At 37.9% G+C, this 144179-nt stretch overlaps 2 protein-coding genes across 5 annotated transcripts in view; both read left to right on the plus strand.

The window, feature by feature from the left end:
* The first annotated feature begins 12651 nt into the window (after positions 1-12651).
* LOC117323561 lies at positions 12652-80421 on the plus strand. 3 transcript variants are annotated; one of them, XR_004531766.1, is made up of 23 exons: positions 12652-12730; positions 14036-14292; positions 15002-15924; positions 16099-16295; positions 16618-16724; positions 17233-17329; positions 18015-18081; positions 18212-18346; positions 20484-20528; positions 25617-25712; positions 28239-28415; positions 28586-28742; positions 29501-29609; positions 29943-30101; positions 33882-34010; positions 34442-34510; positions 34808-34896; positions 35318-35458; positions 44742-44823; positions 60610-60761; positions 61143-61230; positions 74572-80158; positions 80260-80421. XR_004531766.1 is itself a non-coding variant. In XM_033878847.1 (22 exons), exons 2-22 carry the CDS (start codon positions 14051-14053, stop codon positions 74677-74679), a joined length of 3369 nt encoding a protein of 1122 aa, XP_033734738.1. In that variant the 5' UTR covers positions 12652-12730; positions 14036-14050; the 3' UTR covers positions 74680-80421. The 3 variants fall into 3 exon arrangements, 2 of the variants coding, with proteins under 2 accessions (XP_033734738.1, XP_033734739.1); XM_033878847.1 differs by having other exon boundaries at positions 74572-80421; XM_033878848.1 differs by lacking the exon at positions 25617-25712 and having other exon boundaries at positions 74572-80421.
* A 54756-nt stretch (positions 80422-135177) lies between these two features.
* Positions 135178-144179, plus strand: part of LOC117323562 (bone morphogenetic protein 2-like) — an 11746-nt gene continuing 2744 nt past the window's right edge. Inside the window, exons 1-2 of one of the 2 annotated variants that reach the window (XM_033878850.1) lie at positions 135178-136163; positions 144098-144179. The exon at positions 144098-144179 is cut by the window's right edge and continues 269 nt beyond it. In XM_033878850.1, the coding sequence (XP_033734741.1) occupies positions 144109-144179 (71 nt within the window). In that variant the 5' untranslated portion in view covers positions 135178-136163; positions 144098-144108. Of the gene's footprint in view, positions 136164-137178; positions 137802-144097 lie in introns of those variants that run through there. The other variant, XM_033878849.1, reaches the window with a different exon arrangement.

The raw sequence follows: 144179 nt of genomic DNA on the forward strand, positions 1-144179 counted from the left end.
GGCCATTAGGTGGATGTAACCAAATACAAAGATTATATAGGGGATGTCCATTAGGTGGATGTCACCAAATACAAAGAATATATAGGAGATGTCCACTAGGTGTATGTAACCAAATACAAAGAATATATAGTGGATGTCCATTAGATGGATATCACCAAATACAAAGAATATATAGGGGATGTCCATTAGGTGGATGTAACCAAATACAAGGAATATATAGGGGATGTCCATTAGGTGGATGTCACCAAATACAAAGAATATATAGGAGATGTCCATTAGGTGTATGTAACCAAATACAAAGAATATATAGGGGATGTCCATTAGGATGGATGTCACCAAATACAAAGAATATATAGGGGATGTCCATTAGGTGGATGTCACCAAATACAGAGAATATATAGGAGATGTCCATTAGGTGGATGTCACCAAATACAAAGAATATATAGTGGATGTCCATTAGGTGGATGTAACCAAATACAAAGAATATATAGGGGATGTCCATTAGGTGGATGTCACCAAATACAAAGAATATATAGGAGATGTCCATTAGGTGGATGTAACCAAATACAAAGAATATATAGGAGATGTCCATTAGGTGGATGTAACCAAATACAAGGAATATATAGGGGATGTCCATTAGGTGGATGTAACCAAATACAAAGAATATATAGGGGATGTCCATTAGGTGGATGTCACCAAATACAAAGAATATATAGGGGATGTCCATTAGGTGGATGTCACCAAATACAAAGAATATATAGGAGATGTCCATTAGGTGGATGTCACCAAATACAAAGAATATATAGGAGATGTCCATTAGGTGGATGTCACCAAATACAAAGAATATATAGGGGATGTCCATTAGGTGGATGTAACCAAATACAAAGAATATATAGGGGATGTCCATTAGGTGGATGTAACCAAATACAAGAATATATAGGGATGTCCATTAGGTGGATGTCACCAAATACAAAGAATATATAGGAGATGTCCATTAGGTGGATGTCATCAAATACAAGGAATATATAGGGGATGTCCATTAGGTGGATGTAACCAAATACAAAGAATATATAGGGATGTCCATTAGGTGGATGTAACCAAATACAAAGAATATATAGGGGATGTCCATTAGGTGGATGTCACCAAATACAGAGAATATATAGGGATGTCCATTAGGTGGATGTAACCAAATACAAAGATTATATAGGAGATGGCCATTAGGTGGATGTAACAAATACAAAGATTATATAGGAGATGTCCATTAGGTGGATGTAACCAAATACAAAGATTATATAGGAGATGTCCATTAGGTGTATGTAACCAAGTACAAAGAATATATAGTGGATGTCCATTAGATGGATGTAACCAAATACAAAGATTATATAGGGGATGTCCATTAGGTGGATGTCACCAAATACAAAGAATATATAGGAGATGTCCATTAGGTGGATGTCATCAAATACAAAGAATATATAGGGGATGTCCATTAGGTGGATGTAACCAAATACAAAGAATATATAGGGGATGTCCATTAGGTGGATGTAACCAAATACAAGGAATATATAGGGGATGTCCATTAGGTGGATGTAACCAAATACAAGAATATATAGGGGATGTCCATTAGGTGGATGTAACCAAATACAAAGATTATATAGGAGATGTCCATTAGGTGGATGTAACCAAATACAAAGATTATATAGGAGATGTCCATTAGGTGGATGTAACCAAATACAAAGAATATATAGGGGATGTCCATTAGGTGGATGTAACCAAATACAAAGAATATATAGGGATGTCCATTAGGTGGATGTAACCAAATACAAAGAATATATAGGGGATGTCCATTAGGTGGATGTAACCAAATACAAGGAATATATAGGGGATGTCCATTAGGTGGATGTAACCAAATACAAAGATTATATAGGAGATGGCCATTAGGTGGATGTAACCAAATACAAAGATTATATAGGAGATGTCCATTAGGTGGATGTAACCAAATACAAAGAATATATAGGGGATGTCCATTAGGTGGATGTAACCAAATACAAAGAATATATAGTGGATGTCCATTAGGTGGATGTAACCAAATACAAAGAATATATAGGGGATGTCCATTAGGTGGATGTCACCAAATACAAAGAATATATAGGAGATGTCCATTAGGTGGATGTAACCAAATACAAAGAATATATAGGAGATGTCCATTAGGTGGATGTAACCAAATACAAAGATTATATAGGAGATGTCCATTAGGTGGATGTAACCAAATACAAAGAATATATAGGAGATGTCCATTAGGTGGATGTCACCAAATACAAAGAATATATAGGGGATGTCCATTAGGTGGATGTAACCAAATACAAAGAATATATAGGAGATGTCCATTAGGTGGATGTCACCAAATACAAAGAATATATAGGAGATGTCCATTAGGTGGATGTCACCAAATACATGAATTGTTTTCTTTGCTTTTTTGCATAGAAATGATTTTATAGGATACATGGTTACTTGATAGTCATTTACAATGACGATGTATGTTCGGGCATTTTCCGTGATATTTTTTCTATATTGAAATTGCATTAAATTTTCATCACCCTGATCTCGGTGAAGGGACGCGTTAGTGAACTTTGCAAGATAAATAGATGGGTGAGTGTACACATGTATATACCTACGAAGCATTAAAAATTCCTGATATGAGTATCATGTTCTTTTGAATAGCGTAGATCATCCCTTTTCATGACATACATCATTCATAATTTAGGTATTCCAGATTTGTTTAAAAGCGAGACGAACTACTCTTTCTTTTGGAAATTTGTTATCTGTTTTTTAAACACATTGTATACAATACACAACATTCAAAACACATTTCACTAACATATCTTTGACATATCCTCATAGACTTTCATTATAAAATGTGGGTATTTTGACCAATATTAGCATTTTATAAAGTAAATAAATATATTGATCTCAAATAAAGATATCTGTCACTGACTTCATTGGTAATCTCCATCTTCCTTTGTATCATTACAAGTAGGTACATGTATTTATATTTTCAGTATTAAAGTAAATATCTTTCTAAACACTTCCTCTATATAACATATCATCATTTTCACTCTGTTTGAAAATGTCAATATACCCAGGTTTTGGTCTTGATATAGTTTACCACGTTTACGAAAAACATTCTCGTTGAAGTACAACGTGGGTGCCGACAGGGGGACCCCATCTCGTCCTACATTTTTCTCCTTTGTGCTGTAATTCTATCAATAATTTTAAGAAATAATAATAGCATTAAAGGTATGTCGATAAGGGAAAAAGGCATATTGCTATCACAATTTGCAGACACTACCGTTATTTTAGATGGAACCAAAAATCTCTAGATGAAACTCTTAACAACCTTACATATTTTGCGAGCATTTCGGGACTTAAAATGAATTTCTCCAAGCCCCAGGTTATTGGGATTGGCAGTAAAAAATACAGTGAAGATACTTACTTTACTGACTTTAATCTAAATTGGGGTTGCACTAGGTTTACTTTATTAGGCCTTGAATATGACGTTGACCTTCATAGAATTACAAAAAATATACTTTGACAAGAAACTAGCTAAGCTAAAGTCTTTAATATCTGCATGGAAAAGAAGAATACTTACACCAATTGGAAAAATAACAGTAATCAAAACTTTAATAATATCTCAGTTCAATCACTTGTTTCTTGCTCGGCCTAATCCTGACGATTTATATGTTAAAAAATAAATAATATACTTTTTTTTAACTATTTATGGAACGACAAACCTGATCAAATAAAAAGAGACATAATTATTAAGAAGTACATAGAGGGAGGACTCAAAATGATACACTTGAAACACTACATAACTGCCTTAAATATAACTTGGATTAGAAGAATTTATAATAAATTAGGAAATTGGGGCATTGTAATGGAAACTTATTTTAATAAAGACATGCTTTCAAATGTAGGATCAGAAAAAATAATACAATTGTCAAATAACTGCCGTAACACTTTTTGGAAGGAAATGCTAGAAGCCTGGTATAAAATCATTAATGCAAGCAACACTTATAAAACTAATATTTCAGAAAATCCTTTGTGGTGCAATAGTGAAATAAAGATTAATAAAAAAAAGTCACATTTTACAAATCATGGTATGATAAAGGTGTTCAATGTATACTCAGTACAATAATATTATCAAAAATGATAAATCCGTTTGCAGTTTTGATGAAGTTAAGGACAAGTATAATATCCAAACCAACTTTTGGAACTATCAAGGTTTGAAAAACTCTATTCAGGAATTTATTAGAAAAAATCAACAAACATCTAATCACGAACCAATTATTGTATTACCAGCAGTACCCCTAAACCTTAAACATATTTTAATAAACAAACAAGAGGCCCATAGGGCCTGTATCGCTCACCTGGTTGGATTTGACCAAATGTCAAAATAATGTTCATGTTCAATTCCTTTTGTTTGTTAACCTCAAACAATGCTATTTATGGTTATAGCGTGGGGATCCCAACTGCTTTAAAGAAATAATGAAGTCCAGACTCTCTGAGTTTACAACATGCATTTATAACTTTATGACTAGTAGTGATTTAAAGGAATTACCTCTATTTCCCATATGGGGCCCCGCCCCTTTGGCCCCTTGGGGGTCAGAGTCACCATTTATGCAAAATCTGTTCCCCTTCCCCCAAGGATGTTTCTTACTAAATTGGGTTCAAATCCATTCATAACTTTATGACTAGTAGCGATTTGAAGGAATTACCTCTATTTCCCCATTAGGCCCCGCCCCTTTGGCCCCTTGGGGGTCAGAGTCACCATTTATGCAAAATCTGTTCCCCTTCCCCAAAGATGTTTCTTACCTAAATTGGGTTCAAATCCATTCATAACTTTATGACTAGTAGCGATTTTAAGGAATTACCTCTATTTCCCCATTAGGCCCCGCCCCTTTGGCCCCTTGGGGGTCAGAGTCACCATTTATGCAAAATCTGTTCCCCTTCCCCAAAGGATGTTTCTTATTAAATTGGGTTCAAATCCATTCATAACTTTATGACTAGTAGTGATTTGAAGGAATTACCTCTATTTCCCCATTAGGCCCCGCCCCTTTGGCCCCTTGGGGGTCAGAGTCACCATTTATGCAAAATCTGTTCCCCTTCCCCCAAGAATGTTTCTTACCAAATTGGGTTCAAATCCATTCATAACTTTATGACTAGTAGTGATTTTAAAGGAATTACCTCTATTTCCCCATTAGGCCCCGCCCCTTTGGCCCCTTGGGGGTCAGAGTCACCATTTATGCAAAATCTGTTCCCCTTCCCCAAAGGATGTTTCTTATTAAATTGGGTTCAAATCCATTCATAACTTTATGACTAGTAGCGATTTGAAGGAATTACCTCTATTTCCCCATTAGGCCCCGCCCCTTAGGCCCCTTGGGGGTCAGAGTCACCATTTATGCAAAATCTGTTCCCCTTCCCCCAAGAATGTTTCTTACCAAATTGGGATCAAATCCATTCATAACTTTATGACTAGTAGCGATTTGAAGGAATTACCTCTATTTCCCCTAATGGGCCCGCCCCTTTGGCCCCTTGGGGGTCAGAGTCACCATTTATGCAAAATCCGTTCCCCTTCCCCAAAGGATGTTTCTGACCAAATTGGGTTCAAATCCATTCATAACTTTATGACTAGTAGCGATTTGAAGGAATTACCTCTATTTCCCATATGGGGCCCCGCCCCTTTGGCCCCTTGGGGGTCAGAGTCACTATTTATGCAAAATCTGTTTCCCTTCCCCAAAGGATGTTTCTGACCAAATTGGGTTCAAATCCATTCATAACTTTATGACTAGTAGCGATTTGAAGGAATAACCTCTATTTCCCCATTAGGCCCCGCCCCTTTGGCCCCTTGGGGGTCAGAGTCACCATTTATGCAAAATCTGTTCCCCTTCTCCAAAGGATGTTTCTGACCAAATTGGGTTCAAATCCATTCATAACTTTATGACTAGTAGCGATTTAAAGGAATTGCCTCAATTTCCCTTATTGGGCCCCGCCCCCCAGGCCCCTTGGGGGTCAGAGTCACCATTTATGCAAAATCTAATCCCCTTCTGCCAAGGATGTTTCTGACCAAATTTGGTCAAAATCCAATAAGAACTTTTTGACTAGTAGCGATTTGAAGCAAATGTTGACGGACGGACGACGGACGACGGACGACGGACGCTGCACCATGGCATAAGCTCACCGGACCTTCGGTCCAGGTGAGCTAAAAAGGTGCACACGAAAGAAATATACATCTCCCCTTTCAAAACAACCACTAGTTCGAAACTTCATTGGCTTCAGTATAGAATAAATCACAGAACACTCACTACAAAGTCTTTTCTTTTTAAAATTGGTAAGTCGAATAACAATTTATGTTCCTTCTCTAAAATTCATCCTGAAATAATAACACACATATTATGCGAATGTGACCATGTATCCAATCTTATTGAAAGATTTAGAATAAACATTATCAGTAAGAATCTAGGTTAGAAAATTTAATAAACAATAATTCATTTTTGGCAAATTTATCTATAAGCAACAAAAGATTAATTTAGACAATCCTATAATTCTAATAATAAAACACTTCATATACAAAAACAAATGCCTGGAAATAGATCTAAATCTTGACAATCTGAAAAATCACATTAAATTTGAGTTAAGAGCACATAAAATTCTCTTTTCAACTATGGACTATGAAAATAAAGAACATCATATTACTCAAATAAACGATTGGTTGCAAATTTAAGCTTGGTTCTAACACATCAATATTTCTAGATCTTTCAGAGTGCAACAAACCATATAAGAAGTCAGTAGAGTGAGCAACTTATAAACAAATAACTGTAACCGAAATACTAATTCACTGATATTTGTTAGACCAGTCTACAATGTCCTTATCCATATGTCCGTGTCTTTATGTGTATACAGAAATCCATTTTGTTTTTGTTATTTGCTCATTTTGTCTTTGTTGTTGTTCCCCCTCTCCCCTCCCTCCAAATCGCCACCCTTATTCCAGTCTATTACATTCTTTGCTATTCTATAATGTTTCAATCAAAGATAAAGTCAGTATACTTTAATAATAAATCTAACTACCTCATTCAGTTAATCTAATACATTTTGTATATCATAATATATTTTTTATACCACCAGGGAGAATGTTATGTTGTTGTAAAGTATATATTGTATGTAATGCTTCCCCATATGTATATATGTATGTTTTTGTATGTCTTGGAAAAAAAAATTAAAATGAATAAAAAAAATTGAAAAAAGAAATTGAAAAAAACCCAAAACATTCTCGTTTCGTTAAATTAATAAGCACATCTGTTTGCCAAAAATATCTACTGTACTTCTCAAGAAGGTTCCACAATCCTTCCACATGTACACATTCACCAAAAATGTGTATGATAGTTTCCTGTCTGTTTACAAAAAGTATAGAGGGAATTATCAAGTATACTAATTTTTGTAAATAAGCTGTTGGTTGCCAATATCATATGTGTAATTCTATATTGGAACCACATAAGGGTCACATCTTTTGTTGTGTAAAATAATATTTTTGTAATCTTTTAAAATCTACGACATCGTTATTGAGTACATCTGACCATTCATGAATATATTTGGTTATAAAAGTGATATTTGAAATAAAAGCACCATGGATATATCTACATTTAGCAGATCATGAAATAATGTGCATGACGGTTGAAAATAATAGACTTGACAAAAATGTCAGTATTAAACCATAGTGGATACAACTGTTACTTCTTTGACCCATGCCTTTATTTAAGATATTAAGATTGAGAGATAACTGGATAATAATTCTTTAAATAAGTCCTTAAAATACTATACAAGCAATTGCTGCTACTTGAATATTAATCTTTCCTCTGTCATTGATTTGTTTGCATGATCTTATATATTCAAATATGCAACCGCACCATGAAATAAAGCTTTGACTTCAAATGAAAAAGACAACCATACACATTGAGAGATATTCCGTATCCGTGTATGCTATAAAGGTGGATGTTTCTGAATGCACTCATTAGTATGCCTATTTGATGTGATAAAGAATGATGTGTGATATATCACTTTGAAGTCATGGTATTTACTTTTATGTGGCATATAAGATGACATAAGGTTGCACCTTTAAAATCTAGAATTAGATACAATATGCCGAAAAAATGAAAACCCGGTATATTTGCAAGGCGGATATCGTCGAGTTTTCTTTTGTTTATGCTGTTGCTCCTACATGAAGTTTATTCGACTTTGAGTTCGGATTATAATTTTGTTGATGCTTCGTTACTCACGGATTTATATGCATATAAATATTAGTAACACCACTAAAATTGTGGTGGATGCAACACTAATTCATCTGATTCGTCTTTCTTTGCTATTTTTGGAGCTGACATATCGAATATGTGAAAACAATTTAGGAAAATATATATATTTCTAACAGTATGTTACGAAAGGCGTATGCGCAGGTGTTCTCCACCAGTGTTTACTGTCAGCAGATACGCACGAACCAAATTGTTCACTAAATAGGGGAAAGGCAAACAATTGATATTAGAGCAAAGCAAGAACTGGGTTTTGTTTGGGTTTTTTTTCACTATTATTATCATGTGATTGAGGATGATGCCCCAGTTCCCACTTTGAGATACATATTATCATGTATATAATTGAATTCAATGTATATTCATTATTTTAAACTTGAATGAAGTAATATATGCATCCTGATGTTATCATGCAACTTTGTTTGTTGTTCTACTGAGACTTTTGTGTAGAAATTACTATGTAATGTTTGGAAAGTATTCATCTACCAAAATATTGAAAAATTGCAGATTTATTGTTACTTATTCTTTTGTATCGATATTTGTTGTGTCTCGTACTACCAAAAAAAGAAGAAAAAAAACCCAGATAATGCCGAAGCCTCAACAAAATAATATTCCGGACTCATACTCTATCAGAATAGGGGCAAAATATGAACAAATGAAATATTAACATAGATATCTTTGAAAAAATACAAGGCCATGTGTTTCGGAAGAGTAAGCGTTTTTGTCTCTTGTACGACACATGCCAGGTAAATGTCATAGCCTCAAAGTGAGAACTGAGGCATCATTTCATTTTCATTTCAACAAATTTTATTGACATATATGTACAGGTGTTATTTACAAGGTCAATTGGATTGAATAACAGGCAGGGCCTAAATAAATTCTCTCCATATTATAGGTGGACAAATAGTGAAAAAGTAGAAAATTTAATTCAGATAATTGAAATGGAATTACATATACTTACACTTAACAAACAGCAAATTTACACATATTGAGAGGGATATAACTCGTATACATATATCTAATTAATTTTGGACATACACATACAGATACACATACAGACACACATACAAACAAAACATACATTTGTATTTATAAGGTATGGCAGATTAAAATAGCACATATCAACATAATTATATGTATGTAATAGTAGCATAGTTATTAAGTAGACAGTTTGGTAGATAGACCAAATGTCCGTATGCAAAATTTTGCATAAGTCATATCTACCAAGCTGTGTTTTTTTAGAGTAAAAATATCACTACATCATACATGTACCTGTAATCATAAAAGAAATAGGGAAATACTGCATGAATGATACATTGAAATGTACATAGAGGAAAATTAAAATAATATGAAGTGATGGCAGGTTAAATTTTATTCAAGTGAAAATACATGTACATTCACAGCAGTGTTCAACTGAATTCAGACTCTAACAGGGGTTATAATAGTTTAATTACTAGTCTGTCCATTTAATATGTATAACATAATCAATTTCTAAATATATTTGATATAATGGCATCATGTAATTTTATATTTTGTATAAGTTGAAACAATTTGATTTACCTATATAATAATGAATCTGGTGTAGCATCAGTTTATTTGTATTTCCATCACAGCTCGAGCATCCATTTACTAGGGTTTCCATAGAAGTATGATTATGGTTAGCAGCACAGTTATCAAGAAAGTTATAAAGATTATTACGCAGGTCATTGTATAGTGGGCATTCTTGAAAAAAATGGGATACTGTTTCTAAATGGTTTGTACATGTGCATTCTGGGCTGTCTTTTAGGTGGTCATTATGCAAATCAAAATTTAGGTCGCTACATATATTTCTTAATTGTGTATATTTGCTCGTCTATCGCCTTCATTTTTAAAAATTCTAACCGATTCCATTTCATGGATTTTGTTTTTTGTTTAAGTGTAGCTTGAAATTTTGAAGTGTATTCGATTCTAGTAGAGTTTTATCATTAGTATTAGCAGTGCGGCACATAGATGGGATGAAGCTTTCGAAGTAGTTATTTGTTCTGCATATAGGTGGATTAAAAAGTCTAGTTTGTCGAAGAGGATAAGGGTTGTCATCAGGATTGTTAATAAAGGGAGTTAATATGTCTTGTAAGTATTGCGGTTAATGGACATCTCCTATATAATCTTTGTATTTGGTTACATCCACCTAATGGACATCTCCTATATATTCTTTGTATTTGGTTGACATCCACCTAATGGCCATCTCCTATATAATCTTTGTATTTGGTTACATCCACCTAATGGACATCTCCTATATATTCTTTGTATTTGGTGATATCCACCTAATGGCCATCTCCTATATATTCTTTGTATTTGGTTACATCCACCTAATGGCCATCTCCTATATACTCTTTGTATTTGGTGACATCCACCTAATGGACATCTCCTATATATTCTTTGTATTTGGTTACATCCACCTAATGGCCATCTCCTATATAATCTTTGTATTTGGTTACATCCACCTAATGGACATCTCCTATATAATTCTTTGTATTTGGTTACATCCTCCTAATGGCCATCTCCTATATATTCTTTGTATTTGGTTACATCCACCTAATGGACATCTCCTATATATTCTTTGTATTTGGTTACATCCACCTAATGGACATCTCCTATATAATCTTTGTATTTGGTGACATCCACCTAATGGCCATCTCCTATATATTCTTTGTATTTGGTTACATCCTCCTAATGGCCATCTCCTATATACTCTTTGTATTTGGTGACATCCACCTAATGGCCATCTCCTATATATTCTTTGTATTTGGTTACATCCACCTAATGGCCATCTCCTATATACTCTTTGTATTTGGTGACATCCACCTAATGGACATCTCCTATATATTCTTTGTATTTGGTTACATCCTCCTAATGGCCATCTCCTATATATTCTTTGTATTTGGTTACATCCACCTAATGGACATCTCCTATATATTCTTTGTATTTGGTGACATCCACCTAATGGCCATCTCCTATATAATCTTTGTATTTGGTTACATCCACCTAATGGACATCTCCTATATAATCTTTGTATTTGGTGATATCCACCTAATGGCCATCTCCTATATATTCTTTGTATTTGGTTACATCCACCTAATGGCCATCTCCTATATATTCTTTGTATTTGGTTACATCCACCTAATGGACATCTCCTATATATTCTTTGTATTTGGTGACATCCACCTAATGGCCATCTCCTATATACTCTTTGTATTTGGTGACATCCACCTAATGGCCATCTCCTATATAATCTTTGTATTTGGTGACATCCACCTAATGGACATCTCCTATATATTCTTTGTATTTGGTTACATCCACCTAATGGACATCTCCTATATACTCTTTGTATTTGGTGACATCCACCTAATGGACATCTCCTATATAATCTTTGTATTTGGTGATATCCACCTAATGGCCATCTCCTATATATTCTTTGTATTTGGTTACATCCACCTAATGGCCATCTCCTATATACTCTTTGTATTTGGTGACATCCACCTAATGGACATCTCCTATATATTCTTTGTATTTGGTTACATCCACCTAATGGCCATCTCCTATATATTCTTTGTATTTGGTTACATCCACCTAATGGACATCTCCTATATAATCTTTGTATTTGGTTACATCCTCCTAATGGCCATCTCCTATATATTCTTTGTATTTGGTTACATCCACCTAATGGACATCTCCTATATATTCTTTGTATTTGGTTACATCCACCTAATGGACATCTCCTATATAATCTTTGTATTTGGTGACATCCACCTAATGGCCATCTCCTATATATTCTTTGTATTTGGTTACATCCTCCTAATGGCCATCTCCTATATACTCTTTGTATTTGGTGACATCCACCTAATGGCCATCTCCAATATATTCTTTGTATTTGGTTACATCCACCTAATGGCCATCTCCTATATAGTCTTTGTATTTGGTGACATCCACCTAATGGACATCTCCTATATAATCTTTGTATTTGGTGACATCCACCTAATGGCCATCTCCTATATATTCTTTGTATTTGGTTACATCCACCTAATGGCCATCTCCTATATACTCTTTGTATTTGGTGACATCCACCTAATGGACATCTCCTATATATTCTTTGTATTTGGTTACATCCACCTAATGGCCATCTCATACAGGTATATGACTTGCGCAAGTCTAATAATACACTATATCAGGCCTATCTATCCGATAAGTGATACATGAAAATTATGAGTTGTTGTTTAAACCGATGTCCATTAGGTGGATTGGATTTTTAGCCATCCTCCGTAGAAACCCTGACAAGATGGCGGCAATGATAGTAAACATTCACCTGTTGCAGAGATGAGGATAGGTTTCCCACTGATTCGGTTTGTAAATTAACAGATAATCAACGACATCCAAATAATGCTTATATATGTGTACTTCAGTGTCAATTTGGTTGTGTAAAAGTGCGTATAAATATTACATTGGTTTATGGAATATAACCGTTTGTCCGATGGCTTACGGCCAACAGGTCGTACGCCAGAGAAATGCTTGGTTGGATAGCACTGGCGGCACGCCAGTCTTTGTTCGATATAGAGTACTCCTAAATTAATATAGTTTCAAAATCAAATCGCCGATTAAGGTTTAAAAGCCACAGAATGATAGTTTGTGCCTTTTAAAAAGAGATGCATGTATATATACACTATAGCAAAACTGTCTTAAGACCTCTCTTACGCGAAGACTTGTACAGATTCACAAAATGAGATATTTAGTTAATTGTTGTTTTGACATTATCACATCATAGATGAAGGGTCGATACTGTCAAGCCCATAGTAAACACTGTGTTGTCAGTAAAGTCTAATGACCCACAAAACAAATTAAAACTATCTCAATCTACATGTAAATTTGTGCTAAATGAATTGGAACTGTTTAGATTTGTAGACATGAGTGTGAAATGAATAATTTGTATTGAATGGAATATGGAGCTCGAACATTTGAACGTGAAAAATACTAATAACGGCTTATCTGCCCATATCTATTGTCTATGAACTACGTCACAATAGATTCTGAACCCCGAAAAATGTACTTCAGGGGGAAAAATTGTATTATAATTTGTCCTGATGAAGCCTCGCATATAGAGGCGAAACTAGTCGACAAATAAATTATAAGTAACCCACTTACCTGGTGACACTTGTCCTTGTTGCGGTTAACCTCCCCCCTCTTTGTATTGAATGTGTTTCAACAACCAGAAGTGGTGGGGACTTGTTTTTCCTACCTTGTATACTATACAATGATATATCCCCCTCTCTCATGTCCAAATAAATAATTGTAAACCCATGTATGTGTGGACATTATAATTGTTCAGTCTAGCTAGCTAGCGTTATTGTTATTTATTAGCATTTATTAGCATAAATAATGGATGCAGGCTTGTAGCCTCTATATCCATATTAATATCAATACATAGTATAATATAAATATTTCCTGTGTAATTAATATATATGGCTTTATATTAGTTCTGTACATTCATGAATTATTGCTCTATTGCTTTACATCATCTTCTCTCTAAGATACTGACACTGGCTGTACATATGTGGTGGGTTTATAAACAGTACTAAAGCATTCTCTGAACTATAGTTTCATTTTTTGATAAAGCAATGCAATTTATTTTATAATTGAAATCCTTATTTCAGTCATGGAATAGAACAATGCCAGCCTCCATCGTGCCAATTGTTCGAACAAGGGATTATTCCCTGAAGCCAGTAACAGGTCTGAGATATGGCAACTTTGAGGGTGTGGTTCACCTGCCACCACTGGTTCAAGGCCCCAGGGTGGGGATGCAGAACTTCTCCTTGATCAACAACCAACAAATATACAGAAAGGTGACTGAATGGTTTCAAACATGGCGACCATGGCAGCAGTGTGTTCTCCTCTGTGGAATTGCAGACAGGTAATATACTTTAACATACATACTGTTAGTGTAGATATATATTATCAGAGGTTTATTGTTAGTGCTTTAAGTACATGTATTAGATATAAAGCACCAATTCATGTAAGTACCTTAATCTTATGTCCAGAGAAAAAAAACAAGTTTACCAATTACACGCATACTTGTAGGGAAGATGATGCATACCTTATCACAGCAATATCAAAAGCATAATTATACATTTATATTACAATACAGTTACATCAGTTCATCAAAATAAAAAAAAAATCAGGATTTCATTTTACCTATCACAAATTTTCAACTAGCAGCTAGAGTGGGCTATAATATAAACACCCTGCTAAAGCATTAAAATTGAGTGCACTCTCCTGTACCTGTTACCTGTTAACCTTAATTTTGCAATATGATTTTTTTTAAACTTAATTTAGTTTTTTTCTGAATTCTCTGAATTAAGTTGCTGTTTCTGTTTATTGCTTACTATTGCATATTTTGTGTGTGTACAGATTGATCAATATGCTCATCAGTTAATTTCATGGCATACGGTATGCTGAAATTTTAGAACATCAAAATATGAACAGTTACAGTGTTTCACTAATATCAGTCATTGAGGACAGACTCTTTTAAACTTATTTATTTGAAAGATCTTTTAAAAATTTGTCCTGTTATCAAGTATGATTGTACAGGAGTTATTATTTATTAAACTTGTCATTTTCAGATGCACAGTTCGACAGTTGGACATGCTAGCAACATCACTGGAACCTGTCAAGCACAGGGACTTCACTACTGCCCATCGCTTACGATATCCATCCACCCCATTCAGGACACTTAAGTTGAGACAGGGTAAAGGTACTTCAAAAGAAACACTGAATGACTCCATGTCAGAGTTTTCTGACTTATACACCGACGAATTCAGTGAGTTGGGGACGCCCGAGTACCAGACTCTGAGTCCACTAAAGCAGTACAATGACACGGAATCACCAAGCTCCGATGGCGGCATCACTAATTACACACCATCAGTCTCTCCATCTTTGGAGTCTGAGGTTCCGGTTAAAAAGTATGGGGGCCGATATCCCCGTCTAGAAGTGGTTCATGAACATGGCGTCTTTAATAATCCACTGAAGCCACCACCAGTTCTACCAGATGTTGTAGACTATGCTGATAAACTGTCTACTGCTATTCTAGACAGTGTCATGGGAGATTTGAGAAAACAAAGAGTTGCTGAAGAAAAGATGATTAAGAAAATACGCCAAAAAGCCAAGAGTAAAACAATGATTCAGTATCAAGGTGGATTTTCTCTACAAAAAGGGAGAAAAGTGCATTCAATGCCAAACTTAAAACTGTCAGATGTTTCAGAATCTTTTCCTCAACCTGCAAAGCTTAAATCTCAAACAGGTGCAAAAAATTCTAAAGTGAAGGTGAAGAGAATGAAAAATGGAGGATTACCACAGGTTTCCAAGGGAAGAAACGTGACCTTGGCTCCAATGTCTCGCAGTAACTTTATATGGAGAGAACATACAAGATTATCAGACATATCTCATATTTCCAAAAGGAGCGTCAGTTTTGTACGGCATCAAATGTTCGGCAGGACCACCGTCAGTACTCCAGATTTTTTCAGTGTGGAAGGTGTGGAGAGGTCAGGTATGTAGATTTGTCTATAGGAGTTTGGTACCAGTCATTTGTTTAGTCAAAACATATACCAGTATCTACTTTAGGAAAACATTTTGTTTTGCGTTGAAAAATAATCTTGCTGATATTATGTGATACTATTTTTACGTGAGATATTATGACCCTGAGATATGATACTATTTTTAGGTGAGATGCAGAGAGGTGTGAGGTTCAGTGCTAACTCCAGGTCGGCAGTGCTGGGGTCCCTACCCGTACCTCTACAGAGTATGTACAAAGGATATAAATGGTGGCCATCACAGCCACACGAGGGCATGCAGTACCGTAAACCTTCCAAGGGAGATCTTCTCGCCCACTACAAACAACAACTTACAGAGATTTACACGGTAGGTGGTACTGATAGATAGTTGATGGGAGTCTTCACACTCAATTACTGCTCGGGTATTACAAAGTGTAGGCAGTAACCTGGTAAGATATTCAGAATGAGATTCACCTAGGTAGCTGAAATAGTTTTTGTATTCTAAAAATATAAATAGATATGTTTGAACTAATCATAAACAAGTAAAACTTTTTTTGTCTGTGTGAAAGGGGGATAAATGAGATTAATGTTTGATCCGAATATTTTGAATACAAGTAATACAGCATTAGTTGACTCACTAAGGGAATGGTTATACATTATAACATGTACTGTTTTATATCTGATTGCAGTGGCTGGGAGAATTGGAAGACTATGAGAAAATCAACCTTCTCAATGTGATCCTCAAAATATCCAGCCCAGATGCCCTCAACTTCCTGATGAGCTACATCAAACAGAAGTAAGTTATGATAATGTGACACTACAACAGGTGATCGTGTAGTAAGATCATTTAGTTACATTTTATATTTTTTGTGATTTGGTTTTTATATTAATTTCTATCTTCTCATTGTGATTAATGTATACCAAGAACATTGTTTTTACCACGTGTAGATATTGTTTTTGGATATTTACAAAGATGACATTGACATTTCTACAATACATGTATTCACGTGAAGTATATTTTGTACATTATGAATATCTTGAATATAAGGTTAGATTTTGGGTCTGTTGTATTTCTAGATTATGTTTTATTTCTTAATTGAAATACTGTATACACTGTACATCATAAATTGCAATTTATAATATTGTGAGCACTTTAATTCCATTTCATAACATTGTGTATGTTGTATTTCTAAGATATGACATTGTGTATGTTTTATTTCTAAGATATGACATTGTGTATGTTGTATTTCTAAGATATGACATTGTATTTCTAAGTTATGACATTGTGTACGTTGTAATCCCAGGTTACGAGATGCCCGTGACATTAACCGTCTGTCTGACAAGTTACTACTCTTCACCTTCTCCCATCTCAAGCCGAGAGATATCTGTCTGGCTGCACAGGTAAGTGATCAGCTGATTAGGTTCTGTGTTGTTTAATACTGATTATTATTTAAATAGTCACATGACAGACATCTTTGCCTCTCTATACCTGTAGAACTGTCCAAATATTATATTGTTTTATTGTGCTTTCATATTCACATAATTTGCTCTCAGAGTATGTTAAACTCAAAACTGTTCAATTCAAATAAATCAGTAAAGCAATGCAGACCCTGAACAGGAATTAATGTTTTTAACTGTAAGATACTGTATAAGGAAAGAGAATTGGAAAATACCCTAGCCTACACTGTGTCTCCAACTAGCGATTACCTATAATCACTCTGTAAGCTCATATACCCTACCACATAATGGCCAATGGGAAATTCTCACCAATCGGAGCTGGTAAGATTTCAAATTTTTCATCAATTCCTCCTTCATAAAATTGTCACCCTCAAGACAAGCTCAACCAATGTTCTTTTAAATAAGATCCAACACACCCTCTCAATCTCCTATAAATTTTATTTGAAGTATGTCTATGACACTGAAACTACCAAAACGAGTAATGAAAAATAATCTGACCATGCTGGAGCTCAAACTATCGACCATTCACTCTCTAAACACCACTTTGCTAAAGGTACTCTCCACCTATCTGAGCTAGTAAATCCACTTTTACAACATTCTGCTGATCCTATGTTTGTGTTGTTTGTAGGTATGCAGAAGGTGGCGATACTTATGTGCTACAGATTCACTGTGGATGGTCAAGTGTCACGAGCTAGGTAAATATCTTCTTACATCTTATTACTATAAGTGTTGTATTAGATTTATGATATGGTTTTATGAATGTATTAGTAGATTAAATAATGATGAATACAGATTTATAGAAGTATGTGCTGATGTTTTATTTAGGTGTGGAGGAAGGCATTGAGAATATGGAGGATATTGTTGTGAATGCAAACATCAACAAAATGGGTATTGACTGGCGACTCGCTTACATAGAACTGCGCCGCATCACAACTGTCACACGCAAAGCCAAAGAACGAGGTAGGGGGCAGCACTGTATATTTTTAGCCCACCATCATCAGATGGTGGGCTATTCAAATCGCCCTGCGTCCGTGGTCCGTCGTCCGTCCGTCCGTCCGTCCCTCCCTCCGTCCGTCCGTCCGTAAACAATTCTTGTTATCGCTAATCCTCAGAAAGTACTGAAGGGATCTTTCTCAAATTTCATATGTAGGTTCCCCTTGGTGCCTAGTTATGCATATTGCATTTTGGGAGTGATCGGAAAACAACATGGCCGACAGGCAGCCATCTTGGATTTTGACCATTGAAGTTTGTTATCGCTATTTCTGAGAAAGAGCTGAAGGGATCTTTCTCAAATTTCATATGTAGGTTTCCCTTGGTGCCGAGTTATGCATATTGCATTTTGGGACCGATCGGAAAACAACATGGCCGACAGGCAGCCATCTTGGATTTTGACAATTGAAGTTTGTTATCGCTATTTCTAAGAAAGTACTGAAGGGATCTTTCTCAAATTTCATATGTGGGTTTCCCTTGGTGCCTAGTTATGCATATTGCATTTTGGGACCGATCGGAAAACAACATGGCCGACAGGCAGCCATCTTGGATTTTGACCATTGAAGTTTGTTATCGCTATTTCTGAGAAAGTACTGAAGGGATCTTTCTCAAATTTTATATGTAGGTTCCCCTTGGTGCCTAGTTATGCATATTGCATTTTGGGACCGATCGGAAAACAACATGGAGGACGGGCAGCCATCTTGGATTTTGACCATTGAAGTTTGTTATTGCTATTTCTGAGAAAGTACTGAAGGGATCTTTCTCAAATTTCATATGTAGGTTTCCCTTGGTGCCTAGTTATGCATATTGCATTTTGGGACCGATTGGAAAACAACATGGCCGACGGGCAGCCATCTTGGATTTTGACCATTGAAGTTTGTTATCGCTATTTCTGAGAAAGTACTGAAGGGATCTTTCTCAAATTTTATATGTAGGTTTCCCTTGGTGCCTTGTTATGCATATTGCATTTTGGGACCGATCGGAAAACAACATGGCCGACAGGCAGCCATCTTGGATTTTGACTGTTAAAGTTTGTTATTGCCATTTCTGAGAAAGTACTGAAGGGATCTTTCTCAAATTTCATATGTAGGTTCCCCTTGGTGCCTAGTAATGCATATCGCATTTTGGGACTGATCGGAAAACAACATGGCCGACAAGCAGCCATCTTGGATTTTGACAATTGAAGTTTGTTATCACTATTTCTCAGAAAGCACTGAAGGAATCTTTCTCAAATTCCATATATATAGGTTCCCCTTGGTGCCTAAATCTTAAATTTTATATATAGGTTTCCCTTGTTTGAAAAGTACTAGAGGTTTCTTCTGAGTTTACACAGATTAGTAAGACTTAGAAGAAGAGAAAAGTAGAGAAAAGATCAATCTGACATGGAACCTATAAAGAACATTCAATGGTGGGCGCCAAGATCCCTCTGGGATCTCTTGTTAAGGTTACACATCCTGAGATCGGGTGCAACTATACAAATGTGTAATTCCTATAGATATTAGCTGTTTCTTACCTACATGACCAGGGAGAAATTCAGTTCAGCTCATTTTAAGAGAATAATCCTATGGTAAACCCAGAGTCCTTAGTTCTATTCTCAACAGAAACAATAAAAATACTGACATCTAGCTGTTACATAAGTACCAACATGGTTAGGATGGGGAGGAATGAGGGGTTGGGACGGTCAAAGGGGGGGGGGGGGGGGGAGGCTCTTTTATAACATGTTCTACTCGAGATTCAAATGTTGACCATTGTGTAAAACTCCAACTCAGCTAAAAGGTATATTATATAATATAATTAGAAATATATGTTATTAACTTAAATGCTTTATTTACAACATGTAGTAGATAACTCTGCTTGAGTGCAGCAAATAAACCCTATTAGCCACAATTTCAGTTGTCTGTAAATATCTAGACTAACACAGCACCTGTTGGAGTGTAAATAACATAGTCAGGGCTTTTCCCACCTATAGAAATGTATCAAAAATATAACTTGATATGTTTAATCTATAAATATAATTGAAAAATGGATCTGATACTTAAGAGATATAAATAAAGATGTATAGGCCCATATCATATATTGTACGATTCCATGTTTCCTGGTGTTGTAGCGGATGCTGAATATGAAGCCGAGAGACAGCGAAGGAGAGAAGAAGGTAAGATCTCAGTACATGTAACACTTATGTATTTATATATATATATCACAAAAACTCGTGCGACAAACATTGCCCTGTTTTTTTCTTAATTTTTTAGGTTAGATTTATACAATCTGAACATGGAGATTATTTGATAAAAATAGTTAGATGACCTAAGATTTAAAATAAAGAAACTGTTCATTTCTGTTTTCAATTTGACAATAACTTACACAAGCTGTTAATGGTTACTCAATCTCTGTGTTAGAGAGAAAACGACACATCATGCATCGACAACCTACCCTTATCAGTGAGTAACGCATTGTTATTGATGTTTGAGATTGTTATTGATGTTTGAGATTGTTTTTGAGTCTGAATTGATTTTACTGGATAAAATTAACTTCAGAGTGGGTTTTTACAAATATTTATTATCTTAATATTTTTAGATATAAGAAAAAGTAAGAAAGTGAAAATCATATCTCTGCAATCCAATAAAAACATACAATAGAGATTTTAAATTTATGTTTTGTTGCTCAGATTAACAAGAGAGACGTGTCCCTAGTGTATAGGTAATACATTGTATAAACTTAGTGTGAATTCTCGGGTAATGATACTTACTTACTATATTTCTGCATATATAGACAGATTGGAATCATGTGACATTTATAGATGTATGGCTGCATGTATGGACAGATTAGAATCATGTGACGTTTATTGATGTATGACTGCATGTAAGGACAGATTGGAATCATGTGACATTTATAGATGTATGACTGCATGTATGGACAGATTAGAATCATGTGACGTTTATTGATGTATGACTGCATGTATGGACAGATTGGATTCATGTGACGTTTATAGATGTATGAGTGCTTGTATAGAAAGACAAGAATCATGTGACAATTCTTAATGGATGACTGTATAGATACAGTGAAGTCATGTGACATTATTTAATGTATGACTGTATGGACACACTAAAGTCATGTGACATTATTTAATTGACTGTATGGACACACTGGAGTCATGTGACATTATTAGCTCACCTGGTCCGAAGGACCAAGGTGAGCTTATGCCATACCGTGGCGTCCGTCGTCCGTCGTCCGTCCGTCCGTCCGTCGTCTGTCGTCCGTCGTCTGTCGTCCGTCGTCCGTCGTCCGTCCGTCCGTCAACAATTGACTTCTTCTTCATAACCGCTGATCAGAATTTGATCAAATTTGGTCAGAAGCATCCCTATGGGTAGGGGACTCAAAATTGTACAAATGATGGGGCTGGCCCCCAGGGGCCTGAGGGGCGGGGCCAAAAGGGGTCAATTTTGCTATATTAATATAAACGACTTCTTCTCTGAAAGTGAGCAATGGATAGCGCTCATATTTGCCTGGTAGCATCACTATGGGGTGAGGATTCAAAATTGTACAAATGATGGGGTTGGCCCCCCAGGGGCCTGAGGGGCAGGGCCAAAAGGGGTCAATTGGGCTATATTGATATAAACGACTTCTTCTCTGAAAGTGAGCAATGGATAGCGCTCATATTTGCCTGGTAGCATCACTATGGGGTGAGGATTCAAAATTGTACAAATGATGGGGCTGGCCCCCAAGGGGCCTGAGGGGCGGGGCCAAATGCGGTCAATTTGGCTATATTGATATAAACGACTTCTTCTCTGAAACCAAGCAATGGATATCGCTCATATTTGCCTGGTATCATCACTACGGGGTGGGGATTCCAAATTGTACAAATGAGAGGGCTGTTCCCCCAAGGGGCCTGAGGGGCGGGGCCAAATATGGTCAATTTAGCTAAATTGATATAAACGACTTCTTCTCTGAAACCGAGCAATGGATATCGCTCATATTTGCCTGGTAGCATCACTATGGGGTGAGGATTCAAAATTGTACAAATGATGGGGCTGGCCCCCAGGGGCCTGAGGGGCGGGGCCAAAAGGGGTCAATTTGGCTATATTGATATGAACGACTTCTTCTCTGAAACCGTGCATTGGATATCGCTCATATTTGCCTGGTAGCATCACTATGGGGTGAGGATTCAAAATTGTACAAATGATGGGGCTGGCCCCCCAGGGGCCTGAGGGGCGGGGCCAAATGTGGTCAATTTGGCTATATTGATATAAACGACTTCTGCTCTGAAACTAAGCAATGGATATCACTCATATTTGCCTGGTAGCATCCCTATGGGGTGGGGATTCAAAATTGTACAAATGGTGGGACTGACCCCCAAAGGGCCTGAGAGGCGGGGCCAAAATTGGTCAATTTGTTTAAACCACTTCTCTGAAACTAAGCAATGGATATTACTCACATTTGTATGGTAGCATGGTTATTGGGTGGGGATTCAAAATTTTACACTTTTTGGCATTTTTAGCATTAAAATAAAACCAATGTACATGTACCCATATAAAATGCTTATTGACATAGCAATACCAGCGACAATATACTGAAGCATCATTCTTGTTTCATATCTCATGAAACCAGGTGAGCGATACAGGCCCTCTGGGCCTCTTGTTTAATGTATGACTGTATGGACACACTGGAGTCATGTGGCCTTATTTAATTGACTGTATGGACACGATGAAGTCATGTGGCATTATATAATGTATGACTGTAAGGACACACTGGAGTCATGTGACCTTATTTGAGGTATGACTGTATGGACACACTGGAGTCATGTGACCTTATTTGATGTATGACTGTATGGACAAGCTGCAGTCATGTGATTCTGTGATTCTCTGATTTGTCTATATAACTCTGCTTACCTTTCTTATGGATACTTTCGGATCTTCTCACTTTACTACTGTAAGAAGGGAATCGGAATAGGATAATATCTGTGTGTAAACGCTTAGTATAAAAATGTCTGCTTATTATTAAAAAAGATTGTCAGTTGTGGTGAAGGAGATTTTGTGTGTTAGATGTGATTTATTTGATACTTTGACTAATTATACAACATCATATTCCGAGGGAGTGCTGTGTGCTATTTTTCATTGATGGAAGAGGATGATAAAACATTATTATTATTATTTAACATTATGAAATATTAATAACATCATTTCAGGTACATTCAAATGTACATACAAAAATATATATATATTTATGCAACACAGAGCTTTAATATCCAAATGTTTAAGTGCGTTAGATTTAGTACTTACTTCTGTAGATTAGAATGATTTTGGATGACACTTTTCAGCAGAGACATCTACAGACAGTAGACTAGAACTGTCGCCCCTAATGGAACAATCCCAGGGTGTGGCCGTACTACAGGCCTACAACAAAATGTTTCATGTACATACAGGTACACAATCCGCTCTATTGTAAACCACATCACCAACATCACAACGTTGCCTTCGATAGTTAGCAGCACTGCTTCAATTGAAATTACTGCCTGCACATACATTTGTATGTAGTCTGTGAAATTTGCTAGCCTGACAAAACATTCCTGATATTTTTCCGATGTGAAATATAAGATTGAATTAGAAGCCATTAGATTTTATTTCAATTTTATTTTCAAATGCACAATAAGAAGAAAATGTCCCTATGTTAAAAAACAAACAAACAACAATAAAAACCCAACAAGGGTGTCAGTAGTGTAATTTTTGATGTCATATTCCAATGATGTTTATAATGAGACAGCACCATTTTGGATAGAAAACTCAATACAGTTATACCATTTTCTACATCTTATCTGGTCAGAGTTGTTTACACAACTGCTGTCAAATGTGTAACAATGGTGTTTACAGGAAAGGAGCAGATTATATCTTCGCGTCACTTTCATCAGATCCTGAATGACAATTATATTAAGATCAGTGGGTGTCAATTGATTAAATGAATAGAAAGCCCTGTTCTGATTGGTTGAAAAGCTGTATCATAACTGTGATGATATCAGTGTTTATTTCTGACTGTTCATCACTGGTGACTCCTATAACCCTCCCTCTTTCACTATAGTGAGATACAAGTACTGGTTTTATATATGTATATTTCTGTTTATTAGACAGGATTTATGTGCAGACAAATTAAAGAATATATATATACATACATGTATATCACTAGAAATATTACTTCCATACTAATGCTTCAGACTTTCTGTCAGTTTCAAGACAAGAGCTTATATCTATACACAGCTAAATATAAACACCTAGATGTCACATTACATATTTTGATGTATACATATGTATATGCTTTGGTATGGGTTCGTTTTATATAGAGGTGGATATTGATGACAATGGTTATTAATGATTACCAACCAATGTTTGTATTGAATTGTTAATTAGATACCAATTAATAGAAGATCATGTTAACAGTGTTCCTTATGTCAGTGATTCACACAACTGTGTATATAGTGTATACAGTATAGTATAGAGTTAATAGTAAAGGTCAGTGACAAATGTAGTTTTTACATCATCGTTATGTCATTGATATACTGAGGACAAATGTAGTTTTTACATCATTATGTCATTAATATACTGATGACAAATGTAGTTTTTACATCATCGTTATGTCATTAATATACTGAGGACAAATGTAGTTTTCATCGTTACATCATTAATATACTGATGACAAATGTAGTTTTTACATCATTATGTCATTATTTCACTGATGACAAGTGTAGTTTTTACATCATCACTATGTTATTAATATACTGATGACAAATGTAGTTTTTACATCATTTTGTCATTAATTTACTGATGACAAATGTAGTTTTTACATCATTATGTCATTTATATACTGATGACAAATGTAGTTTTTACATCGTCACTATGTCATTAATATACTGATGACAAATGTAGTTCTTACATCATCATTATGTCATTAATATACTGATGACAAATGTAGCTTCTACATCATGTCATTAATACACTGATGACAAATGTAGTTTTCAAATGTAGTTTTTACATCATCATTATGTCATTAATACACTGATGACAAATGTAGTTTTACATCATCATTATGTCATTAATATACTGATGACAAATGTAGTTTTTACATCATTATGTCATTAATACACTGATGACGATTGTACATTTGTATTCCTGTCGTTACAATTTTACACTTCTGTCACCATGTCATTACTAACTGTTCCTCGTACAATTGTGTTGATGTTATCCCCTGTTTGTAGCGGCGACGCCCAGTGAGTTAGGGAATATCACAGTCTCGCGCTCCCCATCACCACCGCCACTGTCCCCCACCGAGGGGGCCTCGGGACCTGGGATAGGTATACAGCTGTGTGGATGGCTTACCAACTCTGCATGCTTCTATATATTATATCTATATCCCATACTGAACTGCATGTTTCTGCTTTATTCTCTTGATAAACAGCTACAATACAACGGAGGACTCATTTTAAATCAGAATTACTCTCAGTATTTTATATTTGATCTGGTTAGGAAGACTTGGTTAGATATAATTATGCTATATTATGTAATTCTATTGATTTTTACACACATTTGAGATTTATTGTTTAGTTTACATCACTAAAACATTTACCATAATCAGCCCAATAACCGCACTGTACACTTACAAAAAGCACTAGAGGGGTACCCTTTATAATCCCTTATACTGTGAAAACTTTTACTGTGAAATCAGGGTTAAAAAAAATTCAGAAGTAAAATACTTTTCCCTTTCTCTGAAGCAAGAAGTAAAATACTTTTTACTTACTTTGAAACAAGAAGTAAAGTACTTTTTCTATACTCTGAAACAAGAAGTAAAGTACTTTTTCTATACTCTGAAACAAGAAGTAAAATACTTTTTCTATAATCTGAAACAAAAGTCTTAGGGTATGTCATATTGGTGAATGTCATATTGGTGAAACATTGAGGTAATCAAGAAAATAAGAAGAAACATTACAATCAGTAGTATTCCTACTGTACACACGAGACTAAACAATCTATCAGTCAGACTTTATCTACATTAAAGTCTTAGACATATACTTAGGTTTTTTAAGTTTTAATGATGACGGTCAATCTTATTCCTTGGGAGTTTTATCAGTAATCTAAGTAGTACATTTATAGAATTAATTTGTAATTTGAGTCTATTTTTTTTATTGATTATTTGATTTGATTATCTTTTAAAAAACAGTTAGTTTTACATTAGACCTCACCGATAATTGTAGTGGTATTTACTGGTAGTCTATTAATGTGGACCGAATACCTATACTACACGTCAGATAGAGTAGATGTAGGTGTATCTATTTCAGTGTTCAATCATCCGACAAATGTAATATACAGGTCTATATGATCGGGTGCTTTTATAGGTATAATTCAGAGTTTTTATGACTAGTTTGAATGCTGAAAATAAAATTAGTGTTAGTTAAATGGGGAGACCATGACATGCAGAATTAAAGGTTAATTATAATTAAAAATTAACATTAAAATTAATATAGAAAATAAAATCAGATTAATATTAATCATAAAAACAAACTTTGAAAATAATATTAACTGAAATCAGATTTATATTGATCATTAGAACTGACTTTGAAATTAATATTAAAAATAAAATCATATTGAATAATAAACATTAAAATTGATAAATTTAACATTCAAAACATTGACATCAAATTAATATTAAACTTCAATACAGTATTTCGTTACTAGATGGTGTATATATAGTTATCATGAATTAATTTTTTTAAATCTTTCTTTAAAACATTTTTAAACAAAAATCACTCATAAAAATCAAATCCAGACCGTGGAAAGATTTTAAACCTAAAGAAAGTAAGTGTTGATGGTACAGTATACTTTACTTTCTTAATATTTACTATTTAACTGAGGATGCTGCTGATGTTGACCTACATGTATCTATGACTGTCCTCCTCCTCATCAATACCACTGTGAGCAAAGCTTCATAATCATACACCCTCTGTTTTCAGGACAAGACAGGTTTCTGTGTGTAATACTACCTATGGCAGCTTCTATAAATGATGCCAGATATCTATCCTCACCAATGCCTGTGTTTTTATTTCACTTTGAACTTTGACCCCTGACCTTCACCCCTTCAGAGTTAGCCAGTATATGACAACTGCATGCCTATTGTTATTCACCTTAACTATCAATTTATTATGCATGGATTGTTGAATGTTGTCCCTATAGTTCTATAGACATGTACCTTATGGCCTTGAGCCTTTAACACTGTGACCTTGACCCTATGACCTCTGTCAACACACTACACTGTTCATCAAAGAATCCTTTCATTGTCAAACCTTTTCCCACAAGGGTAGATTAAAATTTAAATAACCGCTACTTTTTATATTCAAGTCTCTTCACTGCTTTTTTTCTGATCACAAACTTTTCCAGAAATGTTGTATTTTGTCAAAAATATCTGATTGGCATACTACATTTCTTTTCAAGTTTTAAAATGTGTTGTATCTTGGTCAATGTATTAACTCAATTGATTATAAGACATCATAGGTTTTTAGGATTTAAGATTTCACTTCCCTATCGGCTCTGTAGCAATATAAGTCAAGATCCTACATCTAACATAATCTATGTATCACCTACTGTAGAATTCTTATAATGCTTTAATTTTGTGATAAAAATCACTTAAAACTTTTCAGTCCCTGTATCATCATTCATTACCATTAATGTTTAATATGTTTCACTGCGCACTGTATATAATGATATAACTATGTCCTGTTATAATCTATATAAAATGTCTATGTTTCTATAACACAGTCGCTTTTCCCCTGAGATAAAGATTGAATGATTTGTATGTAGAAATAAAACATGTATGATTGTTTTTACAGAGGAGCTGGAGATACAGTGTGGGACGATGTCCAGTATCAAATTGGACGACCAGAATAAAATGGTACAGTGGAAAAAGATAGAACGGGAGACCAGTGACCTCTGTAGTAGTGTGGTATCCGAGGACCTCTCCCAATACAGGGACTACGTGTTCCAGTCCACGGAGGACCAGCCTGTCAGTAAGTAATGTTACTGTAATAGGAAGGGGTAGGGAAAAATAGTGAAAAAATCATCATTGATTGTCTTAGTTAGCCAATGTTCCCCCCCAGATAATGCCTCTTTATGTCCTGTCAATGGCGAGTTACTGTTGTAAATATTTTTACTTACCTCTGTCGTTCATTGCTCTCAGTCAGGCGGAACAAGTTGCCGTATGATTGGCGTCGAAAGCAGCAGGCCAGCAGTCAGGTGGATGAGGATGGCGACTCTCTGGCGACCCCACTCAGGAAGGAGAGAGTGAGGTCCGAGGACATGCAGTTCCAGATCATGCGTGCTGACACTGGAGTGAAGTGAGTTCTGTACATATCTTAGTACACATATCGGTAGAAACATGTCCACGACTTCTAGACCACCGTAAAGAAGACAACTTTTCTTGGATGCTGAGAAGTTATTTCTATGTACCCGGTATTACAAACTGGTAAACTACAATGACAAATCTCTTTTGAACTTAGAATTTATATTTGATTTTCAAATCTTTTATAAATTCTAAAAAAAATTGACTATCATTATATTACCGGTAATCAAAATATTGAAATATCTTTTAACATATTTTGCTGTATACATAATTTTTTTCTCCATATTTTTGATTTTATAAGCTGACTGAGCTCCTCTTACGATACCAAATTGTACTTTTCAGAGTCTAATAATGGCATTGTTCTATCAATATCAATAACACAATGTCCTTTCTTTTAAGTTATGCAAGTTGTCTAAATAGATTGCAGTTTTATATTAAAAATTAAACAGTACAGCTATTATGTATAGTTTTTCTTTCTACTTAGAAAGTCTTTTATCACTTTTTATTTTGACAGTTACCTACATTTTAATGTGAGAAGTCTAACCTTAGCTGTAGCGGTATAAATAATTTATCTTAATCTACATCCATAGTAAGAGGTCAATGAAGAAGTAAGATAGAGATGTGCACAGGATTGGTAGGGTTATTCTTCATGGTTTTGTTTTACAAATCATGGGATATCATCTGTTGCCTTTGGCATAAAACAACCTTTCTTATATGGGATATTGTACTTGATGAACTTGCTATTTATTTAAGGTTTTTGACAGCAAAGGTAAAGGAAAAATCTCCCGTGAAGAAGAAGTTTGAGATCAAAGAAAAGGCATATGACATAAGGACTGAACTACGACAGGCTAGCGACCTGCTGGTAAGGGAGATAATTCAGTCAACACATTACAGTTGTTAGGCATTTTTCTGGTAGTACATTTAAGACATAGACAGGAAATATTGATTTTGTCCTTGTTGGTGTTTTCTGAAGTTCTTAGGAATTCTGAAAAACTTGAATGAAGTGGTTCATAGTTTATAGTCCAGCTGCGTGCTAGAGAAGAAGAATTTTGCTTTGGGTGATACTTTTGTTTTCAGACCATTTGTAAAAGAAATTTCTCAGAATTGCAAATTTAAAAGAGAAGTTGAAATGGACCAGCTGTGAAATAATTTAATTTCTCAGTATATTCTTAATGTTGTGGTGTTACTTTTTTAGGGGAAAACTTTTCCCAGTATGCAGTTGGAGTGGCAGAAACCTAACCTGGATGATCGGGGTTCGATGAAGTCGATGAAATCTTCAATGACCAAATCTTCATGCATGACTGGTCGTTATATTGGTGTGGTCAAAAGTGTCCGGAGGGTCAGAAAACTACAGGTAAATATAACCATAGCGGTTCTACTTACCATGTGTAAATATATATACTCAGTCAAATTTATCTTATCTCATGGGAAAAGCTATTATCTGGATTTTATCATTATTTTCCTTTTAATTCACTTTTATTAGACTCATTTCTTGTTTGTTTTCTTCAGAATCATTCTGCTGAAACTTTCATCTCTTTATTTCTCTGTATTTCTGGATGATTCTTAATTTTCAACCAAATAATTTACATCTTGTCTTTTTACCTGTAATTTCTGGATAATAATAGGTTATGCTATTTCCTCACCTTACATTTGTGATTTCCTCTGTTTTATTAAAGCAGTTTCTTATAATATACATGTACTTTAACTTAAATAAATGCTCAAAAAATGGACACTTTGGTATATACAAATGTATTAAGGAAGTCTTAAAAACCACAAAAGCTTTTCTCAGTTGGTATAAATGGCTATTTTTGTCCAAATAGTCTCTACATTATTCGAATACACTCACTTATGCTGTACTTGTATTAAAGGGGAATTATTCCTTGGAAAGCAATTCAGAAAATTCTGCATAACCTTCCGTATATTTTTATAGACTGTATATGATACAGCCCATTATGGTATCAGCTGTCTTTATAGCATTGTTAGTCTTTACATTTAAATTGTTAATTTTTTAGATTAAAATTTCTTCCTTCCTATTTCACATATATTCATCAAACTTGTAAAAACATAGATTTGGCACAGAGTCACTGTAGTAACATGTGTACATACATTTTATGCATCTTTTGTTTGGGAGGTGTTGCATATTAAAACAAAGAATTTCTCCCCCATCATTAAAGAGTTATTTCCCTTGGTTTTATCTATTTTATTTTTGATTGTTTTTTTTTTTTTCTTTCATTTTGTTCGCTTTCTGTGCTATCACGTTATCACTTTTTGATTAAGAGTCACTGCACTTTGTACCCATATGCATTGTAGGTTGTGTGTGTACTGCATGTTTTAATGGAGGTCCACACATATATAGAGTTATTGTCCTTTATTTGTTTTTTTCTTTTTCCAAGCCAAGCCTTTGCCATTTGTTGACCTAGAGCCACTAGGCTGAGTACAGATGTACATGTCTAGTGTGATGTAGGGTTGTTTGTCTAGTGTGATGTAGGGTTATATGTCTTGTGTGTTAGTTGTATCACATTTATATGACCGCTATAATGTAAATCATTGTTTATTCTTATTTCCAACTCACAGGCTGCTTGTGTACTAGGTAACATTTTTCTACCATTTACTGGAGTAGGGGGTTTGACATAGCAGCCAATACAGTATATATCCGTTTTTGTATATTTTATGATGGGGCATCATTTTGAGATTCATATTTGGTCAGTATAAGATGAAATTTGAAAAGTAGTTTTCATTAAAAAAAAATTTCAGCATTTAACAAAGTTTTATTCTAAAACCATTATCATTTATTACAAATCTTAGTTACACCAGATATGACATGTCAAAATTTTAATGGTTCCAAAAAAGGCGACCTGTTAAAATTTTAATGTCTTCCAAGAGTTGGCCTGTTAAAATTTTAATGGTCCCCAAACATATTCTCTTAAAACTTGAATGGTCTTCAAAGAGTTGCATTGTTTAAACTTAATGTTCTCACCAAAGTTGACCTGGAAACTTTCACCGAATATGAACTTGTCAAAAGTGATGCCCTGGTAGATAAGAAATACAGGTAGAGATTCATTGTACATGTTTTTATAAAATCATACTAAACTTTAATCTCACTTACTCATCCCCATAGGCCTATTGCCTGATGATGAAATTAATGCCAAGTTATGTTGCAGTTGTAGTTTAATGATTAGATATTAACTTGTGGTTGGTGAGTTGATATGATGACAATTATTTTTGATCTTACTCTAACATATAGCAGAAAGTCTGTTATTTGTTTGGTTTAAATGGTAATCTTAAACCGAATTCAGCACTGGTTGTTTGAGTAAGATTAATAAGCATGGTACATTGTCAGTGTTTGTCTGGAGGCTTCTGTCCTAACTTTGTTTTTCAATACAACCCTTCAGGGTTAGTGTGATGTTTCTTATCTCTGACAGAAGGTGACAAAAAGAAAGGAAAAGGAAGATATGTGAGTCTAGGTGACAGTGGGTGACAAAGGAAGGGAGATAAGTTGGTTATGGTGACAGTGGGTGACAAAGAAGGGGAGATAAGTGGGTTAAGGTGACAGTTGTTGACAAAAAAGGGAGATAACTGAGTTAAGATGTTAGTGGGTGACAAAGAAAGGGAGATAACTGAGTTAAGATGTTAGTGGGTGACAAAGAAAGGGAGATAACTGAGTTAAGGTGACTGGGTGACAAAGAAAGGGAGATAACTGAGTTAAGATGACAATGGGTGACAAAGAAAGGGAGATAACTGAGTTAAGATGTTAGTGGGTGACAAAGAAAGGGAGATAACTGAGTTAAGATGACAGTTGGTGACAAAGAAAGGGAGATAACTGAGTTAAGATGACAGTGGGTGACAAAGAAAGGGAGTTAAGTGAGAAAGGATGGAGGGATAGATAAGGAATAAAATCAGACATTATCAATATAGACTGTCTTTATACAGGTGAATGGTTCAGCTTCAATGTACAGCTTGAGTTGGTGACTGTCATAGGGTGAATTGCTTTAAATCTTGTATTCAGTTATTTACTGCTGTTGGGGATACAAATATGCTTCAAATCAAAACACAGAGGTGTGAATTTGTCATTGAGAGAGATTATTTCTCTGATCTGTGGATGCTGAAAGATGGACTCATGAAAAAGATGGACTCATGATAAAGATGGACTCCTGATAAAGATGGACTCCTGATAAAGATGGACTCATGATAAAGATGGACTCATGATAAAGGGATAAAGAGCTTGATCTATCACATCATGGTCTCTGACAGTGCTGCAAGCTGGTGTAGGGATAAACACTTATTTAGGGGCTGTTTTATGGGATAAATACCTCAATATGATGGCTTATGTGTGTGTTAGGAGACAAACACTGGGGCCAGAATGCAGGGCTGGTATGTTATATTCATAATGATATTTCATAACTTTCTTTTGGTAAAATAATCTGGATTCAGATAGCAGTAGAAAGAGTAATTGGATATCTGATGGGAATATTGTAATGAACAGTTATGGTATGATAGTAAGCATGACTAAATCCTGAATCCTGCAAGCACTTCAATTATGCATGTCAGTAATTTGTCACTGTGATATGAAGTGTATTTTTTCGATAACGTTACAATAATTATGCATGCTTCCATATAACTTCATGAAGTCGTTCAATCGAATATTATTCATATATCGCATGAACATATAATAATAATAATAATATGCATGACTGTCATATTGCTTTCAGATGTAACAGGTTTTTGTTTGAAAAGTTTCTTTAAGTAATGAACATAATGCATGCCCTCATTTTCATTTGTTTAACACGATGTGACGGTCAGTTATAACTTCTACACACAACATATCAGGAAACCAGTCGATAAAACCTGTCACAGGGCCAAAGTAATTCTGTCTTACACCAACAATTGTCTGAATGTTCTGAATTCAACATTTTAATTGTTTTTTGTCCTTCTCAAATCTAGCTTGGATCATGATTTTTTTTCTCCCATTCTCTAATTTAAAAAAAATCAGTATATCATTGTAACTTTTCTACATAGAATTCTCTTTATCGTGAAACAAAGACTTCATTACTTTGGCCTAATAGCAGGTTAACACAAGATGATATGTAAAAGCAATGTTAGACAATATACATCTCACATCTTTATTCCCTCACAGGGTCACATGAATGGTGTGTTATGTGTCCAGTTTGACAAGCGACGACTGATATCCGCCGGACTTGACCGGACAGTCCGAGTGTGGGACATCCGAAGTGGCCGCAGCATCCATAAGCTCTATGGCCACAAGGTCTGTGTTTTAGATTTGTTTCATATTAATACAAAATGTTATTCACAAAAATGATTTTTGTCATCATTTTATATTTGTGATATGTTGAGCTGTTCGGAAGTCTCAAAATAACAGATGAGTAGTGTAAAAAGAACCGATGAGGCTAATACAACGTTAAATACAAATGTACAATGATGGTCTCTGTAACTCAGCTGACGGATCATGAGACCCGGTTTGAAACCTACGTGGGGCAGTTGCCAGGTACTGACCATAGGGTTTTCTCCAGGTACTCCAGCTTTCCTCCACCTCCAAAACCTGGCACGTCCTTAAATGACCCTGGCTGTTGATAGGACGTTAAACCAAATAAACAAAACAAACCAAACTGGAGAGTTCTAGTGAACAAAAAACTGTTATGGATGTATTGTTTTAATGCTGTCTTGTGTTGTTTACAGGGAGGAATCCGATGTCTTCACTTTGAGGAGAATACACTGGTCACAGGATCCTGGGACACCACACTTATTGTAAGCAAAGCTTAATTACAGAAACAAAATTTCAATTGTTACATCCATAACTAGGTTCTTTTAATAATCAACCTGCAAATTGCAAATAGCAAATATATTTACTTCCCTGATGTATTTTAACCTGGTAAAATAATGGCTGCTTCCTACCTAACTGCTGGCTAGAGAAAATTTCTCTTTACTTCTAATCCAGAGGTCATGGGTTGGATTCCTATCAGAGGCATTGGATGAAGGAGAATCTTTGTGATGTACATGACATTGATTTGATATGACTAACGATTAAAATCCCTGTGTTCCTAGGTATGGGATCTACGGTCCTTTGAGAAGAGAGCTATCATGGCCGAGCACACCGGCTGTGTCTCCTGTGTAACGATGAATCACGAATATATGTAAGTCATCAGTGTTTATTGTGGACAAACAAATAGAGATAACTCTTGGTATTATTAAAAATTAGATTTTCACTACTTTAAATGTTTATTGTGGGCAAACAAATAAGGATAAGTCATGGTATTACTTAAAAATTAGATCTTCACTACTTTAAATGTTTATTGTGGGCACCTGGTAAAATATTTTGGAAATAAATCTGGTATTGCACCAAAATAGTAAGATTTTCACTTTTTTAGTTGTACTGGACAATCTGTGTACATCCCATTACTGAGTAGAAAGTGCTGGGTGTAAAGTATTAGATGTTATGCTTGATCTGTACAATAGAAATATAAATGTCATTGAGACATGTAAACAAACAATGATAGGTATTGAGACAATAGAACAACATGAAATCATGCCTTACTTTTCTTTTGTTATCCACAGTGTGTCAGGCTCCCATGACCTGTCTCTAAGGGTGTGGTACCGCCCTACGTACCAACAGTACAAAGTCTTACGTGGACACAAAGGACTGATAAACTGTGTCTCATTTGATGGACAGAATGTTGTGTCGGGGTCCAGTGACATGTAAGTAAAGATATGTTCATTTATATACACGAGCAACATCCTCTTGTTAACATAACTGATTATATGAATAATCAAACATCAAATGGTTATCAGAGGGTCTGGGGTCGCGATGGCCGAGTGGATAAGGTGTCCCGACACTTTAACACTAGCCCTCCACCTCTGGGTTGAGAGTTCGAAACCTATGTGGGGCAGTCACCAGGTACTGACCACAGGCCGGTGGTTTTTCTCCGGGTACTCCGGCTTTCCTCCACCTCCAAACCTGGCATGTCCTTAAATGACCCTGGCTGTTAATAGGACGTTAAACAAAATAAATAAACAGAATCAGAGGGTCAGGTGGCACAGTGGTAACAAGCTTGACTTTCACTTAGACAGATGTGGTTTGATTCCCTGTTCGGGCGTGAAAAGGTATGGTGTCACCTACCTGACCTTGCTTACTTACATCCGGGCCAACAGAAGTAATAAAATCTAAATTGATTTAACTTTTTTGCAATTATTGTAACATAAATAAGGTTTACTTTTAGATTTATCAAAGTGGAATAAAGTTATGTTATTTTTGCATGTTCCATACTTATCAATTTTTCTCTCCTAAAACATTAGATTGATGGATAATGAAAGGAGAAATTGTGAACATTATCATATTGTGTTATGTCATTGTGCTTTGTTTGATAGCTATAGGCTTGTTACTTCATTTTCACTGCTATTACTATCATGTGTGCATGACAGTTTTCTGAGATTTTTGAGGAGAAAACTTTCCTCTATGATTTCAACAGGAGTTATCTTTCTTGGAACACTGCGGTTGTCTTGAAGGCAAGAAGCCTGTTTGGTTATGTGGACAAGCGAGTTCATCTGTTTTTAAATGTAATATTTCAGGCGTAGATTTTGACAGAGATGGATAAAGGTTAATATAGGCCTTGAAATTCTTTGCCAAAGGCTTAACTGTTAACAACATACAACGTATTGTCATCAGGTCGGTCCATTTTCATTAACGACCAACTCTGGTCCTACCAGTCCAACCGTTTGGAACGCAATAAACGAAAACGGCCTTGGTTTTCCTTCACAGCTTCATTGAACTTCTTTTTACTTGTTTCATGTTTTACTGATATTATGAAAATAATTTTTAAAAAAAATCATAAATATCATTAAAGTCATAAATGTCAAAACTATGTCAATTCTGCATTCTATTTATTCATTAACTTCCATATGATAAACAATGCTTCAAAAATGTCATCTGATCAATACTATCCCTGGATCCAGACCGGTCAAAATGGATCACCTCTCCAAACTGAACCCTCTCTAATCTGGCCAAATAGAAAAGTTCCGCTGTAATTTTATAACTGAATTAGAATTATGTACCATATGATATTAAAGAAGTTGGATCCCCTATGAAATTTGTATGATTAATTTTTTTTTGTTTTATCAAAAAGCAAACTTCAAAGTTACCTTGTTGGGTGTAAGCAGAACATGGATATTGCATGTACTGAGAGTTACTTCAGATAAAATACAACAGGAGTTGTCTTTCTTCCTCTATAAATACTGCCTGTATTTTGCAGTTGGCTTCATGTGCAACCTCTTATGCAGAAACTTTACATATTGATGATATGTCTCTAAATCAGTGTAATGTAATAAAATTTAACTTTTACTTATAATTGGGTTACTCTAAACTCTTGACTTCTTAAAGTTTCGACTCTCTTTTAATACTTTGTTATTCACCTAACAATTACGATGTTAGAATTGTACCTGCTGCCCCATTGCATGATTGTAAGAGGAGACTTAATTTGGGATCTTCTCTTTTCTCTTCTTTTTAACAACTTTCTTCTTCCTAATGTCTCCCATGACAATGCCTCGCTTTTGGCCTTTAGTTGAGAGTTTGCCCCTGTGAGGAAGACTTTAGGTTCTGTCCCCTGGCTGAGACATACCAGAGGCTTAAAGATGATAGTGGCTACTCTTACTTTGTGATCAGAATTTTGAGGCTGGGACAACTAGTTTTCTCATTTTCAGTATAATGTGACCGGGTGGGATGTTCTGCTGGGTGTTTTCAACAGCATGGTTCAATGAAGTGGCTCAAAAAATCTGCATAAGTCCTGTGCTATCACATGTAGACGGACATTAACATACCCCAGCCTCATAGCTGTTGATAGGACGTCAAACAATACTAAACCAAACCAAAACAGTTAATAAGCACAAGGCACTTTTTTAAATAAAAAAAAATATACATGTATATAGATTTTTGTAATGCTGGAAGGAAACAAACAAAAATATGAACTGATCACAGCTCATACTTTTTCATTACATCCATTAATAATTGATTTTTGGGCTTATTTTGGCAAACAATAACATTTTTCACATCTTATTGACATACTGTTGATAAAAAAAAGAGCAAAAAAAGTATCCCACATAAACTTACTTAAATGTGTCAATTAGATATTAACAAGGCAGAGGTTGTTGTACTCCATGTGATTTTTAAAATAGCACAACAATCTAAAACAAATTATTTCTAGTACATTTATATACAGAATTAATATATAGAAGTTTGAAAAATTTCAGTCTTTAAGGTCAGTGATAGGATCATGTCTTTCAATGATTCAGGACTAAAAATCTATGGGTTAATTGTCTGCTTGCTGTCTTCTTCAACTATATATATGAATGTAAACATAATACAATTGCAGAGAAAAGTGAAAAAAATTCACTCATAGTGTTAAATAATCAGCTTAAGTCGGTCATGGCGTAAATTTGTATTCGCAGCAATGATGTTTGTTAACTGTAGCTAGGTCACCTTACCAGAGATATCGTTTCTCCACGAAATAGTGTAAAGTACATCATTACACTTTTGACACAGCAGTCTAAATACTATGCATTTCACAGTCCCTGCCATTATTAGGTCATAGAAGCCCATTTCATCGGTATGAGATTCTGTAATCGGTAGGATATAGGGAGACAATTCTTACTGTAATTGTAAAAACGCAAAGTTCAGATGTCAAATTTAAAGGCTAAATTGTGCCGTGCACAAACAATTATCTCAATATTTCCAGATGACGAACTTTATTCTGCATGTCCCACAAAAGCTTCCAAGTCAGACTTACCCTCAAAATATTTTGATAAGCATTAATTGTACATCTGTCATACAAAATCTGATAGATAGGTTTTAGAAGATGGTGTAATTACTCTCGTACTGTGTTCGGACCACTGGGATGTGCAGGGATGCTAGACTCCTGTCAGGGCAAACATGTTCCATGTATTTAAACCTGTGGTATGGCAAATTTAATATAATTTTGTAAGTAAACCAGACAAATCTTCTTCCTAAAAATAACCAGGAACATTTAATTTGATAAGTATTTTCTAAATCCAGGTATGATCATGTGGTGATTGTAATTTAGAGGCTTTATCTGCGGAGAAATGTGTCATATTTTCTCAGGAAATGTTGTCCTGTTTGCTATGAAATGTTGAAACTGGCGGCAGTGTAGCATGAATCGAGAAAGGCCACAACCATGTTAGATATGTTACATGTCATCCATCAGTCATCCATCCACTATCTTACACCCAAAGTTTATCTCAGTACACTGAAATCCTTAACACACCTGCAGCAAGGAAAACTCAAGTTGCCAAACAAAAATTGTTGTACATTAAGTCTGACTCTCAGAGATGTTTGAAGTGTTCAAGCACTGGTGTGAATCTGGCTTGTGCTAGTGTATTTCATCTGTAAAGTGTTGAGGAAACTGGAGCACCACAGGACAGGGTTGCTGCTGGGGCTCCTGGAGGCTTTGATACCACAATGTCAGCATCCGAATCACACATAATAGATGAAGTTCAGTGATAAGCCTGGATTGAGGTATATGGCATACCGCAGTAGATGAATCAGATGTATGAATCTTTGTAAATGAATAAATTTTCCAAAACATCTGAATTATGTGCCAATTTCCTATTGAATACTATGATGTAAGTGAATACATGGCAGGCCCCTTGAGCTGGGAGGGAATCCTGTGGTCTTTTTAATGAACTTAAGTGTAAAGCCTACATTTCAAATCTAGATGGTAATCAGATGGACAAATAGCTTTCCCCTCGTAAACCATTGCTGTAACGATGATGGGGCTTTGTGTAACAGGAACATTAAATAGGATCTCCGTGTTAATTGCTTCGTGTTGAGCTGTACAAGATACACCCTTTTTTGTGGGAATGTGCTGGCAGGGCCCCTGTACTGATCCCTCAGGTTTTAAGTGGGAGTTGATGAGTTTATACCTCCCTTATCCTTCTCTCCTACTAAATCAGACCCCTTCTTATAACGTCCATGGGATTAAGGTACAATGTCTTAGGTACTATTTGAATTCTGTGTATAAGGAAATAATGTAATTTTTGTCTTGATGAAGCCATTAGACTGTAATGATGTGTTAATATATTACCTGGTTTTGCAATGTTAAGGGTGTATACCTGAATCAAGATAATCTTGTCTAAGCTATTTCGGCCACTCTTAGACTATTTTTTCAGAAGTTGAAAATCTTTCCTTTTCTTCGCACTTTGAAGGCGCAATAAGCAAATTTTTAAAACTTTTTCAATATAATTATTTCTATGAGAGTTATGTCCCTTTTCCGATATATGTCCTTGATAAAGTATGTTCAGAGTAATGCTACTGATAATCTCAACGAATTCTAATGAAACTTTGTGTAAAGATTAGTTCCAATTGAAGTTGTGTAGCTGCTGTACCCATGATTTTTTTTTTAGATTTTTTTTTTCATTATTGTTGTTTTGTTCATCTTCTTATATTTTCCTATTGGATACAGTTGGATAAAGTTCTTTTAAATACAGTACTGTAAATGTTCTATTGGATACAGCAAAAGTTTGCCTGGCAGAATGTTACTAGACTTTGCTTTTAGCTCATTTCTGTTAAATTGGGACCATGAGCATACACATTTCATGTATGTTTACTGATTTTATATAGGTGTAGTTGCTGTTGTTGTTGTTGTTGGGGGGGGGGGGGGGGGGGGGGGGGGGGGTATGGTAGCCTTTAATTGGCTTACATTTCTAGTTTTTATTAGTCCCCTGAGGTGCAAATTGGAAATATATTTTTGTCAAGTTTATGAGAACACTCTACATTTCACTTTTCTATATAGACTTTGGCACACCCCTATAGTTACATAGTATCGGCCCTGTTTGAACAACCTGGAGGGTGGGGGTTGGTAGTGGTGGATCAATTGATACGTCTCGATATAGCCAGATGTTTTGATATATCGATGCATAAGCTTCGGCTGTATCGATACACGTATCCCAAAATAGCTTCCACTTGTATTTTGTTGACAAAGCCAAACATGTTTGAAACCCTAGTGCTGTATGCTCTTGTTCAAGCACCTGTGTGAGTCTGACTTAAAAAACATCCAGGGCATCTAGCCATCATTGTTGGCTTCGCATTAACAGTTAAAGATTCATGTCAAAATATCAGTTATACTATGAAATAAATATATATTTAAAAAAAAATCAAACTATGACACTATCAATAAAATAAATAAATAAATAAATAAATAAACAACATACACACATCAGCAAGTAATTTATAAAGTGTTATTAACTTAACATATTGAGCTACTCATCAAATATCAATTTGATCAAATCTTATGCAAGAACCAATAAGTCTTGTGTATTGAAATCATATTGACCAATACATATTGTATCGAAAAAATATTACCAATACCCAGCCCTAGGGGTTGGGGGCAGAGAAGGACTAGAATATCTCACTGCGTTTCATGAAAGGCTGCAAGAGACATCCCTGCTGGATCCAGAGTTGTTTCTCTGCTATTTTCTGTGTATGAGCCCAAGAGTGAGGCCTGCCGTTTCTTTATCCTTTCAGTATACCTGTTGGGTGTCCCACTAGACACTTGTCCTTCTATGACCCTGGGTGTCCCACTAGACACTTGTCCTTCTATGACCCTGGGTGTCCCACTAGACACTTGTCCTTCTATGACCCTGGGTGTCCCACTAGACACTTGTCCTTCTATGACCCTGGGTGTCCCACTAGACACTTGTCCTTCTATGACCCTGGGTGTCCCACTAGACACTTGTCCTTCTATGACCCTGGGTGTCCCACTAGACACTTGTCCTTCTATGACCCTGGGTGTCCCACTAGACACTTGTCCTTCTATGACCCTGGGTGTCCCACTAGACACTTGTCCTTCTATGACCCTGGGTGTCCCACTAGACACTTGTCCTTCTATGACCCTGGGGGTCCCACTAGACACTTGTCCTTCTATGACCCTGGGGGTTGCAAGTGCATAAAGCCTCAATCTATGAATTCCTGTTTAAGCAGAAGTGTTCATATTGGAAATAGATACAATGTACTAAATTAAGTTACTCTGCTCACATGAGCAGTAAATATTCATTTTGAGTGACAATGAATCTGTTTTAGACCTATCAACTTACCTATGTTGATGAAATTTTGCAAAAACAAGAGCATAAATATAGAAAATAAAAATGTAAAATGTGAAAAAGATGCTTACTAAACTATGAAAGGGTACTTGTAGCCATGTCCAGTTTCACAGGATACTTCATAAGTCTATCGAAGAGTTCTTCTATCTTGATGGGACACTTGATGGCACTTGCTGCTGAACCCAAAGCCCTAACCTTTGCAGTAATCTGTGGACCTAGGAAGTAAAATGTTCAAACGTGAAATAAAATTAAAAAAGACTTGTCCAGGTTTTGCTGGTAAGCTCCTGAAGTGCATTGGTTAGATTGTTTTGTACTGGGTGTGTAGTATTGCTCCTTTGTAACACTATGTGGAAATGCTTTATGGATTTTAGGAATTTCTGTGTTACATGACAAGATTCTCTTTTTTGTACTTGCCTCTTGAAGACATTTTATTCAACATGTTGTTGTATGTGATTGCTCACTCTAGAAGTTTTGTAATTGGAAGGTTACCTTTTTATAGCTTATTCAGACAAGGGAAGTAACTCTTACACCAATAGACTGTGTAGGTAATACCAGACTGTTGAAATGATCTGTTATTCAGACATTACCCAAGTAACCAGGTTCTTTCATCTCTCCTGACCTACAGGTCTTACCTAACCATGTTCTTTCATCTCATTCTGACCTACAAGTGTACAAGTTGTCTCTACAAGTATACCACTCACATAGGTGCTTGTCCCAGAATCCACCAACCACTTTGGTTATCCAACAGAGAACTCCTCAGAAACATCTACTTAATGTTCAGTAATGTTGCATGTTAAGATGTTTTGAAGTTTAATCACTCACTCCTCCTTATGATAAGACCAAGTGTAAATCATGTATGATATACCCTGCCTACTGTAAATCCAAATCCCGCTTCCTGTCCATATTCTCTTTATAGTGTCCATATCCCGTCTTTACTGTCCATATTCCCTGTATACTGTCCATATCCCGTGTCTACTGTCCTGTATACTGTCCATATCCCCTGTCTACTGTCCATATCCCCTGTCTACTGTCCATATCTCCTGTCTACTGTCCATATCTCCTGTCTACTGTTCATATCCTTGTCTACTGTCCATTTCCCCTGTCTACTGTCCATATCTCCTGTCTACTGTCCATATCTCCTGTCTACTGTCCATATATCCTGTCTACTGTCCATATTCCCTGTCTGCTGTCCATATCTCCTGTCTACTGTCCATATCCCCTGTCTACTGTCCATATCTCCTGTCTACTGTCCAAATCTCCTGTCTACTGTCCATATCTTCTGTCTACTGTCCATATCTTCTGTCTACTGTCCATATCCCCTGTATACTGTCCATATCCTGTGTCTACTGTCCATATCCTGTGTCTACTGTCCATATCCCCTGTCTACTGTCCATATCCCCTGTCTACTGTCCATATCCCCTGTCTTTTGTCCATATCCCCTGTCTGATATCCATATTCCCAGTCTTTTTTCTACATCACCTGCCTTCTCGATCATCACCAGTCACACATTGTATAGAATCATGTCCAGATTAGCAACTGTCAGTATTAAGAATCATAGTTTTGTGATGCTACCAAATTTAAATTAAATATGGAATCAAACAGAATCATGCTTATATTTTCATCCACAGGTTTTACTGCATCTGTTTCAACTGAGGTTTTTTGTATTTTATTGTCCTCTGAATGCTTTCTTAATTGATTGATTCATATTTCGTGCCAGAATCTAAGTGGAATTTAAGCTTTAAACACTTGTACTGATATTTTTTCCTTTTCATTTTTTTGATCAACTTCTTTTATAGTGCAAAGAAGCTTTCGAATCCATCGAGGAATCCAAGAGGTGGATTTAAAATCATTTTGACATGTTACATTTCCAATCCCTCTGAGTCCTAATCATTAGTCAGTAATTCAAAGGAATGTTTACGCTCCGTTTTAACATCGCAATTCAAAGTAAGGGGTCAAACAGTGACATGTGGTGACCACACGTCGTTCAATACCGGCTATTTAAGTTTTCTTTGTAATGTGTTCTGCGGGTGAACTGTAGTAAGTGGTAGCTGTTGTGAACCACTTGGTGACACGGCATTTACACCTCCTTGTTTCTGCATTAACGAATTCTACCAAAATGTTGTGTGATAACCATCAGTGTGTAAATCGATGTTGATCACCTGTCTGTGTATACAGTCTGTGTGATACACTATGGGTGTGCTTAAATCTTGTGTTGTACCACTCGTGGGGATACAACCTGTTGTGAACATTGTTGTGGACATTTGGTAAAATGTTGTGAACAGTGGGTCCTCAGTACTGTGTGTGATACACTACTGTCTGTTGCATAATTTTGTAAGGTTATACCTTGTAAGATGTACTTCCTGTCTGTGTGATAGACACAAGCTGTGTAGTACATCCTGTCGGGTTACCCTGTCTGTGTGGCCCACATGGCAGGCTTTGGTCCAACTGGATTGTAACACATAACATGAAAGATGAACCTTGTTTCTGTCAACAAATCGTCTGTTATTACCACCCAAATATTTGTTTGGTGATACCACCGATTATGGTGTAAGTATTGGGTAAGTTGTGTTTGGTAAGGTATAGACCTTGTTACCCTGATCAAGCTACTCAGACAGGGAAGGGGGATGAACACTGATGCATGCAATAATCCCGAAGGCTACAGTAATGGGTTGTGGAAACTGATAATAAATCTATTTGTGTTGTTTGTAAACTTTCCTCAGGGCATCTCCAGTTCAGTGGGAGGCTGTCAACACTGATTATCTTGTTTGGAAACAGTTAGTACTAGTACAGACACAGGAAAAACCGCATTAAATTATTGGTATAATGAATGAAGATTACTTGTGATGTAGCATCAATGTGTGTGTATCTATTTCAGGACTGTGCGATTGGTGAACATCCACACTGAACAATGTTTATACGTATTTGATGGAAGTCAGGACCAGGTATTAACAGTGTCGGTAAGTCAGTCCCTCCCTTTACTTTGACTGTAATTAGTACACAGAAGAAAGTTTCTACATTCCTTCTCTGTGTGTTACCATTCTGTACTATTAAAGGATACCATTCCCTGGTGTGTGGGATACCATTTGTCTGTGTGCTTATACCAACACATGTTGTATGATACACTCCTGTCTGATTGATACACCCTGTCGTGTGTGATACCACCTGTCTGTGTGATACCATCCTGTCTGTGTGTGATACCACCCTGTCTGTGTGATACCACCCTGTCTGTATGATACCACCCTGTCTGTGTGATACCATCCTGTCTGTGTGTGATACCACCCTGTCTGTGTGATACCACCCTGTCTGTGTGATACCACCCTGTCTGTGTGATACCATCCTGTCTGTGTGATACCATTCTGTCTGTGTGTGATACCACCCTGTCTGTGTGTGATACCATCCTGTCTGTGTGTGATACCACCGTCTGTGGTATCACCGTCTGTGTGTGATACCACCTGTCTGTGTGATACCATCTGTCTGTGTGATACCACCCTGTCTGTATGATACCTCCCTGTCTGTGTGATACCACCCTGTCTGTGTGATACCATTCTGTCTGTGTGTGATACCACCCTGTCTGTGTGTGATACCATCCTGTCTGTGTGTGATACCATCCTGTCTGTGTGTGATACCATTCTGTCTGTGTGTGATACCACCCTGTCTGTGTGTGATATCACTCTGTCTGTGTGATACCACCCTGTCTGTATGATACCACCCTGTCTGTGTGTGATACCACCCTGTCTGTGTGTGATACCATCCTGTCTGTGTGTGATACCATCCTGTCTGTGTGTGATACCACCTTGTCTGTGTGATACCATCCTGTCTGTGTGATACCACCCTGTCTATATGATACCTCCCTGTCTGTGTGATACCATCCTGTCTGTGTGATACCATTCTGTCTGTGTGTGATACCACCCTGTCTGTGTGATACCATCCTGTCTGTGTGTGATACCATCCTATCTGTGTGTGATACCATCCTGTCTGTGTGTGATACCACCCTGTCTGTGTGTGATACCATCCTGTCTGTGTGTGATACCATCCTGTCTGTGTGTGATACCATCCTGTCTGTGTGTGATACCATCCTGTCTGTATGATACCATCCTGTCTGTGTGATACCATCCTGTCTGTGTGTGATACCACCTTGTCTGTGTGATACCATCCTGTCTGTGTGATACCACCCTGTCTGTATGATACCTCCCTGTCTGTGTGATACCACCCTGTCTGTGTGATACCACCCTGTCTGTGTGTGATACCACCCTGTCTGTGTGTGATACCAACCTATCTGTGTGTGATACCATCCTGTCTGTGTGATACCACCCTGTCTGTGTGTGATACCACCTTGTCTGTGATACCACCCTGTCTGTGTGATACCACCCTGTCTGTTTGTGATACCACCCTGTCTGTGTGATACCATCCTGTCTGTGTGTGATACCACCCTGTCTGTGTGTGATACCATCCTGTCTGTATGATACCACCCTGTCTGTGTGTGATACCACCCTGTCTGTGTGATACCACCCTGTCTGTGTGTGATACCATCCTGTCTGTATGATACCACCCTGTCTGTGTGTGATACCACCCTGTCTGTGTGATACCACCCTGTCTATATGATACAACCCTGTCTGTGTGATACCACCCTGTCTGTTTGTGATACCACCCTGTCTGTTTGTGATACCACCCTGTCTGTATGATACCTCCCTGTCTGTGTGTGATACCACCCTGTCTGTGTATGATACCACCCTGTCTGTGTGTGATACCACCCTGTCTGTATGATACCACCCTGTCTGTGTGTGATACCACCCTGTCTGTTTGTGATACCACCCTGTCTGTTTGTGATACCACCCTGTCTGTGTGATACCACCCTTCTTTGTGTAATACCATCCTGTCTGTGTATGATACCACCCTGTCTGTGTGTGATACCACTCTGTCTGTGTGTGATACCACTCTGTCTGTGTGTGATACCACTCTGTCTGTGTGTGATACCACTCTGTCTGTTTGTGATACCACTCTGTCTGTGTGTGATACCATCCTGTCTGTGTATGATACCACCCCTGTCTGTGTGATACCACCCTGTCTGTGTGTGATATCACTCTGTCTGTGTGTGATACCACTCTGTCTGTGTGTGATACCACCCTGTCTGTGTGTGATACCACTCTGTCTGTGTGATACCATCCTGTCTGTGTGATACCTCCCTGTCTGTGTGATACCACCCTGTCTGTGTGATACCACCCTGTCTGTGTGTGATACCATCCTGTCTGTGTGTGATACCACCCTGTCTGTGTGTGATACCACCCTATCTGTGTGTGATACCATCCTGTCTGTGTGATACCACCCTGTCTGTGTGATACCACCCTGTCTATATGATACAACCCTGTCTGTGTGATACCACCCTGTCTGTTTGTGATACCACCCTGTCTGTATGATACCTCCCTGTCTGTGTGTGATACCACCCTGTCTGTGTATGATACCACCCTGTCTGTGTGTGATACCACCCTGTCTGTATGATACCACCCTGTCTGTGTGTGATACCACCCTGTCTGTTTGTGATACCACCCTGTCTGTTTGTGATACCACCCTGTCTGTGTGATACCACCCTTCTTTGTGTAATACCATCCTGTCTGTGTATGATACCACCCTGTCTGTGTGTGATACCACTCTGTCTGTGTGTGATACCACTCTGTCTGTGTGTGATACCACTCTGTCTGTTTGTGATACCACTCTGTCTGTGTGTGATACCATCCTGTCTGTGTATGATACCACCCTGTCTGTGTATGATACCACCCTGTCTGTGTGTGATATCACTCTGTCTGTGTGTGATACCACTCTGTCTGTGTGTGATACCACCCTGTCTGTGTGTGATACCACTCTGTCTGTGTGATACCATCCTGTCTGTGTGATACCACTCTGTCTGTGTATGATACCACCCTGTCTGTGTGTGATACCACCCTGTCTGTGTGTGATACCACTCTGTCTGTGTGTGATACCACCCTGTCTGTGTGATACCACCCTGTCTGTGATACCACCCTGTCTGTATGATACCACCCTGTCTGTGTGTGATACCACCCTGTCTGTGTGATACCACCCTGTCTGTGTGTGATACCACCCTGTCTGTGTGTGATACCACCCTGTCTGTATGATACCACCCTGTCTGTGTGTGATACCACCCTGTCTGTGTGTGATACCATCCTGTCTGTGTGTGATACCACCCTGTCTGTGTGATACCATCCTGTCTGTTTGTGATACCACCCTGTCTGTGTGTGAGACCACCCTGTCTGTGTGATACCATCCTGTCTGTGTGATACCACCCTGTCTGTGTGTGATACCATCCTGTCTGTGTGATACCATCCTGTCTGTGTGATACCACCCTGTCTGTGTGATACCACCCTGTCTGTGTGTGATACCACTCTGTCTGTGTGTGATACCACCCTGTCTGTGTGATACCACCCTGTCTGTGTGATACCATCCTGTCTGTTTGTGATACCACCCTGTCTGTGTGATACCACCCTGTCTGTGTGATACCATCCTGTCTGTGTGTGATACCACCCTGTCTGTGTGTGATACCACTCTGTCTGTGTGTGATACCACCCTGTCTGTGTGATACCACCCTGTCTGTTTGTGATACCACCCTGTCTGTGTGATACCACCCTGTCTGTGTGTGATACCATCCTGTCTGTGTGATACCACCCTGTCTGTGTGATACCACCCTTCTTTGTGTAATACCATCCTGTCTGTGTATGATACCACCCTGTCTGTGTGTGATACCACTCTGTCTGTGTGTGATACCACTCTGTCTGTGTGTGATACCACTCTGTCTGTGTGTGATACCACTCTGTCTGTTTGTGATACCACTCTGTCTGTGTGTGATACCATCCTGTCTGTGTATGATACCACCCTGTCTGTGTATGATACCACCCTGTCTGTGTGTGATATCACTCTGTCTGTGTGTGATACCACTCTGTCTGTGTGTGATACCACCCTGTCTGTGTGTGATACCACTCTGTCTGTGTGATACCATCCTGTCTGTGTGATACCTCCCTGTCTGTGTGATACCACCCTGTCTGTGTGATACCACCCTGTCTGTGTGTGATACCATCCTGTCTGTGTGTGATACCACCCTGTCTGTGTGTGATACCACCCTATCTGTGTGTGATACCATCCTGTCTGTGTGATACCACCCTGTCTGTGTGATACCACCCTGTCTATATGATACAACCCTGTCTGTGTGATACCACCCTGTCTGTTTGTGATACCACCCTGTCTGTATGATACCTCCCTGTCTGTGTGTGATACCACCCTGTCTGTGTATGATACCACCCTGTCTGTGTGTGATACCACCCTGTCTGTATGATACCACCCTGTCTGTGTGTGATACCACCCTGTCTGTTTGTGATACCACCCTGTCTGTTTGTGATACCACCCTGTCTGTGTGATACCACCCTTCTTTGTGTAATACCATCCTGTCTGTGTATGATACCACCCTGTCTGTGTGTGATACCACTCTGTCTGTGTGTGATACCACTCTGTCTGTGTGTGATACCACTCTGTCTGTTTGTGATACCACTCTGTCTGTGTGTGATACCATCCTGTCTGTGTGTGATACCACCCTGTCTGTGTGTGATACCACCCTGTCTGTGTGTGATATCACTCTGTCTGTGTGTGATACACTCTGTCTGTGTGTGATACCACCCTGTTGTGTGTACACTCTGTCTGTGTGATACCACCTGTCCGTGTGATCCTCGTCTGTGTATGATACCACCCGGTCTGTCTGTGTGATACCACCTGTCTGTGTGTGATACCACTCTGTCTGTGTGTGATACCACCCTGTCTGTGTGATACCACCCTGTCTGTGATACCACCCTGTCTGTGTGATACCACCCTGTCTGTGTGTGATACCACCCTGTCTGTGTGATACCACCCTGTCTGTGTGTGATACCACCCTGTCTGTGTGTGATACCACCCTGTCTGTATGATACCACCCTGTCTGTGTGTGATACCACCCTGTCTGTGTGTGATACCATCCTGTCTGTGTGTGATACCACCCTGTCTGTGTGATACCATCCTGTCTGTTTGTGATACCACCCTGTCTGTGTGTGAGACCACCCTGTCTGTGTGATACCATCCTGTCTGTGTGATACCACCCTGTCTGTGTGTGATACCATCCTGTCTGTGTGATACCATCCTGTCTGTGTGATACCACCCTGTCTGTGTGATACCACCCTGTCTGTGTGTGATACCACTCTGTCTGTGTGTGATACCACCCTGTCTGTGTGATACCACCCTGTCTGTGTGATACCACCCTGTCTGTGTGATACCACCCTGTCTGTGTGATACCACCCTGTCTGTGTGTGATACCACCCTGTCTGTGTGATACCACCCTGTCTGTGTGATACCACCCTGTCTGTGTGTGATACCACCCTGTCTGTGTGTGATACCACCCTGTCTGTGTGATACCACCCTGTCTGTTTGTGATACCACCCTGTCTGTGTGTGATACCACCCTGTCTGTGTGTGATACCATCCTGTCGTGTGTGATACCACCCTGTCTGTGTGATACCACCCTGTCTGTGTGTGATACCACCCTGTCTGTGTGTGATACCATCCTGTCTGTGATACCACCCTGTCTGTGTGTGATACCACCCTGTCTGTTGTGATACCACCTGTCTGTGTGTGATACCACCCTGTCTGTGTGATACCACCCTGTCTGTGTGTGATACCACTCTGTCTGTGTGTGATACCACTCTGTCTGTTGTGATACCACCTGTCTGTGTGTGATACCACCTGTCTGTGGTGATACCACCCTGTCTGTGTGATACCATCCTGTCTGTTGTGATACCACTCTGTCTGTGTGTGATACCACCTGTCTGTGTGTGATACCACCCTGTCTGTTGTGATACCACTCTGTCTGTGGTGATACCACCCTGTCTGTGTGATACCACCCTGTCTGTTGTGATAACCACCCTGTCTGTGTGATACCACCCTGTCTGTGTGTGATACCACCCTGTCTTGTGTGATACCACCCTGTCTGTGTGATACCCACCCTGTCTGTGTGTGATACCACCCTGTCTGTGTGTGATACCACCCTGTCTGTGTGTAGATACCACCCTGTCTGTGTGTGATACCACCTGTCTGTGTGTGATCCCACTCTGTCTGTGTGTGATACCACCCTGTCTGTGTGATACCATCCTGTCTGTGTGTGATACCACCCTGTCTGTGTTGATACCACTCCTGTCTGTGTGATACCACCCTGTCTGTGTGTGATACCATCCTGTCTGTGTGATACCACCTGTCTGTGTGATAACTACCACCTGGTCTGTATTGATACCACCCTGTCTGTGTGTGAACCACCTGTCTGTGTGATACCACCCTGTCTGTGTGTGATACCACCCTGTCTGATGGTGATACCACCCTGTCTTGTGATACCCACCCTGTCTGTGTGTGATACCACCCTGTCTGTGTGATACCATCCTGTCTGTGTGTGATACACCCTGTCCTGTGTGATACCACCCTGTCTGTGTGATACCACCCTGTCTGCGGTGTGATACCACCCTGTCTGTGTGTATAACCTCCTGTCTGTGTGTGCTACACCCTGTCCTGTGTGTGATACCACCTGTCTGCTGTGTGATACAACCCCCTGTCTGTGTGTGATACCAATCCTGTCTGTGGTGATACCACCTGTCTGTGTGTGATACCACTCCTGTCATGTGTGTGATACCACCCTGTCTGTGTGATACCATCCTGTCTGTTGTGATTAACATCCCTGTCTGTGTGATACCACCCTGTCTGTGTGTGATACCACCCTGTCTGTGTGTGATACCACCCTGTCTGTGTGTGATACCACCCTGTCTGTGTGTGATACCACCCTGTCTGTGTGTGATACCACCCTGCCTGTATGATACCATCCCTGTCTGTGTGTGATACCACCCTGTCTGTGTGTGATACCACCCTGTCTGTGTGATACCACCCTGTCTGTGTGTGATACCACCCTGTCTGTGTGATACCACCCTGTCTGTGTGATACCACCCTGTCTGTGTGATACCACCCTGTCTGTGTGTGATACCATCCTGTCTGTGTGATACCACCCTGTCTGTGTGTGATACCTCCCTTCTTTTTGTGATACCACCCTGCCTGTATGATACCACCCTGTCTGTGTGATACCACCCTGCCTGTATGATACCACCCTGTCTGTGTGATACCACCCTGTCTGTGTGTGATACCACCGTCTGTGTGTGATACCACCCTGTCTGTGTGTGATACCACCCTGTCTGTGTGTGATACCACCTGTCTGTGTGATACCATCCTGTCTGTGTGATACCATCCTGTATGTGTGTGATACCATCCTGTCTCTGTGTGATACCACCCTGTCTGTGTGTGATACCACCCTGTCTGTGTGATACCATCCTGTCTGTGTGTGATACCACCCTGTCTGTAGTGATACCATCCTGTCTGTGTGATACCATCCTGTCTGTGTGTGATACCACCCTGTCTGTGTGTGATACCACCCTATCTGTGTGATACCATCCTATCTGTGTGTGATACCATCCTGTCTGTGTGTGATACCATCCTGTCTGTGTGTGATACCACCCTGTCTGTATGATACCATCCTGTCTGTGTGTGATACCACCCTGTCTGTGTGATACCATCCTGTCTGTGTGTGATACCACCCTGTCTGTGTGTGATACCACCCTGTCTGTGTGTGATACCACCCTGTCTGTGTGTGATACCACCCTGTCTGTGTGATACCACCCTGTCTGTGTGTGATACCACCTGTCTGTGTGTGATACCATCCTGTCTGTGGTGATACCATCCTGTCTGTTGGGATACCACCTTCCTGTGTGTGATACCACCCTGTCTGTGTGTGATACCACCCTGTCTGTGTGTGATACCACCCTGTCTGTGTGTGTGATACCATCCTGTCTGTGTGTGATACCATCCTGTCTGTGTGTGATACCATCCTGTCTGTGTGTGATACCATCCTGTCTGTGTGTGATACCACCCTGTCTGTGTGTGATACCACCCTGTCTGGTGTGATACCACCCTGTCTGTGTGATACCACCCTGTCTGTGTGATACCACCCTGTCTGTGTGATACCACCCTGTCTGTGTGATACCACCCTGTCTGTGTGTGATACCACCCTGTCTGTGTGATACCACCCTTCTTTTTGTGATACCATCCTGTCTGTGTGATACCACCCTGTCTGTGTGTGATACCACCCTGTCTGTGTGATACCATCCTGTCTGTGTGTGATACCACCCTGTCTGTGTGTGATACCACCCTGTCTGTGTGTGATACCACCCTGTCTGTGTGTGATACCACCCTGTATGTGTGTGATACCACCCTGTCTGTGTGTGATACCACCCTGTCTGTGTGTGATACCACCCTGTCTGTGTGATACTACCCTGTCTGTGTGTGATACCATCCTGTCTGTGTGTGATACCATCCCGTCTGTGTGTGATACCACCCTGTCTGTGTGTGATACCACCCTGTCTGTGTGTGATACCATCCTGTATGTGTGTGATACCATCCTGTCTGTGTGTGATACCTCCCTGTCTGTGTGTGATACCATCCTGTCTGTGTGATACCACCCTGTCTGTGTGTGATACCATCCTTTCTGTGTGTGACACCACCCTGTCTGTGTGTGATACCATCCTGTCTGTGTGATACCACCCTGTCTGTGTGATACCACACTGTCTGTGTGTGATACCACCCTGTATGTGTGTGATACCATCCTGTATGTGTGTGATACCACCCTTCTTTTGTGATACCACCCTGCCTGTGTGTGATACCACCCTGTCTGTGTGTGATACCATCCTGTCTGTGTGATACCACCCTGTCTGTGTGTGATACCATCCTGTCTGTGTGTGATACCATCCTGTCTGTGTGTGATACCACCCTGTCTGTGTGATACCATCCTGTCTGTGTGATACCATCCTGTCTGTGTGTGATGCCATCCTGTCTGTGTGATACCATCCTGTCTGTGTGTGATACCACCCTGTCTGTGTGATACCATCCTGTCTGTGTGATACCACCCTGTCTGTGTGATACCACCCTGTCTGTGTGATACCACCCTGTCTGTGTGATACCATCCTGTCTGTGTGTGATACCACCCTGTCTGTGTGTGATACCACCCTGTCTGTGTGTGATACCACCCTGTCTGTGTGATACCACCCTGTCTGTGTGTGATACCACCCTGTCTGTGTGTGATACCACCCTGTCTGTGTGTGATACCATCCTGTCTGTGTGATACCATCCTTCTTTTTGTGATACCACCCTGTATGTGTGTGATACCACCCTGTCTGTGTGTGATACCACCCTGTCTGTGTGACACCAGCCTTCTTTTTGTGATACCACCCTGTCTGTGTGTGATACCACCCTGTATGTGTGTGATACCACCCTGTCTGTGTGTGATACCATCCTGTCTGTGTGATACCACCCTGTCTGTGTGTGATACCATCCTGTCTGTGTGTGATACCACCCTGTCTGTGTGTGATACCACCCTGTCTGTGTGTGATACCATCCTGTCTGTGTGATACCACCCTGTCTGTGTGTGATACCATCCTGTCTGTGTGATACCACCCTGTCTGTGTGATACCACCCTGTCTGTGTGTGATATCACCCTTCTTTTTGTGATACCACCCTGTCTGTGTGATACCACCCTTCTTTGCGTGATACCACCCTGTCTGTGTGATACCATTCTGTCTGTGTGTGATACCACCCTGTCTGTGTGTGATACCACCCTGTCTGTGTGTGATACCACCCTGTCTGTGTGTGATACCATCCTGTCTGTGTGATACCATCCTGTCTGTGTGACACCAGCCTTCTTTTTGTGATACCACCCTGTATGTGTGTGATACCACCCTGTCTGTGTGTGATACCATCCTGTCTGTGTGTGATACCACCCTGTCTGTGTGATACCACCCTGTCTGTGTGATACCACCCTGTCTGTGTGTGATACCATCCTGTCTGTGTGTGATACCACCCTTCTTTTTGTGATACCACCCTGTATGTGTGTGATACCACCCTGCCTGTGTGTGATACCACCCTGTCTGTGTGTGATACCATCCTGTCTGTGTGTGATACCACACTGCCTGTATGATACCACCCTGTCTGTGTGTGATACCACCCTGTCTGTGTGATACCACCCTGTCTGTGTGTGATACCATCCTGTCTGTGTGTGATACCACCCTGTCTGTGTGTGATACCACCCTGTCTGTGTGTGATACCACCCTGTCTGTGTGTGATACCACCCTGTCTGTGTGATACCATCCTGTCTGTGTGTGATACCATCCTGTCTGTATGATACCATCCTGTCTGTGTGATACCACCCTGTCTGTGTGTGATACAGCCCTGTCTGTGTGTGATACCACCCTGTCTGTGTGTGATACCACCCTGTCTGTGTGATACCACCCTGTCTGTGTGTGATACCACCTTGTCTGTGTGATACCATCCTGTCTGTGTGATACCACCCTGTTTGTGTGATACCACCCTGTCTGTGTGTGATACCACCCTGTCTGTATGATACCATCCTGTCTGTTTGATACCACCCTGTCTGTGTGTAATACCACCCTGTCTGTGTGTGATACCACCCTGTCTGTGTGATACCACCCTGTCTGTATGATACCACCCTGTCTGTGTGTGATACCACCCTGTCTGTATGATACCATCCTGTCTGTTTGATACCACCCTGTCTGTGTGTAATACCACCCTGTCTGTGTGTGATACCACCCTGTCTGTGTGATACCACCCTGTCTGTATGATACCACCCTGTCTGTGTGTGATACCACCCTGTCTGTGTGATACCACCCTGTCTGTGTGTGATACCACCCTGTCTGTATGATACCACCCTGTCTGTGTGTGATACCACCCTGTCTGTGTGTGATACCACCCTGTCTGTGTGACACCAGCCTTCTTTTTGTGATACCACCCTGTATGTGTGTGATACCACCCTGTCTGTGTGTGATACCATCCTGTCTGTGTGATACCACCCTGTCTGTGTGTGATACCATCCTGTCTGTGTGTGATATCACCCTTCTTTTTGTGATACCACCCTGTCTGTGTGATACCACCCTTCTTTGCGTGATACCACCCTGTCTGTGTGATACCATCCTGTCTGTGTGTGATACCACCCTGTCTGTGTGTGATACCACCCTGTCTGTGTGTGATACCACCCTGTCTGTGTGTGATACCATCCTGTCTGTGTGATACCACCCTGTCTGTGTGTGATACCACCCTGTCTGTGTGTGATACCACCCTGTCTGTGTGTGATACCATCCTGTCTGTATGATACCATCCTGTCTGTGTGATACCACCCTGTCTGTGTGATACCACCCTGTCTGTGTGTGATACCACCCTGTCTGTGTGTGATACCACCCTGTCTGTGTGATACCACCCTGTCTGTGTGTACCATCCTGTCTATGTGATACCACCCTGTCTGTGTGTGATACCACCCTGTCTGTGTGCGATACCACCCTGTCTGTGTGTGATACCACCCTGTCTGTGTGATACCACCCTGTCTGTGTGTGATACCACCCTGTATGTGTGTGATGCCACCCTGTCTGTGTGATACCATCCTGTCTGTCTGTGGTACCACCCTGTCTGTGTGTGATACCACCCTGTCTGTGTGTGATACCATCCTGTCTGTGTGACACCATCCTGTCTGTGTGATACCACCCTGTCTGTGTGTGATACCACCCTGTCTGTGTGTGATACCATCCTGTCTGTATGATACCATCCTGTCTGTGTGATACCACCCTGTCTGTGTGATACCACCCTGTCTGTGTGATACCACCCTGTCTGTGTGTGATACCACCCTGTCTGTGTGACACCACCCTGTCTGTATGATACCTCACTGTCTGTGTGATACCTCCCTGTCTGTGTGACACCACCCTTCTTTTTGTGATACCACCCTGTCTGTATGATACCATCCTGTCTGTTTGTGATACCACCCTGTCTGTATGATACCACCCTGTCTGTGTGTGATACCACCCTGTCTGTGATATGATATCATAAGAAATAAACCAATGACTATGATAGACACTTAAATAAGAAATGTATATATTTATATATACATGTATTTGTTTATTTGATTTTAATCAAATGAAATTTGATTTGAAGTAGACATATATTTAGCTTCCAAATCTGCACTACCAGGTAAAATCCCAGTAGTATCTCATTAATGTAAATTTCTCCAACAAGTCGTTAGGGATGGGTCTTCTTCCAAGTAAGTGTTTATGTTTTCATAATATGCTGATGAACACATGTTGATTCTGAGTTTGTAAATGACAGCCTGCCCGGGGGTTCGTTAGGTGTGTGTATATATAGGCCCTCAAATGATACAGAAGAGAAGATGGTTACTTTCAAATTAATTGTAGGTGGTTTTCTTTCTGCTTTAATCACTTATCCTTCCAAACAGAAATAGGTTTCTAAATAAAATCTGGTAAATCTGGATTCATTCCACAGGAATTTATTTTTTCAGATCCTAATTTAACTAAAAATTAAAAAAATACAAAAAAAAAATACAGATGTTTTAAGTAGTTTGTAAAATATATTTTACATATATTGATGCCTTGTAACATTAAGATATTACAACATATTTATCATATGACTAATAATCTGTACATCTGTGTAATAAACCCATGTCATACTTATCATATGACACATGTGCAATAACACTATTGTTATATCATCAATAAAAATTGACATCTCATGTCTGGTAGGTAAATACATTTGAGGGATTTTCTTGTGTATTTGAGTAATGTGATGAATAGAATCTTACATTTCTGTCTGTGAAATGATTTGGTGTTCACATATGAAATTACAGAAGCCGTTTAGCAGATTGTGATGACACCTGTTTAGACTGTCTCTGTAATATGTGATTCTAAATACTTTGCCACTACGTTCTAATAACAATGAATATTACTACATTATTACAGTGTAATTACAATACTTAATACAAGATATACAGTACATATCTTTGTAGAAAAAGCTGGTTCTCGTTTTATTCAGGTATAGATGATGTTGATCAACTGGCGCTGAGAATGATGGAGAGCGGAGATAGATTCAGGTCATTCCGCAGTGTTATTAAAATGTGTTCTCATACAAAACTTTCTCATTTTGAAATTTCTCATTTGATTGACATTTATGGTCAGTGTTTTTAAACTGATGAGAGGGTGATAAACTGATAAGGTATAATTGTCGCTGTTCACCTCTGCCTGGCCACCTGGTGTTGCTATCTTTACGACAGACATATACAAAGATGGGATATAGCTCTTCAGTGTTAATATCTACTTTACTGTATGTTCTTAGCTTGTCTGACAACCCTACACTGTCACCGATGTATTTTATCTTCACAGCTGTGAGCTCGACACTGTTTTTTTATCTAAATGAATTCAAGAATGTCTTTTGTTAAGTATGGAGAGAGGTATAAACACATTTCAGTGGAAAGTACAAAAAACTGTACAGACCGTCCTTCCATGTTACACGGCCTATTCATTAACACTGTCATTTGATAGAATACATTGGGGAAGGGTATTAAGTGGAATTGGAGTATTAGTTCTGTCGTATGCATTATCTACATAGCACCTGCATTTCTCTACCACGCCCAAACATATTTAGTAAAACCATAACCTTTGCAGTCAATGCTGTTTCTACATATAGGTACAAATCTGGTCACTTTGGCTGGAATTTCATTCATCTGTCGATTGGATGATTACTCTGTATTACTCGAGTTCGCATGACAAAACCAAACTGTTCATTGTGAAAACATTGCACTACCTATTTTCAAACAATACTGTCCAACGTTTAACTCTCATAGATAGGGGCGTCCCAATTAGGCTGTCAAGATTTACGTTTATGCGTAAGACCTCAAGTAGATAAGGTTTCCTTGCCAAATCTTCATGACGTACATGAAGTTAAATGGACAACGCTTTTCTAAAGATCATTTAAAATGTTTGCAAAATAGTTTGGCTTCTAACATTCTGTGTACTGTAATAATCATATTTTCAATGTTATCGTATCATCTCGGGGCATTTCTCGTCAAAATATATCTCATTTTAGAAACGACAATTGAGATGGTCTAATATAGCAAAGAAATGTCATAATTGATTTTAAAATCTGGTACCAAGCACGAGCATTGTATTTGACAGGATATCCATTCTGGTAAGTTATAGGTGGTGACCCTGGGGTCACTTAATCAATCTCGATTGATGTCTATCAAAATTAAAAGTAGAAATGAATACTATAAAGACTTGAAAATATCAAATTAAGATAAATCATCAGAAACCAGTGTTTAAATATGGTTCATTCAATATTATTTCATTTGGGAGGGGGTAGACTAGTGCAGAGATGGGAGGGGACGGTAGCAAGGAAAGAGAACAGGTAGAATTTTGGGAAGGTGGTTGGGTGGAAAAAGGGCAGAGTTGGGGGGTGGGGGGCGACAAATTTTGAAGGTGGTTAGGAGTGGTTGAGCAGGAACGTGGAGGGGGAGAAAGGGCACACTGGATGAAATGGAAGGGAGAGCAGACACAGACAGGGAGAGAAAGAAACAGACGAAAGAAAAAGCACAAGTTGAGGGAGGAGGGGGGGGGGGAACAGACAGTAGAGCATGTACAGGGAGGTGTAGAAAGTAGGAGAGAGGTAGAAATAGGGGAGATTGGGAGGGGGCAGACAGAAGAACAGGGAGCTTGGATGGCAGACAGCCAGGGGACAGGGAGGGAGAGAAAGTGGGTGGGAGGAGTGTGTACCGTGTGATCTTCTACTTCTTAATTGGCCTTAAAATCTAAGTTCATTTCTCATAAATTTGAAATCAAGTGGAATGTGATTGAAAATTGATAAAACATCTTGTAAAACTGAATTTACAGGGAACATTTTTCAGACATGGGAACCAATTTAAAAAGATTTTTAAGTGTTGGAGAGAGAAAAAAAGATATCATAATGAATTGAATTGATAGATAAATTGTGTCTGTTTTCAGAAAGCAATTTATTATGATTAAACTCTATCACAGGACACTTCAGCAGTGATTATAGAGTAATGCAATGTTTCATACAGGCGTCTTATCTAGTAGCAATACTGAACCCTCATTAATCAAACAGGCAAAAATAAATTCTGAAACACTTTAAATCCCATCCACATGAAAAAACGGAACAACGGTTAACTGGTTGGACATGCTCTCAACGTAAACAGTAAATCATCACAACCTTTATATGTTACCGTCTGTTTTTTAGACAGCGGTATGGTATATGTACTACAACTATATAAAATCTGACATAGTTTCTTGGAGGTGTTTTTATGTTGATATACTGATATGTAAAAGGTATGCTGTGTTGGGGCTGCTACCTGTTTTTATTACAAATCCTGTCAAAACTCAGTAAGGAGCATCTGTGATAGTGTTTGATAAGATATATGGTATTTTACCACAAATTCTTTAAGTAAGGCAAAGATTTGTAGATGATCACATTAAGTTCTTATAATGAGCTGAAATTCCATAATTTTCAAAAATTCTTCAACTTACAAATTTTCTCTTTTTTTTTTCAATTTTATTTTAAAAGCTTCAAGGGGAGCTAATCCTGTATGGGGATTTACAAGGCCATATCATGTTTTTGAAAGAGCTGAAATTCCGAAATTTCAAAAAAAGCTTTTACTCTCATTTTCTTTATCCTGAGTGGTATCTACAAGGCCATATCATGCTTTCTAATGAGCTGAAATTTCATAATTAAACAAATGCTTTAACACTTGATTTCTTTTTTGTATTTTAAAAGATTCAAGGGGAGTTAATCCTGAGTGGGGACCTACAGGGACGTGTGTATTTTTGGAACAAAACTTCTGGTGAGAGTGAAGCAGCTATACAAGCCCATGAAAAACCAATCTACAAGGTCCATTACCATCAAGGTCGCTTCCTCACAGCCTCAGGGTGAGAGTCTACTTCGTGTTTTAAAATGCAGAAACAATCTTATTTCCATCTTATTATAATATTATAAAACTTTGATCATATCAATATGAAAGGAAAACTTATTTAGAGAAAAAAATAGACATTTTCCCAGTAAAAAGTTTCCTTCATTTGATCTAATCCTTGAAAAATTTCAAGTTTAAGATCTGTTATTACATCACTAAAATTTCAACATGAAATTTGATATACATTTTAGTCAAAATACCCCGCATGAGATGATATATTAATAGCTATCCAGTGATTGTTCTGTTACCATTTGTGATTTGACCAATGATTTGATTGGTCCTATATGAAGGCTACTATTAAGGATTCAGTGTACAATGCCATGTTGGGTTTATACTGTAGAGACGGAACGATTCGTGAATGGGACATGATGACCATGACCAGTGTACGACTGCTACAAGGCCATCAGGGACCAGTCCGAGATGCCAGGGTGAGACAACTCTCTTTATTTACTTCTAATAACTGTATAAATCTGACACAGGCAGTTATTTAGATGTTTGAAAGCGGAATTTTCAAAACTGTTAAGAGAAGTACAACGCTGGAATATGCAAACATGTTTGGAGTTCTAACCATGTCGGAATATTCTGGCGGTAAAGAAATCTAATCATGTCTGAACATTCCACAAGTAAATAGGTCTAATCATGTCTGAACATTCCCCAAGGTAAACAGCTCTATAATCATGTCTGAACATTCCTCTAGGTAAACAGCTCTAACCATGTCTGAACATTTCCCCAAGGTAAACAGCTCTAATCATGTCTGAACCTTCCCCCGGTTAAACAGCTCTAATCATATCTGAACATTCTTCTGGGTAAACAGCTATAATCATATCTGAACCATGCCTGAACACTCCTCCGGGTAACAGCTCTAACCATGTCTGAACATTCCCCCGGGTAAACAGCTCTAATCCTGTCTGAACGTTTCCCCGGATAAAGAAGCTCTAATCATGTCTGAACATTCCCCCAGTTAGACAGCTCTAAAATGTCCGAACATTCCCCCGGTTAAACAGCTCTAATCATGTCTGAACATTCTGCCAGGTAAACAGCTCTTATTACGTCTTAACATTCCCCAGGGTAAACAGCTCTAATCATGTCTGAACATTTCCCCGGGTAAACAGCTCTAATTATATCTGAACATTCCTCAGGTAAACAGCTCTAATTATATCTGAACATTCCCTCAGGTAAACAGCTCTAATTATATCTGAACATTCCCTCAGGTAAACAGCTCTAATTATATCTGAACATTCCCCCTGATAAACAGCTCTAATCATATCTGACCATGCCTGAACACTCCTCTGGGTAACAGCTCTAATCATGTCTGAACATTCCCTTGGGTAAACAGCTCTAATAATGTCTGAACCATGTCTGAACATTCCTCTAGGTAAACAGCTCTAACCATGTCTGAACATTTCCCCAAGGTAAACAGCTCTAAACATGTCTGAACATCCCTCCATGTTAACAGCATGAACAATATCTGAACATTCCTCTGATAAACAGCTCTAACCATTTATAAGTAAGTCTGAACATTCCTCTGATAAACAGCTCTAACCATTTATAAGTATGTCTGAACATTCCTCTGATAAACAGCTCTAACCATTTATAAGTAAGTCTGAATATTCCTCTGATAAGGGCAGTTTAACTGGAAAATATTCAGACGTGGTTTGAGTTGGGATTTAGTGCATCAGTTTTGTTGTAAGGTTCCGTCTATATCTGTAGATAGGATAATTAAAGTAAAATTACATGTTTATAGGTTTGGATTGTGTGTTAACTGCCATTTTACATCAAACCAATGTATTGTAATGTTTGACAAATCTCCAAATTCTCCCCTTTGAGGCATACTCATACCTGACACAAGCTGCAGGTGGACTTGGGATGAAATGGAGGGAATATATAATGTATTCCCCACCTCTATGTGTTAACCATTAGACTTGGTGGGAACTTGTCTTTTACTTCTTTCCTTGGTATAAGTTGTCATGTGTTCGCTTTAATTTGTTGTAGATTCGAAACCTGCTAACAATATGCTATAATGTAAGGTTAGCCACACACAAAAAGTTTCATCATAACTGAAGTATATTACCATAACTTATGTTTTACTACTTTTTGGCACGACCAGGTGCACTGTCCACCTGTTAAAGTTAGAGCATTTATTGATTTCAACAACTCCTCCCAAATTTCCCTGATGAAACCTTCTGAAACAAGCCACATGCATTTTGGGTTATAATAAGTGATCCAGATGTGCATTTTGCAAGTTGTTAAGTGATTTATATAAAGTTTCATATTCTGTCTGGATTTTGGAAATATTTACTTGAATGCTGTTGGATGGAAGCAGAACGGTAACTGCTGCAGCTTCAAAACACATGTACTGCATTTTCGAAGTTTTGTCAGCTTAATTTATTGTTATTCAAACGTTGTTCATTGTACATAAACAAACCTTAATTTGTAAGCGAATTATTCCCGGAATGAAAGTCAACAGAGGTTCATACCAGGTTTATTGAATTAATTAAGATTTTACGCTTTGAAGATAAATAATGTGACTTTAGATAACCACAACTTTGATGCTTGGCTGACAAATCTAGATATGAATGATGCGTTTTCTAGCTTCAAATTGGCTACAAAGGTCTATAACAATGGTGTATAGGACCTATCTGCAAGGCTTTTTACCCTTCATTAAATATGATTTTAACTTTATGATGGCAAATTTTATTGTTTCCTTTGTTATTAGTGGTAAGATGATTTAAAGTTATCTCTAGTTAAGTGGCTAGGTTCCGCCCATACCCTGTGTATAATGGGAATAAACCAGGGCAAGAATATATAGGGTAGGCAGAAGCCTTCTCTGTTGAACAAGACATCAGTTATAAAAATGATGTAAAGTTGGTAATAACAATTCTGTGTACGTGTAGACAAGTTGTTATAATGACTGGGAAGGAAGCTATTAAAACACTGGCAAAGCGGAGTGATAGTTTTGTCACGAGTCTAATGACAGTTCCACGCTCAATTAACTGTGTAACATTAAATAATACTCTACACCACATAAAGCCTTGAATGTAATCTTTATTTTGTGGCTTTTTCATTTCTTACAGAAAGATGTTTTTAAGTTTGAAACTTTTAAAAATGAAATGCCCAATTTGCGATGAAACATACGGCTTGGGTACGTGAACAGGTGGCCTTTAGTGTGCGAGAGAAAACAAGCATTTTCTTATCTAGATAGAAGTTAGAGATTCTGGCCCAGATTGATGGTATTTTGATTTTTGTGATAGATAGCTTATCTGTGCTGTCTATAGAAGAAAACTTGTAGCTGTTGTACCAAGATGGGCCCTAGTTCTCTGTCGAATGATCACTATCACCTCAGACCGACCTGTCAACTTAGTCACAACGTCCATAAACATAGGCAAAGTAGACCGTTTACTTAAATTTTCTTATGTATTTAACATTCTTTTCAAGTACGTAGCACTTAAATTAGACTTATTATGCATTTGGGATTTAATGAAGAATTTATATGAGGTCTTCAGTCAATAAATCGATTACCATGACATTAAGCTTTGTGTTTTTTCCGATTGATCAACATTGGGTAAAGTCACTCCCAACTCTCTATCTCTAGAACTATTTAACCTTCCAGCTCTGCCTTGTTATGATAGAGTTATAGGGGATATACTACGTATACAGTTAATGCCCCTATTCCTTTCTAAATTGCAAGCGTTAACCTGCTTGTCCTGTCATATGAACTAAAGTTAACCATTTCATTAGGGACAATAACCTACGTACTACATGTATCTAAAATAGTAACATCCCTTGTCCTACCAGATATGTTAATCATCATACCCCAATATAATACACAATATCAAGAGGTTATACAACGAGTGATCGTTTTATGTGGTATTTCTTTCACTCGAGTCAGTTATTTTTCAAAAGTTACAAAATTCACGAGTGCTTGGAAATAACTAACGAGAGTGAAAGAAATACCATATACCAAAACCATGAGTTTGTGTGACCTGTTTCTACCACAACAGAAAAACTATTTTGAGGATAGATTGATAAACATGTCTTCTTTTCACAATATAAGCTGGGATGTAAGGATATGACCTAAATGAAATGCTGCTAATTAAAATGTTAAACTTACAATTTCGAAAATGAGTTGAAATAATAAAATTTATTGCAATCATAACAGTTACTAAGCAAGTGTATTGTTTCCAAAGCAATTAATTGGTAGAAATCTAAATTTATATTTTTAAAATATGAAAAAAAGATAAGATAACGGCTGCGAACTACTTTTGGTGCGCTTATCATTTCTGGGACCTCGTGAAGTGGCCTTCAAGCGTTATCCAATCAAAACGCATTGAACGATACGATTTGGAATAGTCCCGATCAAAAGTCACCGTGTCGACCAATCAAAACATATCAGAGTTTTTTCCACGTGTGGTATAAACTGAATGTTATTCAACAGTTGTAATGACTTGGGAGTTGAATAACATCCACCTATTGTGGTAAAAAGAGTCAACCCCCTTGTCCTGCCTAATAAACTGAAGTTACTCTTTAATTGATTATTCAGATCGCATCTAATATACAAGAATAATAACCCCGACCCCCTCCAACGACCACACCCCACCCCGGCCTTACTGATTACAGTCAGCACCCTACTCCTATAGTTAATCCTTCTAACCCTATACATACTAGCGTTATCCCCCTTGTCCTGTCCAATTAGATATGTCTTTTGTTCCCGTTGAGTACACGAGAGTTCCCCCTTTGCTCTGTCTGATATGCTGCAGTTACTCATTCTAACTCTGTACCAATATCCTAAGCTCTGTCTTAATTATATACTAAAGTATACCCCGGATTTAAGTATCCAACCCCTGTCTAATTCCTCCCAACCCCGTTTTATATACTAGAGTTATACCCCTTGCCCTGCCCGATATTTATTGAAGTTTCCCATTCTAGCCCTGTCTAATCTGATTAGCTCTGTTTGATACTAGATGTCACCCTTCTACCTCTGCCTAATGCACTGCCGTAAACCATCGTAGCTCTGTCTTATATACGGGAGTTAATAGTAATTAAGTTACTGCAAAGCTTCTTTTTTTTCAAGTTCATTTTTTTGCTATTTACATGGAAAATTCACGGAAAAAATTCTGAAAATTTAGAGAAAATGTGAAGTAAGTTTCATGATTTCTGTGAAAAATACACCATTTAGTTTCCAGGTTTTCATAAACCAGCGAAAATCATGTTAGTCCTTGATAAATTTTGCCCCGTATCATACTATAGACTTGTACATGTTAGCCCTATATCACGTAAATGTATTTATTCGTATATATAGGATCAATCATCATAGCCCTATGATATATAGACGTATACAGTAATCCTTTCAGGCCCGTATAGTTATATAAAGTTAATCGTCCCACGTTGTTTGTGTGTTAGGATGTTATCTGGGTTGAGCTGGACTGTATGTACTAGCTACAGGTGTTGCGGCCTAATGTTGGTTAATGACACTGTTTGTTAGGATAAGTAAAGTGGCCAGGTGAGGATCACGTGTTAACCTAGGTACCCTAATCACCAAACTCATTTGTGTGGGCAACTGCCAGATTTTTTCTCACATTAGTGGGAGGGGGGACGAGTGCATGGGTGGGGCCCCTGAGAAACATACCTCAGCCACTACTGGTACTGGCTGTCTGAATGGCCTCATCAAAGCTTTAGTTACCACTCATTTAAATATGTTTAATAATTTAGTTCATAATGTACCCATATATTCACTGCTAGTGTCTGCTAACCGCTAACCCTGGGTTCTCGTTTTCCATCTCGTTAAAAAGTCATTAGATCTTTTACTTTGTGATGTGTGATGCGTTCAGCAGTGGTCAGGGTCTAGAGGAGTGTGCTGTAGAGGCTTACCGTAGATACTGAAGGCGAGTATGTAATACCTCCGCATCCCTCGCAGGTGTGATGCCAGCACAGATGTCCGTTTGGCAGCGCCTCAGAGGCATGTGGTGTCGGATCATTCTAATGGTTCTGTTGGAACTAAAGAACGATTCTCCTCCCCCTTGCATTCCCAGACCTGGAAAATGAATAGAAATAGAAATCTTACATAAATAGATGTTTAAACCTAAAAAGTTCAATTCATTTTGCATTTCGTACTGATAAGAACTATTTCACTATGGTGATGCGAATTTCAAAAGAATGATGAGCTACTTGCACACAAACATAATCAGACGGAAGAGATATCTTTGGAATGAAATTACGAACATACAAAATATGTCTAGGGCGACAATGTTTGTCCTTTGGCATATGATAAAACCTTTATGGTTTTAAATGAAGCGTTTCAGTTAGCTACTTCATCAATAAAACATATTTCGGGTGTCAAAATGTTTAAAATATCTATATATTGTGTGTTGAGGAGCGTGTACGAAACCCATCTACCTAAATCCCTAGCTGTCATAATAAGCATGAATGTAAATTGATCCTTAGTTCAGGGAAGCAAGGGAATGTGAAAACAGTCCTCAAATGGTGACTGGACACCCTTGAGATAGATGACAAGGGAGCAGCGAGATTGCTTTGATATACGACATCGACAATATCGCCGTAAAAACTGCTTTCATATTTTCACACATCATGATTTTACTATATGTTTTGATAGACTGGTTGTTGGATGAAGACTTTGATGTTTCTTAGTAAACTTAAATGAGTTGGGTAGTAGCCCGATGTAGGACTGTGTGAATGTTTTCTTTGACTGTTTGACAGAATCGATCAAAACGTTTAATTAAACGCTTAACTGTGTGATTATTTAAACGACGTTTTCTTATCTTGATTCTGGAGCTAGCATCAAAACGATTCAACATGATTGTGTGTGTGTACTTCATTTGATGAGGGTGATTCGTCCTTGGGTGGGTCATTATGTCACTCACCCCGTCCAGCCTTCCTCTACACGCCAGGTGTGTATCGTCCCACTGACTTTATGGGTTATACGTCATTAGGTTCATTTGGGGTCCAATCAGATCCACCTCCTACTTTGATGTGATTCTATATTGAAGCCAAATGCGCTTGTAAATGTTTATAGCTTTGATTATATATTACCATAATGGTTTGAAATTTAAGAGTTTTTCCAAGCTACCTGAAAGGGAAGATCAAAGCCCAAATGTTGAAATCATATCAGCGTTTTGGTTGCCTTTGATAGCATGCAACTCCTCGCTTCTGTATACAGTTTGAATGCTTTTAAGTCCTTCTTTATCTTGTGTATCAGCCAGAGGGATATGGCTAAGTTAACTGCACCGATAGATGATAACGATCACATCGATAACATTGTCAGATCACCATAGATACTTCTGTAACATCTCGAGTTTCATCTCATGAAGTGATTTAGTTTTTCCTATAAAACTTGCTTACCCATACAAGGTTAATGCGATGGATTGCCATATCCATCTACAAGTGTCTACCTGTATACCAGTCTTACTAGCATTTAACGTGTAGAACATCTAGAAGTCACACATGTCAGTCCTTATAATAGCCTTACTGATACCAAGCGACATCTAGAACAGACTTATACAGACGTAAAAATCTGATTTTATGTCTTGTAGACACCTTGCACGCTACCGTGAACTAGTCTACATATTGCCATATCTAACGAGCCCGTGTCCAGTATCACAGGGCCATCTATCTACCATAAAACAATTTCACACATTGACTTATACCTACCCCAGAACAGTCTTATTTACTGGCATATCTCACGAGCCCTTGTCCAGTATCACAGACCCAAATACCTACTCTAAAATAGTTTTAGATATTGACATACCTTACGAGCCGCCCTGTACACTTTTACCTAGCCCAGAACAGTCTATCCAGTATATCTCAAGAACCCTGGACCAGTATCACAGACCCATCTACTTACTCTTAAATAGTTTTACACATTGTCACCAATAACAAGCCTTCTGGACACCATAACATACCCCAGAACAGTCCATCCAGTCTATCTCACGAACCCTGGACCAGTATCACGCACCCATCTACCAACTCAAATAGTTTTACAGATTTTAATATATGACCAGCCGCCCTGGACACTATAATACTCGAGAAAAGTCTTGCAGACTTGCATATCTCATGATCCGTGGGCCAGTATCACATACGCATCTGCCTGCACTCGAACAATCTAGTGCAAGGCGTTATTTCACAAACCTGGTATTGTTAGCGACTTGTAACTCTTCATTTTTTCCATTTGTCGCTATCAGAGATATGGACAATGTTTTCCTTTTACCTAGAGATATGATAAACGGGTTGTGTAGATAGATGTTTGTGAAAGTCCTATCTTTATGCTAATCTCTTTTAGGGTAATTTTGAATTGAAAGGCATCTCAATTGAGATGTACCGAGATTTCTCAAGTTTTATAATGTACATCTTAAAAACCTCATCTATTGTACAATGTTTTATCATCTTAATATACTACTCCCTCTTTATTAGATTGTATCACAATCGCAGTTAAATACACTCGTTTGTATGGAATAGGATATGTGTATGTGAAAGATCTCAACCAAAACCAATTTGTCAGGTGTTTGATTAGTACCGGTGAATCTATACTGTAGATCCAAGCTGAGATCGTGTGTACCACTTCAACGTAAATCATCATTTGGAATTCGAAATACTCACCTTTGCACGACTGAAGAGATGGAAATTTATTTTCGGTAATTGAAGTTACATTTGTATGACAAATAAAAGTCTTGCATCATTGCAACCATTAAGAATACATTGTTTTTATAATTCGAAAAGCACAAAATGCATGTAAATTTGTGCTACCTAATGCCAAAATGATCGCTGCCAGAAAACTTGTTCTCAATGTTCTCAAGGCTTGTGAGCAATGGGTTGCCTCCTAAACCACATGTTGTTTGCATACTTACCTGTAACACCTATGGTAGTGGCTAAACTAGTTCATGCATCAGCTCATATTTTGATAGATTAATTCTGATTACCTTTGCAAAAGTTCATGTCAATTAAGTAAATATGTTTTGCCAAGCATAGAAGTTGTATAATCATTAAGCAGGTGCAAAGCCTTCCCTCAGACCCAAACTAATTGAATCTATGACAAGGAATGGTTCACCTTGACTCCAACTCCTGGCACACGAAAATTCCTACACCTCGTGGTATATAGTCTGATTGTCACTACACCAGCGATAGATCTGAGTAGGGGCTTGAATTGAATAGGAAGTCAATTGACAAACGAGAGAAAAACAGAACGAATAATTGACTTGCTTGCTCCCAATCTCTACCCAATCTGTGGCAGACCTCGCATATACACTTGTATTTGTAATGATATGTACAGATAAGACAGATAGATATTATCTTGAAAACGAAAGTTAAAACCTTTGTTCTACGATACCCTAGTTCCGGCCCACACGCCATTCGTCTCGGTCCATGTTTTGTATATGCCCATTCAACAGAAACTCAAATGATAGCCCCCGCGTTGCTGACACTTTTTTTGTCCTTCCAGAATTTTCGCGTATTAATTTGATACTCTCTGTGATGCAATTTCCACCTTCTAAAAAATCAGAAATTATTGTACACTGCCAAATACGGCCATGGCACTTGTAATTAAGACATATTTTAGTACGTTGGTTTATCTCTAATATTGATTAGTCATGCAAATCATTATATATAATTTTATAAATAGCTCGCTGTTGATGATTGTTACCATCAATCTCCTCGCCAATAACTTCCCTCCGGAAATTGTTAATTCGTGAGAAATATTAAAACAATATTAAATTATTTTCATTAAAATTAGTTGACTAATGATTTTCCTGTCTCACACGAAGAAGAAATTTTACGACGGTTTCAAACAGTTTTTCTAAAATTATATAAATGCTTCACGTGTTAATCAACAATAAACTAAATATTAATTGAATATGTATATATATATAAGTTGTTTGATATAGTATGATGTTGTAAGATAACCGGAAACGGTATTTATTTATATAGTAGTCAATCCAATTGAAATTATATATTAAGTTTATTGTGTAACCATTGAGCTACAATCAGCTGTTATTTACGTTAAGTGTGGTTGCCAATGGTGAATTCAAGGCTTCATTTTTTCGCATGTAAGCAGTGTTTTGATTGGTCAAATCAGAAAAAGTGATATTTTTCATAAGAAAAAAAAATATTGAATGAATAGTTTTCGATATTTCACTGGTAGAAATGTAATAAAGCATTATTCCTAACTAATCTATTCGATATTTGTATTTACTCTTTTGACCTATAGTTGATATAAATTGGCAAAATGTATACAACTTTTAGACACGCACAAAATAAAAAAGGTTTCCTCTCGCTGTCAAATGTAAAAGTTTGTTAGTCATATACAATCCATGACTTAGTATATTTACTCCCAAGACTGGAAATCGCGTGTTGATAGGGACTGTACTGAAGATTTCTGGTAGGAAACTTTGACTACGCAATTTATTGAATTATGAGAGTAGCTGTATTGTGGCAATTTTGTATTATACAGATAGGGTGGTCGGGTGGCACAGTGTAACACGCTTGCCTTTCACATAAGCGGCCGGAGTTCGATTCCCTGATAGGACGTTATGGGGATCACCTGTCCAGCTAGTGTGGTTTTCTCTGAGTACTCTGGTTTCCTCCCCCTCATGCGCTTCTATCCGGTCCAACAAACGTGATTAGTATAAGTTGGTATAATTTGTTTCGCATTTGTTTTAAAATACATTAAGTTTACAGCTTAGAGGTAGATAGGAGAATGTATGGAGTTGTTCAAAGTGATTCAGAGATCTTAAATGTATTTTGCGGTTAGGTTTTATACCAACAGACGATTTCTAGAGAAATAGTAATGCTAGCCTTTGTGGATTTTGCATGTTAATCATCCAACCCGGAAAAAATGCAGACAGCGATCAAGTCACAAAAGCAATTATAAGTATATAACACAGCATCGAAAAGCCTATTTTCCAAATATTTCAGGAATTGGGAAATTATTGATGAATTTTGCATAACGTTGTTCAAACCTTTTTTTGCGTGGCGGTAATTTATTGGTAGTAAAGATGATAAAGGATTAAAATCTCAGCGGAATTTGTAAGAAGTGTATTCACGTATTGTAACAGTGGCAAAGCGACATATTTCATGGTCTGCTGGTTTTTTGGGTTCGGCAATATTAACTGAATTTGTTTTAAAAATTCAAACGAGCAAATTGAGTCATTTTAAATTGTTACCATTGAATTATATGACACATAATAGCATGTTGCTGCAGTAGCATTTTTCTATTAAACATGCTTGAATATAGCTAATCAATGAAAGGATAGGCTACGCATCATGATAAAGGAAAATAGCTGTCTTTTCTTCCGCCTATAAAACATTTCATGCTTAAGAATGCGTTGCAATTTGCAAAGCTTACGATAGGGTAGAAATTTCCTGATCCTATCTTTGTGTAAAGTATATGTTTTAGATGGTTGTGAAATTTGACCTCTGCCAAAATGGTGACCTTCCAATTTGGTGCTTTTGACACGAGCCTGCTCTGGCTATTGTAGGTGTATATCGGGCCGATCAGAACTGTTTACACTATTGAACTTTGCTGATAAATGCAGACAAGGAAACATTCTTTATATGACATACATAGAGCTGTCAATCACTCTAGCAGGAAAACACAGGTGTACGAGAACGGGAGTGACTGTTTTCTCCTTTACCGGGTATTCTTAAAGAATACTTGTCAAATGGACGGTGACATTGCCAACAGTCATTATGGGTTTGAAGTCGTGGTTGATTACATAGATAATCGGACCTGAGTGCTACTGAAACAGTCCTAATTTAGGCCTAATTGTTCATGAAATTAATAGTCAAAAGACTTAAACAATTACATTCATGTTCTATTCACGTTTTAACTATTTTAACGTTTATTAAAGAAATTCTTCTCATTCCTGCTTTATGCCTGCAGGCCAGTTCACTGTCATTGACTTTTCCTGTGGTTACAGACTAAATGCAGGTGCTATCTGTTGTAAAACACAGCCTAAACATTAAAGATGACGAGAATTACCTGTTACACGAGGTAATTGATCAGATGGTGTCTTAATTAATATTTCCGATCGAGTCATACATCAGATTTAGACAACTTAAAGATTCTGAAATGTCACGTCTGACATTCCTCCGATAGCACACGCTCAAGATCGTAATGGTATGGTAACTTAAAGATCAGTCACCGCAAGGTATTAAAGATATATACTTAAGTAACGATTACATATTGTATACGCACTCATAGTTAAGAGGATGTCGTAAGACATCATGCATACATTAAGATGAGGTCGACGTCCTAACACACGATAAAAACAAAGTTATTAACATTGGTATAGTAAGACAAAATTAATAAAGTAAAAGTAAGATGTATTGTAGTAAGACATAATTGAAGTGAAAGTAACGAAAAATTATAAGACATAAATGAATGATAAAACTTAAGACTGAATTGATACAAAAGTTCACAACATGTGTAATAACTTAAGACTGAATTGCTACAAAAGTTCACAACATGTGTAATTAGACACCATTGATCAATCGGTCAATTTTGTTTGAAATAATTGATCTTAATTAATGTACCAAATGCCGTATTTACACAAAGCGAATGATATCATCGTTACGTTCAACGCCTACTTTTTACCGCAGATCATCGTCAGCTTCTGTCCAACACATAGACAGGGTGGATTTCATTGAGAATGGTGTATTTGACAAGTTGTACGAAACAAGTGTGGGAATAACGTCCTGATACATCTTCTTGCTGGCATTGTGGTGCAGATGGTATCCTCTCATACCCAATTAGACTATATTAACTAATGAAAATCTGATAAAATTGTCCGTATGTTGATACGCGTCTATCCTGCCAACTGACATTTACAGCTTCAAACTTAAATGGAAATGCTGAAGGGCACCTTGTACTTGGCTACTTGTTATATGATTGCATTCACTTCGATCATATCGAAAGGATGCTTAACATTTTAGTGTGGACCAATTTTCTATTCCGATGATTTGTACAGTTTTTATGTTTTAATCTTAGAAGATATCAAAAGATTGTGGTCTGTGTTGTTACACCTGTTAACTATAGGTGAGGACGTTGTAGTCTAACACCTGTTGATTGCTGTATGACAAGATGTTAGACAGGTTGACATTATATTGGGTTCTACTTGGGCCGACACCGTTGTCAAGGTATAATCATGTTCAGGTGTTAAATCTGTTTGATTCCTCGGTGCCTTGCATCTGGTGGTGACAATACGGCCATGTTTGTGACTATACTAGTGTTCAGGTGCCCCGTACACAATACTGGCCGTGTACCTACAGGAACAGGTGCGGCTAAAGTTTCACGATGATTGATAGATTTAAACCCAACACACGACAACAGACGTACCAAAGCCTGTCCCATTTCATGTCTCTCAGAAAACCTTCAAGTCATTGCCAGCTTTGTACTTTTCATTATGATTTATTATAATAATATTAAAGTAGGCTGAAAACTTTGTTATAAACTCACAGCGGGTAGTTTTCTGTTAAAAATGAAAGTTTAAGCAAAATGACAAGGATTCCGTTTTAGTCTTCAATAAACAAAGGTCTTTTGTTCGACTAGAATTCATCGCAAATTTGAAACCCATATTTATAATTGAAAAGTTTTGTTGTTTAATGATAATCTAGGAGAACATCAATTTGATATGATTTATGTTGCAAATTTACAGAGGTGATTATGTGCTTAAAGCAATCTGATTGAATTTCATTGATAGTTAAAGTGTGAAAAAATATATAAGACTTAATTAACTGTAATTCAAACGTTTCTTCTGTTACAGGTATCTTCTGACCGCATTGTCAGTTGCAGTGATGACGGTACTATACGAATCTGGGACTTATACGACAGTCGGAAACAAATTGGCGGCGGGTACACGGGCAATGGCTGACAATTGCCATTGTATTACACGGTTCCCCAGTCGACACAGGTGTTCAATAGCAGATCAAAATCTCCCCGAGTAGCTGAGGGCTATAGTACCTCTGCAGAAGTTCTCCATTCGTTTGATGTGAGGTGCGATACAATATCAGTGCCAGTACAGGGACCCTAGCCAGAATTTACTCATACACACCTGGTCCGGCTGTTTACAACTTCAAATAAGGCGCTTTGTATATATACACACAGATTTTGTCTTTGGTATATAGATCGCTCGGATCACTATAAAACTTCCTGGCACTTTGGTTTAATTCATTCTTGTGAAAGGAGTTCTCCCTACAAAACTTTATTAAGTGCTCAAAAGTCTAAAGTTAAGGCCAGACTATTATAACGGCCGTTATTTTTATCTTAAATGTTTTACTGAGATACTGTACCTTGTATACTGTGATATAATTCCTTAAATGTCTTCCCTTATAAGAATCGCCTGTAAATATGACGTTTCTCTGTTAGATATAAATTCTAGGGATACAATAGATAGGAACCAATAATTAATTTTTCTACATGGCTATAGTCAACCTAAAACTGCAGAGATAGTTATCTCATTTAAACCTTAGCTTAGTGTAATTACAATGAAGTGAAGTGTTGACTATCAAAAAAGATATTTACATTCCATCACTCAAACCTGTAGGTATTCTATTGAATCATCGTTATGTTTACGTTTCAATAGTGTACTGTGCGTTGATACACAGATATAATACTACTTACCTTATCACTTAATATGTTTGCTCAACATCGTATTAAAGTCTTTTATAGAATATTAATCTACTCGATGAAAATGTTATTTTAAAATTTTCTACATAGACGTTTATGAATATTTATAGCAACATTATTTATTTATTATTTATTATGTTACTTTCCGTCCGACTTGGATGTATTGCTTTCTTGCACAATCACTATAAGCTGTGATATCCGATATTTCTTTTATACAATGCAATATTGTTTTTATTTTAACAATTCCATTCAAACAAGATATACAACTGCATGGTTCTCTAATCTTCCTGTACAGGCTTTTAGCTCAATATAATCTGTTTTAGTCTAGTTTTTATATTATCTATGATAGCATTAAACTTCTTTATTAATTTTGAATTCGTTCGTTTAGAAGGGGTACTTGAGACGTACCTGTGGAGAACTACATCAGATAATGTTATCGATGCTGCTCTATCAGGCTCTGTATATTACAATCCAGTTGCGTGCATTGGACGCCAACCAGCACAGGAATTCACTCCAATATAAACTTCCCCGACTCTGGAATTAGACACATATTGTGCTGCTGGAAGGTGATGTAGCTCAGGGCATCCAACAAACTTTTATTTTATTTCTCGACAGCTTAAAGAATCCATGAAGATATTTGACGTTGCCAGTTGTCTCATTGTGGAGAATATTTACGACTTTATCCCTGAAGTCATTTCTGTTTTATCTAGTCATATCTTATCGGCAGAGAGTTTCATCTCCAAAACTTGTCTCGCTTTCAATGTTATTTTTTAGTTCAATTTACTGTGGTAGGCAAATTTGTTTGTAATTTGCTTCGTATCTTAAGTTGGGATATTTTTAATCTAAAAACCATTATAAGTATTTATGTTTTTTATGACTGATGATTTTGTTGTTAATCAGTTTTGTTCCAATCTATTTTCAATCGTCGTGAACTCCTGAAGGGGTTTCCTTGCCAATAAATGGACGCTTGTCTCGCTCAAAAACAAATGTAGCTTTAACTTTTAAAATCTCATCTTTATACAACGATAGTAGTTTGCCTTTCATAATTTGTACGTAATCATTCTATTGATAGTAGTGCAGGTGATCACAGATAATACTGATTATACCCATTAACATACGTCTACGTCATAGCAACGCATAACACTATGTTATAAGTCATTTTAATGTATTACCCTCTGTATGGAAATGCAGCCAATGCGGCCCTAGTTGTGTTATTTTCTGTTGCAAGTAAAATTAGTGGGATTCCATGTCTATATGACAACAGAACGTTTGAGGATATTATTTGAAGGCGAATCAGTAATGGATATTTTTAGATAATATGTATTTAAGGAGCCAATACCAAAATTATGGTGACATTTTATTAGTGCCTTGTAGACACGTTCGGTCTACGAACATACACTATAACTAAACGTGAACGTTGTTATTTTTGTACCGTTCAGTACATGTGTACAGATTTTATAATAGACTTTAATTAGACATTTTACTCGTAAATTATATTTAAGTTATGATGATGTATAGAGTTTGGTTGCTTGTGCTCCATTAGTATATTAATCCGGCGTGACTCGACACGATTGCATTAAAAGTCCACACACGGCTTTCTCCGAACTGTGATATGATATATTGTGATATTATAATGAAGCGCAGTTTTGCTTTATTTAGGAATTTCTTTTTTAATTTTTTTTTTTTTTTTTTTTGTAACTCGTTTATTGAATTGTGACATTTTGAAAAGATATTTCATCTAGCGGGGAGGCGATAAGTTTAATTAATAAAATGACGTTGACGTATTGAATCTATTTAAAGTTTACAATTTCTCGTAATTTTTGGTACTACACCTGCTTTTGATTTTTGTTATAACAGATTTTAAGTAGATATACTTTCGATAAGGTATATTTATATATGTGTGTGTGTGTGCCTCTACTATTTTGAAATAATGATAATAATGAAGTATTTTGTATCAATTGTCTTACAAATGTACAATCTCAATCGGGTAATATGGTCAGAGAATTTCCTTATTAACATATATATTTGTCTCTTATTGCTAAAAAAGCATGTACAATATATATATATTGCTCATATTGTTTATATTTGTATACTATTTATTTAGTATATATTCTAGTTTAAATTACATAGAACACGTTCACTGTGTGTATGAGTGTCTTGTTTTGAAGTGACCCGTTTGTTCGTACAAGCTGCAGCAAACGTAATCTTATTTGCTGTTATATCTCTGGCCAAAATGGCAGAGTTGTATCTCGTGGAGATATACTGGGAGTATATGTGTTTATTATAAAACTATACAAGGTGCAAAGCATTTTACGCATGGTAAATGCGTTGTACAACTTCCGTAAATTATCATACTATCTCCTTGAAAATTCGAATGTTGCATTTGTTTTTGTACGTTTTGGCAATTTCCATAGTCCAGGTGAGATTCTAGAAGTACTTATCTGGTGACACAGAAGGTTAAATACCCGATTGTTAATAAATATAATAGCTCTTTTTCCCCCGGCTGTTTTTACATTGTTTTCTGCATAGTTTTATTGGACTCTGAATTTATTTGCGGTCGATCCTTCCAGAATTCTATATAAATAATCACGAATTATTTTTTTCGAAATGTTTTTAATGAGTAATTGTGAAGTTTAGTATTGTGTCAAAAAGCGATTTTTAAAAAAAATAAATGAATAATCATGCTCTAAATTTACTATCAGTTTGCACACATAGGATGTGTACACCATGCGTGTTTTTCCTTGTAAAGCACCTTCTTTAATTACACACCTCGCATTAATACGGGTACATTCACGTCATAAGCACTTGAAAACGCTAAATATGTCATGACAACTGCTTTGGTAATATGACAATATGTATACGTTTTATATGACGGAATAATTTAATTTTGAATGACGTTCTGTTTCCTTTGGCTGCGTAAGATTTTAATTTGGACAATATTTACTATTAGCGGACTATTCAAATCTATATAATAAGTCACGCTGCATAATGCTGATATGTTGCATTCATAAATGTCTCTGCAAGATTTCATAACATGTGATTCAAGACAATAAATGTAAAATTAACAGCCAGATATTAAGGGGCGAGGCGATTACTCGCACTGATATGATCGTCTGACGTCAAAGAGTGCGCTATCAAGTTGCATTCCTAATGTCTGACGTCAGATACGGCGCTATCAAGTTTTGTCCCTAACGTCATCGATTTTGAAATCAATTCACGTTCTGGACGATGTGCTGGTCATGTACTTAACATTATGTTGCATGCGTTTTCCATTTATTTACGTTTGAGAGTTTTAGCGTTGAGATTTGTGTGTTAGTTGTATTTGTGATGCTGTTGATTTGCTGTTGTATTTTTAGACAGTATTTGTATTGCTGTTACGAATGGAATCTCCATTGTTTACACAGACACCTGTTGTGTGTTTCTTTGTTTTACAATAATCAATTTCTGAATTGTTTGTTAAAATATGTTTAGGTAAAACTTATTGAAATTGTATACAAGTAGTCCACTTAACTTTGATTAGGAGTTATCCACACTCAAAACGATATATTATATTAACTCGCGTAGTGTAACAAACCTCATGTGAATAGGAGATTAATTAAATAATAGCTGTTGTTGCCATGAGGTTACAGTTTTTATTATTAAGATATTGCTACAAATGAAAAAGTTTCTGAATTCCTGCAATGTTCCAAGTTTTCAAACTACAAATTCCTGTTTATGAAATCATGTTTAAAAGTATACATGTTAATCTACACTGTAAAAGATATATGGAACAATTGTAAGATATACTGTTAAAATTACGTTAAACAGGTTCAATTTGTACTGTTAAAGCTTTATGAAACAGACCCAATTTATACTGATAAAGCAATATGAAAAAGGTTCAATTTGTACTGTTGAAGCTATGTGAACAGGTAAACATGTACTTTGAAAGATATGTGAACACTGTTAAAGTTATGTGAACAGATTCAATTTGGACTGTTAAAGCTTCGTGAACAGATTCAATTTGTACTGTTAAAGCTATGTGAACAGATTCAATTTGTACTGTTAAAGCTATCGTGAACAGATTCAATTTGTACTGTTAAAGATTCGTGAGCAGGTTCAATTTGTACTGTTAAAGCTATGTGAACAGATTCAATTTGTACTGTTAAAGCTATGTGAACAGATTCAATTTGTACTGTTAAAGATTCGTGAGCAGGTTCAATTTGTACTGTTAAAGCTATGTGAACAGATTCAATTTGTACTGTTAAAGCTATGTGAACAGATTCAATTTGTACTGTTAAAGCTATGTGAACAGATTCAATTTGTACTGTTAAAGCTATGTGAGCAGGTTCAATTTGTACTGTTAAAGCTTCGTGAACAGATTCAATTTGTACTGTTAAAGCTATGTGAACAGATTCAATTTGTACTGTTAAAGCTATGTGAACAGATTCAATTTGTACTGTTAAAGCTTCGTGAGCAGGTTCAATTTGTACTGTTAAAGCTATGTGAAACAGGTTCAATTTGTACTGTTAAAGCTTCGTGAACAGATTCAATTTGTACTGTTAAAGCTATGTGAACAGATTCAATTTGTACTGTTAAAGCTTCGTGAACAGGTTCAATTTGTACTGTTAAAGCTATGTGAAACAGGTTCAATTTGTACTGTTAAAGCTATGTGAAACAGGTTCAATTTGTACTATTCAAGCAGTGTGAACATGTTCACTTTGTACTGTTAAAGCTATGTGAAACAGGTTCAATTTGTACTGTTAAAACAATGTGAAACAGGTTCAATTTGTACTATTCAAGCAGTATGAACATGTTCAATTTGTATTGTTAAAGCTATGTGAAACAGGTTCAATTTGAACTTGTACAAGCTTTAAATAATATCAATGAACAACAATGCATTGCGTACAAAAATGATCAGGATGTTATCGAATTCATTTATTTAAACTGTTGATGAAACAAAATATACACAGAATCCAAAATATGTTGATAAATAAACATAAAAACTACATTGAGTGTGTTGAATTTTTTAAAGATGACTTAAGGGGAACAATAAAGTAGGACTGAACTCTGCGATGTATTTAATCTAATTAGATAAAACTGATTTTAATGGAAGGCGACAAACTTGAAAAAAATGTGACGCATGTGACATTTTAAATTTAAACTTTAGTTTACAGCAATTACGAAACAAGCTATATCAACTACCAATTACTCTTGTAGGCCCGAATGGAAGCGCGCGAGGTGTCTGTGTGAAGAAATAGTACCCAGACAAAATACACAGCAGGGCTCCACGCATTACTATGTTTGGTTGTTCTATTGACACCATTCCGATTCTTACTTTGAGGTCATTACAACGTGGACATTGGCGGATGTATTATATTTGATGAAAAAGAAGCGTACCCTTGCGGAACGGTTGGTCCTATTGCCTAGTACACTGTATTTGTTAGCTTGTTTCTGTTTATATTTGTCCCTCATTTACCTCAATTTAGAGTTAGAATGAAGGTTTTAATTACAAGTCAATACTCTCTTGATTTCTTGTGAATGATTGACTTTACTTACTGAAAATACAAGCAATTGAACCTCGGTATTCCTTCTGTGTCTCTGCTTTTATTGACGAGGCTTTTTAGAAAAAGGCAGAGAAAATAACATTCTCATTTATATAATGATATGTTAATAACGTATCTCGTATTGCTGAGTATATCGATGTAAGAACAACCCTAAATAGAACTGATGTTGATATATATATCTTCAAAAAACGAAAAATGCCTTAGTAAATAGAATTTGTAGATATTAATAAATTAACTGTATTTTGCCAGTTGCACGTGCCGGAGATGTGTAGAGAACACCCACCAGTACCCTACTTGCGCTACCGTCTGACGTGTATTAAGTTAGCCGCGTGAGTTTTCTGAGGATGTGAGGATGCACGTGGGCTACATAAATTGATATTATCATCTGTACCATATTGGCGTGTCAGCGCGGTGCTACAAACGAGATTTCATTGTATCCATTGATAGTTTTATTGATGGAGAGAAAACAAAAGATGTGGATCTTTTACACGTGCTTTTCGCATCAAGAGGGTTGTCTTTGGGAGGCCAAAATATGCTATCAATACGCTATAGTTGACAGAAGTACGTGCCAGAGCGCGTGCCAGAATCTTGGTGGAAGTTACTACTTCAGCACTTCACACACAGTGTCGTAGTACATAAACACTAACTTTACTACAACACAAACAAACATACGCACGCGACATTGACACTCTGTGCGTGCTTGGTTCTCACGTGTGCATGTTCCGTCATTTCTGCATCTTGTTAACACATTTTTGCGTCGTTTCTTCACACTGTAGCACGTGCAAATCACATCCCATTCGGTTCAGTCTTCTCCATTCTGTTAATTAAGAAATGTGTTTTGTGTTAATTATAATGTCTTCGAAAGAAAGAAGGCAGAACAGCGTAACAAACACCAGTATACCATTGTACTGATGGTATGTCTGTAAACTGTAGACTAGTTACACGATGGTCTGTGAATATACCTTGTCTATTTCATACGTATACCCATTACTTATAGAATATACATCCAACTTAATCCAACGGTCCAACTTGATACAACGTGATGTAGTCTTCCTTCACATCCACAACTTCAACAAATAATTTTTAAAATACTATAGATAGAAAGGTTCTATACCACAAGGAATTATCCTAATTGAGGATTGGTTTGTATTCATAAGGCATAATGGAACAATACTAATGCTACACTGCTGTCTACCTACATAATCGTGTCAAAATTTATCAAAGCATCAACAATTTACAATAGTGTCAACACAACACAATTTACAATAGTGTCAACACAACACAATTTACAACAGTGTCAACACAACACACTTTACAATAGTGTCAACACAGCACAATTTACAATAGTGTCAACACAACACAATTTACGATAGTGTCAACACAACACAATTTACAATAGTGTCAACACAACACAATTTACAATAGTGTCAACACAACACAATTTACAACAGTGTCAACACAACACACTTTACAATAGTGTCAACACAGCACAATTTACAATAGTGTCAACACAACACAATTTACGATAGTGTCAACACAACACAATTTACAATAGTGTCAACACAACACAATTTACAATAGTGTCAACACAACATAATTTACAATAGTGTCAACACAACACAATTTACATTAGTGTCAACACAACACACTTTACAACAGTGTCAACACAACACAATTTACAATATTGTCAACACAACACACTTTACAATAGTGTCAACACAACACAATTTAACATTGCATCAACACAACACAATTTACAATATTGTCAACACAACACAATTTACAATAGTGTCAACACAACACAATTTACAATAGTGTCAACACAACACAATTTACAATAGTGTCAACACAACACAATTTACATTAGTGTCAACACAACACACTTTACAATAGTGTCGACACAACACAATTTACAATATTGTCAACACAACACAATTTACAATAGTGTCAACACAACACACTTTACAATAGTGTCAACACAACACTTTACAATAGTGTCAACACAACACAATTTACAATAGTGTCAACACAACACACTTTACAATAGTGTCAACACAACACAATTTACAATAGTGTCAACACAACACACTTTACAATAGTGTCAACACAACACAATTTAACATTGCATCAACACAGCACAATTTACATAGTGTCAACACAACACACTTTACAATAGTGTCAACACAACACAATTTACAATAATGTCAACACAACACAATTTACAATAGTATCAACACAACACAATTTACCATTGCATCAACACAGCACAATTTAACATTGCATCAACACAGCACAATTTACAATAATGTCAACACAACACAATTTACAATAATGTCAACACAACACAATTTACAATAATGTCAACACAACACAATTTACCATTGCATCAACACAGCACAATTTACAATAATGTCAACACAACACAATTTACAATAATGTCAACACAACACAATTTACAATAATGTCAAAACAACACAATTTACAATATTGTCAACACAACACAATTTACAATAATGTCAACACAACACAATTTACCATTGCATCAACACAGCACAATTTACAATAATGTCAACACAACACAATTTACAATAATGTCAACACAACACAATTTACAATAATGTCAACACAACACAATTTACAATAATGTCAACACAACACAATTTACCATTGCATCAACACAGCACAATTTACCATATCGTCACCAAAACTAAATTTACCATCGTGTCTATAGAAAGATTAAACTAGCATTCACAACTCAAAAAAAATTAGCATGGCGTCAATATAACACAACATAATTTACCATAGCGTGAACGTAACACAATGTACCATGGAGTCAACAAAAGAAAATTTACCAAAGTGTCAACATAATTTACCATACCGTTAACACAACACAATTTACCATACCGTCAACACAACACAATTTACCACACCGTCAACACAACAGCTATATAGTCAGAATAGAACACCACAGTGGCTTGTAAGGTATAGCCTGTTGTTCTATTCTTGTTTAATCATTTTTATTTTTAAATATTGTAAAAAAAAAAATGTAAAAAGCAAAAAAAAAAAAAACACAAAAAAAACACACAACAAAAAAACACAGCTACAACACAGAGTATACACCATGTCTTCAATGTATAAGGACGTACATGGCTATGTATAACAATGACATAAAACTAAATAATATATTTCAAGGAACACCAGATTGACATCGGTGAAAACAGAAAGATTAAAAAAATTGTAACAATTGAAAGATGCGACACCGATGATCGAACTGAAAGGAAATAACATATAGAAAATGAAAGGTAAATTCAGTCATCCCTGAAGATAGGATTCTCCTGGACCTAATGTGTACCCACCATGATGTCTTTTATTTACTCCTGGAGAGTTCTTGGTCATAGGTCACTGATGAGTGAATTTAGGTTGTAACATGTACACAAATCAGGCATGCTATTATTGTTCTTTTTTCTGTCTGTAGTTGTTGACTTCCATTTCATTTATCAATCCATACGAATACAAAACATATCTGTTATGGAACTGGTCAGCATTGGAATACTGTAGCCGTCAGTTAAAATGATCTTCCATCTCATTCACATCCAATTGTTTTTTTCAATCAAAGGTTGATTTGTTTTGTAGACAGTGTTATCAACTTTTATTGTTTTCTCTATCAGTGTACTGTTCTAGAATGAAAAGCGTTTCCTGTATCATGTGTTCAAAGGAACAATATTTCTGTATCCCAGGTACAATGTAGCAAACCTCCTCAGTAGCTGTAAGTAGTCCGTCAATAGGATATTGAGATTTTCAGATGATATTACATGAAGCGTCCACTCCTCATTTAATCAACGGCAATCAGCATATACTATATATCTCTGGTGTCGAAGCTCTGGGAAAGCTCCAGGAAGAAAACAACAGAAGCTTCAAGAAGGGCAGCGATGCGATGGCGTAGGGCAAAGCTGGTAATTATGCAAGGAACACAGTAGACAAGATTGTGAAGGTTTTGTAAAGTACAAGAGGGAGAAATATTCAAAGAAAATCAGCAGAATTTGACACCCGACCATGGCTTTCAGAATACTGGTTAGAAACATGACATCATCATACCAAGCTGTCGACATGTAAACGAACTATCCAACAGGTTCAGATAGTGTTCCCTGAATAATTTCAGCACCATAATACCATCAAAGTCTGCTGGCAGTGATATCTCCTGACTGGTCACTACCAATACGATGATCAAGTCAACTCAAAGACGAACTGCACACGATGCTCTGCATTTCATGTCTAGCAATGTTGCAGTTTTAAAGAACAGCATATTTGAAATGCATCTAAAGACTAATCCTTATATTGAAAAGGTGTTGTCTTGCAGCACACTCCCATATCTTGAAGTTGTGTTGCCTTTGGTTAATCTACTCATGAAGAGCAAAATATGTAGGACAAGCATGCAGACTTGACCACATTCTGTTCGTGTATAATGGCACCACCGCTGCATTGGATAACATATATAGACATCTTTGAGTATGTTATTTGGTTGTTGGGTATGCACTATACTGGCTTTATCATAGAAACTGCTGTTACAAATGATGAAATGCATAATTTCTAGTTTCCTCTCTCATAATGGGACTACCAAAAACATACCCCTTTAATGCAAGAGTCAGTGAACACGAACTCTGCTATTGGAAACTATGGCTAGCAAACCAGGTACCCGTTTGTAAGATTGTTCTGAACTATGGAAGTTACCCTTAACCAAAAGAGAAAGAAGAACACGCTAGTGTCGTTCACTACATCCGGGTATTTCGGAGACCTCGCGTGTCTACGTCTGTATTGAAGACACTTCCAAAGAAATGGTGCTGAAATGTTGGAAAAACGTTTTGTTTTCAAACAATTTTGTAACCGTTATGTCTCCGAATACTCACACAGAGATTAACCCCATGCGTGATAAATTATATATTGTAGGTGTTTTTTGTAACAGTGAACCGATAATTGGGGAGTTTAAATTGTGTGTAGTGCTGTATAAAAGTTGTGTAATATTTTATTAGTATCACAAAAGCAATGCTGGTAAGAACACGCCTCCGTGTTTGACTATTATCATGGACAATTTGTACGTATTTATGTCGTTTTCTGCAAACAGAAGAGGGCGCTGTTATGTCACGTGTCATGGCTGACCCCAAGACAACACAGTTCAACAACGGAACACGTCAAACTGTTGTCGTAATATAAATCAATTCATGGGTTTCCCGATATTTCTGACAGGTGAACAACAAACGGAATACATGTCAATGTTCTTGATTAGCTCCTTCTGTGAATCAAACACGGAAAATACAAATTTCAATAAAATGTTTTTTTCGTGATAAAGCAAAATATACAATAGTGTGTAACAAATCATCATGAAATGAAAAAAAAACCCAGAAGAACAAGATGATACCACGTTAAACATATGACACCTGACGTAACTGCTCTACAGCTATAAGATAATCTCAACAGTGTTTCAGACAAAACCGCTTATATCAATAAAAAAGAAAAATGAAAAAACCGTACATATGAAGTCAGATTCTTGAAATTTTGCCTTCACATTTTAGACAGAAAACAGAAAATACGTGACAAATGACTTTTCCTTCAGAGGATTTGGGTGCTGGTATATGTTATAAACACATCACCTGATGACAAGCGACATGTCCGCCTAATTGCGATCAGTCGAGCTAACTTTCCTGCTGGAGTTGTCAGACATACACGTGCCCCAGATCGACCTAACGCTTTCAGACACGCGGGGATCTTGTACCTGCGTAGTGATACATCGTCACGGAAACTCACATGACGTTTCCGCGCCAAAGCTGGGCAGTTATTGGTCAGATGCTTCCGCGTTATTCACCAAAAATAGGAGTTGGTTTGTGAAAATAATTTTTAAATCATTGGCAGCATTGACAACAATGGTGATTTAAAGACTGCACGTATTATTGACATTTTAAAAGTACCAATAAAAAGCTATATTGAGTAATCGTAAAAATAAAAAGAGAGAAAAAAATAGACAAAATTTGTGGATTACTACCTGTCAGCAATCGGACACATGTACATAAATGTTTCAGTTGGAACTTATTTTTAAACAGTTTATTTGAAAAAAAGACCTGTTTGGCCTTTCAAGAAGACTTATATGTTCTTAGATCGTAGACTCGAATCAGAAACCTTAATTTACTTAGGCCTCATATCTAGGATATTTTTTTCAGTATCAATCACGACAGTTTAAAACACGAAATAAATTAAGATTACAGTTTCTTTGACTTAAACTCTCATGAGAAGAGATACTTCCAGACATTAAAATAGCCAATATACTTTCTTTTTTTCTTCTTCTTAATATTTCACTTAGTACATGTTGTATATGTGCATGGATGTATCAATCTTTTCATAATGACGTTAATTATTTTAAGATATTGTTACAAATTTCTTAAACAAAATATTTGTTGAATCCGTTTGAAGTTTTGCATGCCTGGCGTTATTTAGAAGACGGAGACAAAACAAAGCTGTCCACGTACCCTAGATTAAATTATAATGATGATTTACATACACTTTAGTTCAATTTCCCACCACTACTAACGACTAGTTACCTGGGGGGACGGTTGCCACCAGAGGGCGCTCTCCTACAGGCTGTCTCCCTTATCTCGTCGAGCCTCGGCCGTCCTATAAAATCATCGTTAATCTATAAAAGGGCACTAATGCGACAGATTAAAAAAGCAAACACAAATAAACTTCCCTTTTCTGTTTTAATTAATCGCCAATTAAGATGTGTGATGACGCCGACATTATTGGATCGAGCCGCTGTCGACATTCCTGTGGGAGGTTGTTGTCACCGCCAAACCCTCACGCCAGTGATGGCCCAGTGCTCCGAAATGGCCAAGAATTGTCAGCTTAATTTCAGAAAACACTCGTATTTTATGAGACTCTTTTTTTTATTCTGACTGATGTGTTTAAGAATTTTCAGACTTTTTCATTGATGAAGCCTAAACACTATTGATCGTAGATCCAGATTTTAAACATTTAAACCATCGATATTCTTTTATGTGGTACAACTGTAAGTTGAAAGACATGGACTACCAATAAATGTACCACTTCAGAAGTACATGTACAATACAAGGAAATTTATAATTTAATATGAGAAGATATTCAACAGAAAGACGATCTCGTAATAAGCTCATGTATAATGGTACAAACGTAAGGTTGAGAGGAATGTGCCCGTACAAAAAACAAGGGCCCATGTACTCTCCACTACCGTAACTCAATATCCGTCCTTTTAGTGGGAATATTATTACCAATACCACATTGTAAAAACTATAATGTAAAATCGCTACTTTTAATTTCGCGAATCAGTCATTCTTTTTTTTATAGTCTCTTTGTCCGGAGAAGTGTTTTGGTTAATCTGGAATTGGTATCGTATTGTGCTGTGGTTAAAGGATTGTTTTCATGAAAGATTATTCTTTATGAACATGAGGTATGAAAGAAGTATATGTTCGCTATCATAAATGATTCCGTAAAAATCCTGGTCAATATTAAAGAAAACGAATCAATTTTAAACATTGACGTCCCCCTTAAAGCTTCCTGAAATGGGATATGTGCAATATAAACTTATACCATACAATATATTTTGACATTCACATTGCTGTATGTATCTACATTAATTTGCAACCTTTGACCTCGAAAACGAACACAGTGAATGCACACAGTGATATACATGTATATCAAATAACAAGCTTTATTTCATTTTGCTTATGAACATGGATTTGGAATAGAACATAATTTCATCTTTCCGTCTCCTTTGTCAATCTGTTGACTTCGTTTATTTCCGTCTCCTTGGGCGATCTGTACACTTCGTGTGTTTCCGCCCTCTTCTACGATCTTATAGACTTCGTTTGTTTCCGCTCTCTTTAACAATCTGTACTTTTTTGTTTTTGTCATCTTTGATTATCTGTATAGACTTCGTGTGTTTTCGTCATCTTTGACGACATGTAGAATTCGTTTATTTCCGCTTTCTTTGACGACATGTACACTTCGTTAGTTTCCGTCACCTTTGACAATCTGCGCACTTCGTTTGTTTCCGTTCTCTTCGACGATCTGTAGACTTCATTTTTTTCAATCCCTTTTTGCCTTAATTTGTTTGACATCTTAACGGAATGGTATAAAAAAACGAGCTTCAGATACCTCCCGATGTACTGATTTAATTATAATTTAAGTGTGACCTTTCAATAACCTCATCGGTAAAATAACTATAGCTTTGTCCTTATGACTAACGGTCTGTTCTACCACGGTCGGCGAGGAAGAGTTTTCCAGGTACATTAGGAGTGTATCTCGGTGCGTTTTACTATCACGACCACATTGTTTTTATCAGTAATGGCTGGAGTAAATCATAATCTTGTCATTTTTTGTTTTGTTTTTTTACAAAGTTTTTTTCCATCGTGAATATTTCAAATTAAAAACAAAAGTAGCCCAATGTTCTTCCAGGGAATAACATACAAAAATATTCCTGGAAGCAAATAGCAGTTCGAAATGACACTGAAGTACTGTAACATATAGCAGTGTCGACTGAAGTCAAATAAGATATCAGTTCAGAGAAATAAGCAGCAAAACAGTTAAGTTAGGTTAAATTGTAAGTAACTGTGAGAGGCCTCGTTATCAGAACACAATTTAAACATGAAAGCATTGTCATTTTCCTCACTTTCAAAAAACCGGTGTGTTCTATTCATTAACACGTTACTTTAAGTTTGGGAACACATTTATTCTACACAATTCATCAACGCCATCTCAGCTAGAGGTGTTTCGGCATTTTATCTTTGATGGAAATTATCAAGAGATTTATTTTGCTGTTTGCGTGGATATTTTGGATTGAACTATTCCAATCTATTAAACAATACTTCGACATTTTTTCGGTAACAAACGCCATTTTAAATTTGAATTGAAAAAATTAAATTGAATTTCTTCTACTACCTTATCAAACGCGCCCTTTTCAGAAAAGTGAATTTTTCAATGACGTATTTTTTTTTTCGCGTTTTACGATTCGATCACATTTATTGATAGCATTTCCTGGAAACAAATTAAAATAATCGGCAGTATAAAAAGTACTTATCAATGACAAAATATTTAATGAATTCCATACTGCCAGGTAAGTGATCACTTACTGATCACGTGAATAATTCAGAACCGCAAAGCTCTGAAACTTATCTTATCCATTACCGTTGGCGAAAGAAAGTGAAAGCATTTACCGGAAGTTTAACAATACTTTCACATTGAGAGTAAACACAGGGCTTATATCGGAAACAAACTTTTTTCCCTTTCTTTAATTGTTTTGTATTGTTTTTGTTTGTTTGGTTCGGGGTTTTTTTTTACATTTTTCCTGAGTTTTTTTTTCTAGAACTTTACATTCTTTAAGTTTTAAGATTGGGATTGTTGATAACTTGGCTACAACAGTGACGACTGACATACACCCCGATGTATACTGTGCGGGGTACCGTGGTCATTTATACTACATTGAAAACTGAGCCAACAACGGTGATCGTGACGCAGACCAAGACAGATAACCAGTCCGATTCTCACACCTTGGCAGCTTATATTTGCACACCTGCGGGAGATACTGCAATAACTATCCTCTTTCACCTATTACCGTATATCACCCATGGTTCTATGTATCCCAGTTACCTATAGTTATTTATACGTCAACACGTGGACCAGAGACAAGCGTGTTACAGACACTAAACACCTGTACGCATTTGTTATTTTCTAGACTGAAAACGATAATATGGAGATGTATACGTCACAAGCCAGCGATTGATGTGAGCAGGCTTGTTAGTTTAACGCATTTGTCTTTTTTTTCTGGAAGCGTTTGAAAATATTCAGAATTTAAGAAAAGCAATAAATAAATTTAGTCAGATTAACCAGGAATGTCCTAGCCTTTCATACATACATAATTGTACTACTTATGGCGTACCATAATTAGGCTAGTTCTTTTTTTGTTGATAATAAAAGAAATATTCTAAATACATATTTGAAATATTTGAGATGATCAGAGCAGTGTAAAACATTGTCCTACTTGTTACTGTGGTGTCCACATCTATGGACAGTTACCCCACACAGTGCCCGGGGGTAAAGCATTTCTCCACATGTAATAACTAAACTACTTCCGGTACATATGCATATAAAACATAAATTTTACTTAGACGCAGCTGCAGGAATGCTGAAGGCGAAAATTCTATTTCCGGTTCTCAATCCCAAACATCAACTGTTCATCCTAATTTATGGATCCTGGTGCACAGGGGATTATCACAGACCCGATGTCCCATATCTATAGATGATGCAACCATCTTGCAGCAAATAAAACTATGATATACGGGCATGCTAATTGGGTGTAAGGTTTCTAAATGACACATGCGAGGTGAACAGTACTTCTCGCTTGATATCTCGAGATGACGTTGGTCAATGACTTGCATTTACAGAGTTTCAAAACATCCTTCGTCAAAGCGACCTAAAAACTATCTATTTAAAACTATTTCCGGTTTTAGTAACGATTATCATTAATTATTTTTAATTTGATATGATATCCCTCTTTGGTTAATAGTACTTTATATTAGGCCATGGAGACAGGGTGGGCTTCTTTCCTGTCTGTTAGATGTCCGAAACATTATGATCATAGGCGAAAAGTGCGTTGATTATTACAATTTTATTGATATTGCTACAAATAAAATACAAATTGACGAAGACAAATATGTTTTTGCCGACTACATAGCTTACCTTGATTGACAAGTAGTCGGCATTGTTTGGAGTTTCCTTTGATGACAGATGAAGCATCCAAATGTCTATGGCGTCTCGGATACAGAACTACGGGGCATCGCTATGACCTTTGACACGACGTCTGGCGCCATCTATCTCCAAATTAGGCAACGAAACATGCGTGATCCTGCTCGGCTGAATCAGACCTCAAAGACGACCAACTGCAAACATGTCCATTGAATGGTGTTTGTTTAAAACGTTTCTACTTGGCTTCAGAGCTAAGTAATTCGAAATTAATTCAGTGTGCATTTTAATGTCAAACAACTGGTATTCCTTTGTACAGAGTGTATCACCAATCACTGTCGTAACTGAGGAATTAATATCTCAAACGCCATCCCTATCTATGATTTTTAACGAAACGAGCTTTGTTTTCAAAACGCCAGACGCAATTTGAACGAATTAGAAATTCTTTTAAGCGTTTATTAAGTTGAATTTTGTCATTTCAAAGGAAAACAAAAGGGAAAAGGCCGTGAAATTTTGACGGCATTGTAATGTTTGGTGACGTCACAATATACCGTACATACCAAACAAAAACATCACAAGGATGCCTTGGTATTCAGTGAATATTCATATAAATGTCAAATGTGACGTCATAATTGATTTTGAAATGGTGTCACCCACTTGTAGATTACATAATGACGTTTCGATGGAGACAATATCATACATAGAGAAGATGAAGATGATTTCAAGAATATTGATCCCTTCAATTTAAAAAAATAATAATGTGATAAAATGTATCTTTAATTTGTTTCCATTCCGTATAGGAGGTACATGAAGCTGGTTTCATTTTATTTTCCCAATTTAGTTGAACATTTATAAACCCGACATAAACACCGTTTATAGTGTGGAGTTGTTACTACACGGCATAACAGCCTCTTTATGTGACAAACATTTTTATCATAAAGACTACACATTTTGTCAGTCACCAGATGGTTACTATTTCTATACAAGGGATTTCTAACCAATGACGATTCTAAGCCTGCTCCCTGTATTCCCCTTATATCTAAGAGTATAAATCTACCAATCCTTCACCCGACCTAGGCCTGTAAGCGTTAAAACGTGTAATTGAAAAGATGGTGACAAAACGAAGGTTGACAACAGCGAAAATACCGGAGTCAATTTTCTCAACATTTCATTAAGTATTTAGTATTGTTAATCGCGACCTACTCACTTTTCAGTGAGGCTCTGTTGAGGTAATTATTCCACACAACCATAGTATCCCCTGACACTATTGTGGGAGGTATATAAATGCAAAGTTCATTACACTTCAAATACACCAGGTACAAAATCACTGCTATAGTATACATTCCGTCGGCTGTTATCAGTAATGCACAAGTGGTTTTAAGTTTGACCCACTGTCTTGTATTTTAGTACCGATACAAAATCCAGATCATTTCAAGATTCCAAACTCGTTTTTTTCTTTTAAAAGTGAAGCTGACACATCTTAAGAGGGGTACATTTTGTGGTTTCACACCGTGTCCGCTCCACACGTTTTGTGCTAAATGACACGAGCAACTGACGGTAGCAAGCGCATAATTGAACAAGGCCTGTCGGTGATGGGTCTAGATCTGTAAAACTCTTGCAGAACGTATTTCAAGAGTGAAGCACGTACTCAAAATCTTAGGTTATTTTGTAGGTGGTCACAATTGAAACGTATATTCGTAGTAAAAGTATTCAAATCTTTAGCAAAGTTCTCCATACTTGGCCAACACATCACAGTGACTTTTAATACTGTGACTATGTGACACCTGGGTCATAAGTCTCAGGGACTGCTATTTATAGCAATATCGGGATCATAAATCACATGTATTACTATATTTTAGTGATATTTGTGTGAGAAACTTGTCTATTTTGGCTGATTTGTTTGTTGTTGTAAAAGAGTGGCTGGTTGCGGCCACACGTACGTGTAGCTGCGGCTCATCCATTACTACAAGGGCCACTCGAGAGTAACGTCATGGGGCGATGCGAACTAATACTACCACCAACGACCCTTTATACTTCCTAAAGCAACGGCAGTAAGAAAATGGGCCAACGACTGGACAATGTTTGGCCAATAAATTGACAGTGTTTGGCCTATAAATGGACAGTGTTTGGCCTATAAATGGACAGTGTTTGGCCAAAAACTGGACAGTTGATACCGGAAATTCATATATAAAGGCGAAATATCCCTGCACCTGCAATAAGGATCCCGGTTTCAACCCGAACTTAGATTTAATCAATTACATCTAGATCTCAAGCAAATTGAAATACATTCTCGATCAGGCAGTCAAAACTGGTATAAAGGTCCTACCAGCCATATATACTGCTACTCTGGTTTATTTTGAACTTTTAGGTTACGATCTGACGGTGACTTGTTATCGGAGTGAGATACAGATATAAGTTGACATTGTGGGTGTTTCTGATGACTCCTTTGTTCTGCGGACGCTTGTAACACAACTACCCGCCTCTCTGTGACACTCGCAGTCACAACCTGATTTCAAATCATCTTTCAAATGATTGAATTACGTGAGAGGTTCATTAAGACCTTGTCATTACGAGTTGTGTGCGTACCACCCGGTGTTAGTGAGTGTCATGTGAAAAGAGTATCTGTCAAGCGTCCGGGTGGCTCAGATGTGGATCATATGTGGCTTCTGATACGATAACAAGCGTGAAGAAGACTACCACTCGTTACTTTAATGGATTTGCTTCTTCGCAAGGGAACTTTCACTAGCTACATGGTGAGGTGGCTTAATTCTGCGTGTCACACGGTATAAAGGGCACGAGACCTGTTAAATATATGTGTTTCATCAATGGCACTGAGCCGCTGTCCGTCACTAATTCACTTATGGAATCATCACACTTACGTCTTAAAGTGGAATATCCCATCCCAATCCATTCTATCACACCTAAGCCAATCATTGAGATATCTCATCACACCACACTTAACTGGTGGGATTTCCCATTACACTTCATTCCTTGATTTGGAATTTTCCATCACACACCAGTCCACAAGTGGGATTTTCCATCATACATCAGTACACCAGTGGGATTTCCCATCACCTCAATTAGCCTGTAGGATTTTCCACCATACCGCAGTCCGCTGGTAGAACCTCCCATCCGCCTCATTTTGTCGGTGAAATCTCATATAGCTTAGTCCAACATTGGAAACTCCTATCATACCTTAGTCAAGCAGTGGAATCTCCTATCACACCTCAGTCAAACAGTGGAATCTCCTATCACACCTCAGTCAAATAGTAGAATCTCCTATCACACCTCAGTCAAGCAGTGGAATCTCGTTTCATACCTCACTCAAACAGTGGAATCTCCGATCATTCTTCCGTCAAATAGTGGAACCTCCTTTCATACCTCAGTCAAACTGTGGAATCTCCGATCATACCTCAGTCAAACTGTGGAATCTCCGATCATACCTCAGTCAAACTGTGGAATCTCCGATCATACCTCAGTCAAACTGTGGAATCTCCGATCATACCTCAGTCAAGCAGTGGAACCTCCTTTCATACCTCACTCAAACAGTGGAATCTCCGATCATACCTCAGTCAAATAGTGGAACCTCCTTTCATACCTCAGTCAAACTGGAATCTCCGATCATACCTCAGTCAAACTGTGGAATCTCCGATCATACCTCAGTCAAACTGTGGAATCTCCGATCATACCTCAGTCAAACTGTGGAATCTCCGATCATACCTCAGTCAAGCAGTGGAACCTCCTTTCATACCTCAGTCAAATAATGCAATATCGTACCACAAATCAGTCCAAAGGTGGAATCTCCTATGACACCTCGATCTGTCCTCCAGTGGAATATCCCATCGCATCTTAATCCGCTATAGTAGAACCCCCCTGACAAACCTCAGCTAGACAGTGGGATATCCAATTACATACCTAATGGTCTTGACTTCCGACACAAAGCACTGTTGAGTTTTCTGTCGATTTGAAATTTCTGCTTTTAGAGAATGAAATTTGTTATCCGTACATGTACAGGTGCAGTGATGTAGGACGTCGGGGAGGGGGAGGGAGGGGGAGGGGAGGGAGGGGGTAAGTATTGAGGGTTGGGATGTTGCCACTTTTCTAATGAAGTGTAATTAGTCGTATAAGTGTGGGAAAAACAATACACACTAGAGCTATCAAGCACATCGCCTGTGATCAACGTAACAAATCTTGTGTGAAACGTAATCAATATTGTTTCTTTGACACGTAATCAAATTGTGTGTAAAATGGCACACTTTGTATATTTGTTTCAAGAGCTAAACGAAGACGATTCAGAATATGTTTGATTTACGCCAAAACTCTATTTGTTAACTATACAATGTATAAACATCTTCTTGTTGTACGTTCAAGAGCTCGTTTGAAGGTTTCTTGTATACCGTACCACCTACAAGAGTTCTACACCGCTTGACAGCATCGCAGAAAAAGTACGTGAAGAATGGGATGGTTAGGGCTGTAGAAGCCATCAAGTAAGAGTAAAATTAGTCGTGGTAATATCATTGTGTCTCAAGTAGACTTGGCATCCAAAACGCAAGCTATTCTCCCAGCTGCTGTTACCAGTCAAACAGAATTACACGTTCACTTCAGTGTACATCTGTTCCCATTGTGTGCAAGGAAAACAGTCGTCCAAAGTTTTTGTTTTGGCTTCTGTTCAAGCAATCTGGATTTCGTCGTAGAAGCAATTCAAAGTACAAGACAAATGAATAAGGACGTTTCATGGAATGTTTCATGTCTTAAAATACTTCAGTGGGGTCCAGGGCTGCAAAACAAGTGTTAACACGGGACACGACCACCTGTCGACGGTAAACCCTCACCCCCTCCCACCCTTGGGGGAGGGGGAACTACATGTCACACATAGCCCGCGGGCGGTGATCGATCGCGCGCCTAGCGCTACACAACAGGTGCTATACTACCGTTCATGCCAAGTCGGGTCTGCCAACCCCTGCACCACACACGCGCACCGCCGGGCCGTGCCAGCACGTGTTCTAGCGCGGGGGATCTGGGTATCCAATCTGTATACGCTTTGAACATCAAGTATATTTAGCCCATCTGAACCATTAAAAAGTCCTAGCTAGTGTTCTGGCCTTTCCTTTACAATATACAATCTGCTCAATCGTTCCCAATGCGGTCACATCCGTGCCTTGGTCATTTACTCGTACAAATAATAGGAGGCGTGAGATTATCACTGAATCTAGAAGAGAGATGGAAAACAGGTGGATAATAAACATAGGTATGCATTCCTCACCCTGGTGAGGACACGCATTACGACAGTGACCTCTATAACCCATAAAGTGACCTCTATAAACCCATAGAGTGGCCTCTATAAGGCCATGGAGTGGCCTCTATAATCCCATGGAGTGGCCTCTATAATCCCATAGAGTGGCCTCTATAATCCCATGGAATGGCCTCTATAATCCCATGGAGTGGCCTCTATAATCCCATAGAGTGACCTTTATAATCCCATAGAGTGACCTCTATAAACCCATAGAGTGGCCCCTATTAACCAATAGAGTGACCTCTATAAACCCATAGAGTGGTCTCTATAAACCCATAGAGTGGCCTCTATAAACCCATATAATGACCTCTTTAAACTCGTAGATTGACCTCTATAAACCCATAGAATGACCTCTATAAACTCGTAGATTGACCTCTATAAACCCATAGAGTGACCTCTATAAACCCATAGAGTGGCCCCTATTAACCAATAGAGTGACCTCTATAAACCCATAGAGTGGTCTCTATAAACCCATAGAGTGGCCTCTATAAACCCATAGAATGACCTCTATAAACTCGTAGATTGACCTCTATAAACCCATAGAATGACCTCTATAAACTCGTAGATTGACCTCTATAAACCCATAGAGTGACCTATATAAACCCATAGAATTGCCTTAATAAACCTATAGAGTGACCTCTATAAAGCCATACATATCTCTAATTAACGATACATGTTTATCACTTATATATCCCCGTTATAGCGTTCTAAATTGTATAAACGAAGGCCGATTCATATTGATGATGGATGGCAATTCTCTGCACATATTCAGATGTTAATAAAGAAAATACAAATTAATTACATGTACCTGATAGATTCATAAATGATTTCATTTTGTGTAAGTACGCTTTGATCTTTGAAAAACTAAGTACTCTTTTGAGTAAAAGATTTCCATTTCCGGTAAAGCCGATTAATACATGTTGGGTTCTGACATCTAGCTGTAAATACTGCCTTTTACTCGGAACTGTTTAGTCAGCGCGGATTCCCTTCTAACCCCAAAATGAGCCATATTCTATAGTCAATATTTATCCACTTCAATCTACAGCACATGTTAAGAGTAGTTACTTGTTGTTTCCCTTTTGAAAGCGTAATGACGATCTAGATTGGATGATGGATGGGCTACTAGATTCGGATTCCTTTGCCAGCCGTATGTAACACCATGAACTGATAAGGTTTATATTAAATTGGCGTTGGTGCACTAGCCTGGCGTAATGGTACTAAGTATCTCGCGTTATCTCGTGTTATCTCGTACGTAACAATAGCGAGAAGTCCGGGTCACGTGGTAGACTTCTCTGTTCTACACAATATCATACTATCACAACAATGCAGGCTAAGCTTTAAAGGAAATCACATTTTCAAACTTTCTGTGTTCCTGAATGCCAAAACAATGTTCAAAACAGTGAGATGTAAGGATACGCCGCCATTAAGTGGTAGGGACAGGCCTCTCGGTCATCCGGGTAATCCCCATGATACATCCGGGTAATCCCTCTAGTGCTATAGCGGCAGGTGTAGCGACACCTATAGGCAGGCCCGACCTGTCGAGGGATTATTGTGTAAGTCCTTCCTTACTATGGTGGTAAGCCCACTAAGCCTCGCATGTGCTATTTCCGTCACGTTTAAAGAGATTTGTACCTTTGTGGAACAACACAACAGCAGTGCCGATACCATCTATTCTCTCTACAAAGTCTCAACACTTTGAATTCATCAGATAATTTCGATAATGTTTCCTACTAATTTTGCGAGGGAGAGTCTGGGATATCGCATGTTACTAGAAGTCAAGAAACAAGTCAACGGAAGAGTTTTCCTATCATCTCATTCAATCACAAAACCAAAAATGTCAAACATTTTAACCCCTGTATTAGACATTTTGGCAAATCCTGGTGTCGTAATTCCTCTTACTTCACGTGAGGATTAACGTTTTGATATTTTAATACAAATTTAAAAAACAAACTATGATATGAAACGAGGACTTGTTGAAGATTCCGAAAACAATTACGAAAAAAATCATGTGCAAGTTTCGCCATTTTCCCGCAAGCTAAAATTCTACTCCTGCAATATTAGGATAAAGGTTTCTGTCATTATAAAGAACATCATACAACTAAGGTATACATTATCTAGGGAATCTTTTTAATTCATAAACAGAGAGGTAGCAATAGGACGGAGTATACTTTACCCAGAGGTCAAATTGCGAGCATCCCACTCTTCCAATTTATATACCGTACCTTAAAACACTCGCCATGGCAAGGAATCTTACGTGTTTTAATTCCTTGCATACCATAACATGGTTATTCGATATCTGTTAATGTGGATTTAATTGGCCTGTACGTAAATAGAATGCACGTGGTTTTCTTACGGTATGTGTAAATGCCCTTATGACCTTGGGTGAGATTGATCAAGGTCGTTGTTGAATCTGAAGGTCTGGCGGTCGTGCCTCAGTGCACATCGTGAGCTTAAGTTTATATGACGTCATCAACGTCACAATTATGGCACGTGTACGTGCGTGTTTTGGTATCAACAAGCGAGAGAAAAGACGACCATATTCCGACATCCGCATTAGCTTTTAAAGATTGCTAATTCAAATTCTAACGTTATTAATTTCATGAAAATTATGAAGCATCAGTAATCTATCAACTAGGATAAAAACACGCAGGAAGCTGTAAATTTGAGAGGAAACCCGAGAAAAAGGCCACGTACTAGGGCAAGTGACAACATATGACTTTTCGCGTCTGAGAATCGAACCTCGATACTCGTCTTAACCATGGTTCTCGTCTTAACCCCGGTACTTGTCTTAACCCTTGTACTCGTCTTAACTCCGGTACACGTCTTAACCCCGGTACTCGTCTTAACCCCGATAGTCGTCTTAACCCTGGTACTCGTCTTAACCCTGGTACTCGTCTTAACCCCGGTACTCGTCTTAACCCCGGTACTCGTCTTAACTCCGGTACTCGTCTTAACTCCGGTGCTCGTCTTAACCCCGGTACTCGTCTTAACCCCGGTACTCGTCTTAACCACGGTACTCGTCTTAACCCCGGTACTCGTCTTAACCCCGGTGCTCGTCTTAACCCCGGTACTTGTCTTAACCCCGGTACTCGTCTTAACCCCGGTACTCGTCTTAACCCTGGTACTCGTCTTAACCCTGGTACTCGTCTTTACCCTTGTACTCGTCTTAACCCCGGTACTCGTTTTAACCCTGGTACTCGTCTTAACCCTGGTACTCGTCTTAACCCCGGTACTCGTTTTAACCCTGGTATTCGTCTTAACCCTGGTACTCGTCTTAACCCCGGTACTCGTCTTAACCCTGATACTCGTCTTAACCCTGGTACTCGTCTTAACCCCGCTACTCGTCTTAACCCTGGTACTCGTCTCAACCCCGGTTTTCGTCTTAACCCCGGTTCTCGTGTTAACCCGGGTACTCGTCTCAACCCCGGTTCTCGTCTTAACCTCAGTACTCGTCTTAACCACGGTACTCGTCTTAACCCCGGTACTCGTATTAACCCCGGTTGTCGTCTTAACCACGGTACTCGTCTTAACCCCGGTACTCGTCTTAACCCCGGTTCTCGTCTTAACTCCGGTACTCGTCTTAACCTCGGTACTCGTCTTAACCCTGGTTCTCGTCTTAACCCCGCTGCTCGTCTTAACCCCGGTACTCGTCTTAACCCCGGTTCTCGTCTTAACCTCAGTACTCGTCTTAACCACGGTACTCGTCTTAACCCCGGTACTCGTCTTAACCCCGGTTCTCGTCTTAACCCCGGTTCTCGTCTTAACCCCGGTACTCGTCTTAACCCCGGTACTCGTTTTAATCCCGGTTCTCGTCTTAACCCCGGTACTCGTCTTAACCCCGGTTCTCGTCTTAACCTCAGTACTCGTCTTAACCACGGTACTCGTCTTAACCCCGGTACTCGTCTTAACCCCGGTTGTCGTCTTAACCCCGGTACTCGTCTTAACCCCGGTTCTCGTCTTAACCCCGGTACTCGTCTTAACCCCGGTACTCGTCTTAACCCCGGTTCTCGTCTTAATCCCGGTACTCGTCTTAGTCCCGGTACTCGTCTTAACCCCGGTACTTGTCTTAACCTCGGTACTCGTCTTAACTCCGGTACTCGTCTTAATTTGAAAAAAAAAACGAGTTCGTTAATCACAGCGCCATCCGACCATCGACCATTCTATAACATCTTATTTTTCGTCAACCGGGTAGCTATAAAATATAAGTTATTTGGGATATACTGGAAAGTATCAAATGTCTGAAATACATATACAACAAAGATTTAATCGAAAACTCAAATATATTAATTCGGTATCAACAGCCTAGAATTATATCTGAAACACTAGTTATATGTAGATTTTCTTGAGGTTTCGTTTATCATCCTATCAACAGCGATGGTCATTTCAGAAGAACCTCACTGTGTGCGAAATAAAAGTAAATGTTTTCTGTGTGTCTTTTTGGAGGCTGTTGTATATTCGTGTTTGTCTCTTTTTGACAGCGCGAAAATAATGCCGCTTTATAGTGCAATCTCACTGAAGCATACGGTCGAAGACATCCAACAGGACACATCATGCGGTCACATTATACTAACAACGGGTAAACAAGTCGTCTCACTCCCAAAATGTCGACCGTTAAGCAGGAATTGAAAATCATGTATGTCTCGGCCAGGGGACAGGACCCAACACCTTCCTCACAGGGCCGAACGCTCAACTAAAGTCGTGTCAACGGAGACATTAGGAAGAAGATCCCAAAGATCATGACGTCATATTCAAACTTTGACGGATATATGCTTACCTTCATCATTTGGTTACAAAGTTAGAGCCACCCAGAAGGATCCAATAGATGGTTCTATAATGACTACATGATAGTATAGCATTACGTGAATTTGCAATAAACAAAGAATTGTATCTAATTATATGATCAGGCTTCTGTAGATTAAATCCTGTGATGAAATACCGTATAAGTGTATGGACCACCGATACAGTAACAGGTGTGTACAGATTACCATGGATACTCATCTCTACAACCCAGACAATGTATCGGTACAGGGGAGCGTGGGATGGAAATTGACTAAATTTAGCCCATATTCTAAAAAAAGGTTAAATGTTAACGAAATTTCAACCTTTGATAAAATATATACTATTTTTGAATATTAAACATGTTACCGATATGAAGGATGGTCCTGTTGATGTAAGATATTACTGACATCAGAAATGGTTCTATTGATGTTAGATATTACTGACATCGGGATGGTTCTATTGATGTCAGATATTACTGACATCAGAAATGGTTCTATTGATGTTAGATATTACTGACATCAGAAATGGTTCTATTGATGTTAGATATTACTGACATCGGGATGGTTCTATTAATGTCAGATATAACTGACATCAGAAATGGTTCTATTAATGTCAGATATTACTGACATCGGGATGGTTCTGTTGATGTTAGATATTACTGACATCGGGATGGTTCTATTAATGTCAGATATTACTGACATCGGGATGGTTTTATTGATGTTAGAAATTACTGACATCGGGATGGTTCTATTAATGTCAGATATTACTGACATCAGAAATGGTTCTATTGATGATATATATTACTGACATCAGGAATGGTTCTGTTGATGTTAGATATTACTGACATCGGGATGGTTCTATTGATGTTAGATATTACTGACATCGGGATGGTTCTATTGATGTTAGATATTACTGACATCGGGATGGTTCTGTTGATGTTAGATATTACTGACATCAGAAATGGTTCTGTTGATGTTAGATATTACTGACATCGAGATGGTTCTATTAATGTCAGATATTACTGACATCGGTATGGTTCTGTTGATGTTAGATATTACTGACATCAGGAATGGTTCTGTTGATGTTAGATATTACTGACATCAGGAATGGTTCTGTTGATGTTAGATATTACTGACATCAGAAATGGTTCTATTAATGCTAGATATTACTAGATATTACTGACATCAGGAATGGTTCTGTTGATGTTAGATATTACTAGATATTACTGACATCAGAAATGGTTCTTTTGATGCTAGATATAACTGACATCAAGAATGGTTCTGTTGATACTGACATCAGAAATGGTTCTATTGATGTTAGATATTACTGACATCAAGAAAGGTTCTGTTGACGTCTGACTATTATCTAAATGTAAAAATATCATGTTGTGTATATATATATACCCTCATCAAGGACACAAAATATTTCAAAACAACTTGTACTGAGGAAACGCGTTAACTATACACGCCCAGTAGTATAGGGCTAATTTCGGTAACTTTTTATTCATCATATCTATGTATATAATTGGAAACAATGACGCAGGAAGTTTTAGAGATTTTATCTAACACAGCATTTCTTTTAATAGCAATCTGTTTTGCTGTACTTAATAGTAGCGACACACACAACACATCTGTCAAATTGTTATGATTAAAATTCTTCTAAATTTGACAAAATCTGTCAGTTTTAGTAGACGGTCGAGTTGATAGCCTAATCAGAATCGTTTATATACAGCCTGACCCCGCGAACTCCCTGAAAGGGGCAGGGATGGTGTGTGCCGACACCTTTGTACGGAACGTCTTCAGGGGACTATGTGACTTAATCATCTGCTGATAACACCCGGTAACTGGCCGGCAAAACCACTTAATAATTAACGTTTCAAACACTTACTTAGGCAAAGTTTTACCAATTAGGCAACAAAAGGGGTTTAGGGCGTGACCGGGTCAGCTGGATCTCCACCCAAAACAAGAATGCCTCAAATAACATGTGAGGTTTTGTCCGCTCAAGGCTACGACCATTTTGTCGATCATTCACTTTATACACATCATCAAATTAGGCAATTTTAAACCCCTAAATCTGATCTTCCTTTTATCAAAATCAATCATTTTGTTACACGCAAAACTTTTGGACGAATACCAAACAGAGTGTCTTGGCCTGCTTTTGACTAAGGGTGGGTGTTTTATAAAATGTAAGGAACCTGAGATAGTTATCATACAATGAACGCGACATTGATGGGGTTATGGCAATACTATTGCCTACATATCACTGAATCATGATGATTTAGTATTATAGTGTCATTTGAATTATGTGGATATTAATGTTGTGTGTACGTCATTCATAATTATTTCTGACTTGTATGTATTCTGATACATGACGGATGCTTCTATGATCCGGGCGTCAATGTTATATACATGTGTATGTCAATAATGTGTACATGTGCTCTATTGATGTGTGCATCAATGTGCATGTCATGGTGTGTGCGTAAATGTGTATGTCAGTGATGTGTGCGTCAATATGTATGTCAATGATGTGTGCGTCAACGTGTATGTCAATGTGTATGTCAATGATGTGTGCGTCAATGTGTATGTCATGATGTGTGCGTCAATGTGTATGTCAGTGATGTGTGCGTCAATATGTATGTCAATGATGTGTGCGTCAACGTGTATGTCAATGTGTATGTCAATGATGTGAGCGGCAATGTGTTTGTCAATGATGTGTACGTCAATGTGTATGTCAGTGATGTGTGCGTCAATGTGTATGTCAATATGTATGTCAATGATGTGAGCGGCAATGTGTATGTCAATGTGTATGTCAATGATGTGAGCGGCAATGTGTTTGTCAATGATGTGTGCGTCAATGTGTATGTCAGTGATGTGTGCGTCAATGTGTATGTCAATATGTATGTCAATGATGTGAGCGGCAATGTGTAGGTCAATGTGTATGTCAATAATGTGTTTGTCAATGTGTATGTCAATGATGTGAGCGGCAATGTGTTTGTCAATGTGTATGTCAATGTGTATGTCAATGATGAGTGCGTCAATGTTTATGTCAATGATGAGTGCGTCAATGTGTATGTTAATGATGTGTGCGTTAATGTGTGCATCAATGATGTGTGCATCAATGTGTATGTCAATGATATGTGCGTCAATGTGTGCGTCAATGTGTATGTCAGTGATGTGTGCGTCAATGTATATGTCAGTGATGTGTGCGTCAATGTGTATGTCAATGATATGTGCGTCAATGTGTGCGTCAATGTATATGTCAGTGATGTGTGCGTCAATGTGTATGTCAATGATGTGTGCATCAATGTGTATGTCAATGATATGTGCGTCAATGTGTGCGTCAATGTATATGTCAGTGATGTGTGCGTCAATGTGTATGTCAATGATGTGTGCATCAATGTGTATGTCAATGTGTATGTCAATGATGTGTGCGTCAATGTGTATGTCAATGATGTGTGCATCAATGTGTATGTCAATGTGTATGTCAATGTGTATGTAAATGATATGTGCGTCAATGTATATGTCAGTGATGTGTGCGTCAATGTGTATGTCAATAATGTGTACATGTGCTCCGATGATTTGTGCGTCAATGTGTATGTCAGTGATTTGTGCGTCAATGTGTATGTCAGTGATGTGTGCGTTAATGTGTATGTCAATTATGTGTGCGTAAATGTATGTATCAACGTTGTGTGCGTCTATAACGCTTATGCCAATATGGAGGTACTTAACAGGATTAATGTATAAGTTATCTCCCCTTCTTATGAACGGTACTGTATTTAATTAAGTAACACAAAACAATATGAAGAATATATTTTCTGTATTGTTTTTTTCGTCATGGTGACTCATTGATGCTATGGGTTGTACAATACTTAGCATATAAATCCCATTCTCCGCAGCTTGAATACTTTTTTATCGATAAAGCTGTATCAACCAGCGTGTTATCAATACTATTCAAGAAATGTATAGAATGCGTTGATTATTCAGAACTATATGGTTATCTGCCCCTTGTTTACGTAGCACCGGAACTTCGTTCGACCTGCGCGCCACCTGTTGAGCCATTCTACATCCTGGCAGTGGCATGATGTCATTAGGTACAGTTTGTCCGGAATCCAGCCGTCGAATCGTTCCTTCAGGTAACCGTGTATGATAATTAACTTAACGAAATACTCAAATCATCTAACTCTCTCTTAAACGATTTTCCTCATTTGCAAACATCTTGCCAGTTGCTAAAGGTAGATTTTTTTCATTGATGCCGAAATCATGAGAGAAACAACTGTTTTCTTTACCGTATTGCCAGGAGAAACAGTTCATAACAGTATGACAGCCAAATAATTGACACACACTTTGAAATGTTTATGATGGAATAAACAACCCACTCAGATATACTGGGTGGAAAACCGAATAACTCTCAGTACAGTTTATCTAAAGCGTTGCAGTTGTGAATTTTACTACAGTTTGACAGTCACTACAGCATTTTCATCATTTTATCACAATATCACTGTATATTACCATAAAGACTTATAATGTCATTCATAGCGCTATGAATGTTGTGGCCCGCACTCATCGTAACGTTGGCTATCATCGGTATTTTCTTGAAGATGAAGAAGATATGATAAACTCTCTAAGTAACACTGATTCATTAATTAGTTTTAATGATATGAAATTAAAATGTTTTGAAAATATTTTAATATGATTATTGAGTTGCTATCAGTTGTTGTATACATATACCCCCCGAAAGACAATAAAAACAACCATGTCTGCTTGTCGTCTAAAGTGAACATTCATATACATGCACAAATATGTAATTGATCTTTATTTTCCGACTGCCTCTTACAGCAATATAGAACACGAAGTGACAGAAAAAGCAATCAGAGCGTTGTAATGACAAACTAAATATATCCGACACAAAACTGACGAATGTCTGAGTATATTAAGATGTCCTGTTTATAAGTAAACGGTGAACCAATAGTAGCTAGAAATTAACGTACTAATAACTAGGGAGTACGCACGCGGAGAAAAATGGATGAAACTAGGGAGTGCGCACGCGAAGAAAGCGGACGTAACCAGGGAGTGCGAACGCGAAGGAAAACGAACGTAACTAGGGAGCGCGCACGCGAAGGAAAGCGGACGTAACTAGGGAGCGCGCAGGCGAAGGAAAGCGGACGTTACCAAGGGAACGTTCGCGAAGGAAAGCGGACGTAGCTAGGGAGTGCGCACGCGAAGGAAAACGGACGTAACTAGGGAGTGCGCACGCGAAGGAAAGCGGACGTAACTAGGGAGTGAGTACGCGAAGGAAAACGGACGTAACTAGGGAGTGCGCATGCGAAGGAAAGCGGACGTAACTAGGGAGTGCGCACGCGAAGGAAAGCGGACGTAACCAGGGAGTGCGCACGCGAAGGAAAGCGGACGTAACCAGGGAGTGCGCACGCGAAGGAAAGCGGACGCAACTAGGGAGCGCGCACGCGAAGGAAAGCGGACATAACCAGGGAGTGCGAAGGAAAGCGGACGTTACTAGGGAGCGCGCACGCGAAGGAAAGCGGACGTTACTAGGGAGCGTTCGCGAAGGAAAGCGGACGTAACTAGGGAGCGAGCACGCGAAGGAAAGCGGACATTACTAGGGAGCGTTCGCGAAGGAAAGCGGACGTAACTAGGGAGTGCGCACGCGAAAGAAAGCGGACGTAGCTAGGGAGCGTTCGCGAAGGAAAGCGGACGTAAGTTGGGAGCGCGCACGCGAAGGAAAGCGGACGTAAGTTGGGAGCGCGCACGCGAAAGAAAGCGGACGTAACTAGGGAGCGTTCGCGAAGGAAAGCGGACGTAACTAGGGAGCGCGCACGCGAAAGAAAGCGGACGTAACTCGGGAGCGCGCACGCGAAGGAAAGCGGACGTTACTAGGCAGCATTCGCGAAGGAAAGCGGACGTAACTAGGGAGTGCGCACGCGAAAGAAAGCGGACGTAACTAGGGAGCGCGCACGCGAAAGAAAGCGGACGTAACTAGGGAGCGTTCGCGATGGAAAGCGGACGTAACTAGTGAGCGTTCGCCAACGAAAGCGAACGTAACCAGGGAGTGCGCACGCGAAGGAAAGCGGACGTAACTAGGGAGCGTTCGCGAAGGAAAGCGGACGTAACCAGGGAGTGCGCACGCGAAAGAAAGCGGACGTAACTAGGGAGCGTTCGCGGAGGAAAGCGGACGTAACTAGTGACCGCGCACGCGAAAGAAAGCGGACGTTACTAAGGAGCGCGCACGCGAAGGAAATCGGACGTAACCAGGGAGTGCGCACGCGAAGGAAAGCGAACGTAACCAGGGAGTGCGCACGCGAAGGAAAGCGGACGTAACTAGGGAGCGCGCTCGCGAAAGAAAGCGGACGTAACTAGGGAGCGCGCACGCGAAGGAAAGCGGACGTAACTAGGGAGCGTTCGCGAAGGAAAGCGGACGTAACTAGGACGTGTTTAGGGAACAGCACGAAAATCAGAATGAACGTGTTTAGGGAGTACACATGAAAAGGATATTGAACGTGTTTAGGGAGCACACACGAGGAGGAGAATGAACGTGTTTAGGGAGCACACACGAAAAGAAGAATGACCGTGTTTAGGGAGCACACACGAGGAGGAGAATGAACGTGTTTAGGGAGCACACACGAGAAGAATGAACGTGTTTAGGGAGCACTCACTAGGAGGAGAATGAAGGTATTTAGGAAGTACGCACGAGGAGAATGAACGTGTTTTGGGAGCACACATGAAAAGAAGAATGACCGTGTTTAGGGAGCACTCACGAGGAGGAGAATGAAGGTATTTAGGAAGTACGCACGAGGAGTAGAATGGACGTAACTGGGGATCACGCACGTGGAGGAGAATGGGGGTGTTTACCGTATTTTCTAAAACGACTTTTAACTTGTGTTAAAACACCTGCAACCAATCTTACAAACGAAATTGTTTACTTTGAAAAGCAATCTTTTCTCCTTCTTTTTGGCGTTTCATCTGTGATTTTATCCTCTTGGCCATTGGATGTCAAAATACTGCAGCAGACGGACTACAGAATAGCGACCCGCAGGTGGTTCTCCGCAATCTGCACATGGCCGTCTGCTCGAATGTTATTTTAAACAGTGCCAGGTGAACACATTAAAGAACACAAGTAATATGCGATATTGTTTGATGGAATTTTTATAGCTGAAGCAGTTACCAAGCAAACACCTTTCCATAAGACATCAACGGGTGCGATGCCAGGGTTGGCCTGTTCACTCAGAGGAGGAACATCCGGTTGGTGGACTATTTTAGGATATGTTATTATTACGCCGATACCTTCACCTGTGTTTGTGTCATTGGTATTTTAAATTTGCTGGAGAAGGAATAAAATTATTGCGGTGCAAAGGTTTAGATAACGTTTAACATAAAACGCGCATTAATACCTAAGTACACGTGTCGGAGCTGACGAGAAACAGATCCTGTGTATTTAGGTGCACCATACGCCAATAGATCCGGGCAACCATCAACAGATAAACACGTTAGGTACAAACATATTACAGACCTAGAGGATCGGTGTTAGAGTATATGGTAATAGTATAGTTATAGTTACGAATAGGGAAGTGTATATGGTACATGTTATAACAGTATAGCTAGATTATATGATTATAGTCTCATATATAACGAAATCGTAATTTTAACTCGAGATCGACAAAACGAGGTCAAACAAAAAATTAAAAAACCCAGAAAAGTATAAAGCGTGAAAACCATTGAAAAAGTACAGGGAAAATAGAGGCCAGATGTTCGGGATGGTAAGCGTCATAGACGACGCAAGCTCTGCACATCTAGGTCAAATCCAGTTTAGCAACAATCTCAAAATAAGAACTTGGGTGACGACAACGGAGGCAATATGCATATCGACCCGTATCGAACACGCCCGACGTCATACCGCATATGGAAACCGAATATTTCAAAATGAGATAATGACGTCGACCATAATACGTGTCCGTGGTCCTGATCAGCCTGTATCTAATAAAACATTGAGTTGTTAGTGGTTCCGTCAGTAGTTAAAATCGTGATAATGCAAGTTGGATCAAATGGGACATGTAAACACCATATGTGGGGAAAGCAGAAATGTTACAATCCAGAAACGGAAATTAAAACTTAAGAAATTGAAATCATCACGTTTATTAGACAGCTATAAACTGATATGCTGGTTACGTTGCAAGTAAATACACTATATAAATACTGGAGTTGAAGGGTCAAGTTCCGGTATATTCTATCGACATAATCAATAAAATATTTGTTATATAAAGACAACACATTAATAAATCTATAGGATATATATCATTTGTTCCGATAAACTCAGGGTATAATCACGTTATACATGTATATACTTGAGGACGACGATGATGATGTATAATCACGTTATATTACATCAGGACGACGATGTACAATCAAGTTGTATTACATGTACATCAGGATGACGATGACGTATAATCACGTTATACATGTATTACTTGAGGACGACGATGATGACGTGATATTTAAGCATTGAATGGCTTTCAGTTGGCATTCATAGTCAATATGAATGCCAACTGGACAGAGGCAAATTCCATGAAGCGCGCTGCGCTTCATGTTGAATTTGCCTCTGTCCACTTGGAATTCATATTGACTATGAATGCCAACTGAAAGCCGTTCTATTCTTATATTTACCATCTGCGATTTTTTATTTGTCATGCGATTTTTGTTTTGAAATTTTCAAATTCAAATTTCCCGCGCTTACCAGTAGCAGAGATCACTTCCTGTTGGCAGTTCATAGGCTGGTGAACTCGCAACTGAATTGGTAGGGTTATATAGTGGCAGTGCCATACAATGGTAAATATAACGTTATATTTCATCTGGATGAAGATGACGTATAATCACGTTATATTACATCAGGAAGACAGTGACGTATGCAACATGCTGTTTTATGTCATCAGTATGACGATAACGTTTAAATCACGTTTATATCAGGAAGACGATGATTTATAAATCACGTTTACATCATGACGGTGAAGATGAGTATATCACATTTACACCAGGACCAGTTTACATCAGAACGACGATGATGTATGCATCACGTTGTATTACATCAGGTCGACAACGATGATGCATATCAAATCACGTGTTGTATTACATCAGGTCGACAACGATGATGCATATCAAATCACGTGTTATTACATCGGCACGACGATCGACGATGACGTATAATCACGCTGTAATAATCAGGACGACCATGATGTAAGCATCACGTTTACATCATGACGCCGATGATCTAATTCCGTTATATTACATAAAAAAAAGTGATATTTTTCACAAGTAAAAAAAAACCGCGTTTTTCTGACGATTTTTCACTAATAAAAAACATCACTTTTTTTTATTTGACCAATCAAAGCACTGCTTACTAACGACAATGGGAGAACTTTAAAGCTGCCCCGGTAGATTTACAATAAAATATGATAAACAGTATCCGAAGTAATACCAAATATAATTCACGAGTGGGGCTTATATTTTGATATTTTTTCACGAGTGCGTATCACGAGTGAAAAATATCAAAATGTTAGTCACACAAGGGAAATAAATTTGTTATTGTTAGATATCCTCTGTATATTACATCAGGACGATGATGATGAATATACCTCATGTTATCTTACATCAGAATGACGATGATGTATACATCACGTTTACATCATGAAGACGATGATGTATACATCACGTTTACATCATGAAGACGATGATGTATACATCACGTTTACATCATGAAGACGATGATGCAAAAGAACGGGACGTGTACATCTGTATGATGACATACATCACATTCCTATACTTTCAAGAGTACGAATTCCGTCGTTGGTTATTTCAGCTGGATTTTGTCTCGGTGATTTTCACTTTAAACGTAATTTGTTTGGTCGCTACAAGTACGTGAATATTGACAAGTTTTTACTGGACGTCGTATTTATGATTTTTTTTTCTGGAAAAGGACAATGAATATATGAATAAAATTTGTTCAGTTACACATTTAAAGAAATGACAAATTGTGGTACATTGTAAATGACTAGTTTTCTATATACATTCTGACAGAAGCCTTCAGACTGATCCTGTCTTCAATCACTGTGCAATGTCTATTAGCAAAAAACAATCGGAATGATTGATACGATCTGGTATGGCTGAACGGAAACGTTACAGCTGGGCGTATTGATGACGTGATCCCGTGAGGCAGGGTTCTCCTAACGAATGTATAGCGTGTCGGACACACATAATCATGATTACTTTTGTTTCAGGGTTTGAAATACTTAAATTGATGACATTCAAATAAGAAGTCAATTCCATAATTCATCGGGAGCACGTGTGGACAGTGACTTTGACAGGTAGCAGATTGATCCAACACACGCAGCATCTTCACTTCCTAGTTCACTTCATCACTGGTCCGTGATAACGCGGGAAAATGTTCAGGTAAAACTAGTCGATAACGTTTGTTCATTGGGTTTATCGCACCGTGAACAGCCATGATCATTTTGAGGTGGGGTCTCCTTGTAGTAGTTAGTGACTACCTCTCTGAACAACATACGTGAGGTCCGTCGCATGCCATCCTGGGCAATTAAAGTGTCGTGTCACAACCAGCAAACAATCCAAAATAGGTATCCCTTATTAATTGTCCTAAGAAAGTTTCAAGGAATATTATCATTGATAAAACATCTTTTGCTGAACGGGAGTGAAAGATTTAATAAAATCACGACTCCGTTCTAAAAACTTGAAAGGGATGTTTTCGATCACTGATGTCATGGCATTGATCAGTTTGTATAAAACGAATTTAATGGTGTATGATTTTTCGTTGCTTTGAACAACCGGAGTCATTTTCATGCGGAGACCTAGTAGTAGCTGGTGGCTACCATACTAAACACCATACGGAAGGTCCGTCGTTTCATATTTCGTAAGATGGGACTAAATATGCGATCGCATTTTTATTATATTGTCTTCTTTCTAACGTCTTCCTTGATATTTACACTGTCTCATTTTTGGCCATTAGTTGAGCGTTCGTCCCAGTGCGGAAGGCTTTGGGTTCTGTCCCCTGGCCGAGACATACCAGAGACTCTAAAATGGTATTTACTAATCCTGTTCAGTGTTCAGTATTTTTGGAGTGTTCGACTGATTCGCCTGTCGTCAGTATAATGTGACTGGATTGGTGTCCTCTTGGACGTCTTCGGCAGCATGCTTCAGTGAGATAGCACTATAAAATAGACATACCACTAACATACCGCAACCACCCAAAACGCACACACATTCGCCACACACATGTACCTCGTACAAAGGGCTGATAGCTATTGGTAGGACGTTAAACAATACTAAATCAAACAAAATTCACAACATTGAGTTGGGTGACACAACCAGTACAGTCCATGATCTTAGTTTGCATTAGAAAACATAACCAATCCGTAGTAACAGTGGCAGTTGTATGTCTGTCCCATTAAACAGCCTTATTTCGTTGCGACAGAACGAAATTGTGAAATGTGTAGCGAAATATAAACAAGGACACGAAGTTGCTGACACCGAACAGAAAGAAATAGCGAAGATTAGCAGTCACAAATATTCCTTATATGTTTTTGTTCTACTGTCACATGGGGCAAAATGACGATGATTATTTTTTGCGTGCGCCATGCGGATCAGGTCGACAAAACAAGTCGGAGCGAATATTATTGTTATACGAGTATCGTTACTGTATTCTGTCGCTGCGAAAAGACGATATTTAGCAAAGCGGATTCACGATTTTGAAAATATAAGTCGGTATATCAGTTTGGCTTTTCCTACAGGTACAGAACAAGAGTGATTCTCCGTCTGTCTATAAGTCTTTTGAAATTTGTGAGAGATAAATTTGGAGATCGATTGACAGGACTCCTATTTTTGTTCAAACCATAATGAAATCTATCATTACAGTGAGTGTTTACAGCTCCAACAATGAGACTTCTTTCCATTTGATAAAAGAAAATTAATGTAAATTTCTAAAAACTCATTCGAAATTTGTAAATTATCGCGAACTATGATAAATCGAAGACTCTGCTTTACTCGAACGAAAAAAAATCAGTTGTGACGGTAAAAATTCAATTTGAAATATACTTCGCTATCTCGAATAATCGGAATGATATTTTCCCCAACTATTCCCTTCGAGATAACGAGGTTCGGGTGTTTTCATGAATAACTAATTAGGATATATTCACAACCTGTATTCACGTGTATAGAATAAATCTCAGAAAACAGACCTCAATTTATTACTTAGTACAACTGAAATAACTTATAGAACGATAAAGAAGGGACCCATGACTATAAACACACTACTGCTGTTTGTATTTGAAGGGAGGAGTAGAATTAGCCGACTCATCCGCCAGAGTATGATAAATACGGTGATGAGTGATGTTTTAAAACATTCATATTCATGTCCATGGGTGTGTACGTTCCATTAGTAGATAATATCGTTAGTATCAGTCGCGGTGAGCACCCTACTACTCACTCAAACAGCCCTTACCAGAAATATGTAGATTCAAGTAAATAAATTCTCCCCTCCTCTTGTCCTGTCAAAGATTATAAATATGTTTTTAATTGTGTGTGTGAGTTGATTAGTTTACACGGACAAAAAAAAAGAGATAATAAAATTCACTTGATGCTTTACCAACAGTCCATCAACTGATTCACTCAGCTGTGAACTCTCATGTCATTAGGTAAATTCTGATACAATCTAAACGAGATCCCGTCAAATATGGCACGTGACCTTTCTATGAGAGAACGGAGTGATACGGACTCGTAACGAGAAGCTACCGCCCCCGCCAAAACCCCTTTAGTTAAAACTAAAATGTGCTATAATATGTAATATCTAAAAATGAAAAATTGACTCAAGGTTTTTATGTTTGACACCAGGGTAATTAAGAATTTGAACGCTTTTTGAAATTTCTGTACCCTGTTTGTCACTTACCGAACCTAGATTCACCAAGGGAGACAACTTCAACTTGGTAAGGTCATTATACATATGACCTTAGGTAGAAATATCATATTTAATCAGATTTTTTCATCAATACAATTTTTATAAAAGTTTTTTTAATGATTGTCCTTTTACGAGAAAATAATCATTTGAAAATAGTATGTCGTTAATTATCAACATAAATAATCTGTAGTTAGTGAGTAAATGTCCAGCTTCAACGGGGAAATAACTCTATCATACTAGTAGATAATCTATCGTAAATAATCTGTCGTTAGCCAGTAAATATCTTGTTCTATTGAGATATAATTATCGTAAATAACCTACCGTTAGTGAGTAAGCATTTTGCTTTAATGAAACGGTAAGGTTGTATCATCAATAATATATAAAAAGATAGCCCATCAAAAATAATCTATCAAAAAATAACCCATCGAAAATAATCTATCATCAACATTTAATCATAAACAATCGTTCATAAATAATATATCAAAAATAATCTATCAAAAAAGATATACCATAAATAATCTATCAAACATATTTTTAATAATCTATCATAAATAATGTATCATAACTAGATACGATGCTTTAATGAGGGTATAATGTATCGTTCGTTAGTAAATGTCCTACTTTAATGAGGGTATAATGTATCGTTCGTTAGTAAATGTCCTACTTTAATGAGGGTATAATAAATCAATAGTAAATGTCCTACTTTAATTAGGGTATAATGTATCGTTAGAAAATGTCCTACTTTAATGAGGGTATAATGTATCGTTCGTTAGTAAATGTCCTACTTTAATGGGGATATAATATATCGTTAGTAAATGTCCTACTTTAATGAGGGTATAATGTATCGTTCGTTAGTAAATGTCCTACTTTAATGAGGGTATAATGTATCGTTAGTAAATGTCCTACTTTAATGAGGGTATAATGTATCGTTAGTAAATGTCCTACTTTAATGAGGGTATAATGTTTCGTTAGTAAATGTCCTACTTTAATGGGGTATAATGTATCGATCGTTACTAAATGTCCTACTTTAATGAGGGTATAATGTATCGTTCGTTAGTAAATGTCCTACTTTAATGAGGGTATAATGTATCGTTAGTAAATATCCTACTTTTATGAGGGTATAATGTGTCGTTAGTAAATGTCCTACTTTAATGAGGGTATAATGTATCGTTAGTAAATGTCCTACTTTAATGAGGGTATAATGTATCGTTAGTAAATGTCCTACTTTAATGAGGGTATAATGTATCGTTCGTTAGTAAATGTCCTACTTTAATAAGGGTATAATGTATCGTTCGTTAGTAAATGTCCTACTTTAATGAGGGTATAATGTATCGTTAGTAAATGTCCTACTTTAATGAGGGTATAATGTATCGTTCGTTAGTAAATGTCCTACTTTAATGAGGGTATAATGTATCGTTAGTAAATATCCTACTTTTATGAGGGTATAATGTATCGTTAGTAAATGTCCTACTTTAATGAGGGTATAATGTATCGTTAGAAAATGTCCTACTTTAATGAGGGTATAATGTATCGTTCGTTAGTAAATGTCCTGCTTTAATGAGGATATAATATATCGTTAGTAAATGTCCTACTTTAATGTGGCAATAATGTCTCGTTAGTAAATGTCCTACTTTAATGAGAGTATAATGTATCGTTCGTAAGTAAATGTCCTACTTTAATGAGGTATAATGTCTCGTTAGTAAATGTCCTACTTTAATGTGGCAATAATGTCTCGTTAGTAAATGTCCTACTTTAATGAGGGTATAATGTATCGTTAGTAAATATCCTATTTTAATGAGGGTATAATGTATCGTTAGTAAATGTCCTACTTTAATGAGGGTATAATGTCTCGTTAGTAAATGTCCTACTTTAATGTGGGAATAATGTATCGTTAGTAAATGTCCTACTTTAATGAGGGTATAATGTATCGTTCGTTAGTAAATGTCCTACTTTAATGAGGGTATAATGTATCGTTCGTTAGTAAATGTCCTACTTTAATGTGGCAATAATGTCTCGTTAGTAAATGTCCTACTTTAATGTGGGTATAATGTATCGTTAGTAAATGTCCTACTTTAATGAGGTATAATGTCTCGTTAGTAAATGTCCTACTTTAATGAGGGTATAATGTATCGTTAGTAAATGTCCTACTTTAATGAGAGTATAATGTATCGTTCGTTAGTAAATGTCCTACTTTAATGAGGTATAATGTCTCGTTAGTAAATGTCCTACTTTAATGTGGGAATAATGTATCGTTCGTTAGTAAATGTCCTACTTTAATGAGGGTATAATGTATCGTTAGTAAATGTCCTACTTTAATGAGGGTATAATGTATCGTTAGTACATATCCTACTTTAATGAGGGTATAATGTATCGTTCGTTAGTAAATGTCCTACTTTAATGAGGGTATAATGTATCGTTAGTAAATGTCCTTCTTTAATGAGGGTATAATGTATCGTTCGTTAGTAAATGTCCTACTTTAATGAGGGTATAATGTATCGTTCGTTAGTAAATGTAGTAAATGTCCTACTTTAATGAGGGTATAATGTATCGTTAGTAAATGTCCTACTTTAATGAGGGTATTATATATCGTTCGTTAGTAAATGTCCTACTTTAATGAGGGTTTAATGTATCGTTAGTAAATGTCCTACTTTAATGAGGGTATAATGTATCGTTAGTAAATGTCCTACTTTATTAAGGGTATAATGTATCGTTAGTAAATGTCCTACTTTAATGAGGGTATAATGTATCGTTAGTAAATGTCCTACTTTGATGAGGGTATACTGTATCGTTAGTAAATGTCCTACTTTAATGAGGGTATAATGTATAGTTCGTTGGTAAATGTAGTAAATGTCCTACTTTAATGAGGGTATAATGTATCGTTAGAAAATGTCCTACTTTAATGAGGGTATAAGTTATCGTTCGTTAGTAAATGTCCTACTTTAATGAGGGTATAATGTATCGTTCGTAAATGTCCTACTTTAATGAGGGTATAATGTATCGTTCGTTAGTAAATGTCCTACTTTAATGAGGGTATAAGTTATCGTTCGTTAGTAAATGTCCTACTTTAATGAGGGTATAATGTATCGTTAGTAAATGTCCTACTTTAATGAGGGTATAATGTATCGTTAGTAAATATCCTACTTTTATGAGGGTATAATGTATCGTTAGTAAATGTCCTACTTTAATGAGGGTATAATGTATCGTTAGTAAATGTCCTACTTTAATGAGGGTATAATGTATCGTTAGTAAATGTCCTACTTTAATGGTGTATAATGTATCGATCGTTAGTAAATGTCCTACTTTAATGAGGGTGTAATGTATCGTTAGTAAATGTCCTACTTTAATGAGGGTATAATGTATCGTTAGTAACTGTCCTACTTTACTGAGGGTATAATGTATCGTTCGTTAGTAAATGTCCTATTTTAATGGGGTATAATGTATCGTTAGTAAATGTCCTACTTTAATGAGGGTATAATGTATCGTTCGTTAGTAAATGTCCTATTTTAATGGGGTATAATGTATCGTTAGTAAATGTCCTACTTTAATGAGGGTATAATGTATCGTTAGTAAATGTCCTACTTTAATGAAGGTATAATGTATCGTTAGTAAATGTCCTACTTTAATGATGGTATAATGTATCGTTAGTAAATGTCCTACTTTAATGATGGTATAATGTATCGTTAGTAAATGTCCTACTTTAATGAGGGTATAATGTATCGTAAGTAAATGTCCTACTTTAATGAGGGTATAATGTATCGTTCGATAGTAAATGTCCTACTTTCTTGAGGGTATAATGTATCGCTAGTAAATGTCCTACTTTAATGGGGGTATAATGTATCGTTAGTAAATGTCCTACTTTAATGAGGTATAATGTATCGTTCGTTAGTAAATGTCCTACTTTAATGAGGGTATAATGTATCGTTAGTAAATGTCCTACTTTAATGAGGGTATAATGTATCGTTAGTAAATGTCCTACTTTAATGAGGGTATAATGTATCGTTCGTTAGTAAATGTCCTACTTTAATGAGGAAAATCAATAATATATCACAAATACTATACAAGTATTGTTGGTCAGGAAGAATTCTTACTGATGATAATGCAAATAGTGTGTATCGTTACTCAGTGAATTCCCTCGTGTGTTTGATAAGTAACATAATACCTGTTTAATCAGCCAATGATCTGCTGTGTCTCAGTAAGACAGATCATCAGTCATCGGCGAGGAAAAGTACATTATTTTCTTTCACATTCACATCATCCTGCTGTCGATGAAGACACGTGACGTCGATGTAAACAATATGAATATTAATGTTGTCGCTAAAGATTTTGACCAAAGCGGACAAACTGAGATCCAGTCACTCGGGGCGTATATCTGTATCCACTGTCCTCATTCGTCATGTGTGGTGTTTGTGGTTAGGGAATACATTGTATATCACTACGCGCAGATGATCAATTCTACCAATCCGGTTGTCGCCTTTATTACATTAACATTTCAAAATAAATCTGTCGTGGTAATTTTCACTTTTTTTTTTTTTTAATTTGAGTGGTATGTCATTAGCATGTTTTATATCTTGTACACATGTTAATTGCCCTGCGGATTCCTTCAGGTACTTCACGTACCTTTAACATAGAAACAGAACCAAACAGGAAATGTTTTGGTTATCACTGACGCGGGGGTGTCCTATCTTTTACGTAAATGGTTTAAATCTCATCACAAACTCATTATGTCAACTTCTTCGCATATTTTACAGGTATAAATATAAACCTGAGTAACTTATCGTACTGAAAAAGTTTGCTGAGTGACATCACCGCTAAGTATGTACACAGTCATACATCAGTAGAGGGTCAAGGAGGGCAGCCGAGGACATCCGAAAGTACAACATCCTTATATGGTAAGCACACTTCGGTACTATCTATCTGGTCAATGTTTATCCTGTCAAAGCTACCCAACCACCTTCAAATTACTAGTATTCCCCTCAAAAGATTTCTTTTTTCTATATTAGTAGTTAACAGGGTTAACCGTTTGGTAGAAAGCTGATTAAACAAGCACTTAACGACAGGTGTACAGGTATTCACCTCAAATACCTTTATGTTTGGTATCTCTTTTAAACAATTTGTTGCGTGATAAAGAAAACAGTATTCTTGTTCACGATCTACATTGTAGAATGTTATGATAATGATAATAAAAAAACACACAATACTTGTAATAGAAAGGGCGCAATGGTTGTTTACACTATGGCGTGTAATAGAAAGGGCGCAATGGTTGTTTACACTATGGCGTGTAATAGAAAGGGCGCAATGGTTGTTTACACTATGGCGTGTAATAGAAAGGGCGCAATGGTTGTTTACACTATGGCGTGTAATAGAAAGAGCGCAATGGTTGTTTACACTATGGCGTGTAATAGAAAGAGCGCAATGGCTGTTTACACTATGGGGTGTAATAGAAAGGGCGCAATGGTTGTTTACACTAGACGTATAGAAGGGCCATCTTTTAACTATGGGTTTAACAAAACGCATGGTTGTCACTAGTGTATGAAGTATACTGTTTACATGGTATAATATGAAAGGCGCAATGTTGTTACACTATGCGTGTACTGAAACGAAGTTGTTCACTAGGAGTGATAAACGCGCAATGTTGTACACATGCGTGTAATAAGGGCATGGTGTTACAGGGCTGTTATGAAAGGCGCAATGTTATCACATCGTGTATATGTAAGCCACTGTCTTTACATCTATGCCGTGTAATGTAATCCAGGGTTTTCAATGGTGTAATAGACAGGGCCTAATGTTGTTACAGTATTGCCGGTCATAAAGATCCATTTGTTTACACTATTGTAATAGAAAACAATGGGTTACACTAAGAAATGTATTAACAGGCGTAGTACTTGTTTAACTAGCAGTGTAACAGATCAACTCAATGTGTTACCTTTAGGGTTTGGTAATAAACGGGTAACTTTGTTTACAATATGGCGTATAATAGAAAAGGCGCAATGGTTGTTTACACTATGGCGTGTAATAGAAAGAGCGGAATGGCTGTTTACACTAAGACATGTAATAGAAAGGGCCCAATACTTGTTTACACTATGGCGTGTAACAGAAAGGGCGCAATGGTTGTTTACACTATGGGGTGTAATAGAAAGGGGTCAATACTTGTTTACAATATGGCGTATAATAGAAAGGCGCAATGGTTGTTTACACTATGGCGTGTAATAGAAAGGGCGCAATGGTTGTTTACAACTATGGAGTGTAATAGAAAAGGGCGCATGGTTGTTACATTATGGCGTGTAATATAAAGGGCGCAATGGTTGTTTACACTATGGCGTGTAAAGAAGGGGCGCAATGGTTGTTACACTATGCGTGTAATATAAGGGCGCAATGGTTGTTTACACTATGGCGTGTAATAGAAAGGGCGCATGGTTGTTTACACTATGGCGTGTAATAGAAAGGGCGCAATGGTTGATTTAGATTACACTACTGGCGTGTAATAGAAAGGGTGCAATACTTGTTTACAATATGGCGTATAATAGAAAAGGCGCAATGGTTGTTTACACTATGGCGTGTAATAGAAAGGGCGCAATGGTTGTTTACACTATGGAGTGTAATAGAAAGGGCGCAATGGTGTTTACACTATGGCGTGTAATAGAAAGGGCGCAATGGTTGTTTACACTATGGCGTGTAATAGAAAGGGCGCAATGGTTGTTTACACTATGGCATGTAATAGAAAGGGCGCAATGGTTGTTTAGATTACACTATGGCGTGTAATAGAAAGGGCGCAATGGTTGTTTACGCTATGGCGTGTAATAGAAAGGGCGCAATGGTTGTTTACATTATGGCGTGTAATATAAAGGGCGCAATGGTTGTTTACACTATGGCGTGTAATAGAAAGGGCGCAATGGTTGTTTACACTATGGCATGTAATAGAAAGGGCGCAATGGTTGTTTAGATTACACTATGGCGTGTAATAGAAAGGGCGCAATGGTTGTTTACACTATGGCGTGTAATAGAAAGGGCGCAATGGTTGTTTACACTATGGCGTGTAATAGAAAGAGCGGAATGGCTGTTTACACTATGGCGTGTAACAGAAAGGGCGCAATGGTTGTTTACACTATGGGGTGTAATAGAAAGGGTGCAATACTTGTTTACAATATGGCGTATAATAGAAAAGGCGCAATGGTTGTTTACACTATGGCGTGTAATAGAAAGGGCGCAATGGTTGTTTACACTATGGAGTGTAATAGAAAGGGCGCAATGGTTGTTTACACTATGGCGTGTAATAGAAAGGGCGCAATGGTTGTTTACACTATGGGGTGTAATAGAAAGGGTGCAATACTTGTTTACAATATGGCGTATAATAGAAAAGGCGCAATGGTTGTTTACACTATGGCGTGTAATAGAAAGGGCGCAATGGTTGTTTACACTATGGAGTGTAATAGAAAGGGCGCAATGGTTGTTTACACTATGGCGTGTAATAGAAAGGGCGCAATGGTTGTTTACACTATGGCGTGTAATAGAAAGGGCGCAATGGTTGTTTACATTATGGCGTGTAATAGAAAGGGCGCAATGGTTGTTTACACTATGGCGTGTAATAGAAAGGGCGCAATGGTTGTTTACACTATGGCATGTAATAGAAAGGGCGCAATGGTTGTTTAGATTACACTATGGCGTGTAATAGAAAGGGCGCAATGGTTGTTTACACTATGGCGTGTAATAGAAAGGGCGCAATGGTTGTTTACACTATGGCGTGTAATATAAAGGGCGCAATGGTTGTTTACACTATGGCGTGTAATAGAAAGGGCGCAATTGTTGTTTACACTATGGCATGTAAAATAAAGGGCGCAATTGTTTACACTATGGCGTGTAATAGAAAGGGCGCAAGGGTTGTTTACCCTATGGCGTATAATAGAAAGGGCGCAATGGTTGTTTACACTATGGCGTGTAATAGAAAGGGCGCAATGGTTGTTTACACTATGGCGTGTAATAGAAAGGGCGCAATTGTTTACACTATGGCGTGCAATAGAAGGGCGCAATGGTTGTTTACACTATGGCGTGTTATAGAAAGGGCGCAATGGTTGTTTACATTATGGCGTGTAATTGAAAGGGCGCAATGGTTGTTTACACTATGGCGTGTAATATAAAGGGCGCAATGGTTGTTTACACTATGGCGTGTAATAGAAAGGGCGCAATGGTTGTTTACCCTATGGCGTGTAATAGAAAGGGCGCAATGGTTGTTTACACTATGGCGTGTAATAGAAAGGGCCCAATGGTTGTTTACACTATGGCGTGTAATAGAAAGGGCGCAAGGGTTGTTTAGATTACACTATGGCGTGTAATGGAAAGGGCGCAAGGGTTGTTTACACTATGGCGTGTAATAGAAAAGGCGCAATGGTTGTTTACACTATGGCGTGTAATAGAAAGGGCACAAGGGTTGTTTACACTATGGCGTGTAATAGAAAGGGCGCAATGGTTGTTTACCCTATGGCGTGTAATAGAAAGGGCGCAATGGTTGTTTACACTATGGCGTGTAATAGAAAGGGCGCAATGGTTGTTAACACTATGGCGTGTAATAGAAAGGGCGCAAGGGTTGTTTACACTATGGCGTGTAATAGAAAGGGCGCAATGGTTGTTTACACTATGGCGTGTAATAGAAAGGGCGCAATGGTTGTTTACCCTATGGCGTGTGATAGAAAGGACGCAATGGTTGTTTACCCTATGGCGTGTAATAGAAAGGGCGCAATGGTTGTTTACACTATGGCGTGTAATAGAAAGGGCGCAATGTTTGTTTACACTATGGCGTGTAATATAAAGGGCGCAATGGTTGTTTACACTATGGCGTGTAATAGAAAGGGCGCAATTGTTGTTTACACTATGGCATGTAAAATAAAGGGCGCAATTGTTTACACTATGGCGTGTAATAGAAAGGGCGCAAGGGTTGTTTACCCTATGGCGTATAATAGAAAGGGCGCAATGGTTGTTTACACTATGGCGTGTAATAGAAAGGGCGCAATGGTTGTTTACACTATGGCGTGTAATAGAAAGGGCGCAATGGTTGTTTACACTATGGCGTGTAATAGAAAGGGCGCAATGGTTGTTTACACTATGGCGTTTAATATAAAGGGCGCAATGGTTGTTTACACTATGGCGTGTAATAGAAAGGGCGCAATGGCTGTTTACACTATGGCTTGTAATAGAAAGGGCGCAATGGTTGTTTACACTATGGCGTGTAATAGAAAGGGCGCAATGGCTGTTTACACTATGGCGTGTAATAGAAAGGGTGCAGTGGTTGTTAACACTATGGCGTGTAATAGAAAGGGCGCAAGGGTTGTTTACACTATGGCGTGTAATAGAAAGGGCGCAATGGCTGTTTACACTATGGCGTGTAATAGAAAGGGCGCAATGGTTGTTTACACTATGGCGTGTAATAGAAAGGGCGCAAGGGTTGTTTAGATTACACTATGGCGTGTAATTGAAAGGGCGCAAGGGTTGTTTACACTATGGCGTGTAATAGAAAAGGCGCAATGGTTGTTTACACTATGGCGTGTAATAGAAAGGGCACAAGGGTTGTTTACACTATGGCGTGTAATAGAAAGGGCGCAATGGTTGTTTACCCTATGGCGTGTAATAGAAAGGGCGCAAGGGTTGTTTACACTATGGCGTGTAATAGAAAGGGCGCAATGGTTGTTAACACTATGGCGTGTAATAGAAAGGGCGCAAGGGTTGTTTACACTATGGCGTGTAATATAAAGGGCGCAATGGTTGTTTACACTATGGCGTGTAATAGAAAGGGCGCAATGGTTGTTTACCCTATGGCGTGTGATAGAAAGGGCGCAATGGTTTTTTACCCTATGGCGTGTAATAGAAAGGGCGCAATGGTTGTTTACACTATGGCGTGTAATAGAAAGGGCACAATCTTTGTTTACACTTTGGCGTGTAATAGAAAGGGCGCAATGGTTATTTACACTATGGCGTGTAATAGAAAGGGCGCAATGGCTGTTTACACTATGGCGTGTAATGGAAAGGGCGCAATGGTTGTTTACACTATGGCGTGTAATAGAAAGGGCGCAATGGCTGTTTACACTATGGCGTGTAATAGAAAGGGTGCAGTGGTTGTTAACACTATGGCGTGTAATAGAAAGGGCGCAAGGGTTGTTTACACTATAGCGTGTAATAGAAAGGGCGCAATGGTTGTTTACACTATGGCGTGTAATAGAAAGGGCGCAATGGTTGTTTACACTATGGCGTGTAATAGAAAGGGTGCAGTGGTTGTTAACACTATGGCGTGTAATAGAAAGGGCGCAAGGGTTGTTTACACTATGGCGTGTAATAGAAAGGGCGCAATGGTTGTTTACACTATGGCGTGTAATAGAAAGGGCGCAAGGGTTGTTTAGATTACACTATGGCGTGTAATGGAAAGGCCGCAATGGTTGTATAGATTACACTATGGCGTGTAATAGAAAGGGCGCAAGGGTTGTTTACACTATGGCGTGTAATAGAAAGGGCGCAATGGTTGTTTACACTATGGCGTGTAATAGAAAGGGCGCAATGGTTGTTTACACTATGGCGTGTAATAGAAAGGGCGCAATGGTTGTTAACACTATGGCGTGTAATAGAAAGGGCGCAAGGGTTGTTTACACTATAGCGTGTAATAGAAAGGGCGCAATGGTTGTTTACACTATGGCGTGTAATAGAAAGGGCGCAATGGTTGTTTACACTATGGCGTGTAATAGAAAGGGCGCAAGGGTTGTTTAGATTACACTATGGCGTGTAATGGAAAGGCTGCAATGGTTGTATAGATTACACTATGGCGTGTAATAGAAAGGGCGCAAGGGTTGTTTACACTATGGCGTGTAATAGAAAGGGCGCAATTGTTGTTTACACTATGGCGTGTAATAGAAAGGGCGCAATGGTTGTTTACACTATGGCGTGTAATAGAAAGGGCGCAATGGTTGTTAACACTATGGCGTGTAATAGAAAGGGCGCAAGGGTTGTTTACACTATGGCGTGTAATAGAAAGGGCGCAATGGTTGTTTACACTATGGCGTGTAATAGAAAGAGCGCAAGGCTTGTTTACAATATCATTGTAAATGGAAATGTTTATTAACGACACAGTTGTAAATGGAAAGGCGCAATGCATGTTTACAACCATTATTGTAAGAGAAAGGTGCTATGTATATACACAGTGCTTGTTTACAGCCTTTATTGAAAACATTTTGTTTTGAACAGGATATGGAATATAGTTATGATTGCAAAATTACTTATTCCGACCATTTTGACCAATGTCCACATTGCACAATGGGCCCTACAAATAATGCCCAATTGGAGCGGATACATTGTGAGCATAACCGAAACTGTTAAACGTCCCTGTCGGTAATTCAAACGTTTACCTTTTTGAGAATAATCGTTATTACCCTTCGAAGTAACACATCGGAGAGCAAATGTTTGTACCGCTGTTGGCCTGTACGGTTTTCCTGTCTCTGATACGGATATACTATTTAGATGATGAAAAAACTACATCCATATTTTACATGTACCCTGTGTTAAATAAACTCTTCATTTAGTGGGACATAGAAGTAGTCAATTCCTTTCTCGAACCTATCCAGGTGCCAACCTGACGGATATACTGTCCTACGGTGTTTCTGTCATTTTGATCCGAGACACAAGTTGTTAGATCTACCATCTCTGAGACTTGAGTCACCTCAAAGTTAACAAATTGATAAAATGAAATACGTCAAACCTTGTCAGAACAATATAAATCTCAAATCGTATTAGATGGGATGATAACCTCTGGCCTGTATACTCGTCTCCACCTTATCCAACCTTTTGACCTATGCCCTACTGCACTCGCCGTCGAGTCATGTCGGTGTTTCCGATCGTAAAACGTCGGAAAACATCGTTTTTTATCGTCGTGGCACAGATATGTTTGTTTGTCTGAAGAATCTACTACAGACTCAAGTCGTAAAATATAAATGGAAGATTATCTGTGGGAATTATCGCAGATAGTGGGCGATGGAAAAAAGAAAGGTGGAGCAATTTGTTCGCAACAACTGTTGTGCAATACGTCACATGTTAAGCAACTGTTGTGTATGACGTCACTTGTCCGTCAAAGGTTGCCATGCTGGTGGGTCTGCTCGTGGCTTTGTAGACAAGCTTGTAACACGGATCTCGGTTTCTCGGCTCGTGTTTCCCTTCTATCTCCGGTCACATCAACATGCTCCATCGTGTAGAAAACAAGATTTGAACCATAAGCACACTAACCTGCACCGGTCCTTTGGGGGCTGTCCGCCGTTTATCGTCTAGGGAGGGATTCGGGGAGGAAGGGGCGTTTCAGTGAACAATGCAGCACTTATACAATAATGATATATTACTTTTAATATTTCAACAGCGTCAAACCTTCAATTTCGTCTAAAAGTCTGAAAGATTTAAATTTCTCTTGTTTGGTTACACTTCACATAGAGCATCTACTTTTTTCTTTCTTCCTTTTTATTTTTTATTTTACCGATGTAGTCGCGAATCTTTATCGCCTTGTTGGGGCCAGTTATCAACAACCCCACGCAACCTGTACGTAAACAACATATGTCTTTATAGTGTTTAAATATAATGTTTATTGCTTGTTTGATTTGTTTTTGAAGTTCACAAAGTATTGCTCCTTGGTCAACAAGAGCCTTGCTTCCTGCTTCCGTTCACCTTCGACATATTTGTTTAACAAAGCAAATCGTTCAGCGATAGGCCTAAATACATGTTATATTATCATTACATGCTATTCCTTGTGCTGGTGAACAGTGGGCTCAAACATTTACCAAAATTCTTACAGAGGACTCAAGCATTCACCAAAGGCTTATATCTAGAGGGCTCACGCTTTCACCAAAGACTTAGAGGGCTCACGCATTCACCAAAGACTTACAGGGCTCACGCATTCACCAAAGGCTTACAGAGGGCTCACGCATTCACCAAAGGCTTAGAGGGCTCACGCATTCAACAAAGACTTAGAGGACTCATGTCTTCGACGGGGGCTTACATTGGGCTAAAAGTATCGACACCGATATTTCTTAGTAAGTACCAATCAATTCGTAGTCGCGAGAATTTCGCGTGGTTTTAATTAGGTATTTTTTAAATAGAAAACAAAATGGAATTCTATTCCCTGTGTTGTATCTGAGAGCCAGTCACTACATGTATATCTGATAACCGATATACTGTATCTGAAAACTCTACATCAGAGAACAACCACTCTATATTTGAATAATCGCTTTTTACGAAAACACGACACTACATAATACTTCTATTGGATCTGAAAACCAGACGATATGTCTTGAACCAGTCGCTGTATCTAGGTAAGGACCCGACGCTGTACCTGAGAACTCGACGCTGTACCTGAGAACTCGACGCTGTACCCGAGAACTCGACGCTGTACCTGAAAACTCGACGCTGTACCCGAGAACACGACGCTGTACCCGAGAACTCGACGCTGTACCCGAGAACTCGACGCTGTACCTGAGAACTCGACGCTGTACCCGAGAACTCGACGCTGTACCTGAGAACTCGACGCTGTACCCGAGAACTCGACGCTGTACCCGAGAACTCAACGCTGTATCTGAGAACTCGACGCTGTACCTGAGAACTCGACGCTGTACCCGAGAACTCGACGCTGTATCTGATAATCTGTCGCAAAACCAGGCGGCGCCAAGATACTAGCCCACAGCAGGCTTGAAAAATCTGAAGATGGGTCCATAGGAAAGCCGGGCTAGGTAAATTGCTCAATCTAAGAATATATTCAGGGACTTCATAATTTTCATCACCTCGGTGTATTAGACGCTCATCATTGAATCCCGTGTATGTTTTTGAAATACTTCGAAATGTAGAAAGCATCTTAACAAATACATGCCTGTGTCTTGTCTGACAACGCTTACCAACAAGTGTAGGGTGTGGTTGGGCAACACTCCGACAAATTTAATTATATAGTAAATCACAACAAGGTCTGGGAGTCTTAAACAAAGACAGTATAACTTTATTGGTGTGTACATCTGGTGACTGTCCAGGCTAATACTGACATATCATGACTAGAAATCGCCCTACAGATCAAACGCGGTTTGGAACTACCCCGGGCAGAGATTGGCCGATATTGTATTGGACTGAAACACGATCTGAAATATATCCGCTAGCTACATAGGTACATATACACCGGTAATTAAAACAATACAATGTCATCTCTGTTTCATTTCAAAATTGGACAATTAATTTTCGGAAAATCTACAGAAAAGTTTTGAATTTGTGTGACATTTTAATTTATCTCTATTATGTTGATATTCTTAATTTTCAATTTGATAACCAGATTTGTTTTTCATTTCTTGGCTGCTAGATAATTAATACCAGCAATTATATCTGATCTACATAAAATTAATGAAAAATGGGTCGTCCAGATTTTTAGAGCGACATTTGTGCCAGAAATAACGTAGAACTACAAAGTACACAAAAATAGTGTTTTTTGTTTGGTTTGAATGGTATTGTTATTTTAAAGGCAATAAAATACATATATGGACATATGTAAAACAGAGCTTTCAGTTCTAAATGTCAGAAAATACTATAAACATCCAGGTTTAAACCCACAAACTGAAAATAGAACTGAATACGAGGTGATCACAAATTATTGAAATTGTCAGAGAAAAATATATTATACATATAGACATGATTTCTTTAGATGTGGTAAGGTTAAGTGGACAAAACGTGATACGATTATTGTAGAATGGCCTGATATGATGTCTGGGCAATAATAGAACAACTGTGACAGCGCTTGTTTGACAGACATCATTTCGAAAGGGACAACTCCCAGAGGGCTACTATAAAATGTATTGCTAAACTCGTCAACTGGTTGATATTTAAATTGGTGTGGATGAGTTTTATAGCTGTGCAAACACGACATTGCATCTGTCGTGTATAATAAATATAAACAGTATTGCCTTCTCGTGGGTAAAAAACAGGCGTGTTCATGCTGGAATCTCGTGTTTTTGTACGATATACTTACCTTTCTGCGATTTTAATTACACCTATGTTCAGTTGTTGTACCGTAACACGACTTTGTTTTGTTCACTGAGGCGAGACTGTTCCGACTAATTACACCCCCTACAGGTTTCTAACACCGTGCCAACGTTACAATTAGGTCGGCCAATTAATCACCTAATTATCGTTCATAACAAAAATATTGATGCATGTCGATTTCCTGCCTGACCACGTGCCAAATTTGACATGCAAACAATTAGTGTCAATTACCCATCACGATTACATTCATAAAAATTAATATTGAAATAGTCAAATAGTTTTAAAATTGGCACATTATTTATTTAATTAATTTCATTCATTCAATTAATCGTATGTTACACTGACAAATCACTCCCTCATCATTTAAACATAACAATTCTAAAATAAAATGCTAATATAACCCCTACGAGATCGGTTCTTTTATCCTAATATTAAGGTCTTAATTAAAACTGTCATGTTTTGAAATTTAATTAAGTCGATGATGCCGTCGTCGCCGTGTCTTTTCCGCGCGTCTCTGTGGACAGACGGTACACAGATTATGGTGACGTTATTTTGCGATCTCCCGCACGTGCGAGTGCGCGTTATTCCTCGAGAGGGATGCGGCTAAGTGTTTTTTACGGAATATTTACAGATACGTCGTCAGTTTGGCGTCGATCTAGAATTAATACCCATATAACGGGGAAAGTATCTCCTAGTGTCGAGGAGAGAGTTTATGTGACAAATCACATCACATTCGATATAACACCAGGGACCCAGGTATACACATTCCACCAGAGGGCCTCGAACCGTGTATCATTTAATTTAGGCTAAAACTGATAACAAATTACATCAAAGTATAAAAAAAAACGGGCTCGTGTCGGGTACATGGTGTAGTCAAATAAGATTTAAAGAATGGAATGCGATATACATTTTATTAGAATATTTTAAAAGTTATTTCAGGCAGAAATATTTTCAAGATGACAGAGTGTGTTAGGATTTTGGATTAGTCGCCACCTGTGTCCACAAGGCCAGAGTTCACACCTGGCAACACCAACTGCAGCCCTGATATCTGTAAACATGAACAGCTTTTGTCAACAAGCTTAGTACTCGTAATTTGTGGGCTATGTCTTAACCCTCAAAGATAGCACATCGTCATAGCAGTCGGGGAGTTCCGTAATATCGTCAAAACACGGCCTATCATATCGTCACAACACGGCCTGTCCGCGACATCGCCATGTAGTATATGAACCGTTGTTGTTGACAGTGTTCAGGATACGTCAGGTCACGGGTTCGAACCCAGGTAAATAAAATGTATGTACCATAGATTTCTCTAGCAAATAGTCACTTCTCCAATAGCACTTTATTTTTCCCCTGGAGTAGCTCCTCGATACGGTCGCCAGACTTTGTCTTTAGAGTAATTACAATCGCCTGCGGGTTTGTCCTGAAATAACTGCTCAAAATGTCCCCGACATTTGTCCATGAGAGAATGCTCTTCAATGTCCTGAAATAGTTGTTCGAAACATTGTTTTTTTTTACGCGGGGATACTCATAATTTTGTCCTGAAACGAATGTTAGCAATGTCCCTTAAAGAAATACCACAAGGGGTCGTCTGACATTTTGTCATGAAGTGTTTGCTCGAAATGTTCGCTAGATTATCTTGAACCATAACCTTGCTTTTCGTTTCGCCCGATTATGTGCGACTTCCAGTTCTTCAAAATGGCACCAGTACGGACGGAATGAAACAGAGATCTTTGGCTGGTAATTTTGAATAAATAAATGTCTAATTTCTAAATGTGTTACGACATATACCTTATACCATAGGAATTTTGTTTGTTTGCTTTGTGTACTTGTTTACTCTTAATTCATCATAGTTATTAATGGTTAAGATGATATAGCTAACATCTAAAGCTGAATATGTTTGTGAAGAAATAAAACCCATATCAAAATCACCCTATAGTTACAGTTATAAAATATCGGTAACAACTTTCCAAATTACTTCAGATGTAGGAATTCCTTTGTCTCGGGGAACTATACGATATTCCAAAGAATACACAGCACACGTTTATGGTATAAAAAGAGGACAATTGAAATGGATATCATTGTTTTCAAATATATTTTATTAACGATATTTTCCTTGATTCTGCTATCACAAATCCATGAAGAACGTAAAACAGGGATTAACCAAATTATCAAAAATGTGGGAGTGAGATTTCTACATCAGTTAATCACTTCCGGTAGTGCCCTTCACCGGCACCACCTGCACCGAAATTAAGTTGAAACTCGATCTAATTTAAATTACTTACAAACTACAAATGCATCAAAATGTTTTCCTTTGCGCTGAGTTATTTTCGAAATAGTTGCAATCCAACTGCGTAAAATGTGTTTGATATCTCTCCCGAGTGTGCTGATCCTTAAAAAGAGGTTCCCGCCTTATCTCGGAGAGCTGATAATTGCGACAGAGGGCGCTGTGGGTACACGATAAGGATGAGAGTAAGGGTTTATTAACATGTTAACATACAACAGGTCATTATCATCAAGTTAGAAATCTCCTCCTCGGGTTTGTCAGACAGATTAGTGTTATTAGGTGGAAAGTGACCCCATGACAAACCTCATTAGATGTTGATATAGAACACTTTCACATGATGTACTCATGTGTCATTTACGCGAATGTTGGTACCCATTTATACAGCTACACTGACCACAGGACTATGGTAATTCTTCAAATCAATTTCCCTTATGTGTTACATTGGAAGCGATATATTTGAATATGAAAATTTTCTGACTTCTCAAGCACAAGCAGATCCTTTCATGTTTCATTGAAGTAAATAAAAAATACTTTTCAATATTTAAAAGCAATATTCTATTTAGACCTTTGCTACAAGTCCCCGCGCGGCCTTGCCTATAGCCACATAGGTGACGGCGAGTTATTCTCCTTTGTATGGCTGGTGTCCTCAACCTGTCGGTAGGACGATTGTTACCATACTTCTATACACCACACCATACTGAGTAGACAAAGTATACATTACAAGTCTCGTACAAAGTAATCACCATACACATAATAGACGTACTTAGATATCTATCCATAACAACTAGATATCACAATACAAAGTAGACACTTATCACAATATAAAGTAGACACCTAACCATAAAGCGTAGCTATCTAACCTTACAACGTAGACATCTAACCATACAAAGTAGATATCTAACCGTACAAAGTAGATATCTAACCATACAAAGTAGATATCTAACCATACAAAGTAGATATCTAACCATACAAATTAAAAATATAATCATACAAAGTAGATATCTAACCGTACAAAGTAGATATCTAACCATACAAAGTATATATCCAACCATACAAAGTAGATATCTAACCATACAAAGTATATATTTATCCATACAAAGTAGACATATATCCATACAAAGTAGATATCTAACCATATAAAGTAGATATCTAACAATATAAAGTAGATATATAACCATACAAAGTAGATATCTAACCATATAAAGTAGATATCTAACCGTACAAAGTAGATATCTAATCATACAAAGTAGATATCTAACCATACAAAGTATATATCTAACCATACAAAGTAGATATCTAACCATACAAAGTAGATATCTAACCATACAAATTAAACATTTAATCATACAAAGTAGATATCTAACCATACAAAGTATATATCCAACCATACAAAGTATATATCCAACCATACAAAGTAGATATCTAACCATACAAAGTAGATATCTAACCATACAAATTAAAAATATAATCATACAAAGTAGATATCTAACCGTACAAAGTAGATATCTAACCATAAAAAGTATATATCTAACCATACAAATTAAACATTTAATCATACAAAGTAGATATCTAACCATACAAAGTAGATATCTAACCATACAAAGTAGATATCTAACCATACAAATTAAAAATCTAATACGAAGTAGATATCTAACCGTACAAAGTATATATCTAACCATACAATGTAGCCATCTTATTATACAAAGTAGATATCTAACCATACAAAGTAGATATCTAACCATACAAAGTAGATATCTAACCATACAAATTAAAAATCTAATACGAAGTAGATATCTAACCATACAAAGTAGATATCTAACCATACAAATTAAAAATATAATCATACAAAGTAGATATCTAACCGTACAAAGTAGATATATAACCGTACAAAGTAGATATCTAACCATACAATGTAGCCATCTAATTATACAAAGTAGATATCTAACCATAGAAATTAAACATCTAATCATACAAAGTAGACATCTAACCTCACAAAGTAGACATCTAACTATACAAAGTAGATATCTAACCGTACAAAATAGATATCTAACCGTACAAAGTATATATCTAGCCATACAAATTAAACATCTAATCATACAAAGTAGATATCTAACCATACAAAGTATATATCTAACCATACAAAGTAGATATCTAACCATACAAAGTAGATATCTAACCATACAAAGTATATATCTAACCATACAAAGTAGATATCTAACCATACAAAGTAGATATCTAACCATATAAAGTATATATCTAACCATACAAAGTAGATATCTAACCATACAAAGTAGATATCTAAACAAACAAAGTAGACATATAATCACACAAATTAAACATCTAACAAAACAAAGTAGATATTCTAGCATAACGCGGTAGATTAGCACATCGTCGGAAACATTTGGAAATCCATGTAACGCATTTTAATGTGTCTGGGTGACTAATAAAATCTGAAATCTATCAATCTAAAATCTGGAAACCTAGGAGACTCTCTACTGCTATTGAAGTTCTACTTAGTACATTACATATATATTAGCACCTGGAAACCTAGGAGACTCTCTACTGCTATTGAAGTTCTACTTAGTACATTACATATACATGTATATTAGCACCTGGAAACCTAGGAGACTCTCTACTGCTATTGAAGTTCTACTTAGTACATTACATATATATTAGCACCTGGAAACCTGGAAACCTAGGAGACTCTCTACTGCTATTGAAGTTCTACTTAGTACATTACATATATATTAGCACAGCACGATTGAGGTTCTACTATGATAGTTATATATAAGCAATAGCACTAAAGAAATGATAATAATAATTTTCGCACGTCATCCAAAATGGAAATCCCTTAGTACAGGAAGCACTGCTTCCCAATTACTGATTATAGTGTTGATGAATATGGACAGTGAAAATTAAGGTTTTTGTGCGCTATAAATAAAATAATTCATACCTATTAGCTTTTTATTTATTTGAATAAGACTAGGATAGTCTTAACCTTGAGCAAATAATTGAAAAAGAAATTATATAAGTTTTAAAAGCGTTTTTATAATTCAATATAATTTAATTGTCTCAAACTGGAATCAAAATTATGTAAATATGGAATCCCGTAATATACATTAACAATAATTCAATAAACATAATTCACAAAATAAGAGAAAATATACTTATTCGATGAAATGATGAAATAGTAATGTTTAGATCACCTGGTCGGTATGAGAAGGGGGAGGAGGGGGCGGGGCCGATATATCATTACTATATGACTGACACGTGTAACACGGAAATCGCCGACATTAAATGTCTAGGTTTGAGAAATGATAGAACGCTACATGGTTATAGTTCCTGATTTCTGCCAGTAATTCCATCTATATTTTAATTGTCAAGAGTGAAACAAAAATCATATTTAACCGACCGGACAAAAACATTCAGTTCTTAATGTATAACTTTTCTTGTACGCTTGTCGGTCTGTCTCTTCAATGTCAGCGAAGTTACGGAAATGTAATATTTTGATGAGGAAAATGACAAAATGTCAATTCAGAAGGACTTAAAACAAAGTGAAGATCTGATTTGTTATTCTTAAATCTATCATTATCACAAATTTTGGATAAAGTGCTAATGACAAATAGAGGTGCTCGTTACGATAATTAATTAATCGATTGGTTTTATAATTTATTGATCGATTGATTTGTTTACATTGGAGATGTTATAACAACAAGGTGTGTTTTTTAAAGATCCTGTAACCATCTGCTGTCCGGTCACTTCAAGGGGAGAACGAGTAAACACACAACAATTACATCTATGAAAACACTTAGCGCGCGCACGTGGAGGGATATCCAAACTTCTCCGTCAAAGTGAAAGTAAGTATGTTTCTTTAGCTGACAAGCGTGGAGGTATATCTGTGGAGTATATATCGCACCGACCCATCTGTCTCTCCCCACTTCTCTCCTTAGTCTCACCTGGCGAATCACTTACCTGTCATTAATTACAAAGTATTCATTCCAATCAAGTACGGAACACCTACGGCTGACCAGTGTCCCTCTAGACTGACCAACACATGGCCGGAGCCATGACCAGCTAAGGTGTGTATAATGCACGTCGAGTATATATATTGTTTCTTATGTTATCTACAACATTCATCTTAATCTGTCTTTAATCGGGTCTTAATCCGGGGGGCGTGTTGAAGTTATGACTTAGAGTGGTGCCTGATAGACTGACCGCAACTGACCAACAGATTTATTCTTGTGTAACTTGTGAAATGTTTGTTGACTCACTATAACTTTTGTTTGGCATTTTCACCTCTTGATTTGTGATATTAAGTTTTTATTAAACCTAAATTTCATGATCTTTTTTCAATTTCTTTTATTAACTTAAAGCGAATTTTTAAAACATTATAGTTTATTTAGCAGATAAAATCATGTGTTTTGTTTATTTGTTGATTTTTAAAAACAAAAAGAACCCATGGTTTCTTAATAAAAACAATTGTAATGAAAGCGTATAATCAACACGATTATACATACATATAAATATGTTTGTTAAAAATATAAAAATTTCATTGTTTTAAACATTTTGTAATCAATGAGGTCTTGATTATATAAACATTTATGTGTCTATATTTACATATTTCCTAATTTCCCTTTTTGATTATTTTCTTTTTCTTTTTTATTTGCTCAATTTAATTTATTTGCAAATTATTTACAGAAGTGTTCAGACACACAAGCTTCGCCTTCTATTGTTTTAATGTTTTTGTCGGTATACTGTACATACTAGCAGACGAAACGGTTTAGCGTGTAGTGTTGTTACGGCAGTTCTGTCTGTGTACTCAGTCCTAGTCTACAGTTAATATGTGTTTCATCTACATCCTCAATCTCTTACCGCCGACAATCATTGACAAAATACTCGTAATCAATCGGATCTCGTGCTACTAGAGTAGTACGTGACGTCAGTGGGACGGCCTCTTCACTGGTGACTGACGGAAGTAGGCATGCGCGAAGATGAGTGACTGGGTGAAATACCTCCCTCCTGCCCAATCAAAAAGCTAGTTATTCGAAGACTTGACAAGTCGATTGTAAATAGCTATGATAGGAATCGACGGATAGGCTGGGCCGGCACTATGTGCTTAAACCTGCGTAAGGGAAGTGGATGTTTTTTGTTACGTTAAATTCGCTCAAAGTCACAACCAAAATATTTTGAAATCGAAATCTTCTCAGTATGAAAATGATTTATAAGTGTTAGTGACGCATGGCTATACGGCATATGTGGAGTACAGTTGTGTGAGTGGCGACAGTAAGAAGACTGGATCACACACAATATATATACATACATATATATATTTATATATATACCTTTATCAGATGCAAAAAAAGTATTCAACGAAATGTCGGACAGAACACATCCGTATACTGGCTGTGAGCCGTATCGGTGTGTAACGCGGGTTTCTCCAGACAAATGGATGTGTTGAGGAGGTACCCTGACCCACAACGTGTTTTCAACTTCTATTGGTGTCACCATTAAGTGGTTATGGAGATTTTTTTCACCATGTAGTCAGTTCTTTAAATCTTTGATGACAGGGATTAAATTGTTTATATTTATTCGTGAGAGGCCGAGCGTGTTGGATTACCGAGGGTCTGTCCTTCGCCCCACAGACAGATATGTGAATCATGTGGATGTTATCCCCTCTCCCAATGGACGCGCGTGACCAATGTTCGGATTGCGAACCCGTAAGTAGTCTATGGTCTTCAAGCACCTTACTGATACTTCTAATCATCCAAGGCGTTTTAGGGCCAATCATCTCCATTCGGATACATCTAATGTTCTGTACAAGGACATTATCTTGTGTTCCAGTGATCCCTCAGGTACACACTATGTTAAAGTTCAATGTTATGTCCTAGAGGGGATAACCACCATCCTTCAGGTACAAAATATACATGTTATGTCTAGGTCCATGCTATGCACTGAAAGGTAATATCGTCATCCTTCAAGTTCATGTTATGGCCTGGACGGGATTATGGCCATCCTTCATGGTCATGCTATGTCTTGGACGAGATTATCGCCACACTTTAGGTCCATGCTATGCCCTGTAAGGGATTATCGCCATCATTCAGGTTCACGTATGTTAAGTTTCATGTTATGCTCATCTTATGCCTTGAGGGGATTATCCTCATCCTTCAGGTACATGTTAGGTAGGTGATTATCTCCCTCCTCCAGCTACATCTGACGTTAAGTGAGGGGAGGGGGGTCATTTCCCTACCCTCTCGCTACTATATATGAAATCTGATTGATAATAATCGTTTAACTTTCGCATGGTTATGAGAATTCCCAAAATATTTCCCCCTCTACGTAAACGAATGCGGAATTACACCTGTACACTAAGCTGACGAACACACCTGATATTTAGCCTCGGACAGGTGTGTGTGTATCGTCGTACCATGTATATACAAAGAAAAATTCATATAAATAAAAAGAAAACATTAAGCCGTTAAAATTTCAGCATAAAGCATATTAGCTGTGGAGCGGCGTCCGGGCGTGACAGGTGTTAGGTAGGAATATCTTTAATACCTGGTACCTTACTGGGGAATATAACCCGTGTTCGTGTATTGTAAGGGAAAGGTCCACGCCGCTATGTTAGACACGTGTTCACTGAAATGCGATCTAGCAGCTGTCCCAATATCATCAGAATGTCATTTCTTGTAGAATACATTACCGGGAAGATTTACCTATGTTTTTAGATAATAGATCAAGGTCAAATATATTAGATAATCCCAATGTTTATTAGTGAATATCTACATAGTGGGAACTGTTATAAAGTTGCCGAAAATATCTAAAATAAACAAATAGTATAGTATTGAAGTGTCGGGATTAAGTTCATTTTAAGATAAATCTTTCATCGAAATTTAACGCTTTACGTAGGTAATTAATATATTTACCATTATATTATTCATAAATAGATTTGGGGAAATATGCATAGTTCGTTATTGGTACAGTAGTCCTAAGTGAGCCGAAAGACAAACAGTTGGTAACAAGTCCTACACCAATATTACGTTCAGTAAACATGAAGATGTTACGTACAATGTTGTCGGCTCGAGGCACGAAGCATGCCTGGTCATTGTAAGTGATTATCTCGCTGATCTGCCTCTAGGACGGCACTGTTTCATCTACCGTCAAAACATAAAAAGTGACGTCTAATCATTGATAATCTATCCAGCTGTCACTAACACCCCCGGGCCTGCCCCTACCCCACCCACCTTACCATACACGCGCGCTTACAACCGTAATATTAATTGTCACCCAAATTCCACGTGTTATCCGTTTGTCTTCATCGATCCAGTACATGATATGACATCAAACCCATTATTCCAGTTTGTTTTTAATTATAATAATTCCATTGTCTTTGTCCTTTATATGAAATATTTCATAACTTATCAACGATAGAATAAGCCAAATAAATTTGAATAGTAAACTATCAAAAATTGAAAATATTAAATAAATAAAAATTTGAAAATATAATTTTATTCAGTAAAATAACATATACTAGGATGTATTGAGGAATGCTGACGTTTATAGATACCAAGCATAGTCTTGTATAAATAGTTCACATATTAAAATGACATCGGCACATAACATCAAGCCACAAATTGAATATAGATGTTAAATTAATTCAGTTCAATTAAACTTTATTGCTAATTAATAATCGTATCAGTCATCTATGACAAAAACTATCAGAACACCACACAAAATAAGATGTATAGGAATGTGTATTGATGCTATTTTACAGGTGTAGGCCCATTATCCCAAACCAAACCAAACCAAATGCTAATTCCATAGCCTGATTTAGGAATAGAACCGAAATTCAATTCTCCAGCTCGTACCAACCGGCTTCTTTCCTGAAATTATTGGTTCACATATACCCATGAACTAACAACATTATACCTTCATGGTCTCTGTGGCGATATTTCTAGTTCATGTTTCCAGTGACCATATTCTGATTCATGCTCAATTTGACGACATTTTCTTATTCTAAACGACAATATTTTTGGTTCATCTTTTGAATTAGTGACAATTAGTATTTCTGGTTCGTGTTCCCGATGGCAATATTTCTGGTTCAGTTTCGTAAAGACTATCATTAATAATAAACCTGCCTGTTGTTTCAAGGTTGTCCAGTCAGATTAACTCATATATCCGATCAATGACCACAAATCTTTAACAAATCCATTGGGCTGCATATGCTACATTTTTACACTATCCCAAGGCTTATGATAAAGATCCCGGTACGATAGGTTCGACCCACGGAGTTTCGGTGTTTACTCGATGCTAGTAATAGTTTTAACTGCAGCTAAAACGTTTGCATGTTAAGTTACTCCACTTGTGTTGTAAGTTGTGTCTTTCTCTATCTAATTATTTTGTTCATTACTCGCGCCCTCGCGTACCTGCCCCACACGCACTGTGCCAATACCGTGGGTGAGCACCAGTACAGATCTTCTCCGTAACTCTCATGCAATTTACAATAACCATACATTCTCAAAAGCTGGCGGTATTAGCAGGACGCCTGCTAGATGAATTAAAGAGCATACTAGATGGGCCAATGACAGTACCAGACACGAGTTAGCGGCTAGTGGTGTACTTGGGATTTTTAGACACTCCACATAAATGCCTTCAGTGTTGGCCAGTTTATCTTTGTAAATGTCCCGCGATGGTCTCACTCTCTCTCGCCCTCTCGGCCTATTAACATGATAGTGCTAAACCATTTTGTTCACTGATATATTTTATCAGTGTAAGTTAAAACTTACTAAACAATGTAGATAACAACAGGCCGTTATCCGCCAAGTCAACAATCCCAGTTTTAGAGCGACACACCAACAGCAAAGGTATTCCGTCCAGCTCTGTGTATTTCTCGACCCTAAGTAATCGGATGACGCTTAATCTGTACTATTTAGGTATTTGTTCGCAATTAGTGAAGGGATCTTCTCTGTCAGTATGGCAGCTATTTCACCATATATCGATAAATTAAACTATACATTTGCATTTGGTAAAATTTTTATTACATTTTCAAAAATATAATAACCGATTTTGTTCATTAGTTTCACTCTGTTTGTATACAAAAACCTACCATAGGTAGTATAGTTCATACCATTCCTAGGCATGTTCCCACATTCGTACTACCAAAACTTCATACAGAAGTATTTATGCAAGGACGTCATCTGTTGGATTTTCTATTGCAATTCCTAATGAATTTTCTTTGACAGTTTCTCCTATCCCAATACTAAACAGATATTTCGTGAGACTCTCCCTCAACCAAAACAGGAATTTCAGTTGTTCTGATACCAGCTATCCTTTTGTTAGGAATCTAGGGACCTCCACACTGGAGACAATGCCAATGTTTTGCACGGTCTCCCACCGTCCCCTATCAGCCATAACCTCTGTTATACCCAACAACTTCTACATTCCGTTCCACCAAATAACCTGATAGACACAGTGATTTCGCGAGGATAGCATTCGTGATCCACAAACATTTAAATGGTGCTGTGAGATAGTGTCAAACCCACCTTTAACCTTTCTGGATTTTCATTGATATTCGAATTTGGGGTTAATAGTTTTTGATCTCGGCTTTGTCTTTTTAATCCCGACCTTCATAAATGTACCCGCAGTGTGGACGTGACTCTAGCACGCGTTTGGCTCATACATTCACAAGGAGTTGACCAGAACTCCAAACTGAGTGACACAGGTTTGATTTATCCGTACAAACGATTATGACTTAATCATAAGTACATTTGCAGTGCTTCTATGGGATGGACCTAAAGGCCGGATATTAATTACACGGGGATGACTGTACATGATATGTAATTGATTTATTTCGTAACACTACCAGTTGCCCATACTTCCTAATCAAATCGTCCTCATAAACACGCCTCACACATTTCACAAGTTAGCTTCCATAAAATGATCCTGTCATTAGTGTAAACCTCCATATTGCCGTAGAAACATTTTGGTTACGAGAGTAAGTGATACCGGAACTCATGAGCTACCCTCTAAGCTAGTGGGCGTGTATCTGTGATCGATCAAACCATTACATGGGTTTTTCGTGTTTAAACCCGATTATTATAGCCCAAACTATTGTAATTAGCTCTGCTGACCGATTACTCAGCTGTGTGCGTAACCCCAGTCTATAACTAGTCCATTACTCACCGTGTCCTTCCACATTCTCGTGGGTGGTGAAGCTATATTCACTGGGTTTTGCAAACATTTAACATTAAGGATTTATTTTAACGCGAATACGAATATCATAGGGTATGTTTAAACATTTAATCAAAATAGTTTTGAAATACTTAGATATTACACTTATCGTATCATGTCATCAAAAAATCGTGTGTTCTAAAATTAAGCAGGAGTGTGGAACTTTGGGGGTACCCGGTTTATCACTGCCGTAGGTTCCCATAGTGCTAGCTGTCGGGGAACCACGGACGGTCGCACTATCGCCCCATCTAGTCGTCGGGAATTTTATCTCTCGCTCAGATTTCTGTTTCGGTGGAGTCTCTCATTAGCAAAGCATATGCTCGCGGTATTGTGGCATGCTGTTGGTGGCAGTGTAGTTTTGTAGGGAGAAAAAAAAAATCATTGCACGAGCTTTCAAACGATTACTGTTCATACTTTTAAAATATTCATCAAATTACATAAGATTATGACCGTATATTCTGCACGAGACAAGTTTACGAATTTCTTATTAACTGGTCTTACATTTAAAATTACATCAGATTCTGATAATATATTTTGCTCGAGACAAGTTCACGAAATTCATTTACCTACTTTACTACATTTTTATTCTGTAAAATTTTTATAAAAAAATAAATTTCTTTCAATATTTCTTTTCATTTTTTTTAATTTGATAGAACTTTTTTACCGGTAATTGGGAAAACTTCTTGTTTCGGACGTGATAATGACGTCAGGGGTAGGGATCACTTGGTCCCTTAACCTCAAGTTAAAAAAAAGTCTGCATATGTTTTATACAACAACGAGAAAAAGGGTACGTTTGACTCGTTGACCCTTGTGAGCCTGTAGCTGTTTCTGTGTCTAAATCGGGCGTTAGTCCCACACACGATTGTGCCAGACTTCCATATGGCTCTGGGGGTTTATTTTTTGTTGCCATTTTCAGTAATATGATTAGTAATACACTTTTTATAAGATTTCACCAAGCGTCATACAGAAAGGAGCGCCAGCGAAAATTAAAGCACTATGTTAACCGACAGTTTAGGACATTCGGACGGCAGCCATTGGCTCATTGTATATTTGGGAGAGGGCAATCACTGCAGCATTTATTGTCTTTGTTACCAAGTAAACGAATAATTCTAAAACACGAAGAGAATTTTATTGGCAAGATCATAAGAATCGTGGTCGATTGTGACGTCATATAAATCACATATGATAAATATGCATAACTACATTAATGCTTTCACTGCGCAGACTTATTGAAACATTCCATTCATTAGAGAATGTGTACAAGGTAGTCAGCGATAGGACTCTCACAACTATCGGGACACCTCGCCGCTACGTTAGACTGCATTCGTGACTCCTCAACCTTATACATTTGTTAAGATTAGGTACTATTTATTATCCACGTTTTAATTAATAGACGTTTCATTTCGATCAACATGAGTTCTTTAAAACCTGTGATCAGATCGTCGAAGAGACTGCTACACTTTTAATTCAGAATCGTTTAGGCAATATTTACCCTCCCGAACTCCACGGCCGGCCGTACTTGGCTTGTCTTGTGTTTCCCACTTTGCGTGTTAACATACCATCACCAGTCCCTTGAATGCGTCGAGGTACACGATTAGAGCCAGTTTAAAATGCCTCGTGTCTAGGTGATAGTTTTGTGTGTGATTTTTTATGTTAACCCTTTACAGAAAGCCTAGGTAATGCTTCTGTTGTTACTACTGAACTTTAACTGGGAACAATTACACCCCTCGTCTCCACTGCCCCAGGACCTACTGGTGTGTTAACCGTGTCCTTTGTGTATTTGCAGGTATTGTCATCATGATTGGCGGAGTAAGGACATTTCTGTTGCTAGCTCTCAGTGTTGCAGTAACCGTACAACAGCCCGCGGA

Source organism: Pecten maximus, chromosome 3 (assembly GCF_902652985.1).
Source record: "Pecten maximus chromosome 3, xPecMax1.1, whole genome shotgun sequence".
Classification (NCBI taxonomy): Eukaryota; Metazoa; Mollusca; class Bivalvia; order Pectinida; family Pectinidae; genus Pecten; species Pecten maximus.

Excerpts from the sequence above, each read along its gene's own strand:
- LOC117323561 (XM_033878847.1), top strand. The coding sequence starts at position 14,051 with ATGCCAGCCTCCATCGTGCCAATTGTTCGAACAAGGGATTATTCCCTG. Across the intron at positions 18,082-18,211 it reads GGTCAAGTGTCACGAGCTAG|GTGTGGAGGAAGGCATTGAG; the intron begins GTAAATATCTTC and ends TGTTTTATTTAG. Across the intron at positions 34,011-34,441 it reads ATAAGCTCTATGGCCACAAG|GGAGGAATCCGATGTCTTCA; the intron begins GTCTGTGTTTTA and ends TGTTGTTTACAG.